General features: G+C 38.5%; 1 protein-coding gene across 1 annotated transcript; it reads right to left on the bottom strand.

Annotated features, from left to right (window-relative positions):
- Positions 1-15,509: 15,509 nt before the first annotated feature.
- LOC108634447 lies at positions 15,510-67,987 on the bottom strand. The gene is given in 4 exon segments (XM_018044116.1): positions 15,510-15,548; positions 15,550-17,009; positions 17,012-17,159; positions 67,949-67,987. Coding segments are annotated over 4 exon segments (1,686 nt in total).
- Between the last annotated feature and the right edge of the window lie 76,192 nt (positions 67,988-144,179).

Genomic DNA, 144,179 nt, shown 5'->3' on the forward strand with positions numbered 1-144,179 from the left:
ATTGCCTTGTGATAGATGAATAAGAGTTTTTTAGGAATATGAGGAGAAAGAATCTCACAGCAGAGGGAAGAAAAGTAATATTAGAAGGAAGGCTTTGAAAAGCATGATGTGTTTGGGGAAGAAAATGTAAAAATGTAATCTGCGGTGTTGGAATACACATTATAGCATAAATTAAAAATTATTTTCAGATTTCAACAGTCCAGAAAATAGTTCGATCATGACCATTATGAATTAATCCAACTAGCTTGTTTCATAATAGCAATAAAGAAGGGAAAGGAGTAGAGAGTAGAGGTATGTGAGGGAAACTAGGGGATCAGATAGGTGGTAAGCATGACGTCCAACCAGGAAGTCAGGAGACTGAGATTGGTAGAGGAGCTAGAGAATGGCAGACAAGGAAGTGTCCTTCCATAAATGTGAATGATACATTTACCAACTGATAGGAGAAAAATTGGGCTTTCCTGGTGGCTGAGCTTCCCCAGTGACTCAGCAATAAATAAGAAAATAATCCACCTGCAATGCAGGAGCCACAGGAAACACAGGTTCAATTTCTGGGTTGAGAAGATCCCCTGGAGGAGGGTGTGGCAACCCCCTCCAGTATTCTTGCCTGGAGAATCCCATGGACAGAGGAGGCTGGTGGGCCAAAGTCCACATGGCCACAAAGTCAGAAATGACTGAGGCAACAGCGCGCACACACACGCAGGAGAACAATTAACGATAACCTTATGTTTAAAGATGAATTGTGCTGTCTCTGTGTAGTAAATCCTACCTGCTGACAAGCAAGTTTCTCTAGATAAGAACTAACAATAAACCTGACTCTATGAAAACTTGTGGAAACAGCCTCCAACTTTCTGCTTAACACTCTACCACTACCTTATGTCATCAGCCCCAAACTCCTCAGGTATATGGCATCCCATGCCTGTATGTACCAGATGTCCCTAGGCTAGTTTCTGATTGCCTCAAGATCTCCATAACGGTGCTTGCTCTGTCCAGGCTTATCCTATGTGGGCAGAAACACATTATGTGCCAATCTTTCCCTCCTTCTTCATCTGTCTTCCCTGTTCTGTGTCCTCAGTTCACTTCAGTCCCTCAGTCATGTCCAGCTCTTTGTGACCCCATGTACTGCAGCACACCAGGCTTCCCTGTCCATCACCAACTTCCATAGCTTGCTCAAACTCATGTCTATTGAGTCAGTGATGCCATCCCAATTCTCCCTCCCACTATATGTCAAATATGTCTACTCCTTTCTGTCCAAAGTATCTTTGCCTTAGTTTGGCCTCCATCCTTCAATGGTTCCCTATTACTGACAGTATGAAATTCAAATTGTAATGATAATGGTCTGAAATAAGTTAATGGAAGTTTCAAAATAACTAAACTTTATGAATTTGTTTATACTTTGAAAGAATCTGCCCTGTTATATCAGCAAGTTATGAAATGCATGAATAAAAATGATACTGGTTGTATTAAAATGTTTATGGAAGCAGCAGGTTGGATGTGATATTTTGTAAATTTAAAGACAAGTAATAACACAGACATAAGAACTTGTTCAATTGATGTAATGTCTGCAAAAAAAAATTAAAGAATACCATTAAAATGCTGAGTTTGAACATATACTTGTGCTTTCTTTAAACTGTTAGTAGCAAAACTCCTTTTTTTAATGAGGTGCCATACAATTTCAGTGATAATTATGTAATTAATCTGAATGATCTTGAATAGACTTTTTGAATTAATTTGTCCATCTTTTCTGCAGAAAAGCTAACCTTTGAATACAAAATTGTTTAGAGTAACAATCAGAGAAATTTCTATAATTCCCTACAAACTTTGTGAGTTTTTCTTCCTGTTTTAGATCCATAGGGCCTGATTTTCAGTTTAAAACTTATCAAATGACTTTATGTGTGCCTTTGGGCAAGTCCACAATATTGTATGTGCCTCAGTGTTTTCATCTATAAAGTGATGATGATGGTGGTGGTGATAATTTCTTATAAGGTTGTTGTGAGCAATAACATGATGTATGTGAACCATTTAGCACAGCTCCTATCACATGGTAAGTTTCTTTTTTAATATAAATTTATTTTAATTGGAGGCTAATAGGTCCGTCTAGTCAAGGCTATGTTTTTTCCAGTAGTCACGAATGGATGTGAGAGTTGGACTATGAAGAAATCTGAGCGTTGAAGAATTGATGCTTTTGAACTGTGGTATTGGAGAAGACTCTTGAGAGTCCCTTGGACTGCAAGGAGATCCAACCAGTCCATTCTGAAGGAGATCAGTCCTGGGTGTTCATTGGAAGCACTGGTGTTAAAGCTGAAACTCCAGTACTTTGGCCACCTCATGTGAAGAGTTGACTCATTGGAAAAGACTCTGATGCTGGGAGGGATGGGGGCAGGAGGAGAAGGGGACAACAGAGGATGAGATGGCTGGATGGTATCAAGGACTAGATGGAGGTGAGTTTGAGTGAACTCCGGTAGACGGTGATGGACAGGGAGGCCTGGCGTGCTGCAATTCATGGGGTTGCAAAGAGTCAGACACGACTGAGCGACTAAACTGAACTGAATTACTTTATAATATTGTATTAGTTTTGTCATACATCAACATGAATCCGCCATGGGTGTACACGTGTTTGCCATCCTGAACCCCCCTCCCACCTCCTTCCCCATACCATCCTTCTGGGTCATCCCAGTGCACACATGGTAAGTTTCATTCAGTATTATCTGTCATTATTATCACTATTATAATTTTCATATGCTTTGTATGAGATCTTTCCAATACACTTAAAAATTTTTTTAACTACTTTCCATTTTTCCAACCACTCTGTCATCAATGTTTTTAAATTAATAACATTTTGAGTTCTCACTAAAACTAATATGACTCAACCACAGAGAATACAAATAAGCATGGAGAAGAGAAATGGTATCAATCAGAATAGGTTATATTATCATGCAACAGCAATCAATACACAAACCTAATTTAAAATGATGAAAGCTTATTTCTCACTCATTCTACAGGTTCAGTACAAATCATCAGAGCATCTGTGATCATCATAGTCACTAAAGATCTCAGGCTGATGGCACAACCATCAGAACATTGTTAGTCACCATTGTTGTTCAGTTGCTAAGTTGTTTCCGGCTCTGTGACACCATAGACTGCAGCAGGCTAGGCTTCCCTGTCTTTTACTATCTCCCAGAGTTTGCTCAAACTCATGTGCATTGAATCAGTGATGACATCCAACCATCCCACTCTCTACTGCTCTCTTCTACTTTTTCCTTCAATGTTTCCCAACACCAGGGTCTTTTCTAATGAGTTGACTCTTTGTAACAGGTGGCCAAAGTATTGGAGCTTCAGCATCCATCTTTCCAATGAATAGTCAGGGTTGATTTCCTTTAAAATTGACTGGTTTGATCTCCCTCCAGTCCAAGGGAATCTCAAGAGTCTTCTCCAGCACCACAATACAAAAGCATCAATTTTTCGGTGCTCAGCCTTCTTTATGGTCCAACTGTCACATGCATACATGACTACTGGAAATACCATAGCTCTGACTATGTGGACCTTTTTTGGTAAAGTGATGTCTCTGCTGTTTAATACATTGTCTAGGTTTGTCATAGCTTTTATTCCAAGGAGCAAGCAACTTTTAATTTTGTGGTTGCTGTCACTGTCCACAGTCATTTTGGAGCCTAAGAAAATAAAATCTGTCACTCTTTCCACTTTTTCCCCATCTATTTACCATGAAGTGATGGGATTGGATGCCATGATCTTAATTTTTTTGAATGTTGAGTTTTAAGCTAGCTTTTTCATTCTCACTATATCAAAAGGGAAAAAGAAAACACTGGAGAATCTTATATCAACTATTCAATACTGTGCAATGTCATGGGATGTCTCTGACTCAAAATCATTGCCCAAAACTAATCCCATGGCTCTACCCAAATGCAAGAAGTCCAGGAAGTGTAATCTTATCATGTGTGCAAGATGGAGAGGCAGATATATATTGCAAACAACATGAATCTGACTATAGTCAGATTCAAACATATCCTAAACTTGGGTAGATATTATTAGATAAATGTCCCATTGAAGGACTGTTGAAGTCTTTCTGTTGATCCCTAGGGATTTTATATTCTGACATTTACTATTAATGAGTGAAGTAATAACACTGTATTTCACCCCATTAAATTGAACAGGATGTAACACAATCAAATCATTTACTCACATTCCTTATGATCACTTCTTTAGAAGTATTCCCTACCACTTGAATATAAGTTAAAAAACTGGAGTGGCTCAACCTTTAAACTGCATCTAATCTAAAAGAGAAATACAACTAAGAATTTCATCACTAGCTGACATGAGGAACCTATGCTAATTCTCAAGTTTCTGCTTGAGTAACTGGGTAGGTAGTAGGTTGAGATAAGGGTGAGAGTAGCATATTTGGATGACTGTAAAAATTAGATGATGAATTCAATTTTGCCTTTATGATATTTGTAGCTAGGGAAATCAGTCTGGATTGGTTATGGAATTTGTGGAATCAGCATTGTACCGGTTAAAATATTTAACACCATTAGTACTAATGAAATAATCAAGAATGAATGTATAACACTGAAAAGAGTATAGGTACAAGGACAAAACTCCGTGGAATAACAAACAACCAAGATGTATATCACCTGGTAAATGAATATATTAATTTGTGATATTAATACATTCACATAAAATAGGGCTCCCCAGGTGGCACAGTGGTAAGGAATCCATCTGCTAATGCAGGCTTATCATCTCATATATAGATAGCAATGCATATACTTCCAAGAAATAAAATTTAATGATCTAGTAAACAACATGAAAATAAATGTTAAATACAAATATGTATGTGATGCTCTCAGATGTCACCTAGTTTTAAGTCAACTCTGGATAAAATATGACTCCAGTATACTTGCTGTAAATTCATTTCAACAACTAATATCTCATTAATAAAAATCATTGAGAAGTTCTTGCCTCATAATAGTTATACAACACACAATATATTCTGCAATAGAGTAAAACTATTAGTTTTTAAAGATTGGTCTCTGAAAGCCCTTGAAATTGACACACCCATAATATTAATCAATATATTCTTTTTTTAAAAAAAATCAATATATTCTAAACATGAAGGTGATGCTATGGATTTATCATAAGTTTCATATATTAAGTTCATACTAAGCAGTTAATCTGAATTGCTTATTCATATTAAGCAGCAGAGTGATATTTCTGGGTTACTGGTCTCTTAGGAATATAGATTTTACATGACAATCTAGATGAAGGATGTGATCATGACCAGAGGACAGTATAATTATGACTAGTACATTAAATACCTTATTTTAATCCAGGTACCTTACTTTAATTGAATATCTTACTTTAATCTTACTTTTACAACAGGTCCCTACCCTGAGTCTGCTGTTCTCAGGATGTATTCCTAGGTGCTGATCCTTTCCAACTTCCTGTTACTCCCAAAACATTACCATTAGACCATCTTTGTTCTGTAGAGCTTTTTGCCAATTATGTGAATATTCTATATCTTCACTGTCCAGTATGGTGTGACCGGCCACATTTGCCAACTGAGCACTTAAAAGGCCTAGTGTGACTGAGGGGTTAAACTTTTATATTTCTTAATTTTAAATATTTTAAATTTGAATTTAAGGAAATCTTATGTGGCTAGAGGTTCTCATGTTAGAGAACATATCTTTAGACTTTGTTAGATTATCTAAAAACAGATTTCATGCTAACAAGTAAATGTTTGATCTATGATCTATCCTTGCAACTGGATTTGAAGGTACAGTTTTAGGGTAACATTATAAGTACAATTCTTTAAAACAAAGGATTGATACTATAATGATGAAATGGGAAGTACTTTTACAAAGTGACACAGCAGGAAATTTAGGGATATAGGTTTTACATAATGGCCAGAAAATTCCATTGATGTGGTAGTAGTTTAGTCATTAAGTTGTGTCTGACTCTTGCAACCCCATGGACTATAGCTCTCCAGGCTTCTGTGTCCATGGGATTTCCCAGGCAAGAATACAGGAGTGGGTTGCCATTTCTTTCTCTGGGGTTGCCATTTCTTCCCGATTCAGGGGTCAAACCCATGTTTTCTGTGTCTCCTGCATTGCAGGCACGTTCTCTACTGCTGACCCAACAGGGAATCTGAAAGTTCCATTATGAACAGAGGAGTCTGGTGGGCTACAGTCCATAGGGTCACAAAGAGTTGGACATGACTGAAGCGACTTAGCATAAAAGATTGACCTTGATAGCATAGATTGATTTTTTAAGAGCCTCAGTTTGCTGAGAAGTCAGAGTTCTTACCTCACTAATGTATGAGGTCAATATATTTGCATTACCACCTATTTCTCAAGCCAAAATTGTACTACTCACCGTTATATATATAAAAGTACATGTACTTTGAGATACAGTTTCGGGATGTTAGTAATAATCTTGAAAGACAGGTGAACTTAAGGGAGAAAGAGTCCCCATATTCCAGTTGGTCATGTAAAGCAAGTCTCTTGACATTTCAACATTCTTCTTTTCCCCCTTCCATACACCACCAAACTGAAAATTGTGGCGAGCAGGGGTGCAAGGCTCTTCTCTTTATTAGACTCAGAAGTACTGAAGTATTAGAGCATATGACATTGAAACCGTTTCCAATGCTTCTGGAATAACACCTTTGAAATTCAACTCATTTACTTACTATGGATTGCAGTTTTATCTCTTGCTATTCCCCGATATGAACTCCCTCCAATTACACTGTTTAATTCTTTACCTAATAAATGCATCTTGCACCTTTTATATCTCTTGCTTTTCTTCTTCCAGTCTCCCTTTGAGTCTCAGAATTAATTTTCTTACTTTAAAATGGGGTAGGTAGTGATTGAATCATTGTACTTTTTTAAGGATTTATATTTTGTATGAAAAATAGACAACAAAACGCCTGGCACACGATGAATATACAATAAATGTTTAAATGCTAGAGGATTTTTTTCTTCCTCTTTTCTTCCTTCCTCTAAACACCACCATTATTTTTGCCATTTATATTATATCACTTTCTAACAGATCTTTATGTAACTTCAACCAGAATGCAATTTCCTTGAAAGCAGTGAGGGAAGGCATTTTATAGATATAGTTGTATTTATTACATAGCAGGTGCTTAATAAATACATGTTTCTCAGTTGATTTTTAGGGATCTTTGGAAGAAAAGTTATGACTAACCTAGATAGCATATTCAAAAGCAGAGACATTATTTTACTCACTAAGGTCTTTCTAGTCAAGCAATGGTTTTTCCTGTGGTCATGTATGGATGTGAAAGTTGGACTGTGAAGAAGGCTGAGCGCTGAAGAATTGGTGCTTTTGAACTGTGGTGTTGGAGAAGACTCAAGAGTCACTTAGACTGGAAAGAGATCCATTCTGAAGGAGATCAGCCCAGGGATTTCTTTGGAAGGAATGATGCTAAAGCTGAAACTCCAGTACTTTGGCCACCTCAAGCGAAGCGTTGACTCATTGGAAAAGACTCTGATGCTGGGAGGGATTGGGGGCAGGAGGAGAAGGGGACAACAGAGGATGAGATGGCTGGATGGCATCACTGACTTGATGGACATGAGTCTGAGTGAACTCCGGGAGTTGGTGATGGACAGGGAGGCCTGGCATGCTGCGATTCATGGGGTCGCAAAGAGTTGGACACGACTGAGCAACTGAACTGAACTGAACTGAGGAATATACTAGAACAATATACAATGACTACACAAGGTTATATGCAAGATGACTATGGACAAGTTCCTTAACATCTCCAAATCTCTATCTTTTCATGTGTAACATGGAGATAATAATAATATTTAATTTAAAATGTTGTTGTAGAAAGAAGAAAAATCTAAGCAGGGAAGAAATTAAGGTTAGGTTGATATCACATCTAAGTTTATGGGTGTTTAGTTCAGGAGAGATTTTGACAAATGACTGTCCAGAAGAGAATAACCAGGGATATAAGTTATTTTGTTGTCCATGTGGTGCAGTGACAAAGAATTCGCCTGCCAATGCAGGAGATGCAAAAGATGCGGGTTTGAGCCCTGAGTCAGGAAAATTCTCTGGAATAGGAAATGGCAACACATTCCAATGGCAACACACTTGCCTGGAAAATTCCATGGAAAAAGGAGCCTGGCGGGCTACATTTCATGGAGTTGCAAAGAGTCTGTCCTGACTGAGCAGGTCACATGCATGAAGTACGTAGATTAAACATGGGCGGAGGCACAGGGTGGGGGGGGGGTTGTTGAATGACACCATCAGTTTTTAGCTGTGTGAGGAATTGTATTTGGCAGAAGAAACAATTAACTCTATCTTGCTCCAAAGAGCAAAATAGGACTATTGGGAAAGTTATAGCTATAAAGGCTTAAATCACTTCAATTTGATTTGCCTATATAATGTAGTAGAAGGAGCCTGAGGAAAGGAATTAAAACACTTAGATTCTAATTTCAGCTTTGCATTTATGCATCTGTGCAATCTTGGACAAGTTATTTATCATTTGAAGTCTCAGTTTCCAATATCAAAAATGAAGCTGCTTAACCAAAAATTCTCAAATGTTTGAACCTGAATATTCTAAGATTTTAACTTACAAAAGAGAGAAAAATTTCTTCCCTTTAAAAGACATACTTGATAGAATGTTTTCTATGATATAAATAAGGCAATTGAATTTCAATAATTATTATGATTGTGGACTAAGCTGGATTTGTATTAAGTCATAAGTCTAAAAAATTATGGTAGTTCCTTATTATTCCTCTAACAAATATTTAATGTATAACTTAGTGGTTCATATAAAGTAACCTATCCAGTGCTTTGATTTTTGAATAAGGTATTAAATAATAGCTAAGGCAAAGACCTGGAACAATACTGAAAGTACATGTAGCTCTGTACTGTGAAAGTTTTGTTATTAAATAGAGTGGAAAAAAATAGAGTGGCGGTCTTTGTACAAATCTTAGAACAAATGGATGGTAATTTTTTGTAAGAAACAAAGATGTCAGAAATAAAAAAAAAAGAGAGAAAAAATGATTAAAATGAGTGTTGTTTATTACAAGTCTGGTATTCCAGATTTAAATTGCTACATGTTGTGAAAAGGAAAAAGCAGTTTCAAATTTCATCACTTCCTTAACGGACGTGAGTGTAGTTCCTAGAATGTCAATAGCCCAAAGCTACCAAACTATTGAACAATGTATTAAAATTTCATGATATAGTTTCTTTAGCAGCAGTTTTACTCTGGTAAACTATCATTCAAGAAAATACAAGACCAAGCTTCTAAGAAGTGTTTACAAGGCCTTATATTGTTGAGCCTAATTTTCAGATTGTATCGAAGGTCAAAGTAATTCATGGTACCCTCATCATTCAGGAAAACTACCCTCCAAGCAAAACACAAGCAGAACATCATTAAAACAAATGTGGAAATATATAATTTTCTATTTCCAAGTTAGCTTCTTTCATGGTGGTATTATCTTTATACAGGCATATAGGTATTTTTTTCTACCTTGTGAGAGCTCTATGCAACACTATAAAGAGAACATTAGCATTAAGGTAAGAGACTGTCCAAGGTCACACAGTTTAATCAACAAATATTGAAAATCTACTATGGGCTAGGCCCTGTGGAAGGTACAAAGCAATTAGAAGATATGATCCTTGCCTTTAAGAAACTTATAATTTGATTAGTGAGGCAGGTCTAAAATAATTAAAGCAAAATGAATGATAAAAGGTATCATGTGATCAAAAACCTAAAGGAGGAGAACTGAAGGAGCATTTTACTCAAAGAAACCTCCATGGAGGAGAAGAGTGGTAAGATACACTTTTAAAGATGAATGGAGTACAGAGAAGGGTTTTTTATTAGAGGTCCTGAAAGTGACATACTTTGTTTCTGCTCACATTCTTTGGCCAAATTTGGTCCCTGGGCCACATGGAACTGCAAAGAAGCCTGGGAAATGTAGCCTACTTATGCAACCAGGAGGAAAAAGAAAAAAAAATTGTCACAGATGTAAGTCACAGAGAATGATCCATCTCTTATTACTGTATTTATTGTATTTCAATCAGATAGGATGCTCTAAATAACTTCTTTAGTTTTTCATATCTGTCTATATAGTATATTAGTCTACAGATACTTTCTAAACCTATTTTTGACCTAAAACATTTTTAGATTATTCATAATGCTGTACTGTGCTTAATTTGCTCAGTCATATCTGACTCTTTGTGACCCAATGGACTGTACCTGCCAGGCTCATCTGTCTATGGGGATTCTCCAGGCAAGAATACTGCAGTGGGTTGCCATGCCCTCCTCAAGGAGATCTTCCCAACCCAGGGATCAAACCCAGGTCTCCCACATTGCAAGCAAATTCTTTAACATCTGAGCCATGAGAAAAGCCTATGTAGCTTTGCTTTATTTTAATATGTGTAGGAAATAATTTTCACCACAAAATGCCATATCTAGATACCTTTTTTCCTTCTCTTCATGTTTTGTAAAAATTAAAGTTCTCATTATACCTAAAAGTATTGTTATTGTTAAATGGGAAAAAGTAAGCTAGTTAAACACATATATATATGTGTCTTTTTTTTACTTTTAAATTGGAGTATAATTGCTTTACAATGTTGTGTAAATTTCTGCTATACAACAATGTGAATCATCCCTCCCTCCCAACCCCCATCCCATCCCTGTAGGTCATCGGAGAGCACCAAGCTGAGCTCTCTGTGCTATACAGCAACTTCCTGTTAGTTAGGGTTTTATATATATATATATATATATATATATATATATATATATATATATATATTTATTAATTTTATTTAAAAAATAATTGCTATACAGAAGCTTGTTGTTTTCCGTCAAACCTCAACATGAATCAGCCATAGATGTACATATATCCCCTCCCTTTTGAACTGCCCTTCCATCTCCCTCCCCATTCCACTCCTCTAGGTTGATACAGAGCCCCTGTTTGAGTTTCCTGAGCCACACAGCAAATTCCTATTAGCTATATATTTAACATATGGAAGATGACACCACCCTTATGGCGGAAAGTGAAGAGGAACTAAAAAGCCTCTTGATGAAAGTGAAAGTGGAGAGTGAAAAAGTTGACTTAAAGCTCAACATTCAGAAAACGAAGATCATGGCATCTGATCCCATCACTTCATGGGAACTAGATGGGGAAACAGTGGAAACGGGGGCTCCAAAATCACTGCAGATGGTGACTGCAGCCATGAAATTAAAAGACGCTTACTCCTTAGAAGAAAAGTTATGACCAACCTAGATAGTATATTCAAAACCAGAGACATTACTTTGCCGATTAAGGTCCGTCTAGTCAAGGCTATGGTTTTTCCTGTGGTTATGTATGTGTGTGAGAGTTAGACTGTGAAGAAGGCAGAGCACCAAAGAATTGATGCTTTTGAACTGTGGTGTTGGAGAAGACTCTTAAGAGTCCCTTGGACTGCAAGGAGATCCAACCAGTCCATTCTGAAGGAGATCAGTTCTGGGTGTTCTTTGGAAGGAATGATGCTAAAGCTGAAACTCCAGTACTCTGGCCACCTCATGCCAAAAGTTGACTCATTGGAAAAGACTTTGATGCTGGGAGGGATTGGGGGCAGGAGGAGAAGGGGACTACAGAGGATGAGATGGCTGGATGGCATCACTGACTCCATGGACGTGAGTCTGAGTGAACTCTGGGCTCAGGGACTGATGGACAGGGAGGCCGGGCGTGCTGCGATTCATGGGGTCTCAGAGAGTTGGACGCGACTGAGTGACTGAACTGAACTGAATGTAAGTTTCCATGTTACTCTTTCCATACATCTCACCCTCTCCTTCCCTCTGCCCATGTCCTTAAGTCTATTCTCTATGTCTGTTTCTCCATTGCTGCTCTGTAAACAAATTTTTCAGTATCATTTTTCTAGATTCCATATATATGCGTTAGAATATGATATTAATCTTTCTCTTTCTGACTTACTTCACTCTGTATAATAGGTTCTAGGTTCATCCACCTCATTAGAACTGACTCAAATATGTTCCCATTTAAGGCTGAGTAATATTCCATTGTGTATATGTACAAAAACATCTTTATCCATTCATCTGTTGATGGACATCTAGGTTGCTTCCATGTTCTAGTGACTGTAAATAGTGCTGCAATGAACAATCACATACATGTGTCCTTTTCAATTTTTGTTTCCTCAGGGTATATGCCTTGGGATTTCTGGGTCATATGGTGGTTTTACTCCTAGATTTTAAGGAATCTCCATACCATCTTCCATAGTGGCTCTATTAATTTACATTTCCAACAACAGTGCAAGAGGGTTTTGTGTTTCTTTATGTATGGTGTTAGGAAGTCTTCTAATTTCATCCCTTTACTGTCCAGTTTTCCCAGCACCATTTATTGAAGAGGCTCTATTTGCTCCATTGTATATTCTTGCCTCCTTTGTGAAAAATAAGGTACCCATAGGCGCATGGGTTAATTTCTGGGCTTCCTATCTTGTTCCGTTAGTCTAGATTTCTGTTTTTGTGCCAGTACCATACTGTCTTGATGACTGTAGCTGTGTAGCGTAATCTGAAGTCAGGAAGGTTGATTCCTACAGCTCCATTCTTCTTTCTCAAGACTGCTTTGGCTATTAAGGGTCTTTTGTGTTTCCAAATGAATTGTGAATTTTTTGTTCTAGTTTTGGGAAAAGTGTAATTGGTAATTTAATAGGGATCACATTGAATCTGTAGATTTCATTTGGTAGTATAGTCATTTTCACAATATTAACTCTTCCCATCCAGAATCATAGAATATCTCTCCATCTGTTTATATCATCTTTGATTTCTTTCATTAGTGTCTTATAATTTTCTGTGTACAGTTCTTTTGTCTCCTTAGGTAAGGTTATTCCTAGATATTTAATTCTTTTTATTGCAACAGTGAATGGGATTGATTCTTTAATTTCTCTTTATTATTTTTCATTGTTAGTATATAGAAATGAAAGTGATTTCTGTGTATTGATTTCATATACTGCAACTTTGCTAAATTCACTGATTAGCTCTAGTAATTTTTTGATATTATCTTTGGGTTTTAGCTATCAGTTTTATAAAGGGTAGTGTCGGAGAAGGCAATGGCACCCCACTCCAGTACTCTGGCCTGGAAAATCCCATGGATGGAGGAGCCTGGTGGGCTACAGTCCATGGGTAGCTAAGAGTCGGACATGACTGAGTGACTTCACTTTCACTTCTCACTTTCATGCATTGGAGAAGCAAATGGCAACCCACTCCAGTGTTCTTGCCTGGAGAATCCTAGGGACAGGGGAGCCTGGTTGGCTGCCGTCTATGGGGTTACACAGAGTCAGACACGACTGAAGCGACTTAGCAGCAGCAGTGTATATATATCAGTGCTACTTTCTCAATTCATCTCACCTACTCCTTCTCCTACTGTGTCATTGCCACAAGTCTATTTTCTACATCTGCATCCCTATTCCTGCTCTGCAAATAGGTGTATCTGTACCGTTTTTTGATTTCATATATATGTGTTAATATACAAGATTCTTTTTCTGACTTACTTCACTTTGTATGATAGTCCCTAGGTTCATCCACATCACTACAAATGACCCAATTTTATTCCTTTTTTATGGGTGAGTAATATTCCATTGTATAGATGTACCACAACTTCTTTATCTGTCAACAGACATTTAGGTTGCTTCCATGCCCTGGCCTTTGTAACTAGCGCTGCAATGAACATGGGGGTACATTTCATTTTAATTGTGGTTTTCTCAGGGTTGAGAAACCAATCCTGGTTTCCCAGGATTGAGATTTCAGGGTCATATGGTAATTAGCTGTTCTGCCATTAGTCAGCACACTACAGAGTCTAGATTCAGAACCAGGTTTCTAGACTCAGTTTTTGTACTTTTTCACTTGCTGTGAATATCATTTTAAATATATGAGAGTTATTTTTTGTAAGTTTCAATCTATCTTTGGTTAACAGGAATTTACAGTTCAGTCTCTATTCTGCCTCTTAATAGCTCTTTTGTAGCTTAATGCACATGAAAATCTTGGAGAACAATAGACAGTACAACCACAGAATGGCAGAAACCCGAGTTTATGAAACACCAGGTGAAGGTGGAATTCCTGGAAATCCGAAATATTTGTTCTGAACAACAACAAAAATATACAAATCTATATTATTTGACTCATTAAGGAAAAAAGCACTTTGGGTTGAATCTGGATGGCTGAGAAAAAAGAGAAAGCAAATGGCATCAGAACAAAACATGAAAACACAAATAAATGAAATGTTTTAAGGAAGACAGTGAGTTTGGCTTTCTACCTTTCGAGAAAAAGATAATTCATGAAAAGACATTGAGTTATACACTGAAGGCCTTTCTTCACTATTCTTCAGTAGAGTCTTGTGTACACTTTGGTCATTGGTATCATAAAATCTGCCAGAAACCTCTTGTCAAAAAGTATCTCACTAGTTTGAAAAGGAAATGGCCAATTTATTTGTATAGCATTGGATAATAATAGCCAATATTTGTGGTGTGCTTACTATGCTGACTCCTATTCTAAGTGCTGTATATGGATTATCTCACTGAATGCTCCCAATCCTATGAAGTAGATACTATTATTAGATACATTATACAATAGTAGAAATTGTTTGAGACTGGTCTTTCTTCAGAGACAGGAGGCATTGCCTAGTTGTAGTTTGGGCTTCCCTTAATAACATTTCTACCAGTTTCAGATTTGTCAACTTCAAATGAAACCAGGCCAGTAGGGAGAATGCAAGGGAGTCTTTCATTACTTCTTCGCGTGAAAAAGGCATAAAATTTGTAAGCGAGCATTCAATTAAGTTCAGTTCAGTCACTCAGTCATGTCTGACACTTTCTGACCCCATGAATGGCAGTACGACAGGCCTCCCTGTTCATCACCAACTCACGGAGTTCACTCAAACTCATGTCCGTCTAGGCGGTGATGCCATCCAGTCATCTCATCCTCGGTCGTCCCCTTCTCCTCCTGCCCCCAATCCCTCTCAGCATCAGGGTCTTTTCCAATGAGTCAACACTTCCCATGAGGTGGCCAGAGTACTGGAGTTTCAGCTTTACCATCATTCCTTCCAAAGAAATCCCAGGGTTGATCTCCTTCTGCCGCGGCCAGCACAAGCAAGAGTCGCACCTGCACAGGGAGAGAACGGAGCGTCCCCGCTAAGAAAAATAAGAGAGAGACAAAAGATGGGGTTGAGAGGATCAGACCAAAATGGCTGATGCCTTCCTTTATTGTGCTGCAGTATATATAGGATAAAGTACGTGACTTCTGACATTCACAAAATTGTTCTTAATCTCCAGATACAATCACAAGACCCTTACCATTGTGTACAGATCACAAATAGATAATCTATCTTCTAACAAAGCTAATCTATCTTCTATGAAATGTTGCAAGAACTAGACGTCCCGGAGCCTTAAGGGTAGTAAATTCTTCAGGGGGGCGGGACAGGGAGCTTAGGGACGTGCCTAAGGCTCTGCATAACGCCGAGCAGCTCCCAAGACTTAACCCTTCACGGGCAGTCCCCCGCAGCTCCCCTCTCTTTATTTTTTTAAAAGCTCCATAAGATGTCGGTGTTGCAACATGTTTTTATGTATCAGAACTCTCATATGTAAAAATTCTTTAACAATGCTACGAATAAGGCAAGGAGCTAAACAAATCAATATAAGCACAACAGTCAGAACCGCGCCCACAGCAATTATGCTTCGCCACAGTGAATGAAGGCTAGGGAAGTTAGAAAATAAATTTTGTAAGAAATTATCAACAGTATCAGCTATATTTAAAGTAGCTTTTGGAGAATTTTCAATATTAAGAATTTCATTATGCAATTGCAATAGATCTAGAGAAACATTAGTATTAAACCATACTCCTTGTAGATGTTTTTTCACCTTATCCCACGGGAAATCAGATGCATTATAAGCCTTTTTTGTAACACAAATCCACTTATAATTAGCATGACATTGGATTTTCATGCGGAAACTAATGCTCTGAACTTGTTCTCCTAGAACTCTAACCACATCATATAAAGCTGATAATCTATCTTCCATTTTTTTATCTATATCTTCTTGTGTTCCCATTACTTTAGTAACATTATATGACAAGGAATCTACAGTATGAGCAGCTTGAATGGATTGTGCTAAAGATACAGAAGCGGTGACAGCATTTGCTATAAGGGTGATTAAAGATACTATACCCAGAACAATCACGCTCACACTTCTTTCAGTGCGGCTAAGAGCCGTGTTAATGCGTTGTAGCAATTTTAAAGCAGTCTCGTCATACCAAGCTTCAGTTATTTCAACAGGTAACATTACAAAAGCATGTTTTATTATTATAACTTGTTCTCCTTTAGCAACACCTCTTATGCAATTGGTAAGTATGCAATTAGAACAATTTAAATGATAAATATTTAATGACAGTGTTATTTCCATATGGCCTTGTATCAGCATGAATGGATAAGGGACACAAGCTCTGGGATATAAAAATCCTGTAACTCCTACATTATCATATTTACTCCCACTAATATTGGGTTGTAAATATAGACTATTGCCATGACCAAAAGCAGCCAAAAGTTTCCACAGTTCTGTTTGATATACTTGAGCAGTGTTTACAGAGAAAATGGGTGGATGCTGTCCTCGATATTCAGGGAAATCAGGTGTTCCCCCAGGTGCCCAATCCCATAAAAGGGTGGCATCGGCATTGTTGATGTTGTACACTGACGCAACCCGGGCTCGACATAAAGTCCAAGGAGTGTCTATTCCTATGCCGATGCTTAGATGTTTGTCGCAAAACGGAATGTCGAGAGGTCCGGTTCCGTCACGGTACGATCTTTTTCCGGTTTTTTCATCAATGCCAGAAATAGTCACTCGAGGATAAGATTTATCAGCTGACACCTGTATACAGTGAGGATGTTGTGATTGATAAGAAAAGCACATAGGATATTGTGTAGTAAGACCATAAAAAGAGATATTAGCTTGCTGGGGAGAAATATGAATATCTGATTTTCCTCCCAAAGACTTGTATCATTGACATAGACAGGTACTACTTCTTTATCCCATCCTAATGATTGAATCGTAGGTGGATCGGGAATGTATGCCCAAAAAGCCGCAGCCGCCCCGTTTTGTATCCGCAGCCTCTCCAGGATCCAGCGCGGCGCTTCGGCATCCTATAGCATCTAAGAGCTGTGCCACGAAGTCCTGATAAGGCTCATCAGGTCCCTGTCAGACTTTTGAGAGATCTTCTGTCTTAATACTGGAGCTAGGAAGTTTTTTCCATGCCTGTCGAGCTGCATTTGATATTTGTGCATATGCACCAGGTAAAAAGTTAAGTTGAGTATTAGTAGCCTGGAAAGCACCTTCACCAGCCAACATTTCGTAGGAAGTTTGTATACCTTGTTGCTGATTGACATCGGCTATACGAGCACACTGTTCAGCATATTTAGATTTTCATAGTAAATAATCTCCCCCTGAAAGACAGGCCCTAGCTATTTGTTTCCAATCATTTGGGGGTAGGTTTTGAGTACCCAAATTTTCTATCATAGCAATAGTGAATGGAGCGGTAGGACCGTATTGTGAGCAAGCAATCTTTAACTCTTTTAATTGTTTGAAAGGCAGCGCTTCATAAAAACGCTGGTTGTTATTTTCAAAGACAGGAAAAGCAAGAGAAAAATCGGAGACGACCTCACCAAGTCATTGTGCTTGTTTCAATGCCTTCTGCAGCGGAGACATAATCTCAGATGGAGGAGGAGGAGGAGGCCCCGGAGGGGGATCGAGACCTGCTATAACGGAAGGAGCATAGGAAGGGGGAAGAGGCGGAGCAGAAGGAGATTTAGAGTTGCTAATGGGAAGCTTAATTCCTGAACTCTGTAAAGCAACAGTGAGGTTTTTTAAACATTCAATCAAATCATCTTTAAATGTTGACGCCCCCTTTTCTTGTGCTAAAAAACCCCAATCTTTTTGATGGTATTTAGCAGCTTTTTTGTCTAATTCCGCCTCATCTGTGGATGAAAGTGAATCATCATTATCTGAAGGACGCGATAATTTAGAAAACGGAGGGTCGCCTTCAACTCCCTTGGGAACAGCATACCTGGGTTCCGAATCAGGAACATGTAGAGGATTTTCTTCCTGTTTCAATAAATTTCCTAAATGTTTTAATTCATCATTATCAAAGTCCAGGCAATCACGAATTAGTGTCCAAAAGGATAAAGTTTCAACAAGGACCTTTTCAGGGCCATGTAGAGTATAATGAGCCCGAATTTGTTCCCCTACCTTTTTCCATGTTTCTAAATTTACTGTACCTTCTCTGGGGAACCAAGGGCAAACTTCCTCAATAAATGAAAAAAAATTGATTAATTTAGGTTTGGAAACAGTAATTCCCCGATGTTTCAACGTTACAGATAACATATGTACAAACAATTGACGACTATGCGTCTGTCCCATATTTATACTCTCAACTATATACCTTACTACTCCTCCTCAATTTAAATTCACTTGTATACTTATATACTCACTCTTTTCAGCTAATAAGAGTAGTGGCGAGGAAAACTGTCAAAATCGAGCCCCACGTTGGGCGCCACCTGCCGCGGCCAGCACAAGCAAGAGTCGCACCTGCACAGGGAGAGAACGGAGCGTCCCCGCTAAGAAAAATAAGAGAGAGACAAAAGATGGGGTTGAGAGGATCAGACCAAAATGGCTGATGCCTTCCTTTATTGTGCTGCAGTATATATAGGATAAAGTACGTGACTTCTAACATTCACAAAATTGTTCTTAATCTCCAGATACAATCACAAGACCCTTACCATTGTGTACAGATCACAAATAGATAATCTATCTTCTAACAAAGCTAATCTATCTTCTATGAAATGTTGCAAGAACTAGACGTCCCGGAGCCTTAAGGGTAGTAAATTCTTCAGGGGGGCGGGACAGGGAGCTTAGGGACGTGCCTAAGGCTCTGCATAATGCCGAGCAGCTCCCAAGACTTAACCCTTCACGGGCAGTCCCCCGCATCCTTCACAATGGACTGGTTGGACATCCTTGCAGTCCAAGGAACTCTCAAGAGTCTTTTCCAACACCACAGTTCAAAAGTATCAATTCTTCAGTGCTCAGCCTTCTTCACAGTCCAACTCTACATCCATACATGACCACAGGAAAAACAATAGCCTTGATTAGACGGACCCTAGTCGGCAAAGTAATGTCACTGCTTTTGACTATATCTAGGTTGGTCATAACTTTTCTTCCAAGGAGTAAGCGTCTTTTAATTTCATGGCTGCAGTCACCATCTGCAGCGATTTTGGAGCCCCAAAAAATAAAGTCTGACACTGTTTCTACTGTTTCCATTTCTATTTTTCATGAATTGATGGGACCAGATGCCATGATCTTGGTTTTCTGAATGTTGAGCTTTAAGCCAACTTTTTCACTCTCCTCTTTCACTTTCATCAAGAGGCTTTTTAGGGCCTCTTCACTTTCTACCATAAGGGTGGTGTCATCTGCATATCTGAGGTTATTGATATTTCTCCTGGCAATCTTGATTCCACCTTGTGTTTCTTCCAGCCCAGCATTTCTCATGATGTACTCTGCATATAAGTTAAATAAGCAGGGTGACAATATACAGCCTTGATGTACTCCTTTTCCTATTTGGAACCAGTCTGTTGTTCCATGTCCAGTTCTAACTGTTGCTTCCTGATCTGCATACAGATTTCTCAAGAGGCAGGACAGGTGGTTTTTTTGGAACTCTCTTGCTTTTTCCATGATCCAGTGGATGTTGGCAGTTTGATCTCTGGTTCCTCTGCCTTTTCTGAAACCAGCTTGAACATCAGGGAGTTCACAGTTCATGTATTGCTGAAGCCTCGCTTGGAGAATTTTGAGCATTACTTTTCTAGCATGTGAGATGAGTGCAATTGTGCGGTAGTTTGAGCATTCTTTGGCATTGCCTTTCTTCGGGATTGCAATGAAAACTGACCTTTTCCAGTCCTGTGGCCACTGCTGAGTTTTCCAAATGTGCTGGCATATTGAGTGCAGCACTTTCACAGCATCATCTTTTAGGATTTGAAAGAGCTCAACTGGAATTCCATCACCTCCACTAGCTTTGTTCATTGTGATGCTTTTTAAGGCCCGCTTGACTTCGCATTCCAGGATGTCTGGCTCTAGATTAGTGATCACACCATCATGATTATCCGGGTCGTGAAGCTCTTTTTTGTACAGTTCTTCTGTTTATTCTTGCCACCTCTTTTTAATATCTTCTGCTTCTGTTAGGTCCAGACCATTTCTGTCCTTTATCGAGCCCATCTTTGCATGAAATGTTCCCTTGGTATCTCTAATTTTCTTAAAGAGATCTCTAGTCTTTACCATTATGTTGTTTTCCTCTATTTCTTTGCATTGATCACTGAGGAAGGCTATCTTATTTCTTCTTGCTATTCTTTGGAACTTTGCATTCAGATACTTATATTGTTTCTTTTCTCCTTTGTTTTTGCCTCTCTTCTTTTCACAGCTATTTGTAAGGCCTCCCCAGACAGCCATCTTGCTTTTCTACATTTCTTTTCCATGGGGATGGTCTTGATCCCTGTCTCCTGTACAATGTCCCAAACCTCATTCTATAGTTCATCAGGCACTCTGTCTGTCAGATCTAGCCCCTTAAATCTATTTTTCACTTCCACTGTATAATCAGAAGGGATTTTACTTAGGTCATACCTGAATGGTCTAGCGGTTTTTTTCTACTTTCTTCAATTTGAGTCTTAATTTGATTATAAGGAGTTCATGATCTGAGCCACAGTCTGCTCCTGGTCTTCTTTTTGCTGACTGTATAGAGCTTCTCCATCTTTGGCTGCAAAGAGTATAATCAATCTGATTTTGGTGTTGACCATCTGGTGATGTCCATGTGCAGAGTCTTCTCTCGTGTTGTTGGAAGAGGGTGTTTGCTATGACAAGTGCATTTTCTTGGCAAAACTCTATTAGTCTTTGCCCTGCTTCATTCTGCATTCCAAGGCCAAATTTGCCTGTTATTCCAGGTGTTTCTTGACTTCCTACTTTTGTATTCCAGTCCCCTATAATGAAAAGGACATCTTTTGGGGGTGTTAGTTCTAAAAGGTCTTGTAGGTTTTCATAAAACCGTTCAACTTCAGTTTCTTCAATGTTACTGTTCGGGGTATAGACTTGGATAATTGTGATATTGAATGGTCCTTGGAGATGAATCCAGATCATTCTGTCATTTTTGAGATTGCATCCAAGTACTGCATTTCGGACTCTTTTGTTGACCATGATGTCTACTCCATTTCTTCTGAGGGATTCCTGACTGCAGTCGTAGATATAATGGTCATCTGAGGTAAAGTCACCCATTCCAGTCCATCTAAGTTTGCTGATTCCTAGAACATCAACATTAACCCTTGCCATCTCTTGTTTGACCACTTCCAATTGGCCTTGATTCATGGACCTGACATTCCAGGTTCCTATGCAATGTTGCTCTTTACAGCATCGCATCTTGCTTCTATCACCAGTCACATCCACAGTTGGGTATTGTTTTTGCTTTGGCTCCATCCCTTCATTCTTTCTGGAGTTATTTCTCCACTGATCTCCAGTAGCATATTGGGCACCTAATCACCTGGGGAGTTCCTCTTTTGGTATCCTATCATTTTGCCTTTTGAAAGCCAGGACTGATCTCCTTTAGAATGGACTGGTTGGAACTCCTTGCAGTCCAAGGGACTCTCAAGAGTCTTCTCCAACACCACAGTTTAGAAGTATCAGTTCTTTGGTGCTCATCTTTCTTCACAGTCCAACTCTCACATCCATACATGACCACTGGAAAACCATTGCCTTGACTATACGGACATTTGTTGGCAAAGTAATGTCTCTGCTTTGCAATATGTTATCTATGTTGGTCTTACTTTACTTCCAAGGAGTAAGCATCTTTTAATTTAATGGCTGCAATTACTATCTGCAGTGATTTTGGAGCCCAAAAAAATAAAGTCTGACACTGTTTTCACTATTTCCCCATCTATTTCCCATGAAGTGAATGGACCAGATGCCATGATCTTTGTTTTCTGAATGTTGAGCTTTAAGCCAAATTTTTCACTCACCACTCTCACTTTCATCAAGAGACCTTTTAGTTCCTCTTCACTTTCTGTCATAAGGTTGATGTCATATGCATATCTAAGGTTATTGATGTTTCTCCCTGTAATCTTGATTCCAGCTTGTGCTTCTTCCAGCCCAGCGTTTCTCATGATATATTCTGCATATAATTTAGATAAGCAGGGTGACAATATACAGCCTTGATGTACTCCTTTTCCTATTTGGAATCAGTTTTTTTGTTCCATGTCCATTTCTAACTGTTGCTTCCTGACCTGCATACAGGTTTCTCAGGAGGCATATTCTTCACTAAACAAATTCTCTGTTTTGCTTGGGTAGTAATTTGAGTTTAAAATTGATAAAAGAAAGACATTACATGCAAAATATCTAAATATCCATGACGGATATGAGCACTTATATTTTTGTTCACAAGTATGATCCATGATATCACCATCAATATGCTGATTCACAGCTTATAGATATATGGGCAAAATTATTTTGCTCACATTTTTCTTGGGAGTGAGAAATATATAACCAAGTGGTTTCCAGAAAATTCATCTGGTGCATGGAGCAATTTTAAGACAGAAATGCCTCCATGGGAGATTTTATATGCAATTATACAAACCAGTCAAAATTATGCTATAGGACAAAATATGATTGGTAACACATTATTTTCAATGAAAGGCAATAGGTCTTTCTTTGACTATGCATTAAAATTGAATTATCACAGGGTAAATTGTTAGTTTGATAATATAGGAATAAAGAGACAACACAGTCAATATTCAAGAATGCTATCTTTCTATAAATGTATCTGGGTGTTTCTACATAGCCAAATGTGCAAATACCCATTCAGATTTTTTTCTTATATGATGCCAAACTGCTGTAAATGTCTAACGATTGCTTTCATTTTACCTAATGTTTGTTATTAATTAGACAAATTGTAAATATTGTTTTAAACTGTAAAGAAACCTTATTAATCTGTGTACTAGTCTACATACATTCTGTACTATCAAATTGACAACTTTTTGATACCTTCATTGAAAAAGGCAGTGAGTTGCCTTTTAAAATATTCATGAAAAGAGTTCTGGTATCCAAATATTAATAATGGATATTTCAAGGTGATAAGGTTTAGAGTGAGTTTGGGTTACTTCTTTGTATTTTTCTGTGTTTGAATTTTTTATGATGTAAATATATAATTTCTATAAAATCAAAAAAGTATTTATTTAAAAACAATACCTATGAAACTACTAGAAAAGGAAAATCTTTGGCAACGACTTCAGGAAATAATGAACTGTAAAGCTACACCAGATTCTGGTAGACATTTTGTAATCTCATATATTTAAGAAGCCTCCTATATTAATAAGAAATTCACAAAGAGAAAATATATATGGGCAACAAACCTTTAATAAAACTTAAATTCACTAATATAGATGGTATACAAACAAGGTTAAATGAAATATCCATCTACACCCATTTGTCTGGCAAAAATGAAGTTAGAGTAGAATTGAGAGAGATTCTTTGTTAAGCAAAGTAGTCAGTTTTATAAAATAAAGAACATATATGTTTATATCTATATATAGATATATAAAATGAAAGGACTTTTACCCCCAAACTGGCTTAGGCCTTCATCCTTCAAGTCTTTAAAATATGTGACTGATAATGTTTTCTGATATGAGATAGTTGATTTTATTATGTTCCCAACTCCTCTAGATCTTGCATTGACTTTTGTTATTAAAACTCTTGCTTTGGTTTCAATTTTTAAAGAAGGTTGAATTAAAGACTGTGAAACTTATAATATTTAACACTATACTTCCAAGTTTCTGTGGCTGTGCTCAGCTCTCTGTACTGTTTTCTTTTATCCCATAAACCTCATTTTGGCCATGGCTTGAAATATATTTATAATTCTATGACTAAAAGAAGGGAGGGAGGAAACAAGCTTGAGGCCACCTTAGCATCTGTTATGCTAGCATTTCTACATTCCAGTAGAACACTGTGATCAGACAGGAACAACTATATAATCACATATAAAAAATGAAGTTGGACTCCTTTCTTATACCATATTAAAAAACTTAGCTAAAAATGGATCATAAGCTTAAATGTAAGACCTAAAACTATAAAATTCTTAGAAGAAAATGTAGGTATAAATCTTTGTGATGTTGGGTTAGACAGAGTCTTTTTAGTTGCAACACTAAAGTCATAATTGAAATTTGTTGCTAGTTTCAATAAAAATGATTGATCATTTGGGGAAAAAACACAATCAACAAAAGAATGAAAAATAAACTAGATAAACTATATTTACCCAAAAGTCAAAAATCTTTATGTTTTAAAAGAGACCACTAAGAGACTGGAAAGAGAACCTATGGAATTGAAGAAAATAATTGTATATTATATCTGGTAAGAGACATGTCAAAAACATATAAAGAAGCAACTTAAAAATCAGCAAAATATTTCAATGGATAGTTATGCAAGGAAGACTTACAAATGATCAATAAACACATGAAAATATACTCAACACCATTATTCGTCAGGGAAATGCCAATTAAAACCATAATGAGATATTACTTCACACCCACTAAAGTGGAAGCAGTATTGGCAAGGATGGGAAGAAACTAGAACTCATGTCTTGCTGGTAGGAATATAAAACAGTGGGCTCAGTGGTAGAGAATCCAGAATCCACCTTCAATGCAGGAGACCTGGGTTTGATCCTTGCGTTGGGAAGATCCCCTGGAGAAGGGAAAGACTACACATTCCAGTATTCTGGCCTGGGGAATTCCATGGAGTGTATAGTCCATGGGGTTGCAAAGAGTCGGACATGACTGAGTGATTTTCAAAGGGGCTTTCCTGATAGCTCAGATGGCAATGCAGGAGACCTTGGTTTGATTCCTGGGTTGGGAAGATTCCCTGGAGAAGGCAAAGGCTATCCATTCCAGTATTCTAGAGCTTCCCTTGTGGTTCAGGTGGTAAATAATCTGCCTGCAATGCGGGAGACCTGGGTTCAGTCCCTGGGTTGGGAAGATTCCCTGGAGAAGGGAAAGGCTACCCAATTCAGCATTCTGGCCTGGAGGATTCCAAGAAGTGTATAGTCCATGGGTCACAGAGTGGGACACGACTTAGCAGCTTTCACTTTCAGCCACTGGAAAAACAGTGTGGCAGTGACAGACCATAGACAAAAGACACATTTGCTTTTTGCATCAGGCTCTGAAAATTATAGAGCTGACCCTGAACACAGCTCCTGGAGAGTAGGATAATTCAAAAATATGTGCCTTTTACAAAAATATACATTCAGTTCAGTCAGTCAGTTCAGTCGCTGAGTTGTGTCTGACTCTTTGCGACCTCATGGCGTGGGAGGCACACCTGGCATCCCTGTCCATCATCAACTCCTAGAGTCCACCCAAACCCGTGTCCATTGTGTCAGTGATGCCATCCAACCATCTCATGCTCTGTTGTCCCCTTCACCTCCTGCCCTCAATCTATCAGAGCATCAGGGTCCTTTCAAATGAGTCAGCTCTCTGCATCAGGTGGTCAAAGTACTGGAGTTTCAGCTTCAACATCAGTCCCTCCAATGAACATCCAGGACTGATCTCCTTTAAGATGGACTGGTTGCATCTTCTTGCAGTCCAAGGGACTCTCAAGAGTCTTCTCCAACACCATAGTTCAAAAGCATCAATTCTTCAGCCCTTAGCTTTCTTCATAGTCCAAGTCTCACACCCATACATGACTACTGGAAAAAACACAGCCTTGACTAGGTGGACCTTTGTTGGCAAAGTAATGTTTCTGCTTTTTAATATGCTATCTAGGTTGGTCATAACTTTCCTTCCAAGGAGCAAGTGTCTTTTAATTTCATGGCTGCAATCACCATCCACAGTGATGTTGGAGCTCAGAAAAGTAAACTCAGCCACTGTGTCCACTGTTTCCCCATCTATTTGACATGAAGTGATGGGACCAGATGCCATGATCTTAGTTTTCTGAATGTTGTAGTAGGTAAATAAGAGTTTTTAAAAAATTATTAAAAGCACTAAAGGTACAAAGCAGAAACAAAGTCATAGATGTCATAGATATAAGAGGGAAGGTTGGTAAGGGGAGAGAGAAACAGGGTGGTGTGGGTGGTAAGGGAAGTTAAGAGGTATAAATGCTAAGTTACAAAATAAATAAGTCATGGGGATGCAACGTACCATGTAAGGAATATGGTCAATAGTGATGTAGGGGGCGGTCCTAAGATGGCAGTGGAATAGGAAGGGGAGACCACTTTCTCCCCTACAAATTCATCAAAAGATCATTTGACCGCTGAGTAAATACCACAAAACAACTTCTGAATTCTGGCAGAGTACACTAGGAACCCAGAAAGGGAGCCCATTGTCTTCTAAAGGAAGTAGGACAAATTATGAAAGGTAAAAAGAGAGACAAAAGAGTTAGGGATGGAGACCCGTCCTGTGGAGGGAGTCTTAAAAGAGCAGAAGATTCCAAACACCAGGAAACCCTCTCACCAGCGGGTCTGTGGGCAGTTTTGGAATATCAAAGGGCAACATAACCAAGGGGAAAAATAAATAAATAAAACCCACAGATTATGTGCCTAACTGCAACTCCCAGCAGAGAAGTAGCCCAGATGCTCACATCCACCACAAGCAAGCAGGGATGAGCAGGGAGGCATGGGTTGCATTGCTTAGGGTAAGGACCTTGTCTGAATGCCCTGAGGGCAATCCCAGAGGGCTAACATTAGATAGGAACCCAAACCCTGGGATAGCCAGAGAGGGGGGAAAACAAAAAGAGGAAAGAGAGAGAGAGAGAGAGAGAGAATACTTTCCTGTGTAAAGCTCTAACCAAAGGCAATGCCAGGCCCGCTCACAGAATTAAGGACTGAGCGAATATCAGAGGAGAGTTAGCAGGCTACAGACTGGTCCATCTCCACTGGAGTCAGGGAGGCAAGCAGGAAATAGCCAGAGCCAGAAGGAAAGGGGCAGACTTGGCCCCAGAGATGGCATCCCCTACCAAACTGCGAGCAGACTCTCAGTTGCTAACTAAGTCTTCCTGGGATCCTGGAATGTTGACATCCATCAGGAGGGTCACAGCCATGGATCAGCACCCCAGAAAGGATGCACAGCACACCTGAGATGACACTCACACTGCACACCAAGGAAATGGAGGGGCTGGGATTGGGGAGGTGATAAGATGCACTGCTCAGCTGGGTAGAGTGCACTCGCCAAGCATCTTGTTGGCCTAGCTGCTAGCACCAGGGAAGGGCACAAAATGCAGGCCCAACTGAGTCTGTGCCTTTGTGGAGTACCCAAGAACCTGAATCTGAATGGCATAGATATGGGAATTGCACACAACCCAGGGCTTGCCTTTTACAATTCCCTGGCAGAACAACCTGGAGACAGCACTGTAGACCGGGAAAGCATACACACTGTGAGAGGGGGGAAACCCAGTGTGGCCCAGACACTCCATGCACTCCCAACACATGCCAGTGATATTTGTTTGTAGTGTTCCTCCCTCCCCGCAGCACAATTGAATAAGCGAGCCTAAATAAATGACCACCTTCGCACACTTGTGTCAGGGCGGAAGTTAGATACTAAAGAGACTTGCAAACAGAGGAAGCCAAAATAAACAAAGAAGAGGGAACGGCTTTGGAAGTGACAGGTGCAACTGATTAAAATCCTGTAGTTAGCACTGGCTACACTGGAAGGGACTTATAGACCTTGAGTAGAAGTATAAGGTGGAACAAGGAAATATCTGAAACTGAACTGACCACACACTGCCCTCAACAGCTCCAGAGAAATTCCTAGATATATTTAACATTATCATTTTTTAACTTTAAAATTTTGTTTTTATTTTTAAATTCTTTATTACACTTTAATTTTCATTTTTAAAACCTACTATTACCTTGAAACTTGATGGACATGAGTTTGGGTAAACTCCAGGAGTTGGTGATGAACAGGGAGGCCTGGCATGCAGCAATTCATGGGGTCGCAAAGAGTCGGACACGACTGAGTGACTGAACTGAACTGATTACCTTGAAAAAAAATACCCTATTTTTAAAGCAAATTTCATATTTATTTTTATATATAACTTTTGCAATTTTCTTTTTTTTAATATTGTATTTTGAGAGTCTAAAGTCTACTCTAGATTTTTCATCCTTGCTTTTTGGCATTTGTTATCAATTCTGTACCTTTACGAATCCAATCTTCAGTACCCATTTTTACTTAGGAGTCTGATTACTAGCTTGATTGCTCTCTAATCTTTTTCTCCTTTTTCTCCCCAGGGTCACCTCTATCTCCTCCCTCCCCCTTCTCTTCTCTACTTAACTCTGTGAATCTCTTTGGGTATTCTGGGCTGTGGAGAAAACTCAGGGAACTGATAACAGGCTACATTGGTCTCTCTCCTTCTGACTCTCCGTCTTCTCCTCCTGGTAACCTCTATCTCCTTTTTCCCTCGTCTCTTCTCTATGGAACTCTGTGGACATCTCTGAGTGTTCTAGACTGTGGAGAGCAGATATGGAACTGATTACTGGCTAGAAAACTCTCTCCTCTTTTGATCCCCCCGTTCTCCTCCTGATTACCTCTATCTCCCTTCTCCCTCTTCTCTTCTCCATGTCACTCTGTGAACCTCTCTGGGTGTCCTCACTGTGGAGAATTTTTTCACCATTAACCTAGATGTTTTATCATCAGTGCTGTATGGGTGGAGAAGTCTTGAGACTACTGTAAGAATAAGACTGAAAGCCAGAAACAGGAGGTTTAAATCCAAAACTTGAGAACACCAGAGAACTCCTTACTCCAAGGGACATTACTTGACAAAACTCATCCAACAGCTTCCATACCTACATTGAAACCAAGCTCCATTCAAGAGCCAACAAAATTCAGGCAAGACATACCAAGCTAATTCTCTGACAAATCAGGAACATAAACCTGAGTCCAAAAATACAGGAGGCCAAAAGTCTTTCTAAACCCATAAACAACTGAAAACACTACTGGACACGTCATTGCACTGCAGAAAGAAGAGATCCAGCTCCACCCACCAGAACAGCAATATAAGATTCCGTAACGTAAACCTTGACAAGCCACTCGTCCAATCCCACCCATAGGGAGGAACCTCCTTAATAAAGAGTAACCACAAACTTCCAGCATACAGAAAGGCCACCCCAGACACAGCAACCTAAATAAGATGAAAAGGCAGAGAAATATTCAGCAGGTAAACGAACATGATAAAACCCACCAATCCAAACAAAAGAGGAGGAGACAAGGAGTCTACCTGAAAAAGAATTCAGAAAAATGATAGTAAAAATGGTCCAAAATTTTTAAAACAAAATAGAGTTAAAGATAAATTGTCTGGAGACAAGGATTTAGAAGATGCAAGAAAATATTAACAAGGACCTAGAAGAAATAAAAAAGAGGCAATCAATAATGAATAATGCAATAACTGAGATCAAAAGCACTCTGGAGGGAACCCAGAGTAGGCAACAAATAACTGAGGCAGAAGATAGGATAAGTGAGGTGGAAGATAGACTGGTATAAATAAATGAAGCAGAGAGGAAAAGAGAAAAAAGAATTAAAAGAAATGAGGAGAAGCTCAGAGACATCTGGAACAATGTTAAATGCCCCAACATTCGAATCATAGGAGTCCCAGAAGAAGAGGACAAAAAGAAAGGCAAGAGAAAATACTTGAGGAGATAATAGTAGAAAACTTCCCTAAAATGGGGATGGAAATAACCACCCAAGTCCAAGAAATCCAGAAAGTCCCAAACAGGATAAACCAAAGGCAAAACATCCCAAGACACATATTAATCAAAATAACAAAGATCAAACACAAGGAACAAATATTAAAAGCAGCAATGGAAAAACAATAGCATACAAGGGGATCCTTTATAAGGATAACAGCTGATCTTTTGATAGAAACTCTTCAGTCCTGAAGGGGATGGCAGGACATACTTAAAGTGATGAAAGAGAAAAAACTACAACCCAGATTACTGTACCCAGCAAGGATCTCATTCAAATATGAAGGAGAAATCAAAAGTTTTACAGATAAGCAAAAGATGAGAGAATTCAGCACCACCAAACCAGCTCTTCAACAAATGCCAAAGGATCTTCTCTAGACCGGAAACATAGAAAAGGTTTATAAACTCAAATCCACAACAGCAAAGTAAATGGCAATGAGATCATACCTATCAATAATTATCTTAAATGTAAATGGGTCAGATGTCCCAACCAAAAAACTAAGACTGGCTGAATGGATACAGAAACAAGACCCCTATATATGCTGTCTACAAGAGACCCACCTCAAACCTAGGGATACATACAGACTGAAAGTGAATGGCTAGAAAAAGATATTTCACTCAAATGGAGAAAAAAGAAAGCAGAAGTAGCAATACTTATATCATATAAAATAGACTTTGAAATAAAGGTCATGAAAAGAGACAAAGGAGGACACTACATAATGATCAAAGTATTAATCCAAGAAGATATAACAATTATAAATATATATGTACCCAACATAGAAGCACCACAATATGTAAGGCGAATGCTAACAAGTATGAAAGGGGAAATTAACAGTAACACTATAATAGTAGGAGACTTTAATACCCCACTCACACCTATGGATTGATCATCTCAACAGAAAATTAGCGAGGAAACACAAACTTTAAATGATATAATGGACCTGTTAGACCTAACTGATATCTATAGGACATTTCACCCTAAAACAATGAATTTCACCTTTTTCTCAAGTGCACACAGAACCTTCTCGAGGATAGGTCACATCCTGGGCCAGAAATCTAGCCTTGGTAAATGCCAAAGGAAATGGCAACCCACTCCAGTGCTCTTGCCTGAAAAATCCCATGGACGGATGGAGCCTGCTAGGCTACAGTCTGTGGGGTCACAAAGAGTCGAACACGACTGAGAGACTTCACTTTCACACCTAAAGCAACTAGAAAAAGAAGAAATGAAGCACCCCAGTTTTAGTAGAAGGAAATAAATCATAAAATTAGGGCAGAAAATAATACAAAAGAAACAAAGGAAACCATAGCAAAAATCAAAAAAGCTAAAAGCTGGTTCTTTGAGAAGATAGATAAAATAGACAAACCATTAGGCAGATTCCTCAAGAAAAGAAAAATGAGAAGAATCAAATCAACAAAATTAGAAATGAAAACAGAGAAATCACAACAGATAACAGAAATACAAAGGATCATAAGAGACTACTATCAGCAACTATATGCCAATGAAATGGACAACTTGGAAGAATTGGATGAATTCTTAGAAAAGTATAACCTTCCAAAACTGAACCAATAAGAAATAGAAAATTTTAACAGACTCATCACAGGCACAGAAATCGATACTGTAATCAGAAATCTTCCAACAAACGAAAGCCCAGGACCAGATGGCTTCACAGCTGAATTCTACCAAAAATTTTGAGAAGAGCAAAACACCTATCCTACTGAAACTCTTCCAGAAAATTGCAGAGGAAGGCAAACTTCTAAACTCATTCTATGACGACACCAGCACCCTAATACCAAAACCAGACAACGATGCCACACAAAAGAAAACTACAGGCCAATATCACTGATGAACATAGATGCAAAAATCCTCAACAAAATTCTAGCAATGAGAATCCAACAACATTTAAAAAGATCATACATCATGACCTAGTGGGCTTTATCCCAGGGATGCAAGGATTCTTCAATATCTGCAAATCAATCAATGTGATATACCACATTAACCAATTGAAATATTAAAAAAAAACATATAATTATCTCAATAGATGCAGAGAAAGCCCTTGACAAAATTCAACATCCATTTATGATAAAAACCCTCCAGAAAGCAGGCATAGAAGGAACATGCTTCAATATAATAAAAGCCATATATGATAAACTCACAGCAAACTTTATCCTCAGTGGTGAAAAATTGAAAGCATTTCCCCTAAAGTCAGGAATGAGACAAGGGTGCCCACTCTCACCACAACTATTCAACATAGTTTTGGCAGTTTTGGCCACAGCATTCAGAGCAGAAAAAGAAATAAAAGGAATCCCAGTTTGAAAAGAAGAAGTAAAACTCTCACTGTTTGCACATCACATAAACCTCTATATACAAAACCCTAAAGACTCCACCAGAAAATTGCTAGAGCTAATCAATGAATACAGTAAAGTTGTAAGATATAAGATTAACATACAGAAATCCTTTGCATTCCTATACACTGGCAATGAGAAAAAAGAAAGAGAAATTAAGGAAACAATTGTATTCACCATTGCAGTGAAAAGAATGATGCATTTAGAAATAAATCTACCTAAAGAAACAAAACCTGTATTTAGAAAACTATAAAACACTCCTAAAAGAAATCAAAGAGAACACAAACAGATGGAGAAATATACCATGTTCATGGATCGGAAGAATCAATAGAGTGAAAATGAGTACACTACCCAAAGCAATCTGTAGTTTCAATGCAATCCTTATCAACTTGCCAATGGTATTTTTCAGAGAATTGGAACAAATAATTTCATAATTTGCATGCAATTACAAAAAACCTCGAATAGCCAAAGCAATCTTGAGAAAGAAGAATGGAACTGGAGGAATCAACCTGCCTCACTTCAGGCTATACTACAAAGCAATAGTCATCAAGACAGTATGGTACTGGCATAAAGAAAGAAACATAGATCACTGGAACAAAATAGAAAGCTCAGAGATAAATCCACGCACCAATGGACACCTTATCTTTGACAAAGGAGGGAAGAATACACAATGGAGAAAAGTCAATCTTTTTAACAATTGGTGCTAGGAAAACTGTTCAACCACTTGTAAAATAATGGAACTAGAACACTTTCTAACATCAAACACAAAAATAAACTCAAAATTATCCAAGATCTAAATGTAATAACACAAAATATAAAACTCCTTGAGGAAACCATAGGAAAAACCCTCTCTGACATAAATCACAGCAGGATTCTCCATGATGCACCTCCCAGAGTAATGGAAATAAAAGCAAAAATAAATAAATGGAACCTAATTAAACTTTAAAGCTTTTGCACAATAAAGGAAACTATAACCAAGGTGAAAAGACAGCCTTCAGAATGGGAGGAAATAATAGCAAATGAAGCAACTGACAATGAATTAATCTCAAATATATACAAGCTACTCCTATAGCTCAATTCCAGAAAAATAAGTGACCCAATAAAAAAATGGGCCAAAGAACTAAATAGATATTTCTCCAAAGAAGACATACAAATGGCTGACAAACACCTGAAAAGATGCTCAACATCACTCATTATCAGAGAAATGCAAATAGAACAGTCTTTTAGACTCTATGGGAGAGGGCAAGGGTGGGATGATTTGGGAGAATGGCATTGAAATATGTATACTATCATATGTGAAACGAATCGCCAGTCCAGGTTCAATGCATGATACAGGATTCTTGGGGTTAGGGTACTAGGATGACCCAGAGGGATAGTATGAGGAGGGAGGTGGGAGGGGGGTTCAGGATGGGGAACACGTGTATATCCATGGAAGATTCATGTTGATGTATGGCAAAACCAATACAATATTGCAAAGTAATTAGTCTCCAATTAAAATAAATAAATTTATATTAAAAAACACACACAATGAGGTATCATCTCACTCTGATCAGAATGACTGCTATAAAAATTCTACAAACAATAAATGCTGGAGAGGATATTGAGAAAAGGGAACCCTCTTATATGGTTGGTGGAAATGCAAACTACGACAGCCACTGTGGAGAACAGTATGGGGAATCCTTAAAAAACTGGAAATAGAATTACCATATGGTCCAGCAATCCCACTGCTGGGCATACACATTGAGCAAACCAGAATTGAAAGAGACATGTGTACCCAAATGTTCAGTGAAGCACTGTTTACAATAGCCAGGACATGGAAGCAACCTAGATGTCCACCAGCAGACAAATGGATAAGAAAGCTGTGGTACATATCCACAATGGAATATTACTCAGGTATTAAAAAGAATGCATTCAAATTAGTTCTAATGAGGTGGATGAAAGTGGAGCCTATTTTACAGAGCAAAGTAAGTCAGAAAGAAAAACTCCAATATAGTATATTAATACATATATATGCAGTTTAGAAAGATGGTGATGATGACCTTATATGCGAGACAGCAAAAGAGACACAGATGTAAAGAACAGACTGTTGGACTCTATGGGAGAAGGCAAAGGTGGGATGATTTGAGAGAATAACATTGGAAGATGTATATGATCATATGTGAAATAGATCGCCAGTCCAGGTTCGATGCATGAGGCAGGGTGATCAGGGCTGGTGCGCTGGGATGACACTGAGGGATGGGATAGGGATGGAGGTGAGGGGGGAGGGTCAGGATGGGAACACATGTACACCCATGGCTGATTCAGTGAGTGTATGGCAAAAACCACCACAATATTGTAAAGTAATTAGCCTCTATTTAAAATTTTAAAAAGTAATGATGTAATATCATTGTATGGTGACAGATGGTAACTAGCCTTATCATGGTGACCATTTTGTAACGTATACAAATATCAAATCACTATGTTGCACACCAGAAACTCAGTTTTACAGGCCAATTATGATTAAGAAACAAAGAAACCCACAGAAAAAGAGATCAGAGGTGGGAATATAGGGAAAGAGGGAATTAGATGAAGATGGTCAAAGCATCAGACTTCTAGCATCAAACTTCCAGATCCATGGATCAAACCCAGATCTCCTGCAATGCAGGCAGATTCTTTATTGTATGAGCTACTGGGAAAACCCAATAACAATATATATGATCATAATTACAAAAATATAAACATGTATATATGGTATATTATTGATATGAAACCAGCAAAATGATGGTAGTTGTACAAAATTTGTTTTATTGCACACGACAATTTTCTCTATTTTAAAAACAGTATTGCTCTAGATTGAGCATTTGTACACCCCTCCCCCACAAATTCATATGTTGAAACCTCATGCCAGTGTGTTGATATGAAGAGATATGGCACTTGGGAAGTTTATAGATCCTGAGTGTGGAACCCTAATTAATGAAATAAATGCTTTTATGAAAGAGATTTAACAGAGTTCCCTTCCACCACACACTGTGACAATGGGCCATGAACCAGAATGTAGGCTCTCCTCAGACATGGAATCTGCTAGAACCCTGATCATAGACTTCCCATATTTAAGAATAGTGAGAAATAAATGTCTGTTGTTTATAAGCTTCTTAGTCTATGGTATTTGGTGAAGCAGTCTGAACAGACGAAGACAGGTATAAAGCATTACTTTATTTTTCTAAGAATAAAATTTTTCAATCTTTATACTAAGGTGCTTAAGAAAACATTGAACCAATTATAATAATTTTATGTGTAGTGTCACCTGGAAGCAAAGTCAGATGAAATCATTCTTGAGGGTCTATTGGCTACAATAAATTTTATTTCAACTTTTATTTAAAATTTTAAATTTTTGTTCATCATGGAATTTTTATATTAATTTTGATATTTTCTAATATTGTATTAAAATACCCTTTATCTTGATTTCTGAGCTTTTTAGAAATCCCTTAAATTTCTTGCCTGAGGTTAGTGCCTCACTCACATTTGGCTAGTCCCTGCAATATTTATAATCTTGTGTTAAGAAATTAAAGTAAATTAATGTCTTATCATTTGTTTGGGTTAATTATGAATTATACTTTTCTTTCTATGACAATAATAGAGATTTATATTTTTAAGAGCCCCCATGTTTTTTCTCATGAAGAGATCTAGAAATAAGAAGGCCCGTTCATTTTCAGAGGTACTCAAAGAAGTGGTAAAGTGAACAATGTTAAGCGTAGTCCAAATTGCCTCTTGAGATCAGTGTGGGAAACTGGAACTGTGATTTTATCCCATTTTCCATGTCAACTAAGCTGAATATAAAGTGCAATCAAAAGTGGAATGGCACTGATAGCATAGCACATAGAATTCACTCATGAATTCACTTATTTTCAATATAAAGTGAACAATTTTTCTAGATTTGTTTCCCAAAGCCAAGAGTTCTCATTGCAACATCCCTCAGATTCTCTCCCAGAGTTCAAGCTGTACGAAGAATATAAAAGCCCTCATTCGCTTGCAGGTTAAAATAGGTGTTGCACCCTTTATATTGGTAAAGTATTTGGGTATTTAACTCAGATCTGGGTTCAAATTTTTTGCAAGAATTAAATGAAATAATATTAATAAAGCAGTTAATACAGTGATCCATACTTAGTGCTTGTAATATAGATAGATGATAGATGTAAATACAGATGAAGATGTCGATGTATAAAAATAAACATATTCATACACATAGAATTATACATATTCTCCGCTTCTTGCATAAATTCACAGAGAGTTCCTTTAAGAGGGTAACTCTTATTTAAATTAGCTGCTGCTGCTGCTAAGTCGCTTCAGTCGTGTCCCACTCTGTGCGAACTCATAGATGGCAGCCCACCAGGCTCCTCTGTCCCTGGGATTCTCCAGGCAAGAATATTGGAGTGGGTTGCCATTTCTTTCTAGTTAAAGCATTAAATGAGTTGGCAATGACACCTTGGGTGCCAAAGTGTACCATATATTCCATATAAGGAAATATAGTTTATTCTGTATTCTGCCTCACTCAAACTTAGAAATTATATATATAAGAATCTTATTTTAAAGAAAAGCCTGTTTTGTAAGATCTTTAATACCAGAGGGTTGTTCAATGAATATATTTTAATACAGTTAAACCTCCTTTAGGTAATATATCACCTTGTAAATATAACATTAACATATTACTATGGCTGTATATGATGAGACTACAAGGCAAATTACATCTCTAAATTTAAACATTAATGTTGTGGTTTTTTTTTTTCTAAATGCCAAATTAGTGAACTAGAGTAGGAGGTTTTATTCATAGGGACAATTAATTATTTTATGACTCTAGCCTCAATTTCTTAAAAGTATCCCATTCTTTCATGATTATATTTTCCCTCAGAACCACTGATAAGATAATTCTGATCTATTTATATATAACTAGATTCAAAGTAGTAGATAATTGTTAACTCAAAGCAATGCTCTATTTACAAGAGATGCACTAAGCCCTATATATTAATAGGTGTTAACATCTATCCAAAGATAGCTTTCCCATCAGCCATTATTTATTTCCTTGTAGTAACTCAAATTCTAAACATTAAAATCACTTGTGGGTGACAGATAGTTAATGTGGAGAATGGAAGGAGCTGTCTTGAAAAGATTAATGTTGAAAAATTCTTCATAGATGAAATGACAAGGAAACTTCTAAAAGTCCCCCATGTTGGGATTAACATATTTTCCCATTGTTGAAGACAGAAAGAAGCAGATGCTGAGAGGCTGGGATGCAGGATCTCAGCATAGATCATTTTCATTGCTGAAATATGTCTTTGTAAAAGTTCTCTGAAAAAAATTATGCTCTCTGATTAACTGCTCTAACTCATGTACACCCGTGGTGAATTCATGTTGATGTATGGCAAAACCAATACAGTACTGTAAAGTAAAATAAAGTAAAAAAAAAAAAAAGAAAAAAAAGAATATTAAACAAACAAACAAAAAAGAGTTACAATTCTGAGAAAATTTTAAAACATGCTAATAACTAATCTTAAACATGACGGTGACTTACAGAATAATGAAGTTATGGTAGTCATGTATGGTAGCAGTGAAGCTAAATTTGCAGCTGTGGGTTTTTTTAATCTTTTTTTTTTTAATAGGTGAAAACATCTTTTAACATTGACTCTGAAAAACTAAGGTCACAAAATAATAGTAACGGTGTATGGAATAAATGAATAAAGCATAAAGCCCTGGTAAAGCATGGTTATTTGTTGGAGGAAATAGGTTATGGCATTACTACCCTGGAGAGGTTTCTCAGGCTTTTCACATTCTCTGTTAGCTTGGGATTCAGTTTAATGACACAAACCAAAAACTGACTGACAGAATTTTAGCTTAAAAGAAAATAGTCATTTGATATATATTTTTATAGCAAGTACAGTAAACCTTTGGGTGGCCTACATATTTATTTTGCTAGTTTGCTATTTCTTTTAACTCTGCATATAGTGTATTTTGCCTGTGAGAAAAATATATATATAACTTTATGTCCTCAAATATTTGGTCTTTTTGTTTAAAGTTTCTGTGCTTCACACCACGCTTAGAAATGCCTTTTTGAGTCCCACACAAAAACATTTCCCTGTATTTTCCACTTATCATTTTGTTTATATATTAAAAGGTTTAGTCTTCTGAAATTTATTCCTATTTCAGACTGAACTGGGGGTTCTAGCTGATTTATTTCCATATAGCTAATTATCTTTGCAACATATATTAAACAATCTATCCTTTCCTTGCTGATCTGAGATGCTACTTTTATCATGTTATGAGAAATAGCATTGTTTCTGGTCTTTCTCTTCTATTCCATTGATTTTCACCTATTTAGTCCTCTCCCAGGGTCAAATAACTTGTACCTTATATTACATTTAGATAACTGTTTTAACAAGCATCATGTCTTCATTAATCTAATTAATTTCTGACATTTTTATCAAAATATATTTGATGTATAACATTGTGTAAATTTAAGGTGTAAAACGATTGGCAGTATGATTGCTATTGTAGCCTTAGCTAATACCTCTATCACATTGCATAATGCAAGTATGTACACTTAACTTGTCTCTCATTTTCCCACTCCTCAATCCCTGCAGCTCCTGGTAAAAATATCTGTTTGCTGTTTTGTTTTTGTTTTAGATTTCACATGTAACATATTTTAGATCACTAGTGTCGTACCTTCTTTCCATTCAGGTAGAATTTAGAATTAAATTATTAAGCTCTGAAAGATATCCTACCATGTGTCTGAATTGCATTGGATTTAAATTTATAAATCAAATCGGGCAAACTGACATTTTGCATTATCAAATCCTCCCACTCAAAAATTAGTTTTGTCATGAAGTAAGTCAGACACAGAAAGACAAGGACTATCGGATCATGATCTCACTTTTATGTAAAATCTAAAAGCAAAAACACAAATCCACCAAACTCACAGAAAAAGAGATTAGATTTGCAGTTACCAGAGGAAGGGATTGAAGTGAGAGGAACTGGGGCAAAGTGGTCATAAGTACAAAAATTCAGTTACAAGAAAAATAAGTACTAGAGATGTATAATATGACTATAGTCAACACTGCTGTATAACACAGGGATGTTTTAAAGAGAGTAGATCCTAAGAGTCCTCATCACAAGGAAAAATGTTTATTTCTTTTGACTATATCTATATGAGATGATAGATATTAACTAAACCTATTGTGGCAATCATTTCACAACATATGTAAATCAAACTACAATGTAGTGCATCTTAAATATATATATATGTGAATTATTTCTCAATAAAACTAGGGAACATCAGTTTTGTAATCTATACAAACAAGTACTGGTCATTTGTTTTCGGTCTGCTTTCCTTGAAAGGATCTAGTGTCATAGTTTAACTAGATGAGTGATATGAATTGATAACTTCTATATCTCTTTTTTCTGCTCTGGAACATTAAGAAATATTAGGAATTTTCTTTTCCTTGAAAACTTACTGAAAATTGATTGCAACATCATTGATTCTATTGTCTGTTCAGTTCAGTTCAGTTCAGTTGCAGAGTCGTGTCCATCTCTGCGACCCCATGTATCACAGCACACCAGGCCTCCCTGTCTATCACCAACTCCCGGAGTTCACTCAGACTCACGTCCATCGAGTCAGTGATGCCTTCCAGCCATCTCATCCTCGGTCGTCCCCTTCTCCTCCTGCCCCCAATCCCTCCCAGCATCAGACTCTTTTCCAATGAGTCAACTCTTGGCATGAGGTGGCCAAAGTACTGGAGTTTCAGCTTTAGCATCATTCCTTCCAAAGAAATCCCAGGGCTGATCTCCTTCAGAATGGACTGGTTGGATCTCCTCGCAGTCCAAGGGACTCTCAAGAGTCTTCTCCAACACCACAGTTCAAAAGCATCAATTCCTCTTTGGTTCTCAGCCTTCTTCACAGTCCGACTCTCACATCCATACATGACCACAGGAAAAACCATAGCCTTGACTAGACGGACCTTAGTCGGCAAAGTAATGTCTCTGCTTTTGAATATACTATCTAGTTTGCTCATAACTTTTCTTCCAAGGAGTAAGCATCTTTTAATTTCATGGTTGCAATCACTATCTGCAGTGATTTTGGAGCCCCCAAAAATAAAGTCTGACACTGTTTCCACTGTTTCCCCATCTATTTCCCATGAAGTGATGGGACCGGATGCCATGATCTTAGTTTTCTGAATGCAAAGCTTTAAGCCAACTTTTTCACTCTCTTTTTTCAGTTTCATCAAGGGGCTCCTTAGTTCCTCTTCACTTTCTGCCATAAGGGTGGTGTCATCTGCAATCTGAGGTTATTGATATTTCTCCCGGCAATCTTGATTCCAGCTTGTGTTTCTTCCAGTCCAGCATTTCTCATGATGTACTCTGCATAGAAGTTAAATAAGCAGGGTGACAATATACAGCCTTGACGTACTCCTTTTCCTATTTGGAACCAGTCTGCTCTTCCATGTCCAGTTCTAACTGTTGCTTCCTGACCTGCATACAGATTTCTCAAGAGGTAGGTTAGGTGGTCTGGTATTCTCATATCTTTCAGAATTTTCCACAGTTTATTGTGATCCACACAGTCAAAGGCTTTGGCATAGTCAATAAAGCAGAAATAGATGTTTTTCTGGAATTCTCTTGCTTTTTCCATGATCCAGCAGATGTTGGCAATTTGATCTCTGATTACTCTGCCTTTTCTAAAACCAGCTATTGTCTGTTAGCTATTAATAAATGGCAACCTATTCCAGTATTTTTGCCTGGAAAATCCCATGGACCTAGGAGCCTGGCAGGCTACAGTCCATAGGGTCGCAGTGAGTAAGACAAGGCTAAGAACAAATATACATACATATAGCATGATTTTTATATTTTTCTTCTTCTTTTACTTTTGGTCAATTCAAGTTGTATGTTATACCTCTTCTTGAGTAACTTTTTTAACTTATGTAATTTATTTTTTATAATTTTCGTTAATCTAGATTTGCAAAAATTTTTATATAAAATTTTGCATAATATTTTCTCAGTTTTTAAATTCTTCATATCCTCATTTTTCAACCTTATTCAAATTTGTGTTATTTTCATTATTTTCTGAGTTAGACCTGTGATGGGTGTTTTTACTTTCACAGAAACTACTACTGACTTTGGTTTAATTTTTTTTTTAAATTTTTTAAAAAATATAAATTTATTTATTTTAATTGGAGGCTAATTACTTTACAATATTGTATTGGTTTTGTCATACATCAACATGAATCCACCACAGGTATACACGTGTTCCCCATCCTGAACCCCTCTCCTTCCTCTGTCCCCATACCATCTCTCTGGGTCGTCCCAGTGCACCAGCCCCAAGCATCCAGTATCATGCATCAAACCTGGACTGGTGATTCGTTTCATATATGATATTATACATGTTTCAACAATCTTCTCCCAAATCATCTCACCCTCTCTCTCTCCCACAAAGTCCAAAAGACTGTTCTATACATCTGTGTCTCTTTTGCTGTTTCTCATACAACGTTATAGTTGCCATCTTTCTAAATTCCATATATATATACGTTAGTATACTGTATTGGTGTTTTTCTTTCTGGCTTACTTCACTCTGTATAATAGGCCTCAGTTTCATCCACCTCATTAAAACTGATTCAAATGTATTCTTTTAAATGGCTGAGTAATACTCCATTATGTATATGTACCACAGATTTCTTGGGAGTGCTTTTCATATTAACTGACTTTCTTACTTTTGTTGGTTCATTTTGATTTTTTTTTTCCTAGCTTCTTGGCTAAAATATTTGGTTCATTGATGTTTAAAATATATTTTGTACTAATACAAAGTGATTAAGTTTACACATATTATTTGCCACACAGTTTTGGATACTTCTTCAAGTAAAATTACTTTTCAATTTGCTCTAGTAACGACAGGTATATGCAGATATATTCCAGTGAAGAGAATTTACCTTAAAATACTACAGTTATTATTATCAATAATAAAGAATTTTATTGAGTGCTGTTTGTACAAGCATAAATATTTCACTTAAAACTCTCAATAACCAGTGATATAAATTTAGTTATATATTTAAAGTTATAATATTAATTCCTAATTTACAAACAAATAATCTAATAACAAGAATCTTGCTTGAGGTCACACAGCTAATGAGTGGCAGAGATAAGAACAGAACACTGTCTGACTCAAGCTCACAATTCTAACTACCATTTTCTGCTGCCAAGCCTGCTCCAATGAAATAATGATGGCAGGAAGGAACGAGCAGAGAGGGAGGCAAATAATGGGGACATTATTAGGTCACAGAATACAGTATGCATTTTCTTATCTGTTGTCTTTTAAATAAAACATTATGACATGTGCTTCATGAATCTTATTTTAATATCAGTAGTTTTTGAAATATGTTCTAATAGCCCAGTGATATTAATCACAAACTAATTTAATCCAAATAAAGATATTTTGGAAATTCTTTCACCTTGCAAGAAGATAAAATTGCATTAATTACTTTGGTTATCATATTATCAAGGCACAAAAATGCTTCTTAGAACAATCTTAGTATGGAATTTTGGAAATGTCATTAGATTTTAAGTGCTTATTAAGAAAATGTGTATGCATCAAAGGAAAGAACACTATAAATTCCTCAGGAAAGTTGATTTTGAGCTAATGAAAACAGTTTAAAGAATCTAGGAAATAATACAGACAAAATTAATGTAGAAAGGGAGAAGAAAGCAGAATTAAGGCAGTCATTGGCATCCATTCTAATAAACTCTAAATAAAGAAAAGATAATAAGAAAAACTTAGTAAAATTAGAATTTAAAAAAAGAATCAGCAAATACTTAGCACATATAATTAATAAACTATAAAAGTATGTGATAAGGAAAAAATAAGAGAACCATATTTTTAAGTAGCAGCAAAAACTGATATTATAGTGAGGAAAATGCTATAAATAGAAGGTGCATTGTACTCTTGGCTAATAACAGCCTCTGGATTTTGAGAACAAACAGGAATATGTCTTGACCTATACAGTATGATAGCCACTAGTTTCATGGGGATATTGAACACATGAAGTGCAGCTGGTCTGAACTGATATTTGCTTCAGTATAACACACACACACACATTTTGAAAACTTAGGACAACAAAAAAGGATGCAATATCTCATTAATATTTTCATTTGATTAATATCGAAATAATATTTTGGAAATATTACATTATTATATAATAAAATAATCTTTCTTTTGTACCTTTTAATTATGGGTACTACATACAAAGTTACATATTCCTTGCATTATATATCATTTGGATTTCACTGTCCTAAACTAATACCACACACACACAGAGTGAAAGGTCAAACAAAAGAAAATCCTACAAAAATAATATACTTGATTGATTCAGTATGCAGGATTTGCTTTCAATTGAAAATAATATACTTGGTCCATTCAGTATTCAGTATTTGATTTCAATGGAAATCATTAAAGGTAGACATTTCATTAAGGCTCTCAAATTACCCAAATTGTCTTTCTAGATTTCTCAAATTGATAAGATAATTATTAACTCTATATTATATATATCTACATAATGTTACTGTTGTTCAGTCACTAAGTCATGTCCGACTTTTTTGTGACCCCCATGGACTGCAGCATGCCAGACCTCTGTGTCTCTCACTATCTCCCAGAGTTTGCCCAATAGGAAACATTTATTTGGGAGAAATAAAATGGAGCAGATGGTTTCAACTGGTGAGGCTCAATAAATAAATGACATTCATCTAGTGAAATGTTTATCAAAATAATGTTATAGGTACTAGTACATCCTGCTTAATTAAGTATATATGAAAGGATAATATTTAATGATTTATTATTTATTTAATTTAGAATTTAATTTAGAATAGTTTTCCAAAGTCTTCACAGTATTTGTGCCTAAATGTAATAAGGTCTACTTATTTACAAAGGGCTTAGGCATTTGCTCATCATGTTGATAAAAGCCAACTTTCTTCTTTGGTTAGATCATATTGGGGTTAATTTAAATTTTCTTTGGCTGGATTCTCAGATATATTTATTCAGGGAACTTATTTCCTATATTGCATTAAAGTGGATACTTGTTTGTCTCCACAGCATCCATTTCATCCTTCTCTCATTATGTGATGGTCATGTAGTTTGGGTGGGACTGACTCTCCTTAAAATGGTGAGCCCTGAGAAGCATAATCCAATTAGCACAATCTCACCTCCTGCAATACCAAACTATGGATAGTCAATAATCCTGATTCAAAGCAAGAATATATGGTAGAATAAAGTAGAATATATGGTATTCTACTGACCACCACATTGGTTTGGATTGGTTCAGAATTTAGCACAGGAATTTTGTATAAATGTGTGTGTACTGATGTAAATTCTCTAACTGCTGCGGCCATTTTGCTACAGAAAGAACAGTCTGAAAAAAAATCACAACACCTGGAGGAGAGCAGGGATGAAAAAATACCAGAGAAACTGAGTTAGACGCCTGATTAAACTGCCTGAATTCCTGCCCCTAGACTTTTCCAACAATATCTTGCCAACATATTTTTTTTCATTGTATAAAACAATTTAAGTTGAATTTTCTGTTAAATATCAACCAAAAGCACCCAAACTGAAATACTTATAGTTTTCCCTTGATTAATTTTTTATAGTCTACTGTAAAAGTGTCTCTGGCTGTTTGATGGAATTTCTTATTCTTTCTCATTCGATTAATTTTTCTGAAAATTTTGTCTGTTCTGTCTTCTGCCTACTCATAGTTTGGTATCACTATTGTTGAACAGTGTAATTTGTTTGAGATTCAGTTAGAAGATCCTCATGAATTATAATTTGGCATGATTATATTTAGTCTGTGTATTCCTCTTACTCCCAAAGTTTTGGTCAGTCATGTTGGTTTATTTATAAATAAGTAATATTTTGTATGAGTGACTCTTCCTAATGGGGAACTATTATAATACATCAAATTAAGCTTCTGAAATGCCAAAACATATGGTTTGAGTTCGGTGCTTGCTTATTATAATATCTGACATCTATATAAGTCACTGGGTTTACAATGAAATTCATTCTTTAATTTATAAAAACAATAAGCAGACTACGCTTTCTTTGAATCCAATGATTTTAAGCATGTAGGTCCATTGTCATGCACATATATATTAACATATATATTTGCATATATGTATCTTTATGTTCATTTTCTCTTATATGTTGTTTATATGTTCTGTTACTCCATTTTTGTGCCTCCTTGGATCATATTTCTCACCTAATGCTGCTTCTATTCACAGATGACTATTCAGCTAGTCATGACTCTCTGACGTTAGACCTACATATCCCATATTATAAATGGACTCAGTCTTGGAAATCAACTTTTTCTTTTTATAGTGTATCCAATATATACTGTAGAGAATTGCTTGTGTAACCCACATAATGTGGGCAAGAATGAATAAACAGAAAACAGAAGAGTTACTGCTTTCCAGGGAACATTTAGCAGCACTGTACATGGAATGATCTGGTAACTATTATCATGCACCATGAAGGACCTTTTTCATCTCAGCCACCATTAAACTGCACCCTGATACAGTGTGGCAGGAATGATTCACATTAAGAAAATATAGATGAAGTTCTGAAGCAATCAGATTAAAACCACAACCACAGTCTTCTGGATCTGCACTAGTATAGTAGATTGTTTCCATATTTGGCTACTGAACATCTGAAATGTGGCTAGTCCAAACTGAGATAAGCCATAAGAATAAAATATACACTGGTTTTTAAAGACTCAGTACGAACAAAAAAAGGAAACTATATCATTAATAAATATTTTATATTTATTGCTTGATGAAATGATAAAATTCTGGTTATATTGGGTTAACTGAAATTATTAAAATTGATTTCACCTGTTTCTCTTTACTTTTTAAATGAAACTATTAGCCAGTACTTTGGCCACCTCATGCGAAGAGTTGACTCATTGGAAAAGACTTTGATGCTAGGAGGGATTGGGGGCAGGAGAAGAAGGGGACAACAGAGGATGAGATGGCTGGATGGCATCACTGACTTGATGGACGTGAGTTTGTGTGAACTCCGGGAGTTGGTGATGGACAGGGAGGCCTGGCATGCTGTGAGTCATGGGGCCGCAAAGAGTCGGACACAACTGAGTGACTGAACTGAACTGAACTGATTAGAAAATATAAAATTACATATGTTGTATTAGAATTCTGTTGAACAGTGCTGCTATATGGAATACTGAGATGACTCACACCCTTCAATAAATATTGATTGCTAAGAATGTGAAACCTAAGCCTCCATAAGCAAGCTGTAAGACCTAGTAATAAGAATACTAAAGCAATAAAAAAATACTAGCCATGTGAAACAAGAAACATGTGAGGTCTGGGAATCTTATAACAAGCTCCCAAGGTTGATTCAAATACAAGGTCAGTTTTGAGAATCACTGTTTTATAGTCATTCCCAACAAATCCTTTCATAGTCTTCATAAATTTCCAAACAAAAGTACACCTTTGAGGGACTGTTATAAAATAAACCTGTACCTGGTGGGCACTCCCTGACTTTGAGTTGAGAGCAAAGCTATTTAAGCAACCTTCCTTCTTAATAACTGTGGCTTAAAAAACCATATTCTCCGGGCTATAAGCAGAGAAAAGTGAGGGAAAACACAATGAAATATATCAACCTATATGTACATAAATATTTTTCATCATGAAAGGTGTATTTTACAGCTACAGAACTTTTCTTTAGGGATACCTCATTCTATAATGAACTTAGCCTTAAATACAATGAGAATGGACACTATAGACAGAAGCAACAAGCCACATATTTCCCTGGTGGCACAATGGTAAAGAATCCGCCTGCCAATGAAGGAGATGCAAGAGACAAGGGTTTGACCACTGGGTTAGGAAGATTCCCTGGAATAGGAAATGGCAACTCATTCCAGTAGTCTTGCTTAGAAATTTCCATGGATAGAGGAGCCTGGCAGTCCATGGGGTTGTAAAGAATCAGACACAACTGATCACATACACACACACACAGCAAGTCACCGGATTTTTGTTGTTGTTGTTACCAGTTATGAGAATGTGGAGGAAGATTCAGGTAAGACAAATGTTATTTGTTTCTAAGACAAGAGCAGAGGCAGGATTTTTGTTTGTGAGAGAGAAAAACTGCTGTTTTATGTAATTACTTCAAAACACTTTTTTAAAAATATGTTTTGTTTTCCTTTTCAATATTTTTTTTCTAGTAAGCATACAAAAACTTTTTGAAAATAATTTCTAAACCTCTGCCCTCTGGATGAAAATAATAAAAGCAGATGGACCAAAGTTTCTGTTGGGGTGACCTTCAGCTAGAGGAGACAATAACACTTACATAAATCAAAAAGAAAAAGAAAAGCTATGAACCATAAATTCCTGTTAGGAGTAAGAAGATTTTTCTCTGTAGACCAGATTTCTTTGTAAATTAATTCATTTATTTTAATTGAAGGCTAATTACTTTACAATATTGTAGTGGTTTTTGGCATACATTCACGTGAATCAGCCATGGGTGTACATGTGCCCCTATCCTGAACCCCCCTCCCACCTCCCTCCCCATCCCATCCCTAAAGGTTTGTCCAAGTGCACCAGCCCTGAGCACCCTGTCTCATGCATTGAACCTGGACTGGTGATCTATTTCTTTCTTATGATTAGGAATAAAACAGTTAAATCATATAAAGTCATCACAGAGCCCTACTCACACCTGGCACCTGCTCTAAATGTTCTTCCACTAGAATCAAGAGTGCTTGAGACACACAAGGAGGCCTCCCCAACTAGGTCCCCATTCACCCTTAGGTCAACAGAACATCAGCATTTGAAGGAAACTATTCTACTTTCTAGACTCAAACCCTAAGCATGTGGTAATGGACTTAAGTCTTAGTTGCTGAGTTGTGTCTGATTCTTTGAGACCCCATGGACTGTAGCCCACCAGGCCCCTCTATCCATGGGATTCTCCAGGCTAGAATACTGGAGTGGGTTGCCATTCCTTTGTGCCAACTTCTTTCCTCTTTCTTTCATTATTTTGTTATTTTTCTTTCTTCCCATATTTTTCATTCCCTTTCTTTCTTTTTATTTTATTCTTTCTTCCCTATCTACTCTTCATTATCTTTTTTTTTCATTTTGCTAGTTTACAATTTCTCTTATTTCTCTCTTCCTCTTTTATCCCTGTCTCTTAGTCCCTTTCTTTCCCCCCCTCTTTCCCTCTCTTTTCTTCATTCCTTTCCATTGCTCTCTTATTTTCCTCTCTCCTGTTCTGTTACTTTAAAACAAGTTATTCTTTTTTTTCCTGTCTACTACACTTCCTTTCCTCTCCCTTATCTCTTTCCTTCCCCACCTCAACTTTTCCATTTTTTTTCTGCCTCCTTACGTATAAAAAACAAAACATATATGTTCAAACAGAAGATGAAGAAAACTAAATGATTTGGAATTGTGTGAAAATCTTCCCATGTCCGAACTTGTTGAGGTAATCAAAGTTTATTTTTCTTGTTTGATATCTTTCACTTTGGATTTTAAAAAGGGGACGAAATGTGGAGAGAAAGAGAGGGAGAGAAATTGATTTTTTATGGTTTCTTCATTCAATTGTTATCATTGTCTGTTTTGACTAAAACAATAATCAAATGTTCAACATAATTAAAACTTTAACCTTTTTGAGGACATTTTGGATGTCTGTACATAGAGATCTACCTTATGCTTTTAAAAGCTCCATGATATATCATTATCTGGATGGTGAGGCAGCATCACAAAGTGTTTAAACTTGCTGTTACTTGAGTTAAAGATGGAGTTTGATCTGACTCAGATGATAGCTAGTAGAGTAATCTTGAACAAGACACTTGCTTTCTCTAAATCTCGATTTCTCCATCTGTAAAATGGCAATAATATAATAGTATCTACTGACCATGATGGCATTAACGTTCCCTCAGCTTAACTACAGAAATGGTATGGACCTAATAGAAGCAGAAGATATTAAGAAGAGGTGACAAAAATACACAGAAGAACTGTACAAAAAAGATATTCACAAACAAGATAATCACGATGGTGTGATCACTCACCTAGAGCCAGACATCCTGGAATGTGAACTCAAGTGGGCCTGAGAAAGCATCACTACGAACAAAGCTAGTGGAGGTGATGGAACCCCAGTTGAGCTGTTTCAAATCCTGAGAGATGATGCTGTGAAAGTGCTGCACTCAATATGCCAGCAAATTTGGAAAACTCAGCAGTGGCCACAGGACTAGAAAAGGTCAGTTTTCATTCTAATCCCAAAGAAAGGCAATGCCAAAGAATGCTCAAACTACCACACAGTTGGACTCATCTCACATGCTAGTAAAGTAATGCTCAAACTTCTCCAAGCCAGGCTTCAGCAATACGTGAACCGTGAACTTCCAGATATTCAAGCTGGTTTTAGAAAAGGCAGAGGAACCAGAGATCAAATTGCCGACATCCACTGGATCATGGAAATAGCAAGAGAGTTCCAGAAAGACATCTATTTCTGCTTTATTGACTATGCTGAAGCCTTTGACTGTGTGGATCACAAGAAACTGGAAAAGTCTGAAAGAGATGGGAATACCAGACCACCTGACCTGCCTCTTGAGAAATCTGTATGCAGGTCAGGAAGCAACAGTTAGAACTGGACATGGAACAACAGACTGTTTCCAAATAGGAAAAAGAGTACGTCAAGGCTGTATATTGTCACCTTGCTTATTTAACTTATATGCATGCTGGGCTGGAAGAAGCACAAGGTGGAATCAAGATTTCCAGGAAAAATATCAATAACTTAAAATATGCAGATGGCACCACCCTTATGGCAGAAAGTGAAGAGGAGCTAAAAAGCCTCTTGATGAAAGTGAAAGAGGAGAGTGAAAAAGTTGGCTTAGAGCTCAACATTCAGAAAATGAAGATCATGTCATCTGGTCCCATGACTTCATGGAAAATAGATGGGGAAACGGTGGAAACAGTGTCAGACTTTATTTTGGGGAGGGGGCTCCAAAATCACTGCAGATGGTGATTGCAGCCATGAAATTAAAAGATGCTTACTCCTTGGAAGGAAAATTATGACCAACCTAGATAGCATATTGAAAAGCAGATATTACTTTTCCAACAAAGGTCTGTCTAGTCAAGGCTATGGTTTTTCTTGTCATCATGTATGAATGTGAGAGTTGGACTATGAAGAAAGCTGAGTGCCGAAGAATTGATGCTTTTGAACTGTGATATTGGAGACAACTGTTGAGAGTCCCTTGGACTCCAAGGATATCGAACCAGTCCATACTAAAGGAGATCAGCCCTGGGTGTACTTTGGAAGGACTGATGCTGAAGCTGAAACTCCAATATTTTGGCCACTTCATGCGAAGTGTTGACTCATTGGAAAAGACTCTGATGCTGGGAGGGATTGGGGGCAGGAGGAGAAGGGGACGACAAAGGATGAGATGGCTGGATGGCATCACTGACTCGATGGACATGAGTTTGGGTGAACTCTGGGAGTTGGTGCTGGACAGGGAGGCCTGGCATGCTGCAATTCATGGGATCGCAGAGTCAGACACGACTGAGTGACTGGACTGAACCAAACAGTTTAACTATACTTTATACAGGCTTCTTCCTGATTCTAGGCACTTAACCTTCCTTTTTTAAGGTCATTTACTTTAGAGAACTTACAAATTGTTTCTCAGCTCCTCTGAGATATAAATCTTTCCAAAAGTCTTTTGCCAGTTTTACAACCCAGGTATGTCTTTCTCAAGAATCCATCCCTTTAAAATGTAATCATACGATGAACTTATTTGCAAAACAGAAATAGAGATGCAGATGTAGAAAACAAACATATGGATACCAAAGGGAAAAGAAGGAGGTGTGGGATGAATTGGGAAATTGGGATTGACCCACATACACTATTGATACTATGTACAAAATAGATAGCTAATGAGAACTTACTATATAGCACAGGGAATTCTACTCAATGATCTGTGGTGAGCAAAATGGGAAGGAAATCCAAAAAATAGGGGATATATGAATACTTATAGCTGATTCACTTTGCTGTACAAAAGAAACTGACATGACAGTGTAAACCAACTATACTCCAGTAAAAAGTGTAATCATCAAGAAACATAGCACCGTTTCCTCCCAATCTCTGTGGGAGAGGGGGAGCTTAACTTTGGTGTATGTCTTGCTCAATCAATTATCCTGTCTCCTGTCATAAACATATGAATTTAGTTTTCCTCCATATAAAGCCAATTAGTAAACACAGATGGCCTATGAGTCCCCACTAATGCCCTCTAGTACTTTTTTTTTTTTTTTTTTTTTTTATTTTTTTTAATTTTTTAATTTTTTTTTTAAATTTTAAAATCTTTAATTCTTACATGCGTTCCCAAACATGAACCCCCCTCCCACCTCCCTCCCCACAACATCTCTCTGGGTCATCCCCATGCACCTGCCCCAAGCAAGCTGCACCCTACGTCAGACATGGACTGGCGATTCAATTCTTACATGACAGTATACAAGAGTTTATTCCAGAGTTTATACTACACCCCCCTATCCTTTGAACAGTATTGAGTTCAGACTGAGTTCTGACTTTTTGTTGCAATAATCTTAAATAAAGTCTTCCCTGCCTATTTAACTTTGCCTGTTGCAATTTTTGCATTGACACTAATTTGTACAGCTGTTGAGAGGGACAAATGCGATAACAGACACAAAGTATCCAGTGCTTGGTCAAAACTAAGTCCTCAGTAACCATCAGTTATCTTAATTACCATAAATGATTTGACCTACATTGACTGACATTTTCATTATCTGTAAAAATGTTTTCATTTTCACAGTGTTGAATGAATATTCCCATATGTTTACTCTTCCACAATTTTGCAAGTGTTTTTATAGGCTATTTTTCTAGAATTTTATTTTAAAATTGTGTAAGGATTCATGAAGTCTATTTCAAATGGGAAGGAGAAGCCTCAAGGACTTCTCTGAGAGGATGGGTTGGGTGAAGAAAAAATTACATAGTGGTTTAAGCTGAACTATCAAACTTCTGCTTGAAGAAAATCAACTCTGCTTTTACCTGTTTTATATATCAAAGTTCAAGGTCAGTTTTGCTGGAAAACAAAAGGTGAAATGCTTCTGTTGCTAAAAACAACAGCTACCACATGCACAAATATTTTTTAGGGAATTAGGGTCCAAGGAATTGTGTTTTTAAAAATATTTCCAGCGACTCTAATGAATATTAAATTTGATAACTGGTGGAAAATATAAGAATATGTGCTTGGAATCACACGCATTTGGTATTTCTGGGTTTAAATCCTAGCTTCAAATCTACCACTCACAAGCCATAACAGTGCCTCCTAACCCAGCATGTGCATTATGATCTACCTTTATATAACTCACCTTCAGGCAGTCAGTGAAAGTCAGAGTTGCTCAGTTGTGTCTGACTCTTTGTGACCCCATGGACTATTCAGTCCATGGAATTCTCCAGGCCAGAATACTGGAGTGGGTTGCCTTTCTGTTCTCCAGGGGATCTTTCCAACCCAGGGATCGAACACAGGTCTCCCCCATTGCAGGCGGACTCTTTACCAGCTGAGCAACAGGGGAAGCCCAAGAATACTGGAGTGCATAGCCTATACCTTCTCCAGGGGATCTTCTGACCCAGGAATTGAACTAGGGTCTCCTGCATTGCAGGTGGACTCTTTACCAACTGAGCTATCAGGGAAGCCCTAACTCACCTTCAACTACATAACAATTAGATTTCTTCCTCAATGCTACCAATCCCTCTTCCCTACAATTGTCTTTACAGAGGAGAGTATTGGGAACCAATTCATTTCCTCTTCTCATCTCAAGCCTACTTCCCTGATATGACTGACAGGAACGTTGCTCAGTCGTGTCCGACTCTTTGCGGCCCCATGAACTGTAGCCTACCAGGCTCCTCTGTCCATGGGATTTTCCAGGCAATAGTACTGGAGTGGATTGCCATTTCCTTCTCCAGCGGATCTTCCTGACCCAGGGATCGAACCCAGGTCTCCTGCATTGTAGACAGACGCTTTACTGTCTGAGCCACCAGGAAAGTCCGATATGACTGACAGTCTCCCCAAACTGTGTTAAATCTATTTCTCTCACTCTAATTAAAAAAGTTCTCAAACACCAATGCACATTAAAATTCCCTAAGGAAGTTTTGAAAATACTCATTCCCAGGTTACACTTCATACAAATTAAGTCAGAATATCTGGGGGATGGAGTCCAGGTATCACTTTTTAAATACCCCCAATTTGCACAGTTTGGAAAGCACTGCTCTAACTCATGGAGGGCCTGAAATGTGGACTACTTCCCCAAATTTTTTTGCCAGCTGCTAGTTCCTGGGTTAATTTTAACTCAAGCCAACAAACAACTGCAACACATCAATGCAAAAATTAGAACTCATCTTCTAGCAGCATCTCAGCAGTCCAATCACAGTGACCATACTACGCCCCTACCCAAGGACTGAGACATCTCCATATCCACCCCATCCTTTGCAGGAGGAGCAATAATTTTTGTGGTGGGGGTGTGGCTCTGGAGAAACATCAGCGACACAGTTACATTTGCAATAGCTTTTGAAGAGGGAGAGTAGTTTCAAAGGTAAAGAGATGGAAAAAAAATGATATTAAAAAGCGGCAACAGAGGCAGTCCTAAGATGGTGGAGGAATAGGACAAGGAGACCACTTTATCCCCCACAAATTAATAAAAAAAAAAAAAACTTGAACACTGAGTAAATTCCACAAAACAACTTCTGAATGCTGGCAGAGGACATCAGGCACCAAGAAAAGTAGCCCATTGTCTTCAAAAGGAGGTAGGAAAAAATATAAACGACAAAAGAGGTAGGGATGGAGCTCCATTCCGGGAAGGGAGTCTTAAAAAAGAGAAGTTTCCAAACACCAGGAAACACTCTCACTGCTCTGTGGTGAGCCTTGGAACTACAGAGGGCAATATAACTGAGAGGATAAATAAATAAATTATTAAAACCCACAGATTACGAGCCCAACGGTAACTCCCCCAGAGGATAAGCAGTGCAGACGCTTGCATCTGCCACTAGCAAGTGGGGGCTGGGAAGGGAGGCACGGGCTGCATTGCTCAGAGTAAGGACCGGGCCTGAATGCCCCGAGGGCAATCTGAGGGAACTAACTTGGGCTCGCAAACCAGACTGTGGGATAGCTACCATGCAAAAAGCCCTAACCTAAGACACCGCCACACCCACTCACAGAACAAAGGACTGACTAAAGCTATGGGAAAATACCTAACCTAAGACACTTTCAGGCCCACTCACAGAACAAAGGACTGAGCAGAGCTAGCCGGCTACAGACCAGCCCCCTCCGGTGACAGGCAGCCAGAGCTGGAAGGGGGCAATCACGGCCCCAGAGAGGCATTATCTATCAAACTGAAAGCAGGTTTCATTGCGAACTAAGCCTTCTTGGGGTTCTGGACGGTCACCATCCGCCTGAGAAGGCGCGCCAGAGGTACACCCAGAACAGTGAGCAGCAGGGACGGGGGAGGTGATGAGTCGCAGCGACCGCGCTCGCCAAACACCTGGTCACCTGGCTGCTCAGACCTGGGAAGGGCACAAAACGCAGGCCCAACTGACTCTGTGCCTCTGCGGACTACCTGAGTACCTGATCCTGGTTGGCTTAGACCTAGGAAGTGCACACAACCAAGGGCTGGCCTCAGACAGTTCCTGGCAGAGCAACCTAGAGCCTGAGCAGTGTAGACAGGGAAAGCACACAGGCCGTGAGTGGGGGCAAACCCAGTGTGGCCGAGTCACTGCAAGCACACGCCAGTGTTATTTGTTTGCAGTGTCCCTCCCTCCTCACAGCATGATTAAACAAGTGAGCCTAAAAAAGTGTCCACCACCGCCCCCTTGTGTCAGGACGGAAATTAGACACTGAAGAGACCACCAAACAGAAGCTAAAACAGAGGGAATCGCCTTGGACATGACAGGTGCAATAGATTAAAACCCTGTAGTTAGTACCAAATACATAGGAAGGGGACTATAGATCTTGAGAAATATAAGCCGGATCAAGGAACTATCCAAAACTGAGCTGACCCCACACTGCCCACAACAACACCAGAGACAGTTCTAGACATATTTTTATGATTTTTACTACCATTCTTACTTTTTTTTGTAATTTTAAGTCCTCTATTACTCCTTTAATTTTCATTTTTATAACCTACTATTATCTTGCAAAAAAAAGAGAGACCCTATTTTTTAAAGCAAACTTCATATATACATATATATATATTATAATTTTTGTGACTTTGTTTGCTTGTTTTTTTTCTTTAATATAGTATTTTTGAAAATCCAACCTCTACTTTAGATTTTTACTCTTTGCTTTTTGGTATTTGTTATCAATTTTGTACATTTAAGAACCCAATCTTCAGTACCCATGTTTACTTGGGAGTGAGAATACTGGCTTGACTTCTCTCTCCCCCTTTGGACTTTCCTTTTTCTCCACCAGGTTGCCTCTCTCTCCTCCCTCCCCCTTCTCTTCTCTACCAAACTCTGTGAATCTCTTTGTGTGTTCCGGATGGTGGAGGACACTTAGGGAACTGATTACTGGCTGGATCTGTCTCTCTTTTGAGTTCGCCCTTTATCCTCCCAAGGTGAAACACTCCAAGACACATATTAATCAAATTAACAAAATCAAACACAAAGAACAAATAATAAAAGCAGCAAGGGAAAAACAACAAATAACACACAAGGGGATCCCCATAAGGATAACAGCTGATCTTTCAATAGAAACTCTCCAGGCCAGGAGGGAATGGCAGGAAATACTTAAAGTGATGAAAGAAAATAACCTACAGCCCAGATTACTGTACCCAGCAAGGATCTCATTCAAATATGAAAGAGAAATCAAAAGCTTTACAGACAAGCACAAGTTGAGAGAATTCAGCACCACCAAACCAGCTCTCCAACAAATGCTAAAGGATCTTCTCTAGACAGGAAACACAAAAAGGGTGTATAAACTCGAACCCAAAACAATAAAGTAAATGGAAACGGGATCATACTTATCAATAATTACCTTAAATGTAAATGGGTTGAATGCCCAAACCAAAAGAAAAAGACTGGCTGAATGGATACAAAAAGAAGACTCCTATATATGTTGCCTACAAGAGACCCACCTGAAAACAAGGGACACATACAGACTGAAAGTGAAAGGCTGGAAAAAGATATTCCATGCAAATAGAGACCAAAAGAAAGCAGGGGTAGCAATACTCATACCAGATAAAGTAGAATTTAAAACAAAGGTTGTGAAAAGAGACAAAGAAGGATACTACATAATGATCAAACGATCAATTCAAGAAGAAGATATAAAAATTATGAATATATATGCACCCAACATAGGAGCACCTCAATATGTAGGGCAAATGCTAACAAGTATGAAAGGAGAAATTAACAATAAACAATAATACTGGCAGACTTTTAATACCCCACTCACACCTATGGATCAACTAAACAGAAAATTAACAAGGAAACACAAACTTTAAATGATACAATAGACCAGTTAGACTTAACTGATATCTATAGGACATTTCACCCCAAAACAATGAATTTCAACTTTTTCTCAAGTGGACATGGAACCTTCTCCAGGATAGATCACATCATGGCCATAAATCTAGCTTTAGTAAACTCAAAAAAATTGCAATCATTCCAAGCATTGTTTTTGACCACAATGCAGTAAGAAAAGATCTCAATTACAGGAGAAAAACTATTAAAAATTAGAACATATGGAGGCTGAACAATACGCTGCTGAATAACCAACAAATCACAGAAGAAGTCAAAAAAGAAATCAAAATATGTATAGAAATAAATGAAAATGAAAACACAACAATCCAAACCTGTAGGACACTGTAAAAGCAGTGCTAAGGGGAAGGTTCATAGCAATACAGGCATACCTCAAGAAATAAGAAAAAAAGTCAAATAAATACCTAACTCTACACATAAAGCATCTAGAAAAGGAAGAAATGAAGAACCCAGGGTTATTAGAAGGAGAGAAATAATCTTAAAAATTAGGGCAGAAATAAATGCAAAAGAAACAAAAGACATCATAGTAAAAATCAACAAAGCCAAAAGTTGGTTATTTGAGATGATCAACAAAATTGACAAACCATTCGCCGGACTCATCAAGAAACAAAGGGAGAAAAATCAAATCAATAAAATTTGAAGTGAAAATTGAGAGATCACAACAGACAACACAGAAATAGAAAGGATCATAAGAGACTACTATCAGCAATTATATGCCAATAAAATGGACAACTTGGAAAAAATGGAGAAATTCTTAGAAAACTACAACTTTCCAAAACTGAACCAGGAAGAGACAGAAAATCTTAACAGACCCATCACAAGCACAGAAATTGAAACAGTAATCAGAAATCTTCCAGGAAACAAATGCCAAGGTCCAGACGCCTTCAGAGCTGAATTCTACCAAAAATTTAGAGAAGAGCTAACACCTATCCTATTCAAGCTCTTCCAGAAAATTGCAGAGGAAGGTAAACTTCCAAACTCATTCTATGAGGGCACCATCATCCTAACACCAAAACCTGAGAAGTTCAATTCAGTTCAGTCTCTCAGTCATGTCCGACTCTTTGCGAGCCAATGAATCACAGCACGCCAGGCCTCCCTGTCCATTGCCATCTCCCGGAGTTCACTCAAACTCACGTCCATCGAGTCTGTGATGCCATCCAACCATCTCATGCTCCGTTGTCCCCTTCTCCCCCTGCCCCCAATACCTCCCAGCAGCAGAGTCTTTTGCAATGAGTCAACTCTTGGCATGAGGTGGCCAAAGTACTGGAGTTTCAGCTTTACCATCATTCATTCCAAAGAGTACCCAGGGCTGATCTCCTTTAGAATGGACTGGTTGGATCTCCTTGCAGTCCAAGGGACTCTCAAGAGTCTTCTCCAACACCTCAGTTCAAAAGCATCAATTCTTTGGCACTCAGCCTTCTTCACAGTCCAACTCTCACATCCATACATGAACACCAGAAAAACCATAGCCTTGACTAGACGGACCTTTTTTGCAAAGTAATGCCTCTGCTTTTGAATATTCTATCTAGATTGTTAATAACTTTGCTTCCAAGGAATAAGCGTCTTTTAATTTCATGGCTGCAATCACCATATGCAGTGATCTTGATGCCCCCAAAAATAAAATCTGGCACTGTTTCCCCATCTATTTCCCATGAAATGATGGGACCAGATGCCATGATCTTAGTTTTCTGAATGTTGAACTTTAAGCCAATGTTTTCACGCTCCTCTTTCAGTTTCATCAAGAAGCGTTTTAGTTCCTTTTCACTTTCTGCCATAAGGGTGGTATTATCTGCATATCTGAGGTTATTGATATTTCTCCCGGCAATCTTGATGCCGGCTTCTGCTTCTTCCAGATCAGCGTTTCTCATGATGTACTCTGCACAGAAGATAAATAAGCAGGGTGACAATATACAGCCTTGACATACTCCTTTTCCTCTTTGGAACCAGTCTGTTGTTCCATGTCCAGTTCTAACTGCTGCTCCCGGACCGGCATACAGATTTATCAAGAGGCAGGTCAGGTGGTCTGGTATTCCCATCTCTTTCAGAATTTTCTGCAGTTTATTGTGATCCACACAGTCAAAAGCTTTGGCATAGTCAATAAAGCAGAAATAGATGTTTTTCTGGAACTCTTGCTTTTTCCATGATCCAGCGGGTGTTGGCAATTTGATCTCTGGTTCCTCTGCCTTTTCTAAAACCAGCTTGAACATCTGGAAGTTCACAGTTTATGTATTGCTGAAGCCTGACTTGGAGAATTTTGAGCATTACTTTACTAGCATGTGAGATTAGTCCAATTGTGTGGTAGTTTGAGCATTCTTTGGCATTGCCTTTCTTTGTGATTGGAATGAAAAATGACCTTTTCCAGTCATGTGACCACTAGTAAGTTTTCCAAATTTGCTGGCATATTAAGTGCCACACCTTGACAGCATCACCTTTCAGGATTTGAAATAGCTCAACTGGGGTTCCATCACCTCCACTAGCTTTGTTCTTAGTGATGCTTTCTCAGGTCCACTTGACTTCACATTCCAGGATGTCTGGCTCTAGGTGAGTGATCATACCATCGTGATTATCTTGGTCTTGAAGATCTTCTTTTTTTTTGAGGGGGGAAGGTTCTTCTTTGTATTTTTGTCACTTCTTCTTAATATCTTATGCTTCTGTTAGATCCATACCATTTCTGTCCTTTATCAAGCCCATCTTTGCATGAAATTTTCCCTTAGTATCTCTAATATTCTTGAATATATCTTTAATATTTCCCATTCTGTTGTTTTCCTCTATTTCTTTGCACTGATCGCTGAGGAAGGTTTTCTTATCTCTTCTTGCTATTCTTTAGAACTCTGTATTCATATGCTTACATTTTTACTTTTCTCCTTTGCTTTTCACTTCTCTTCTTTTCACAGATATTTGTAAGGCCTCCCCAGACAGACATTTTGGGTTTTTTTTTGCATTTCTTTTCCATGAGGATGGTCTTGATCCCTGTCTCCTGTACAATGTCAGGAACCTCCATCCATAGTTCATCAGGCATTCTATCTATCAGATTTAAGCCCTTAAATCTATTTCTCACTTCCACTGTATAATTATAAGGGATTTGATTTAGGTCATACCTGAATGGTCTAGTGGTTTTCCCTACTTTTTCTCTGAATTTAAGTCTGAATTTGGCAATAAGGAGCTCATGATCTGACCCACAGTCAGCTCCTGGTCTGGTTTTTGCTGACTGTATATAGCTTCTCCATCTTTGGCTGCAAAGAATATAATCAATCTGATTTTGGTGTTGACCATCTGGTTATGTCCATGTGCAGAGTCTTCTCTTGTGTTGTTGGAAGAGGGTGTTTTCTATGACCAAAACTCTATTAGCTTTTGCCCTGCTTCATTCTGTACTCCAAGGCCAAATTTACCTGTCACTCCAGGTGTTTCTTGACTTCCTACTTTTGCATTCCAGTCCCCTATAATGAAAATGATATCTTTTTTGGGTGTTAGCTATAAAAAGTCTTGTAGGTATTCATAGAACCGTTTAACTTCAGCATCTTCAGCATTACTGGTTGGGGCATAGATTTGGATTACTGTGATATTGAATGGTTTGCCTCAGAAACGAACAGAGGTCATTCTGTCATTTTTGAGATTGCATCCAATTACTGCATTTTGGACTCTTTTGTTGACCATGATGGCTACTCCATTTCTTCTGAGGGATTCCTGCCCACAGTAGTAGATATAATGGTCATCTGAGTTAAATTCACCCATTACAGTCCATTTTATTTTGATGATTCCTAGAATGTCTACGTTCACTCTTGCCATCTCCTGTTTGACCACTTCCAATTTGCCTTGATTCATGGACCTAACATTTCAGGTTTCTAAGCAATATTGCTATTTACAGCATTGGGCCTTGTTTCTATCACCAGTCACATTCACACCTGGGTGTTGTTTTTGCTTTGGCTCCATCTCTTCATTCTTTCTGGAGTTATTTCTCCACTGATCTCCAGTAGCATATTGGGAACCTACTGACCTGGTGAGTTCCTCTTTCAGTATCCTATCATTTTGCCTTTTCTTACTGTTCATGGGGTTCTCAAGGAAAGAATACTAAAGTGGTTTGCCATTCCTTTCTCCAGTGGACCACATTCTGTCAGACCTTTCCACCATAACCTGCCCATCTTGGGTGGCCCCATAGGCATGGCTTAGTTTCATTGAGTTAGACAAGGCTGTGGTCCTAGTACGATTAGATTGACTAGTTTTCTGTGATTATGGATTCAGTGTGTCTGCCCTCTGATGCCCTTTTGCTACACCTACCATCTTACATGGGTTTCTCTTACCTTGGACATGGGGTATCTCTTCACGGCTGCTCCAGCAAAGTGTAGCCACTGCTCCTTACCTTGGATGAGGGGTATCTCCTCACTGTCGCCCCTCCTGACCTTGAACATAGAATAGCTCCTCTAGGCCCTCCTGTGCCCGTGGAACCACCGCTCCTTGGACCTGGGGTTGCTCCTCTTGGCTAATGCCCCTGGCCTCGGGCATTAGGTGGCTCCTCCCATCCGCCATCCCTGGCCTCAGGCAGGGGGTAGCTCCTCTCACCTGTTCCTGTGCCATCGCAGCCTGGCACTTTCGGCCGCTGCCCAGATAACGGATGTGGGGTAGCTCCACTTGCCACTGCCCCTCGGGCATGGAGTCCTCATGGCTTCTTCCCCTGACCTCGGATGTAGGGTAGCTCCTCTCGGCCACACTTGTGTGCCATCACAGCTGCCCACGCTTGTGCACCATCACAGCTGACCACAATGAAAAAGATGCCACCAAAAAAGAAAACTACAGGTGAATATCACTGATGAACATAGATGCACAAATCCTTAACAAAATTCTAGCACTCAGAATCCAACAATACATTAAAAAGATCATAAATCATGACCAAGTGGGCTTTATCCCAGGGATGTAACTTCAGTTCAGTTACTCAGTCATGTCCGACTCTTTGTGACCCCATGAATCACAGCACGCCTGGCCTCTCTGTCCATCACCAACTCCCAGAGTTCACTCAGACTCACGTCCATCGAGTCTGTGATGCCAAACAGCCATCTCATTCTCGGTCGTCCCCTTCTCCTCCTGCCCCCAATCCCTCCCAGCATCAGAGTCTTTTCCAATGAGGCAACTCTTCGCATGAGGTGGCCAAAGTACTGGAGTTTCAGCATTAGCATCATTTCCTCCAAAAAAATCCCAGGGCTGATCTCCTTCAGAATGGACTGGTTGGATCCCCTGGCAGTCCAAGGGACTCTCAAGATTCTTCTCCAACACCACATTTCAAAAACATCAGTTCTTTGGTGCCCAGCTTTCTTCACGATCCAACTCTCACATCCATACATGACCACAGGAAAAACCATAGCCTTGCCTAGACGGACCTTAGTCGGCCAAGGAATGTCTCTGCTTTTGAATATGATATCTAGGTTGGTCATAACTTTTTTCTGAGGAGTAAGCGTCTTTTAATTTCATGGCTGCAGTCATCATCTGCAGTGATTTTGGAGACCCAAAAAATAAAGTCTGACACTGTTTCCACTATTTCCCCGTCTATTTGTCATGAAGTGTTGGGACTGGATGCCATGATCTTCATTTTCTGAATGTTGAGCTTTAGGCCAACTTTTTCACTCTCCACTTTCACTTTCATCAAGAGGCTTTTTAGTTCCTCTTCACTTTCTGCCAGAAGGGTGGTGTCATCTGCATATCTGAGGTTATTAATACTACTCTCAGCAATCTTGATTCCACCCTGTGCTTCTTCCAGTTCAGCGTTTCTCGTGATGTACTCTGCACAGAAGTTAAATAAGCAGGTGACAGTATACAGCTTTGACGTACTCCTTTTCCTATTTGGAACCAGACTGTACTTCCATGTCCAGTTGTAACTGTTGCTTCCTGACCTGCATACAGATTTCTCAAGAGGCAGGTCAGGTGGTCTGGTATTCCCATCTCTTTCAGAATTTTCCACAGTTTATTGTGATCCACACAGTCAAAGGCTCTGGCATAGTCAATAAAGCAGAAATAGATGTTTTTCTGGAACTCTCTTGCTGTTTTCCATGATCCAGCAGATGTTGGCAATTTGATCTCTGGTTCCCCTGCCTTTTCTAAAACCACCTTGAACATCAGGAAGTTCACGGTTCACGTATTGCTGAAGCCTGGCTTGGAGAATTTTGAGCATTACTTTACAAGCATGAGAGATGATTCAATAATTTCAGCATTATTTCGCATTGCCTTTTTTGTGATTGGAATGAAAACTGACCTTTTCCAGTGGCCACTGCTGAGTTTTCCAAATTTTCTGGCATATTGAGTGAAGCACTTTCACAGCATCCTCTTTCAGGATTTGAAACAGCTCAACTGGAATTCCATCAGCTCCACTAGATTTGATCGTAGTGATGCTTTCTAAGGCTCACTTGACTTCACATTCCAGGATGTCTGGCTCTTGGTAAGTGATGACACCATCGTGATTATCTGGGTTGTGAATATCTTTTTTGTGCAATTATTCTGTGTATATTTGCCACCTCTTCTTAATATCTTCTGCTTCTCTTAGGTCCAGACCATTTGTGTCCTTTATCGAGCCCATCTTTGAATGAAATGTTCCCTTAGTATCTCTAATTTTCTTGAAGAAATCTCTAGTATTTCCCATTCTGTTGTTTTCCTCTATTTCTTTGCATTGATCACTGAAGAAGGCTTTCTTATCTCTTCTTGCTATTCTTTGGAACTCTGCATTCAGATGCTTATATCTTTCCTTTTCTCCTTTGCTTTTTGCCTCTCTTCTTTTCACAGCTATTTGTAAGGCCTCCCCAGACAGCCATTTTGCTTTTTAGCATTTCTTTTCCATGGGGATGGTTTTGATCCCTGTCTCCTGTACAATGTCATGTACTTTATTCCATAGTTCATCCATGTGTCAGATCTAGGCCCTTAAATATATTTCTCACTTTCACTGTATCAGTTCAGTTCAGTCCAGTCACTCAGTCGTGTCTGACTCTTTGCGACCCCATGAATCTCAGCACACCAGGCCTCCTTGTCCATCACAATCTCCCGGAGTTCACTCAGGCTCACGTCCATCAAGTCCGTGATACCATCCAGCCATCTCATCCTCGGTCGTCCCCTTCCTCTGTATAAACATAAGCAATTTGATTTAGGTCGTACCTGAATGGTCTAGCGGTTTTCCCTACTTTCTTCACTTTAAGTCTGAATTTGGTCATAAGGATTTCATTATTTGAGCCACAGTCAACCCCTGGTCTTGTTTTTGTTGACTGTATAGAGCTTCTCCATCTTTGGCTGCAAATAATATAATCAACCTGATTTCAGTGTTGACCATCTGTTGATGTCCACCACACTTCTGAGGCCAGAGGCAGTGGCCGGGAGGAGCCACCCCACGTCCAAGGAGTGGTGGCTAGGAGGGCACAGGAGTGCCTAGAGGAGCTGTCCCAGGTTGAAGGTCAGAAATGGCGGCGGTGAGGAGATACCCCTCATCCAAGGTAAGGAACAACGGCTGCGCTTTGCTGGAGCAGCTGTGAAGAGATACCTCATGTCCAAGGTAAGAGAAACCCAAGTAAGATGGTAAGTGTTGCAAGAGGGCATCAGAGGGCAGACACACTGAAACCATACTCACAGAAAACTAGTCAATGTAATCACACTAGGACCACAGCCTTGTCTAACTCAATGAAACTAAGTTATGCCTGTGGGGCAAGCCAAGACGGGCGGGTTATGGTAGAAAGGTTTGACAGAATGTGGTCCACTGGAGAAGGGAATGGCAAATCATTTCAGTATTCTTGCCTTGAGAACCCCATGAACAGTATGAAAAGGCAAAATGATAGGATACTGAAAGAGGAACTCCCCAGGTCAGTAGGTTCCCAATATGCTACTGGAGATCAGTGGAGAAATAACTCCAGAAAGAATGAAGAGATGGAGCCAAAGCAAAAACAATACCCAGCTGTGGATGTGACTGGTGATGGAAGCAAGGTCCAATGCTGTAAAGAGCAACATTGCATAGGAACCTGGAATGTCAGGTCCATGAATCAAGGCAAATCGGAAGTGGTCAAACAAGAGATGGCAAGGGTGAATGTCGACATTCTAGGAATCAGTGAACTAAAATGGACTGTAATGGGTGAATTTAACTCAGATGACCATTATATCTATTACTGTGGGCAGGAATCTCTCAGAAGAAATGGAGTAGCCATAATGGTCAACAAAAGAGTCCAAAATGTAGTATTTGGATGCAATGTCAAAAACAACAGAAAAATCACTCTTTGTTTCCAAGGCAAACCATTGAATACCATGGTAATCCAAGTCTATGCCCCAACTAGTAATGCTGAAGAAGCTGAAGTTGAATGGTTCTATGAAGACCTACAAGACCTTTTAGAACTAACACCGAAAAAAGATGTCATTTTCATTATAGGGGACTGGAATGCAAAAGTAGGAAGTCAAGAAACACCTGGTATAATAGGCAAATTTGGGCTTGGAATGTGGAATGAAGCAGGGCAAAGAATAATAGAGTTTTGCCAAGAAAATGCACTGGTCATAGCAAACACCCTCTTCCAACAAAACAAGAGAAGATTCTACACATGGACATCACCAGATGGTCAACACCAAAATCGGGGTTGCACAGATTCTTCAATATCCACAAATCATCAGTGTATTACACCACTTTAACAAATTGAAAAATAAAAGCCATATGATTATCTCAATAGATGCAGAGAAAGCCTTTGACAAAATTCAACATGCGTTTATGATAAAAAAAAAAAAAAACTCTCCAGAAAGCAGGAATAGAAGGAACATACCTCAACAGAATAAATGCTATATATGACAAACACACAGCAAACATTATCCTCAATGGTGAAAAATTGAAAGCATTCCCTCTAAAGTCAGGAACGAGACAAGGGTGCCCACTTTCACCACTACTATTCAACATAGTTTTGGAAGTTTTGGCCACAGCAGTCAGAAAAGAAAAATAAATAAAGTGAGTATAGATTGGAAAAGAAGTAAATCTATCACTGTTTGCAGATGACATGATCCTCTACTTAGAGAACCCTAAAGACTCCACCAGAAAATTGCTAGAGCTGATCAATGAATATAATAAAGTTGCGGATATAAAATCAACACACCGAAATCCCTTGCATTCTTATACACTAATAATGAGAAAACAGAAAAAGGAATTAAGGAAACAATTCCATTCACCATGACAAAAGAATATAATACTTAGGAATATATCTACCTAAAGAAACTAAAGAGCTATATATCAAAAACAATAAAACACTGGCGAAAGAAATCAAAGAGAACACTAATAGACTGAGAAATATACCATGTTCATGGATCAGAAGAATCAGTATAGTGGAAGTGAATATACTACCCAAAGCAATCTACAGATTCAATGCTATCTATATCAAGCTACCAACGGCATTTTTCACTGAGCTAGAACAAATAACTTCACAATTTGTGTGGAAATACAATAAACCTCGAATAGCCAAAGCAATCTTGAGAAAGAAGAATGGCACTGGAGGAATCAACCTGCCTGACTTCAGTCTCTACTACAAAACCACAGTCATCAAGACAGTTATGGTACTGGCATGAAGACAGAAATATAGATCAATGGAACAAAATAGAAAGCCCAGAGAAAAATCCACACACCTATGGACACCTTATCTTTGACAAAGGGGGCAAGAATATACAATGGAGAATAAGATAATCTCTTTAACAAGTGGTGCTGGGAAAACTGGTTAACCACTTGTAAAAGAATAAAACTAGAACACTTTCTAACACTATACACAAAAATAAACTCAAAACGGATTAAAGATCTAAACGTAAGACCAGAAACTATAAAACTCCTAGAGGAGAACATAAGCAAAACACTCTCTGACATAAATCACAGCAGGATCCTCAATAACCCACCTCCAAGAATATTGGAAGTAAAAGCAAAAATAAACAAATGAGACATAATTAAAATGAAAAGCTGCTGCACAACAAAGGAAACTATAAGCAAGGTGAAATGACAGCCTTCAGAATGGGAGAAAATAATAGCAAATGAAGCAACTGACAAAGAATTAATCTAAAAAATATACAAGCTACTCCTGCAGCTAAATTCCAGAAAAATATACAACCCAATTAAAAAAAAAAATGGGCCAATGAACTAAACAGACATTTCTCCAAAGAAGACATACAGATGGCTAACAAGCACCTGAAAAGATGCTCAACGTCACTCATTATCAGAGAAATGAAAATCAAAACCACAATGACGTAGCATTTCACACCAGTCAGAATGGCCACGATCCAAAAGTCTACAAGTAATAAATGTTGGAGAGGGTGTGGAGAAAAGGGAACCCTCTTACATGGTTGGTGGGAATGCAAACTAGTACAGCCACTATGGAGAACAGTGTGGAGATTTCTTAAAAAACTGGAAATAGAACTGCCATATGTCCCAGCAATCCCACTTCTGGGCATAAACATCGAGGAAACCAGAATTGAAAGAGACACATGTACCCCAATGTTCATCTCAACACTGTTTACAATAGCCAGGATAGGGAAGCAACCTAGATTTCCATCAGCAGCCAAATGGATAAGAAAGCTGTGGTACATATACACAATAGAGTATTACTCAGCCATTAAAAAGAATACATTTGAATCAGTTCTAATGAGGCGGATGAACCTGGAGCCTATTATACAGAGTGAAGTAAGCCAGAAAGAAAAACACCAATACAGTATCCTAACTCATATATATGGAATTTAGAAAGATGGTAATGATAATCCTGTATGCAAGACAGCAAAAGAGACACAGATGTATAGAACAGTCTTTTGGACTCAGTGGGAGAGAGCAAGGGTGGGATGATTTGGGTGAATGGCATTGAAACATGTATATTATCATATATGAAATGAATCGCCAGTCCAGGTTTGATGCATGAGACAGGGTGCTCTGGGCTGGTACACTGGGATGACCTAGAGGGATGGTATGGGAAGGGAAGCGGGAAGGGGGTTCAGGATGGGAAACACGTGTACACTCATGGCAGATTCATGTTGATGTATGGCAAAACCAATAGAATATTGTAATTAGCCTCCAATTAAAATAAATAAATTTATATTTAAAAAAGTGGCAACAGCCTAAGGAAAGGTATGAATAGTGCTGAAGTAGCGAGTATAGTATTAGGTGTCTTGTGTTTTATCAACACTTCTCAGACGGTGTCTGAAGAACTGAACCAAAATCCAAAATCATCTGGTTGAGCACAAGACTTCTGCATTTCTGCCAAGCTACCAGGGTGATTCTGGAGTTTGAACTTCACATAAGTGGCAATTGGATACTATCTCAATGGAAAAAAAAAAATAATTAGAGTTCATCTTACCTTGAACTCCTTTTCTGCCTCCTGCGGACTTGCTAGCATCTACACAACCCCACAGTTGGTTTTTGCTGCCCCCTTGTGGAATGAGATAGGAATTGTCCCTTCATTTCCCACTCATTTGTTGTGCATGGCTTTGGAAAAGCACACTATTCAGGAATCTTGTGCCCATCAAGCAAAGTTGGTAACATTAGAGAGATTCTTGGGACATCTCTCTTCCATTATTTCCATTATTTCGTATTACTGTAAAAATTAATAACTTCTTAGCTACCTCTAGGAAATCCAATTCTACAGCCTCCCTAAATCACTAATTCCTATGGGAGAGGGCAGAGGGTTCTGAATGGCCAAATAAAAGGTTCTTCAGGAGTAGAGATTTTGCACTGGATAATAACTTTCTAGAAATCAAACTTTGAAAAGATAAATGCAACGGAAGCACAGAGAATGGACTAGATAAGAGAAGAACTAGAGAGGGGGGATTATTTAGACCACTGTGATAATTAAGAATCAGAATGGTTAGGAAAGGGACAGATGTGACAGATGTCATAAAGATTAAACAGAATTAAGTAGTTTACTAATATCAGGAGTGTGAGATGAAAGAATATGATTCATTTCATGGTAAACCATTACTATTTTCTCGATCCTATGACTGAGGCACTAATCTCACCTGGTAACAGTTTACTGCACCTGAAAACTCAGTTATTTCAATATAAAAGAACTTTCATTTTCTAATTTGAAACTCTTATGGTATAAAGTAAAGATAGTAAGTCCTCAGGCTGTAGAGCAGATGTTATTCTCACATAGAGATAGCTATGGAACCCTATGCTAGCTGTTCATTTATCATAAGGCATTGTCTCCAGAAGACAACTCTAAACCAAATGTTCCCTGTGAGAAATAACATCAAGTCATTAATGACAAGTATCTCTAGTTGCAAATATCAATTAATTGATCTGATAAATTAGCTCTTACCAGGTAGTAGGAAGGCCGGTGGGAATGATGCAAAAGACATTAGATGAGAGTTGGGTAGGTAAGTCAGGGTATTGTGTAAGATGTTACTTTGGGGGACCTGGAGTCACCTTCATGCACCATGAGAGCACTGAGTTCCTCAACTAGTAGTGATAACAACTGTTCATGTTTATTGAGTGGCTTCTTCTCATGTGTCAGGCACTAATAAAAGCTTCTTACATGTATTAACTCAATCCTCACAGCAATCCAATGAGCTGGTAGGTGCTATTAACCCTATTTTACTAGCAGAGGAATGTCAGGCATATTGAGCGTGAGTAATTAGCCAAAGCGACAGTTAGGAAATGAGTGAGTGAAGCGAGTGAAGTCGCTCAGTCGTGTCCGACTCTTTGCGACCCCGTGGACTACCAGGCTCCTCCATCCATGGGATTCTCCAGGCAAGAATACTGTGGAGTGGGTTACCATTTCCTTCTCCAGGGGATCTTCCCGACCCAGGGATTGAACCCAGGTCTCCCGCATTGGAGGCAGACACTTTAACCTCTGAGCCACCAGGGAGGAGGTGGAATTTAATCTCCAACAGTTTAGCTTATTGCCTACATCATTAACCCCAGTGTTATAATACCTTGAAAATATTGTAAGAAAAAGTGTGTTTCTATGGGATAATATGGAGCCCTAAATTCTCTAAGATGCTCAAGATCTTAAGAGGTTAATGCCACTCCTCCACAAGATCCAGGAGGAAACTCAATACTGAAAACATCTGGCAGCACCCTCCAGGACAGAACAGTGATGGGTAGGAGGCAGGAAGAGCAGAGGAACAAATAAAGATTGAGTTATGAGGACATGATAGAGTAAGAGAGTTACTAAATGGAAGAAGTAGGATTTAAGGCAGTCAATCAGGTTCCAGAATTCAGGTACTTACTCACTATACAATGCCACAGCTTATATGAGAGAACCTAGAGAAGAAATATCTTAAGAACAATGGTAGTATGCCAGTTAAGATTTGGGGTTTTTTCCCTTTGTAAATAATACAGTGCATTTTTTTTCCTTCAGAGAATGTGCTTTCTCACAATGCAGTATAACTACATTCCCTGCTAGAGCTGACCTCTGTTATTATCTATACATAATTCTGAGCCTTCTAAACATTATGATGTGACCTGGTGCTGAGCATCTACAAAGGCAACTTTTAAATTCTGATTTTCATAATGAAAACCTATACTTTTTTCTTTCCCTTCCAAAGCTGTTGTGAGTCATACAGCTCCATAGGGCTTCAAGTGAAATTTCTATTTTACATATTCATTAGAATGCAATAAATTGTTTAAGTACTAAAATTTAAATACTGGGGAGTCAGGATCACCTTTTTAGACATTTTCCCAAAACTGTTGCTATATTAAATGTGTAGCAGTCATGAATGTCTGTATACTGTTATATTTAATTTCCTACAAATTGCTTTGTGCCTTAGCTAAATATAAGACAAGAAGGGGGAACCTATCAACATTGATACAAAATACACAAAAGACAATATGATTACTTTTTATTCTTTTTCAATGATCCTTAAAATCCATTACAGTTCAACCTGAGAATAAATAGATCTCCTTTGCTGAAATTAGGATGATTTCAAGAAAAAAAAAATTTTTTTTTAAACTGGAACCCTTAGCAAGATTTCATAAACTGTACTTTTTGAGGGAGAATATAAAAACACATCAGAGGTAACATGAAGAATGCATGTTTAAAGCACTTTCAACATATGTTTGGATTCAGTCCAGATTGTGCTCAATTTTATACATTCATCATCTTGTGCTGAGCCAGCCTTAAGCAAAACTGTCAAATAAGTCACTATGTCTTAAGGGCACACAAATGCTCTCTGGCTTTGCTTGGCAACCCATTCAGTCTTTTCCATCTATCTTTCTTCTAAAATGCTTTTTTTGTCATTACATCAAAATTCTTTTACAGCAGCTTCACTGGACCTCAGCTTACCTGTGAGGAGGGAAATATTTGGTCAATTAAACTTATTCATTAACATGTTGTAAATGATTGTGAAATGCTTAAGATGTTAGCCTTCCCAGAAGTATTTGCATTTTGAAAGAGTCACGTTTTAACCTAAAGGAATCTTTAACATGAGAATTACAACAAAAGTCCATTTAGCAAGGGTAAATTTTCTGGTTCACTACAAATTAACCCTCCAGGAAAGAACCTAAAACATTGTTTGTTTCTCTTGGAAAGTGGAACTTTACATTAATAAGGAAGAGTTTAACAATATTTTTCAGGAAAGGTAAGTAGATAATAAAATCCTTGAGTTATTATATATTTGGGAATGCTTTTCTTTTACCTTTAAAATAAACAACACACTAGATAGATACATAATTATTGGGCTATGACCGTTTATAATCCAAAATTTGAAAATGTGCCCTATTTTTCTTTTTAATGCAGTGTGAATGAGAATCTACCAAAACCTGACAAAGATGCCACCAAAAAAGAAAACTACAGGCCAATATCACTGATGAACATAGATGCAAAAATCCTCAACAAAATTCTAGCAATCAGAATCCAACAACACATTAAAAAGATCATACATCATTACCAAGTGGGCTTTATCCCAGGGATGCAAGGATTCTTCAGTATCCGCAAATCAATCAATGTAATTCACCACATTAACAAATTGAAAAATAAAAGCCATATGATTATCTCAATAGGTGCAGAGAAGGCCTTTGACAAAATTCAACATCCATTTACGATAAAAACTCTTCAGAAAGCAGGAATAGAAGGAACATACCTCAACATAATAAAAGCTATATATGACAAACCCACAGCAAACATTATCCTCAATGGTGAAAAATTGAAAGTATTTCCCCTAAAGTCAGGAACAAGACAAGGGTGCCCACTTTCACCGCTACTATTCAACATAGTTCTGGAAGTTTTGGCCACAGCAATTAGAGCAGAAAAAGAAATAAAAGGAATCCAAATTATAAAAGAAGAAGTAAAACTCTCACTGTTTGCAGATGACATGATCCTTTACATAAAAAATCCTAAAGACTCCACCAGAAAATTACTAGAGCTCATCAATGAATATAGTAAAGTTGCAGGATATAAAATCAACACTCAGAAATCCCTTGCATTCCTATACACTAATAATGAGAAAGGAGAAAAAGAAATTAAGGAAACAATTCAATTCCATTCACCATTGCAACAAAAAGAATAAAATACTTAGGAATATACCTACCTAAAGAAACTAAAGACCTATATATCAAAAACTATAAAAACTGGTGAAAGAAATCAAAGAGGACACTAATAGATGGAGAAATATACCATGTTCATGGATTGGAAGAATCAATATAGTGAAAACGAGTATACTACCCAAAGCAATCTACAGATTCAATATAATCCCTATCAAGCTACCAGCGGTATTTTTCACAGAACTAGAACAAATAATTTCAAGATTTGTATGGAAATACAAAAAACCTCGAATAGCCAAAGCAATCTTGAGAAAGAAGAATGGAACTGGAGGAATCAACTTGCCTAACTTCAGGCTCTACTACAAAGCCAGTCTTTAAGACAGTATGGTATTGGCACAGAGACAGAAATATAGATCAATGGAACAAAATAGAAAGCCCAGAGATAAATCCACACACATATGGACACCTTATCTTCGGCAAAGGAGCCAGGAATATACAATGGAGTAAAGACAATCTCTTTAACAAGTGGTGCTGGGAAAACTGGTCAACCACTTGTAAAAGAAAGAAACTAGATCACTTTCTAACACCACACACAAAAATAAACTCAAAATGTATTAAATATCTAAATGTAAGACCAGAAACTATAAAAGTCCTAGAGGAGAACATAGGCAAAACACTCTCCGACATAAATCACAGCAGGATCCTCTCTGACCCACCTCCCAGAATACTGGAAATAAAAGCAAACATAAACAAATGGGATCCAATTAAAATTAAAAGCTTCTGCACAACAAAGGAAACTATAATAAGGTGAAAAGACAGCCTTCTGAATGGGAGAAAACAATAGCAAATGAAGCAACTGACAAACAACTAATCTCAAAAATATACAAGCAACTTATGCAGCTCAACTCCAGAAAAATAAACAATCCAATCAAAAAATGGACCAAAGAACTAAATAAGCATTTCTCCAAAGAAGACATATGCATGGCTAATAAACACATGAAAAGATGTTAAACATCACTCATTATCAGAGAAATGCAAATCAAGACCACAATGAGGTACCATTTCACACCAGTCAGAATGGCTACGATCCAAAAGTCTACAAGCAATAAATGCTGGAGAGGATGTGAAGAAAAGGGAACCCTCTTACACTGTTGGTGGGAATGCAAACTAATACAGCCACTATGGAAAACAGTGTGGAGATTCCTTAAAAAACTGCAAATAGAACTACCTTATGACCCAGCAATCCCACTGCTGGGCATACACACTGAGGAAACCAGAATTGAAAGAGACACATGTACCCCAATATTCATTGCAGCACTGTTTATAATAGCCAGGACATGGAAACAACCTAGATGTCCATCAGCAGATGAATGGATAAGAAAGCAGTGGTACATATACACAATGGAGTATTACTCAGCCATTAAAAAGAATACATTTGAATCAGTTCTAATGAAATGGATGAAACTCGAGCCGATTATACAGAGTGAAGTAAGCCAGAAAGAAAAACACCAATACAGTATACTGACACATATATACGGAATTTAGAAAGATGGTAATGATGACCCTGTATGCGAGACAGCAAAAGAGACACAGATGTATAGAATGGACTTTTGGACTCTGAGGGAGAGGGAGAGGGTGGGATGATTTGGGAGAATGGCATTGAAACATGTATACTATCATGTAAGAAACAAAGCGCCAGTCTATGTTCGATACAGGATACAGGATGCTAGGGGCTGGTGCATGGGGATGATCCAGAGAGATGATATGGGGTGGGAGGTGGGAGGGGGATTCAGGATTGGGAGCTTGTATACACCCCTGGTGTATTCATGTCAATGTATGGCAAAACCAATAGAGTATTGTAAAGTAAAATAAAGTAAAAATAAAAAAGAGAAAAAATAATAATAAAGACCAGCGTGAGATTTTGTTTTACTTTTGCTTCATTTTGGTTTGTGAGCCATCTATTTCTTTTGTAGGAATACTTGTAAGTTTCTTTATCCTTAGTCAGTCAGTTCACTTGCTCAGTTGTGTCCGACTCTTTGCAACCCCATGAATTGCAGCACGCCAGGCCTCCCTGTCCATCACCATATCCCGGAGTACACTCAGACTCACGTCCATCGAGTCAGTGATGCCATCAGCCATCTCGTCCTCTGTCGTCCCCCTCTCTTCCTGCCCCCAATTCCTCCTAGCATCAGAGTCTTTGCCAATGAGTCAATTCTTTTTATGAAGTGGCCAAAGTACTGGAGCTTCAGCTTTAGCATCATTCCTTCCAAAGAAATCCCAGGGCTGATCTCCTTCAGAATGGACTGGTTGGATCTCCTTGCAGTCCAAGGGACTCTCAAGAGTCTTCTCCATCACCACAGTTCAAAAGCATAAATTATTCGGCACTCAGTTTCTTCACAGTCCAACTCTCACATCCATACATGACCACTGGAAAAATCATAGCCTTGACTAGACGAACCTTTGTTGGCAAAGTAATGTCCCTGCTTTTCAATATGCTATCTAGGTTGGTCATAACTTTTCTTCCAAGGAGTAAGCATCTTTTAATTTCATGGCTGTAGTCACCATCTGCAGTAATTTTGAAGCCCCCCCAAAATAATGTCTGACACTGTTTGCACTCAGTGTCAGTGTCTTTATCCTTGAAGTTGAATAACTTTATAAAGGTATCTTGATCTTAACCATTTCTAATATTTTTGTCCAAGAACTCTTTGATCTGCAATATCTGAGTTTTTCAGGAAAGCTTCATTTTACTATGTCTTATAGTTTATGAAAATGGCACCCCACTCCAGTACTATTGCCTAGAAAATCCCATGGACGGAAGAGCCTGGTATGCTGCAGTCCATGGCGTCGCTACGGGTCGGACACGACTGAGCGACTTCACTTTCACTTTTCACTTTCATGCATTGGAGAAGGAAATGGCAACCCACTCCTACATTCTTGCCTGGATAATCCCAGGGACGGGGGCTGCCATCTATGGGGTTGCACAGAGTCAGACACGACTGAAGTGACTTAGCAGCAGCAGCAGCAGCAGCAGCATAGTTTATGGGTAATTTCTGTTCATCTTTCATAAGTATCAATTATTACATGTTAGATCTCCACTTTTGTCTTTGATATCAATCATCTTCTTTTGCATCCAGATTCAAATTCCAATTCTGCCACTAACCAGCTATGCGGCTTTGAATGAGTTTCATAAACTCTCTGACCTACCTGTAAAATGTAACAAATAATACTATTTTCCTTAGAGGTTTGTTATGAGGTCTGAACAACATAATTGTGTAAAAACACTTAGCATGGTAGCCTACAGCTGATATTAGTATTAACTATTATTATTCAAGACTTCGGACAAAAAACGGAGAATTGAATATTCATTATATTATCAAGGCAGAATGAGGAACTCTTGTTTTAAAAATCAGCTCATCTTCATCTTCCAATAAATAGAATGATCAGTCAACAAGGAAACCTCATTTTTAAAGCAATTTGGTTAGTCTTTATTTAAATAAATTTTACTTTAACATATTATCCTTTTAAACATAGTTTCCTTATTCCCTTTTGGTTTCTCTTATTTTGTGAGCACTTTAGAGGCCCTGAGATTAAACACTTAGAAGGAGATGAATGTTAGTCGCTCAGTTGTGCTCTACTCTTTGTGACCCCATGGACTGCAGCTAACCAGGCTCCTCTGTCCATGGGATTTTCCAGGCAAGGATATTGGGGTGGGTTGCCGTTTCCTCCTTCAGGGGACCTTCCTGACCCAGGGATAGAACCCAGGTCTCCCACCCTGTAGGCAGATTCTTTGCCAACCGAGCTACAGGGGAAACACAAGGAGATGTAAATGCCCTAACATACTGAGACACTCAGCATTGTTAGTCACATCTAGTCACATGGGGTTAAGGTGAGATGGCAGGCCTTGAAGCTTGAGAAAAGTGTTAGTGAACCCCAGAGAAAAGATGCATAATTTAGATGGTATTTCAAATCCAGATACAAATTAATCTGGATAGCTAGAGTACTATGGAAAGTCTGAAAAAGGTCAGGTGTTTTTTTGCTGTTGTTGTTTGTTCCTTTTTCAAGCAGTTACTTGAGCAACTGCCTCTTTGGCTTTCCAACTGCTGCAAATACAGTACCAATGATAAACACCTCATTGAGCTTAAGTTATCTGAGTTAAAATTGGAAATAGTCTGGTGAGACCTTTATTTGGAGAAAAGCTCACTGTTTATTGTAGCAAGAGAAATACTTGAGCAGGACCATTTATAGATGAATTTTCCAGAGAAGAGTTAAAGTCATGACACATCAAAGCCAAACAGGGAACTGCTTCAGTGAGCAATCAGAAAGTTTTCTTAATTTATTGTTGGCATGAGCTCTTGGCTTGATTAATTACTCTTAATCTCCCTTCTGTGGTAGCTACTTTTAATTGTATATTTACTTCTGGAGTTATTTGGTGTTAGGAGTAGAGATTATTCTGAAGAAAAGGTTTCATTTTTCCTCTGCTAATCATTATTTTTTTGGCATATATATATCTATGACTGACCACTGTAAAATCTGTAGAAGTTAAGCTCCATGAGGAGAAGGACCATATATGCTATACTTACCTCTGAATTCCTAATGCCCAGTATAGTGCCTGGCACCTGGTATATACTTTATTGAATGAATGAATGAATGAGAACAAGGACTCTTTTGTATGTGCACCTCAGTATTCTGTGTTATTTGTATGTAATCTTTGTCATTCTCTGTCTTGAATATACTTATTCTCTCCCTGATACAGTTACTTTTCTTCTAAGAACAAGTGCTTAATCATAAATTTCTTTCAAAGGGAGCATAATGTGAATGTTTTCTATAATAATATGGTCAGCAATCTGTGATAAAGGTTGGAGTTTGCCTAAATTTAATTGATGAGTTCTACAACATCTTAGCCTAAAATCAAACCTGGAGAATGGCTCATTTGGAATGATGATTCAGGGACAGGAGCTAAAGACAGAGAATGAAAGAGACAAGGAGATTAACCCATCCAAAGATGCCTTATCAAGGTGGCTACTCTTACCAGTGACTGATTTCAGGCTCCTTCTGACTCTTGTGAGAAGACTTGCTAGGAAATGTTTCTAAGAATTGTCTTCTCCAAAGAAACAAGGCGAAAGCATTCATTCATTGAATTTCATTCTTTATTGGTCAAGGGTTACCCTAAGAAGCATTAATTGCCTTGTACTTTCAGATTGCATTTGTGTGAGCAATGGGGAAGGTACCCTGGAAGTGGGCATAGCAACTCACTCCAGTATTCTTGCCTAGAGAACCCCATGGACAGGAGCCTGGCAGACTATAGGGTTGCAAATAGCTGGACAGGACTGAAGTGACTGAGCATGCATGAGCAATGAGTAGGTTCCCATCATGACCTTTCTATGGTATCAGAGAAGCCCAGGGCAGGAGACAATAGATATTTAGTTCAGACTTTAGGGGAGGTACTGTCAGTTTTCACCCGTACCAAGCTGGTCAAAATCTGTGGGGAACTGGTTACAACAGATGTGGCTGGAGTAAGAAGTGAGGCTGAGAGATTTGAAGTTGTACATAAGAGCTATTCCATGCAAATAGTTAAATGACTAATCACTTATGAATATGCCTTGAAAAATATGTTTCAGATAGCACCATTGAGATCCAAAAGAATACTTGGGCTACAATTCAATCTATGAATTCTGTAGCTGCTTGTGAATCGCATACACTTCACTCTGGTGTTTTGACATTAGCAGAGTCTCAAGATTGAATTCCAAGATGATATTCAACCAAAATGTATTTTAAGAGAAGAAAAATTATGAAAACAAGTGAAGTGTAAATCAAATTGGAATTTAAAGGAGATAAATACACTGTTCTCCTAACAAAGGCAACATTATTTTTGTAGAATTTGCAGGTATTTAACTTAAATAAGAGTTCATCTAGAAATATTTATGTTTAGCCTGATTTTTAAACTGTTTCAGAAAACTTGACACTTAGATACAGTGTACTTGCAAAATAAAGTCAGACCCACTCACATTTAGAATCATATCTGCAAGGAAAATGACTTGATTCTTCTGTGCTCTGGATAGTGTTGCCCTTAGAAACCTAACACCTGTCATGTCAAACACTGCTAGAATAAATACACTCATATCATGATGCCTAACAGAGAAATTTAGCCTAACCATTGCTACCAGAAGCCATCATCAGAATGGTTGTGCTCCCATAATATACTTATTCATCAAGGTCAAACAGTGATTAATCATAATCAAGTAGTTTTTCTCATTTAAGTCTAGTCTGCTGATATAAACTTGATTTTATTTTATTTTTTTTTCAGTTTTTTATTTTTTAAATTTTAAAACCTTTAATTCTTACATGCATTTCCCAAACATGAACCCCCCTCCCACCTCCCTCCTCCACTAACATCTCTCTGGGTCATCCCCATGCACCAGCCCCAAGCAATGCTGCATCCCTACGTCAGACATAGGACTGGCGATTCAATTCTTACATGACAGTATACAATGTTAGAATGCCATTCTCCCAAATCATCCCACCCTCTCCCTCTCCCTCTGAGTCCAAAAGTCCGATTATACACATCTGTGTCTTTTTTCCTGTCTTGCATACAGGGTCGTCATTGCCATCTTCCTAAATTCCATATATATGTGTTAGTATACTGTATTGGTGTTTTTCTTTCTGGCTTACTTCACTCTGTATAATTGGCTCCAGTTTCATCCATCTCATCAGAACTGATTCAAATGAATTCTTTTTAACGGCTGAGTAATACTCCATTGTGTATATGTACCACAGCTTTCTTATCCATTCATCTGCTGATGGACATCTAGGTTGTTTCCATGTCCTGGCTATTATAAACAGTGCTGCAATGAACATTGGGGTACATGTGTCTCTTTCAATTCTGGTTTCCTCCGTGTGTATGCCCAGAAGTGGGATTGCTGGGTCATAAGGTAGTTTTATTTGCAATTTTTTAAGGAATCTCCACACTGTTCTCCATAGTGGCTGTACTAGTTTGCATTCCCACCAACAGTGTAGGAGGGTTCCCTTTTCTCCACACCCTCTCCAGCATTTATTGCTTGCAGATTTTTGGATCGCAGCCATTCTGACTGGTGTGAAGTGGTACCTCATTGTGGTTTTGATTTGCATTTCTCTAATAATGAGTGATGTTGAGCATCTTTTCATGTGTTTGTTAGCCATCCGTATGTCTTCTTTGGAGAAATGTCTATTTAGTTCTTTGGCCCATTTTTTGATTGGGTCGTTTATTTTTCTGGAATTGAGCTGCAGAAGTTGCTTGTATATTTTTGAGATTAGTTGTTTGTCAGTTGTTTCATTTGCTATTATTTTCTCCCATTCAGAAGGCTGTCTTTTCACCTTGCTTATATTTTCCTTTGTTGTACAGAAGCTTTTAATTTCACCATGACCAAGTGGGCTTTATCCCAGGGATGCAAGGATTCTTCAATATCCGCAAATCAATCAATGTAATTCACCACATTAACAAATTGAAAAATAAAAACCATATGATTATCTCAATAGATGCAGAGAAGGCCTTTGACAAAATTCAACATCCATTTATGATAAAAACTCTCCAGAAAGCAGGAATAGAAGGAACATACCTCAACATAATAAAAGCAATATATGACAAACCCACAGCAAACATTATCCTCAATGGTGAAAAAATTGAAAGCATTTCCCCTAAAGTCAGGAACAAGACAAGGGTGTCCTCTTTCACCGCTACTATTCAACATAGTTCTGGAAGTTTTGGCCACAGCAATCAGGGCAGAAAAAGAAATCAAAGGAATCCAAATTGGAAAAGAAGAAGTAAAACTCTCACTGTTTGCAGATGACATGATCCTCTACATGGAAAACCCTAAAGACTCCACCAGAAAATTACTAGAGCTAATCAATGAATATAGTAAAGTTGCAGGATATAAAATCAACACACAGAAATCCCTTGCATTCCTATACACGAATAATGAGAAAGTAGAAAAAGAAATTAAGGAAACAATTCCATTCACCATTGCAACGAAAAGAATAAAATACTTAGGAATATATCTACCTAAAGAAACTAAAGACCTATATATAGAAAACTATAAAACACTAATGAAAGAAATCAAAGAGGACACTAATAGATGGAGAAATATACCATGTTCATGGATCGGAAGAATCAATATAGTGAAAATGAGTATACTACCCAAAGCAATTTACAAATTTAATGCAATCCCTGTCAAGCTACCAGCCACATTTTTCACAGAACTAGAACAAATAATTTCAAGATTTGTATGGAAACACAAAAAACCTCGAATAGCCAAAGCAATCTTGAGAAAGAAGAATGGAACTGGAGGAATCAACTTGCCTGACTTCAGGCTCTACTACAAAGCCACAGTCATCAAGACAGTATGGTACTGGCACAAAGACAGACATATAGATCAATGGAACAAAATAGAAAGCCCAGAGATAAATCCACACACATATGGACACCTTATCTTTGACAAAGGAGGCAAGAATATACAATGGAGTAAAGACAATCTCTTTAACAAGTGGTGCTGGGAAAACTGGTCAACCACTTGTAAAAGAATGAAACTAGATCACTTTCTAACACCGCACACAAAAATAAACTCAAAATGGATTAAAGATCTAAATGTAAGATCAGAAACTATAAAACTCCTAGAGGAGAACATAGGCAAAACACTCTCAGACATAAATCACAGCAGGATCCTCTATGATCCACCTCCCAGAATTCTGGAAATAAAAACAAAAATAAACAAATGGGATCTAATTAAAATTAAAAGCTTCTGAGTTTATTTTAAACGCTGATCCTAGCTCAGTTCCAGGAGCCCAGAGCTACTTTAATTTTCATTTCACTACTCAAGATACTCTTTAAGGTGCATTCAAGAAACAAGAGGAGCATATAATTTGGCTGAGTCCCAAAATGTCATGCTATACTTCAAGGAAAATATTGATATTCTTGTGGACTGAAACTACTCTTGTACTAGAAATTATTGCTGAATTTGTCAATTAGCTAAAGATCAACTTCCATCATAAGTTACACACTGACATATCTAGGCCCCAGAGATGTAGAAAAATACAAGTATCCAGTGAGTTCAGTTGAGTCTGTAGATTGCTTTGGCAGGTCGAGTAGGAAGTTGGATCCCCAGACCAATATGTATTTCTCTTTTCTGGCAGCTTTCAGATCAAGAACATGACATAAAATGACTTACTGTTCATACAATTGCAGCGAATTTTGTATATGAAATGTGTTTTATTCATGTCACTGTGATTTCTCTCAGTTTAATTGAAGAAATAAAAATTGAGACCTGACTCTCACCATTCTACTTACAAAATTAAAATAATAAAAAAATCAAGTATTTGTGGCAAAAAATTTTAAGTTATAATCATGCAGTATATTTAGGCTATAAAACAGTCAATTCAAAAAAGTGGTGGTGCATAATGGAAAGAGGGCCAAATATGGAGCAAATATATGGAGACTGTCAGTCAAGATAGGCTAGGCTATTCTGTGGTATCGACAAACTCCAAAATCTCAGAGGCTTAAATAAAATAACAAAGGTTTATTTCTTCCTAGTTTTACTTATCCAATGTAGGCTGACCAGTGTAGGGAGGGTATGGAGTAGGAAGTTAAGGAACTTTGCTCCACATAACTGTCATTCAGATTGATGGAATCTCCACTAACTTAAAATGCTGTCATTTTAATACAAAACTCAAGGGTCCATTGCAATATGGGAAGACAGGGCTTGAGAGTTGAGCCCAAGTATTTCAATGCTTCTTCCAGAAAGTGGCATGCCACTTTTGATCTCATTACATCAGGCAGAACTAGTTATATGGCCTCCTCTAATTTCAAGGAGGTGAGGAAGTATAATCCTCTGTGTACTAAAATGAAAAGAGAGCTGAATACATTGGAGGGTGCTAATAATGGCTACCACAATTTTAATCAGGACTACAACCTTTGTACATTCCTGGGAAAATGACAGCCTTTCTGAATCTTACTCTCCTCATTGTAAAATAAGGATTTTTGCCATGGAAACTATTAAATGAGATAAATTATTTAAAGTACAGAGTATCCAACACATAGTAAATATTTGATAAACGATGAACATTCTAGTTCAGGGGGAAACTAGTCTACTCTTACCACTTAGTCTTGAATTAATCAAGTTTGTATTTTCCCTGGTGGCTCAGACAGTGAAGATTCCACCTGCAATGCAGAAGACCTGGGTTTGATCCCTGGGTCAGGAAAATCCCCTGGAGAAGTGAATGGCAATCCACTCGAGTATTCTTGCCTGAATAATTCCATGAATAGAGAAGTCTGGCAGGCTACAGTCCATGGGGTTGCACAGAGTAGGACATGATTGAGCAAAGGTTTAAAACATAAACTTGGTCTATACCAACAAGATTCATTATCTCAAAGTCAGTTCTTTCTATCACTGAATTTGGGGTCTGAAATTATTCGTGTTTATACTGCTATCCATCTGGATCCTTTAGGCCTGAATAAGTTTTCATTCCAATGCCAAAGAAGGGCAATGCCAAAGAATGCTCAAACTACAGCACAATTCCATTCATTTCACATGCTAGCAAAGAAATGCTCAAAATTCTCCAAGCGAGGCTTCAAGAATACATGAACCGAGAACTCCCAGATGTTCAAGCTGGATTTAGAAAAGGCAGAGGAACCAGAAATTAAATTACTGACATCCGCTGAATCATAGAAAAAGCAAGAGAATCCAAGAAAAACATCTACTTCTGCTTCATTGGCCATACTACAGCCTTTGACTGTGTGGATCACAACATACTGTGGAAAATTATTCAAGAGATGGGAATACCAGACCACCTGACCTGCCTCCTGAGAGATCTGTATGCAGGTCAAGAAGCCACAGTTAGAACCAGACATGGAACAATGGATTGGCTTCAAATTGGGATGGGAGTATGTCAAAGCTGTATATTGTTACTGTGCTTATTTAACTTATATGCAGAGTACATCATGCAAAATGCCAGGCTGGAAGAAACACAAGCTGGAATCAAGATTGCCAGGAAAAACATCAATAACCTCAGATATGCAGATGACACCACCCTTATGGCAGAAAAAATAGAGGAACTAAAGAACTTCTTGATGGAGGGTGAAAAAGCTGGCTAAAAACTCAACTTTCAAAAAATGAAGGTCATGGCATCTGGTCCATCACTTCATGGCAAATAGATGGGGAAACAATGGAAACAGTGACAGAAAATGAGTTTATTTTCTTTGGCTCCAAAATCACTGCAGATGGTGACTGCAGCCATAAAATTAAAAGATGTTTGCTCCTTGGAAAAAGAGCTATGACAAACCTAAACAGAATATTCAAAAGCAGAGATATTACTTTGCTAACAAAGATCCATCTAGTCAATGTATGGTTTTTCCAGTAGTCATGTATGGATGTGAGAGTTGGACCATAAAGAATGCTGAGCTTTTGAACTGTGGTACTGAAGAAGACTCCTGAGAGTCCCTTGGACTGCAAGGAGATCAAATCAATCAATCCTAAAGGAAATCAGTCCTGAATATTCATTGGCAGGAGTGATGCTAAAGCTGAAACTCCAATACTCTGGCCACATGATGTAAAGAACAGACTCATCAGAAAAGACCCTGATGCTGGGAAAGATTGAAGGCAGGAGGAGAAGGGGATGACAGAGGATAAGATAGTTGGATGGCGTCACCAACTCGATGGACCTGAGTTTGAACAAGCTCTCAGAATTGGTAATGGACAGGGAAGCCTGGCATGCTGCAGTCCATGGGGTCACAACTAAACAACTGAACGACTGACTGAGACATGAGTAAAGATTATCTATGATTAATCAAGGTACTATGACCACTGATATAATTATTGTTATGTGCCAAGCATAGCAAAGAGTGGTTCCATAACAACTTTGTTCAGATTAATGAATAACGTTTTGTTTTTTAAACATATTTGTGGTTACTATGCATATATGTTTTGGTTGCTTTGGGTGTATACAGATTTGATTAATAATGTATTTAGTAGCTTTTATTAAGTGGTTAGTGTCTACGTTTTGTGCATCTAGTTTATCTTTGCCTTATATTGTCAGCATGTCTGTGAGGTATCCTGCCTTCCATTTACTTTATTATTGCCTCAGAACACTTAGGATCGTGATCTATTCATGTTGGGGATCCAATATATGTTGATTGAATACTGGTTGTGTAGCTTCAATGTTTCTTCTTAATAAAAATAAAGTACTTATTAAGTGTTAAGACAAATCATTTTGATGGATACATTTCTTTTTTATTCCTTTTTAAAATTATTTTTAATTGGATGTTAATTGCTTTACAATGCTGTGTTGCTTTCCATAACTACACACATATACCCTCCTTCTTGAGCCTCCCTCCTTTCCCTCATCCTAGACCTCTAGGTCATCACAGAGCATTGAACTGTGTTATAGAGAAACTTCACACCAGCTATCTGTTTTACACATGATAGTGTATATATGTTGGTGCTACTTTCTCCATTTGTTCCACTCTTTCCTTTCTCTACTGTGTCCATAAGTCCTTTCTCTCTATCTGTGTCTCCATTCCTTCCCTGAAAATAGCTTTGTCGTTATGATGGATACATTTCTAAATGCACTGCATGTATTTTTTCCTTTTAAACAGATGTTAATGAAAATATCCTTTGATAATCTCTTCTATTCTTTGAAAATACTTAAGTTTACCTACCATTTATATCCATATGATCCAAAATGTCTCAGGTAGACACTTGATCTTGTTTTGAACTTCAGGTATATATTTCCAACTATAAACAGGATATCATTATCAGAATGTATCTTCTGTCATCTTCAGTTCAACATGGACAAAACTGAACTCATTATCTTTCCTCAGAAATCGAGTGGAGTTATTCTTCCAGTTTTCCCTATCTATAGTCTAACATACAAGTCTTACAGTCATTCTTGACATCTTCTGCCTTGTTATTAACATTCAGTCAGTAACTGAGTCTCATGGAAACTACTTTTTGAATATCTCTCATTATGTCTTGTTACTTCTACTGCTTTAGTTCATCTGTTGTCAATGAAACAGCCACAGTTTTCCCCCCTAACAAGACTCTTCACTTCTAGTCTTTCTGCAAATCACCTTTCACACTATTAGAATCAGTTCAGTTCAGTTGCCCAGTCGTGTCCGACTCTTTGCAACCCCATGAATCGCACACACCAGACCTCCCTGTCCATCACCATCTCCCGGAGTTCACTCAGACTCACGTCCATCGAGTCCGTAGTACCATCCAGCCATCTCATTCTCGGTCGTCCCCTTCTCCTCCTGCCCACAATCCCTCCCAGCATCAGAGTCTTTTCCAATGAGTCAACTCTTCACATGAGGTGGCCAGAATACTGGAGTTTCAGCTTTAGCATAATTCCTTCCAAAGAAATCCCAGGGTTGATCTTCAGAATGGACTGGTTGGATCTCCTTGCAGTCCAAGGGACTCTCAAGAGTCTTCTCCAACACCACAGTTCAAAAGCATCAATTCTTCGGTGCTCAGCCTTCTTCACAGTCCAACTCTCACATCCATGCATGACTGCCGGGAGTCAGCGTGAGGAACTCCACCCATGGCAAAGGTCATGTGGAAGGAGGCTTGGGCATACGCAAAGGCTTGATCAAGCCTCAGAAAACACCCTGTTCCCAAGCATCTACCCCCAAAACCAGGGTCTGCCTACTTTACTGTTTTATGCTCTCATCTATACCTCTGACCTTACGAGGGGCTCTCCCCCATCACCATTTCTCTTGGAGAAGGAGTTAACTTGCAGCTCCAGTTAATAAAAATTCCTGGGTGTGACAAGAGTGTTTCAACTTACAAACTCCTTTGAAGGTTCTCTAGCCTGCCTGAGCGGGTTCATCCGGCCACATGTGATTGTTTACAGCCTCCCAACCGTGAGAGGCACAAGATGCTTTAAACTTTCTATATACAGACTCTTTTGAAAAGTTAGAAAATTATTAGTATAGTATAGTGGGTTGATTAGGAATTATTTTGGTGAAGGGTTTTTCATTTATTGTGCCAATAATTGTTGCTAATTCCCTGCCCTGGGTGTGACAAGGGTGTCTCAGGTCAAACCTCTCTGCTGACAGACTAGCTTGTGTGACAACCTCTCAACCATAAACAGCACAGGGAGTTTTGAGTGTTTTGAAAGTCTTATTTAGCATAGGGCTTTTCTCATTGTTGAGTCAATGATTGCCACCAGGCCTCCATATCCTTAGGCACCTGTGAATATATTAATCAATGTATTTGGAATATAGAAAAGGAAATATAGTAGTTTTTAAGGTTAGCAATACTAGACTTTTTGAGTTAATGAATTTTCTCTTTTGTTATAGATCATTGTACTTTGTTATAAATCACTGTGTCCTTGCTATGCAAAAATGTAACTTTATCACTAACTTAATACTAAATGGATCTTAAGGGGAACATTGGTGAAGGGTTTCCATTTGTGGAACCAATATTTGCTGCTAAATCTCCATATTCCTTGCCCTTATAATGAATATAACTAGCATATAGGAAAAATAAGTATTAACCTTTAAGATTAATCATGTTAAACCTTAGGCTAAGTAATAAGTAAGTTCCTTTCTTGATTGTAACCTGCTACACCCTCACCCTATAGGAATGCAACTTTATCTGCTACCTTCAGAGGGTGGCGCCTGATTTAAGAAAAAAATACCCTTAGAAAAAATAAGTTTTTTGGTTACCAGAAAGAAAGGATCATAAAATGTTAGCAGGCCTCATGGCCAGAAGATGATGTAAAACCCATAAGACCTTTGTATAATTTTATATGAAGCACCTGATTGTGACAAGGGTCAGGTCTGCTGACCCCTGCATGACTTTGTATTCATCCTTATGTATAACAAAAGGTATATAAACAAATCTAAAAAATAAAGAAATTGGATCAGTTTCTGGAAAGACTGATTCCCCCATGTCATTTTCTTCCCTTCTGGCTGAATTCCCATCTGGTATGTGGGTACTCACCAAGCCTACTAATTCTGCCTGGGCTTCTAAGATTGAATTGGGGAGGCTTCAGTGCCTCCTCTCCTTAGGGAGAATGGAAAGACTCCTGTGGCCTACGTAGGTGGTGACTGGTATTCCACGTAAAGCAAGTTATTCAGCCTCCTCTTCTCTACTAATTTTCCTACTACACTATCCTTTTCTAATCTCTCTATATATCTGTAATTAAATAAGTTTTTTTCCTAGGATACCGATTCCGTCCTCACCTTCAAATTACCCTGATTCCACTGGTGTTGGACCCCAGCACATGACCACAGGAAAAAACCATAGCCTTGACTAGAAAGACCTTAGTCGGCAAAGTAATGTTTCTGCTTTTCAATATACTATCTAGGTTGGTCATAACTTTTCTTCCAAGGAGTAAGTGTCTTTTAATTTCATGGCTGCAGTCACCATCTGCAGGAATTTTGGAGCCCCCAAAAATAAAGTCCGCATACAAGGTCATCATTACCATCTTTATAAATTCCATATATATGTGTTAGCATACTGTATTGGTGTTTTTGTTTCTGGCTTACTTCACTCTGTATGATCAGCTCCAGTTTCATCCATCTCATTAGAGCTGAAAAATATGTATTCTTTTTAATGGCTGAGTAATACTCCATTGTGTATATGTACCACAGCTTTCTTATCCATTCATCTGCTGATGGATATCTAGGTTGTTTCCATGTCCTGGCTATTATAAACACTATGTTGAATGCAGGATACAGGATGCTTGGGGCTGGTGAATGGGGATGATCCAGAGAGATTATATGGGGTGGGAGGGGGGAGGGGGTGTTCATGTTTGGAAACTCATGTACACCCGAGACGGATTCATGTCAATGTATGGCAAAACTAATACAGTATTGCAAAGTAAAATAAATAAAAATAAAAATTTAAATTAAAAAAAAGAAAAAATATCTAACAATGTTTCCACTGTTTCCCCATCTATTTCCCATGAACTGATAAGACCAGATGCCATGATCATTTTCTGAATGTTGAGCTTTAAGCCAAATTTTTTGCTCTCCTCTTTCACTTTTATCAAGAGGCTTTTTAGCTCCTCTTCACTTTCTGCCATAAGAGTCGTATCATCTGCATATCTGAGGTTATGGATATTTCTCCCAGCAATCTTGATTTCAGCTTGTGTTTCTTCCAGTCCAGCATTTCTCATGATGTACTCTGCATAGAAGTTAAATAAGCAGGGGGACAATATACAAACTTGACATACTCCTTTTCCTATTTGGAACCAGTCTGTTGTTCCATGTCCAATTCTAACTGTTGCTTCCTGATCTGCATACAGATTTCTCAAGAGGCAGGTTAGGTGGTCTGTTATTCCCATCTCTTTCAGAATTCTCCACAGTTTACTGTGACCCACACAGTCAAAGACTTTGGCATAGTCAATAAAGCAGAAATATATGTTTTTCTGGAACTCTCTTGCTTTTTCCATGATCCATCAGATGTTGGCAATTTGATCTCTGGTTCCTCTGCCTTTTCTAAAACCAGCTTGAATATCAGGGAGTTCACGGTTCACGTATTGCTGAAGTTTGGCTTGGAGAATTATGAGTATTACTTTGCTAGCATGTGAGATGAGTGCAATTGTGTGGTAGTTTGAGCATTCTTTGGCATTGCCTTTCTTTGGGATTGGAATGAAAACTGACCTTTTCCAGTCCTGTGGCCACTGATGAGTTTCCAAATTTGCTGGCATATTGAGTGCAGCACTTTCACAACATCCTCTTTCAGGATTTGAAATAGCTCAACTGGAATTCCATCACCCCCACTAGCTTTGTTCGTAATGATGCTTTCTAAGGCCCACTTGACTTCACATTTCAAGATGTCTGGCTCTAGATTAGTGATCACATCATCATGATTATTTGGGTCGTGAAGATCTTTTTTTGTACAGTTGTTCTGTGTATTCTTGCCATCTCTTCTTAATATCTTCTGCTTCTGTTAGGTCCAGACCATTTCTGTCTTTTATCGAGCCCATCTTTGCATGAAATCTTCCCTTGGTATCTCTAATTTTCTTGAAGAGATCTCTAGTATTTCCCATTCTATTGTTTTCCTCTATTTCTTTGCATTGATCATTGAAGAAGGCTTTCTTATCTCTTCTTGCCATTCTTCGGAATTCTGCATTCAGATGCTTATATCTTTCTTTTTCTCCTTTGCTTTTCACCTCTCTTATTTTCACAGCTATTTGTAAGGCCTCACCAGACAGCCATTTTGCTTTTATGCATTTCTTTTCCATGGGGATTGTCTTGATCCCCGTCTCCTGTACAATGTCATGAACCTCTGTCCATAGTTCATCAGGCACTCTATCTATCTAGGCCTTTAAATCTATTTTCACTTCCACTGTATAATCAGAAGGGATTTGATTTAAGTCATATCTGAATGGTCTAGAGGTTTTCCCTTCTTTCTTCAATTTAAGTTTGAATTTGGTCATAAGGAGTTCATGATTTGAGCCACAATCAGCTCCTGGTCTTGTTTTTGTTGACTGTATAGAGCTTCTCCATCTTCGGCTGCAAAAATATAATCAATCTGATTTCAGTGTTGACCATCTGGTGATGTCCATGTGTAGAGTCTTCTCTTGTGTTGTTGGAAGAGGGTGTTTGCTATGACCAGTGCATTTTCTTGGCAAAACTCTATTAGTCCTTGCCCTGCTTCATTCCACATTCCAAGGCCAAATTTGCCTGTTACTCCAGGTGTTTCTTGACTTCCTACTTTTGCATTCCAGTCCCCTATTATGAAAAGGACATCATTTTTGGGTGTTAGTTCTAAAAGGTCTTGTAGGTCTTCATAGAACCGTTCAACTTCAGTTTCTCCAGGGTTACCAGTTGGGGCATAGACTTGGATAACTGTAATATTGAATGGTTTGCCTTGGAGACGAATCCAGATCATTGTGTCGTTTTTGAGATTGCATCCAAGTACTGCATTTCGGACTCTTTTGTTGACCATTTCTTCTGAGGGATTCCTGCCCACAGTAGTAGATATAATGGTCATCTGAGTTAAATTCACCCATTCCAGTCCATTTTAGTTCGCTGATTCCTAGAATGTCGACGTTCACCCTTGCCATCTCTTGTTTGACCACTTCCAATTTGCCTTAATTCATGGACCTGACATTCCAGGTTCCTATGCAATATTGCTCTTTACAGCATTGGACCTTGCTTCTATCACCATTCACATCCGCAGCTGGGTGTTGTTTTTGCTTTGGCTGAATCCCTTCATTCTTTCTGGAGTTATTTCTCCACTGATCTCCAGTAGCATATTGGGCACCTAATGACCTGGGGAGGTCCTCTTTTGGTATCCTTTCATTTTGCCTTATACTGTTCATGGGGTTCTCAAGGCAAGAATACTGAAGTGGCTTGCCATTCCCTTCTCCAGTCGACCACATTCTGTCAGGCCTCTCCACCATGACCCACCCATCTTGAGTTGCCCCACCGGCATGGCTTGGTTTCATTGAATTAGACAAGGCTGTTGTCCTAGTGTGATTAGATTAACTAGTTTTCTGTGAGTATGGTTTCAGTATGTTTGCTCTCCGATGCCCTCTTGCAACACCTACCATCTTACTTGGGTTTCTCTTAACTTGGGAGTGAGGTATTTCTTCACGGCTGCTCCAGCAAAGTGCAGCCACTGCTCCTTACCTTGGATGAGGGGTATCTCCTTACTGCTGCCTTTCCTGACCTGTTTTCCTCAGTAGCTTTAAGAAATGATACATTAAAAAATTTTCTGGGTACACATCTATACACTTTCTCAAAATGCAATGAGTCGTTTTTTTCACATACGTTTGCCCACCTCTTGGACTGTACTTCCTTTGTGGAGTTCACTGAGCTAGCTGGAATCCAAGTCAAAGCCCTAGACCGACATACTTACTGTATCTCATATGCCAAGCATAAATGTAGCAAGCCATTTCTGGACATGAATGAAATGCGCCAACATGCTGCATTATCTGGCTTCCTGAATGCCTTCTGAGTACCTGGATGATGCAATCTGAAAGTAGTGGGTATTAGCTTCCCATGAGGTGAACTTGATCAATAAATGAGTCAGGCAGATAAACCCCTTCTCCCTTCAGCATTCAGAGGAATACTCCAAGAAGCAGGTCCTCTTTTCAAGCTTTCCAGAAAAGTCAAGCAACAGTGGTGCTGAACAAACACATTTGCTGAGAACAACTATGTCTCTCCACAGTGCCTGTGTTGAAGCAAAAACCAGCTCAGGAATTCACTGCCTGCCACTGTTTCATGCCTTTCCTTGCCTCGCTTACCCTTTTGTTCTTTACTTCCAAATCCCTGGACTTGCCCTTGCAAATAAACTGTCAGCACATTAATCTAGCCTTAGGCTCTACTCACGGAGAACGAGGGCTAAGACACATGGTGAAAATCAAACAGTGTAAAGTGTAGACAGCAAAAAGTAAGTCTCCCCCAAGCAAAACAAAGCATAAGTCACAGAGTGTCATTTTCCTGCCTCAGAGGTATCCAGTATTAGCAGTTTTTATTTGTCCTTTCAAAGCAACTTCATGAATATTATATATTACACACACACACACACACACACACACACACACACACACGATATTTCCCTTTTTTATGCAAGCAAAAACATAATACTCCCATTGCTTCCTACATTTTCACAGAGTCAATTTTCCAAAACATAAATCCAATCATGTTACTCTCAAACTTCAAAGCTTCTGGTGGTGGCTTCTCATTATCCCCAAATAAAAGTCAAATTCTGAGCACTGAAGACCCTCTACACTCTAGCACCCACCTCTGACTGTCACCATTGCTGTCTAGTTCCCTGTCTTAATATTCCTTTTATTTAGTCACACTCAATGTTTTCTTTTCCCACTACAAGCAATGCTCTCTTATACCCATACATTTGTGCATGCTGTTCCATTTGCACAAAATATTTTTTCAATAGGTATGTGTGGAATGATTAAATCATTGGTCAAATAATGACTATAGTTTGATGTTTCTGTTAAATTGTACTTTATTTCCTCTTCTGTAAGTTAGCTATCAGTTTTAATAGCTGTGGACATATGTTTTGAACAGTGTCTGCTAATACCTCTAAAATAGCTATACAGTCTAGGACAAGGTAGGCATAGTGTTTTCAGAGGAAATCAGGGAGACAAGCTAGGTAAAATGATAACCTCAACTTTCTATACAGTGCTTGTCTAAAAGTACAAGACCCAGGCTCTAAAACGGATTTTTTTTTTCATTACTTGCTGTTCTCAGGTGACTCATTTAATTCTGGCTTTCAGTTGTGCTCCAGTGATTGATTTTGCTAGAAACCTGGTAGGTGGATAAGTGGAATGTTACTGTTTCTTACATTTTTCAAAATCCTAATATAGCACATGGGTACAGAAGAAAGGAAAGAGAGGAGCATTCAACCAAACTGCTTTTTCTCTGGCCTACATGTGGAAATATCACTACGCATTCAAAAACCTGAACACTCATTAACATCCTAGACATTCTCTATGTAAAACAAGAGTGAAATACACAGAACTGTTTACTAAGACTTTGAGGGAAAGTTTTCTGATATTTATACAAACTTATTAAAAGAAAACGAAGTTTTCAGTAAGAGTTTTGGGATTGCTTCAACTTTGTTCAGATGAAGAAAACAAGGCTTTGAGCTTCTTTAAAGGAAAAAGTTATATATGCATGAAGTATTGATTTAATCCTTCTTGATCCAAGGTCTCCCAGAATACCAACATTATGTAGTGCATCCCCTCTTGTTCTTAATGCATTAAAGGGCATCCTATATGTTTTACTGAAGGCATTTTGAAATGAAAGTTTCTTCAAGTAATATACCTTTCTTAGAAAACAGCTACTTGTTGGCTTTTCTCTACCCTGGTTGTCCATGTTGTGCTCTGTTGAAGGCCTACAAAGACTTCTCTGTATCTCTCTACAGACACACTTGATTGTGTATGTACAGTGGGGCTTCTGTGGAAACTGGTTATTAAGAAACTGTTATGCCTTTGTCCATCTTTAAAGTGGGATAAAATAATGAGTTACTAAACCAAATTGAAATGTCAGTCCCCTTTGAATGAAGGTTATGAGAAGTGGCAATTTTTAATCACTTGCATTAGATATGAATGTAACAGACAAGATACATGAGATGCTTAAAGAAATTAATTTTACTTTGGGTAGTGAGAAAGCAGAGCAAATTCCTATGAGGGAGAAATAACGGATCAATTCTATTCAACGTCATGGTGAATAATCTTAAATGGTTTTAAAAGTAGCTCTTACAATCCAGATTTTTTTTTTAATAAAAAGGAAAGTAGAATAAGAAAATAATTGAGAAAATCATTTTATCCTTGCAATTCACTTTTAATTTGGTCTAAACTTTCAGCCTAACCATGAAACATTAATGTTTAATAAATGATAATGTGTGCAACAACAAGAAAAATGTTGTTGAACACATTAGCAAAGTTTGCCCAAAGGCCAGCTAATTATGCCTTTATAGGCCTTACCTAAATTTATGGTTATGTTCTGATTTACCTTTATCCTTTTTATGTAAGTTTCTGTGGAATTCCTCATGTATGATGTGCTCCATTAACTGAGGATATTTATAAATGGTTTTGACTCATTATTTGGATACACCTTGGCCTTTCTTATGGCAGAGGAGCAAGAAAATAGAGAAGTTGAAAGATCAAGAGGTGACATGTTTAGAGTGACAATTAAATGCTACTTTAAGGTTCCCATAACAGGCTTCACAGTCTTGAGGTAAATACACATACATTTGTAACCATAAGAAAAATCAGAGTAAAAACAATTTCATACTTTTCCAGAAAGTGAGTATGATAACTAGGCCTTATAATATAGAAAAATGGTAACTTTTAGTTACTATCATATTATAGGAACAAAAAAGGTAATTGATCCATATCACTAACATTTTCCTCACACCAACATTTAGGGGTTTCAGCAAAGGAAATCAAGAGATTGAGGGGGAAATCGATCAGAAAGAAGTGAGAGGAAATTTAGCAGCATGAAGGAAAAAAAATATATACTAAAAGCATCAAAGTACTGACAAAATCAGGTTCATTATGGCCGTCTTCAGATATCACCTAATTCTATACGTTTTAATATATAATCTACCATAAATGACTTTAATCAACTAAGATTGATACAAATGTAGTCTCTTCACATTTCTTACATATAGCATGTTATCTATTTTCTGGCTATAATTAAACCTAATGATAATAATAGATAATTATTATTGATATAATGCTTATGGAACATCAGGAACTATGTGAAGTATTTTGCATGCAATATCTCATAAAATCCTTATGACCACTTTCTACAAGGAGAGGTTAGTGAATGATTCACAGTTCCCAGATGCAGAAACACAGGCTTACAGATAAGAAGCAATCTGCTTGAGGTCACAAGAATAATCGTTGCTACATCTGGAATTTGAAAGTGTATCTCTGTGTGACTCAAAAGGTTATGTGCTAACCACTCCAGGACAACTTCTCCAGTTAATGCTGTATCTTCATGAATCTACTATTGGATTACGAAAGAAGCAAATGAGGTCAGGTGTCAATGTTGGTGTTTTTATGGCAAAACCAATGGATTCACTTCATGACATTTACTGAGCTTCTTTTTATCATGAGGAAACATTAGAAATTATATGCCAAAGCATGAGAAATTTAAAAATGAAAAAGATACAATATTAATCTCAAGTTCTTTTCAGTCTAGTGAGTGAAAGCAGATAAGCAAACAGACTCTTATAACTCAGAGTGATAGCAGCTATGAGGTAGAAGCGTAGGTTGCAGAAACAAGTCACAGAGTCAGCAAATCAACTTTGGTAGGTTCAGAAAAGGTATCTCAGAAGTCCTAGTGAGTCTCTTTCTGTTTTGTCATATTCATTCATTTGCTTTATTCTTTGTGTATTTTTTTTAATATAACAAAACAAAAAGAGATTCACAGTTATAGAGAACAAACTAGTGGTTACTTGGGGAAAGGAAAGTGGGCAGGGCCAAGATAGGGGTATAGGATTAAGAGATACAAACTATTATGCAGAAAATATATAAACAACAAAGATATATTGTACACCACAGGGAAGTACAGCCATTATTTTGTAGTAATGGAGTATAAGCTATAAGAATACTCAATCACTATGCTGTACACCTGAAACTAATATAACATCACAAATCAACTATATTTCAATTATATTATATATAAAGAAGTCCCAGTGAGACTTGTACATAGAGAGATGCAGATAAACAGAGAGGTAGGAGTAGCAAAAAACTGGCTTTGCAGGCACAGGGATCATCGTGTATAAAGATCTGAAGAGGAGAGAGAATATGGTACATTTGAAGAACTGCGGGTAGTTAAGTGAAACTATAGCAACAGAACTGTTTAGTGGAGAATCATGTTTTATCTCACCTGTTCAGTCTCAGGGCATGGATTTCTAGCCTCAGTGATCCACTAAAAAGTGTCCTCAAGTGAATTCAACTGTATTTTTGGAGCACATTTTACTCCAACGTCTCTTCAGTGCCCTGTAAAATGTGGAATAGCTACCCACCTGTCAACTTTCAACTGTCCCTGAATTAAAAAAGAGGCTGAAACTACTATCTTAAAGAACTTTGGTACTTAGCTGATTAGTAAGATAGGTAGAACCTATTTGAAGCCCTCTACCCTGAGCATTTCAAATGACCCAAGCTATAACTGTTTCTGAGTTCAGTTCAGTTCAGTTCAGTCGCTCAGTCGTGTCCGACTCTTTGCAACCCCATGAATCGCAGCACGCCAGGCCTCCCTGTCCATCACCTTCTCCCAGAGTTCACTCAGACTCACGCCCATCGAGTCAGTGATGCCATCCAGCCATCTCATCCTCTGTTGTCCCCTTATCCTCCTGCCCCCAATCCCTTCCAGCATCAAAGTCTTTTCCAATGAGTCAACTCTCCACATGAGGTGGCCAAAGTACTGGAGCTTCAGCTTTACCATCATTCCTTCCAAAGAAATCCCAGGGCTGATCTCCTTCAGAATGGACTGGTTAGATCTCCCTGCAGTCCAAGGAACTCTCAACAGTCTTCCCCAACAACACAGTTCAAAAGCATCAATTCTTTGGCGCTCAGCCTTCTTCACAGTCCAACTCTCACATCCATACATGACCACAGGAAAAACCATAGCCTTGACTAGATGGACCTTAGTCGGCAAAGTAATGTCTCTGCTTTGAATATACTATCTAGTTTGCTCATAACTTTTCTTCCAAGGAGTAAGCCTCTTTTAATTTCATGGCTGCAGTCACCATCTGCAGGTATTTTGGAGCCCAAAAAATAAAGCCTGACACTGTTTCCACATCTATTTCCCATGAAGTGATGGGACTGGATGCCATGATCTTCATTTTCTGAATGTTGAGCTTTAAGCCAACTTTTTCGCTCTCCTCTTCCACTTTCATCAAGAGGCTTTTTAGCTCCTCTTCACTTTCTGCCATAAGGGTGGTGTCATCTGCATATCTGAGGTTATTGATATTTCTCCTGGCAATCTTGATTCCAGCTTGTGTTTCTTCCAGTCCAGCGTTTCTCATGATGTACTCTGCATAGAAGTTAAATAAGCAGGGTGACAATACACAGCCTTGACGTACTCCTTTTCCTATTTGGAAGCAGTCTGTTGTTCCATGTCCAGTTTTAACTGTTGCTTCCTGACCTGCATACAGATTTCTCAAGAGGCAGGTTAGGTGGTCTGGTATTCCCATCTCTCTCAGAATTTTCCACAGTTTATTGTGATCCACACATGGTAAACAAATTTATTATGACTATGCAGGCACTACCATTAGAAAATCTGAATCAGAACAAATTGTCATATAGCATATGTGCATATCTTAAACAACTGAGGCAGTGAGGAAGCACTGGCCACATGGCATATATTTTCACTGGCACCCCATTTGTGGCATGCTGGGTAAACAATTGAAAAGGAGCGTGGAAAAGGCATCTAGGTTAAATTACATGATACACCTTTCACTGGTGTTCCTACACTATATAGGAAAACTGAAGGCAAAAATTACTGTTAGCATTATGATTCTTGACTACATAGCCAGGCAAAGGCTTAATGGGGGTGGTGGCATTCGAGCTGATCCCTTACAGGAACATAAACTATCAATAGTTACAGTTGGCAGGAAAATGTTCTGGGTTGTGGGAACAATAACAACGACAATAAAATGTAATGATTGTTAAGAGCTCTCTAGCTGGCCGGAAATTTTGAAAATATGTCATACATTTAGCTCATTTAGTCTTCACAACAACCCGATGTGATAGGCATTATCATTATCCACCTTATAGATGAGGTACAGAATAATCGGAAAAATGAAGTAGCATGCATAAAGCCACAATTCTGGTAAGCATTACAGTGAAGTCGCTCAGTCATGTCCAACTCTTAGCGACCCCATTGACTGTAGCCTACCAGGCTCCTCCATCCATGGGATTTTCCAGGCAAGAGTACTGGAGTGGGTTGCCATTGCCTTCTCCAGGAGATCTTCCCGACCCAGGGATTGAACCCAGGTCTCCTGCATTGTAGGCAGATGCTTTACCATCTGAGCCACCAGCATTAGAGCTGAGATTCAAAATAAGGTAATCTGACCACAGAATCTATACCCTTTCTTGCTCCCACAAAGTAAATGAGTAAAGAAGCAGTAGCAGAAAGATAAAACAATGTCCCTAGAGCATGTCAAATATCCTGGAGCTACTGGGGCATAGCATATGATATTAAGTGTAAATAATGAGAGTAGAAGTTAGAATAGTTTGGAAGCAGCTTATCAAAGACTTGAAAAATTATACTAAGGAATGTTTAATTGAAGTAGTGACTGGAGTAAGATTAGGGAATGATAATGGCTTTTAAAGATGTTAAATGACAATGCAACCCACTTTGGGAATATTATCTTAACTATACCATTTAGAGATAAGGGCATTCAGGAAAGAGAGACAAGAGGTGGGAATGATGAAAATATTTGATGTCCCTTCTATGAGAGCTGCTGCCTTAGGTAAGTGGAGAGATAGAGAACAAATGATACATTCGATTTTTGGTGCCAGAATGGAGTGCATTAGAGGAATATGACATATTTAAAACCCATAACCCAATCCAAGTACCTAACCATAATGTCGTTTATATTGTAGCCATTTCTGAATTTTCCCAGCAAAGAGATACCAGGTAGTTTTTGTCATGTCATAACCACAATAACTAATCTCAATTATAATAGTGTTTAAAAAGGTATCTTGTGTATGACAGAAAGTTAACACTTGAGAAAGAAGCCCTTATGATGAATTTTGGTTGAGGGTTATGTACACTATTTTAGAGGCTTATATTTCTCACACTGTATTCAAGGGTACCATTTAATGCATTACCACATTCCTTCAGCAGTAAATCTAATGTGATCCTAACTGTCTAAAACTATTATCTCCTAAAGTCTGAATTCCTATAAAAGAATGACTTAGGCATGGAAAGAATCTGGCACAACTATCTGCTTATTGCTTGCGTATGTGTGCTAAGTTATTCAGTCATATCCAACTCTTTGCAATCACATGGACTATAGCCCACCAGGCTCCTCTGACAATGGGATTCTCCAGGCAATAATACTGGAGTTGGTTGTCATGCTTTTCTCCAGGGAATCTTCCCGACCCAGGGATCAAACCTGTGTTTCTTACATCTCCTGCATTTGCCGGCGGGTTTTCTTACCACTGCTCCCACCTGGGAAGCTTATTGCTTAGAGTACTAAATTACATCTTAGAAGTTTGAGATACTATAATGAAAAATCCAATATACCTGGAATGAGAGACTCAGTTTATTCTCAGATTCCCAGGTGCAGTCCAGTGTATTGGTTAAAAGTACACTATCTGGGCCACACCACCTGGATTCAAATTTCAGCTTTACCACTAATTGTGTTGACCCTAATCAAGTTACTTAACAACACTGTGCCTCAGTATAATCACTTGTAAAATTGAGATACTAAATTCACCAGCTTTAAATAGTGAGGATTATGAGTTAATACATGCAAATCTAAAACTCTTAATACCTTACCCAAAATATATATAATTCAGTAAGTGGTTGCCATTATTTTAAAAATATTGTATAAATCAGAGTATGTATATCAAGAAATAATATTTCATATTATTTTCTATTATGTCACTAGGTTGTCTTTTATTAATTATAAATTCCAACATATAAATTTTACACTTAATGGCTGCTACATTTTATTTAAATTTCCAATTTGCCTTTGTCAGAACTAGAAGCAGTGTTAAATATCCTATATGCTGCAAAAGTGAATAAAATTTGGCTCTATCACTTACTAATGATGGGAAAGTGACAGATTAGAAGCTTCCATTCAGAATTTATTGGCTTGTCCCTAATTATTCTCAACATCTGTGGTATATACTTCTGTTATGAATGTTATGGCCGATTAGTTGGCTTTCAGGAATCTAGTTGACTTGTAAAGAAACTAGGATAAGAAACTGTTAGCAAAGAAGGAAAACCATGCATGGCATGATTTCTTTACTGCAGACTGACAGACATTCCATAATTATCTGGTCTAAAATTTTATTGCAATAAGCTTCCCCATGGACATGTTTGACAGGGATCAGAATTTCTTCCTTCCCCTGTGGGAGGTGATGTAACGTTTGACACTTACAAAAATTGATAAAATTGAACAACACATTTCAGAGTCACAGGTTTATTCGCCCATGACCAGAGTTCCAATTATCTAACACGTTCCTTGTAAAGCTTATTGCAAAGAATGTAGAGGATGGAGGGTGGAGCATGTGGCAAGGTGTGCAAATGATCTTTGGTTCTAAAAAACAGTAGATAGTAGACACTGTATACAATAGGAACTGGTATATATTGAAAGACCTGGTATGGTAGACTTACAATTATTAGACCAAAGCATGACTCCTTAAGCCTAAGATAATTTTACTGGATGTTCATTGGAGATGCTTGCCTTTCAGTTCAGTAGAGTTCAGTCACTCAGTCGTGTCCAAATCTTTGCGACCCTATGGACTGAGGCACGCCAGGCTTCCAACTCCCGGAGATCACTCTTGGAGCTTACTAAAACTCATGTCCATAGAGTCAGTGATGCCATCCAACCATCTCATCTTCTGTTCTCTCCTTCTCCTCCTGCATTCAATCTTTCCTAGTATCAGGGTCTTTTCCAATGAGTCTGTTCTTCACATCAGGTGGCCAAATTATTGGAGTTTCAGCTTCAGCATCAGTCCTTCCAGTGAATATTCATGACTGATTTCCTTTAGGATGGACTGGTTGGATCTCCTTGCAGTCCAAGGGACTCTCAAAAATCTTCTCCAACACCACAGTTCAAAAGCATCAATTCTTCAGTACTCAGCTTTCTTTATAGTCCAACTCTCACATCCATACATGACTACTGGAAAAACCGTACCATTGACTACATTGACCTTTGTCAGCAAAGTAATGTCTCTGCTTCTTAATATGCTATCTAGGTTGGTCATAGCTTTTCTTCCAAGGAGCAAGTGCCTTTTAATTTCATGTCTACAGTCACCATCTGCAGTGATTTGGGAGTCCCCAAAAGTAAAGTCTCTCACTGTTTCCATTGTTTCCCTATCTATTTGCTATGAAGTGATGGGACCAGATGCATGATCTTCGTTTTCTGACTGTTGAGTTTTAAGCCAGCTCTTTCACTCTCCTCTTCCACTTTCATCAAGAGCCTGTTTAGTTCCTCTTTGCTTGCTGCCTTAAGGGTGGTATCATCTGCATATCTGAGGTTATTGATATTTCTCCCGGCAATCTTGATTCCAGCTTGCGCTTCATCCAGCCTAAGATTTCTCATGATGTACTCTGCATATAAGTTAAATAAACAGGGTGACATTTTACAGCCTTGATGTGCTCCTTTTCTGATTTGGAACCAGTCTCTTGTTCCATGTCCAGTTCTAACTATTGCTTACCTTTAGTGTTATAAATTTTTATTTTAGCAAACATCAAAATGTGAGCAGAAATAAAAGAAAGAGGGAGAGAAAATAAACTATTGATTTCCCCATGTTGTCTTAGCCTGGAGCCTAATTGAAGGTCAGTTTATGTATCCATCTTAAAGACATGTTTGGATCAGGAATCATGGTTTCCTGATACACAAGCCAAAAGGGGCTATTGAAAAGAATAATATTTCAGCCGATACAAACATTTTCTTAGGAAAATCAGACCTAAAGAAGATCAACTACAAAATAATTTGGCTACTTATCAGGAGCCCAAATAAAAGAGGGGTATCTTGACCAGATTGATAGATTGAATACAGAGCAGAGTGGGAGACTTTAAGTGTTCTGTTAGTCATTGATCCATAACTGAACCTAAAAAATGTATTTATATCTCAGGTGATTAAGACCTACTTCTATCTTCAGTTCATCCTGTTCTGTGACAGTAAATGCATATGTTATCTTCACCTTTTCCACATTCCATAGTGATAAAACTCATGTTAAAATATCTGACTACTTATGAGGCACATAGAGTGAATAGAAGGAAAAGAAAAACAACATGGTTCTCTGATTCACTGTAATGGTGCTCGCTCCTAATTTCTACTTCGCTCTTATCCTCAGCTCCATCGGCTTTTATAGTATATATTCAGGTAGACAAATACTGTTCATGGACTCACTGCCTCACAATGTTTTATGAAAGAGACTTGGAGAACTGCTTTGTAAGAGCAAGGGGAAAGTCTGGCTCATGTCTGGCTTGCATGCTTCATAGACAAGTCCAGTTTCTGATCAGAACATAGTACAGATGGGCAAGAAATTAAGGAATGATTATAAATGGACACAACGTTGCTTTTGGGGATGCTGGATATCTTCTGAAATTAGACTTGGGTGATGGGTGCATAGCATTGCAAATATACTAAAATTCATTGAATTGTACACTTATAATGGGTGAATTTTATGATTTGTATAATATTTCAATAAGCAGTTTTTTTAAAGGCAAGAACTAGTTTCTGAACAAATAATCTACACAATGCTAAAAGCCTAGATGAAAATTAAAAAGTTGAATTCATATATGGATGCCATATCTACAACAACAGTACTAAAATTACCTGGATTGTGAATTACTCTGGCAGGAGAAAAAGCTCTATATCTCCCACGCCCTATTTCCATCCCAACTCCACTCAAGTTTTATTTATTATTGTAAAGAAAACTACACTAAATACCTACCTGGAGATAATGGCATTTACAGCAATAAGTTGATGGCTATTTATTTCTTTTACATGAGACCTAACTTAACAAAACTTTTAGCAATAAGGTGTCTCTGCAGTCAGGCCTCTTTTTTTTTCTTTCTCTCTTCTGTTTCAGCATTACCCACCTAGACTCAAATACACCTTGCCTTTGCTTTTGGACTAGCCTCCTGTCCAGCTGAAGATTGTTGAATATTCTAGTCTTCTGATCTACAGTACACAAAATGTTTGATATTTTCCAAATAGCTGCTGTTTGGCTAACAGTCTTTTAAACTATTCACTTAAGATCAAAGGTATACCTCTTTTTTTGTATCACAGAACCTAATAATTGCTCTGGCCAAGAAGGGTAAGTGAACACAATAGTCACTTCACCTTAGATAAAAAAATAGTTTCTAACCTATAAACAAGATTGTTTTAAAAAAAAATCTGAAAGGAAACAGTTGGTAGATTGATATGGATGTAGAATGAAGTTGGCCTTCTAAGTTGGCCGTATCAAGATAGTGTTGTGACCTGCATTGAATTAGGCTGAGCTCCACAATTTGTGGGTGGGAGAGTAGGGTGGATTATCACATCATTTCATATTTGTTTTCAGAATCCATGTATTGTCTGGCTTTAGCAATAAAGATTTCAGTTGCTTGATACACTTAAGAAATTTGAAAGTGGCCCTTATAATTTCAAGGAGTACACCTTAAGGTCTTTTGTATAATCCAGTGTAATTTAACACTGGAGTGATTTACCATTATCATATGCAGGAATAATTCTTGGCTCTGAATTCAGAATCCCTTATCTGTCCTTCATCCTTTTACATTTGCAACTTCATATCTAAAGGTCTTATGAAGCTCCAAACATTTGTCTGCTCTACTTTTTCAAACTATTCTCTGTAAAACAATGTATGCACATTTCAGCTCCCTTAACTTCCAGATTTGTGTCATTCTCTAGCTATTTCTTTCATGTGGAATCCTTTCTTTCTCTGCGTTATTTTATGGCCCTCATCTTATTAATACCCAGTCAAAATTCTTCTCTTCTAAGGCTTTTCTGATCACTTCACTTGCCTTTCATGTAGGAGTACAAATTCTAGTGTTAGTATTACATCTCAGAGGTTTTATTAATTGGCCAAAATCAAACTAAAGGGATTTCCCCTTGAGGGAAAATTGCCATTTTTTCATAACTCCACAAAGTCTTATGATATTTGTTAATTAGTTTTCAAGTAAAAAAGGAACAACCCCTATTAATAAACATGTTACATTTGGTTAATTGCCCAGATATTCCAATTTGCCAAAAAGTAAACTTTATTACAATGGTGTTGAGTTCATGCCCTTTCTTGAGAAGGCATAACATGAACTTTTACTGAGCAAGTATACTGAAAGATTTGATAGATCAAGTGGTCTGAAATTGTATACTAAATCCCAAATGAATATGGGAAGAAAAATTAGAAAAGAAAAGTTTTGTAAAATTTGAAAGTAAGTAAAACTGGCCAAATTATTTCTATTTTATTAAGATAAAAAAGCATGAGTGTCTTGTTCAGAAATCATTGAGATAGTCTATCTCCATATCATCAAAACAAGTAATAAAGAAAAAAAAAACTCAAAACTTTAGTTCTTATTTAGACTGTATTATGTGCCCACGGAGAAGACAATGGCACCCCACTCCAGCACTCTTTCCTGGAAAATCTCATGGACGGCAGAGCCTGGTAGGCTGCAGTCCATGGGGTCGCTAAGAGTCAGAAACGACTAAGTGACTTCCCTTTCACTTTTCACTTTCATGCATTGGAGAAGGAAATGGCCACCCACTCCAGTGTTCTTGCCTGGAGAATCCCAGGGGCAGGGGAGCCTGGTGGGCTGCCATCTATGGGAGCACACAGAGTCAGACACGACTGACATGATTTAGCAGTATGTGCCGACCTGCCTTCCATACTTCCTATTCTCAATCTCTATCTCTATTCATTCTTCCTGTTTTCTTCTCATGAAGCACTTCACTTCCTCTAAATTGCCCTGCATACATTCCCCTAAGAAGAAAAATAATATACTAGGAAATATCAGCAGATTGTGACAAGTCCCACTGCCTAAATTTTATTTAATACACACATTTATTCCAGTGTTTATTTTCATTAATCTATAGACAGCTAAAGTCTTACTTAAGAATTAGGTTTTCATAGATGTAACATAATTTTTAGACAACAAAATCAGTAACACATGGTTTGAATTCATATTTCTATTCTTGTTATTTTAACAATACACACATTAAGGAAAAGTGAAATCCGTTGGTATTTAATTTCTCATTAAATATTTTCTTGTCCAGTATAACTTGTTTTTAACTTTACAATTCAGCTTTTAAATCTAGAGGTAAAATATTATTGGAGGGCCAAAAGGTTTTTTATCTGTAATCTGTCAGGAAATAGGCAGTGATCATACCCTAAAGTTCCCCCTATCTATTTCCTGAGATACTACCACATCTTTCCTGCTCTACTGGGGGAAATGTCCAAGCCAAGAATCATAGTTTCTTCTAGGACTGTTTTCACAGAGATAGTCATATCTGTCAGACAATTGAAAATGTGATACTTTCCTTATCTTTTCTCTGTTTCAGAAATTTTTTGGAACCAGCTAGGTCACTAATAGCCAAGAGGGTTATGCATCTGTGAAAATTACATTTAAGACCATTTTCCTTCTACAAGGATGCTATCATCCTCTCTTATCAATAATACCAACCTTATAACCTTCCATTTCCAAATTTGGTAACTTGCAATTGAGTTTTTTGTTTGTTTGTTTTTTACTATCGTACAGATGAGCACACTAGGTCTATAGAAAGACTTTAGTTAGTGAATCAGTTTTAGGCACCAAAGAAATGTCTGCCTTCTTCCCTATAGCACCTGACAGTTCTGCCATCAAAGCAATTACTTCAGGTTAGGGCAGTGTCTTAAGAAAGTCTCAATTTAAGTAAAACTGCATTGCCTACAAAGAATAAAACAACTAGCAGTTACTAAATTGTCTGCATAGGTTATCTAGGAGTAGCAATGGAAAACATGAGAAAATCTTGGGAGGAGAGTAACTGTTACCTTTTGATGAAGGAGAGGAAAGCAAGTTTTTACTCTGCAGGAAAAGGATATTTGTACTGAATTTTCTGTAAGAGTTTCTTGGTAATATGAGGACACAGATGCCTAGACGAGACAAGTAAATGTAAGAAGGGAAATTTATGTAAATAGGAGGGAGAAGAGAGCTAAAGATAGCTCTCAAAACTTAGCTTGGAGCCAGCTTTGATCTACAATATGAAACTTGAAAGTCAAAAATACGCATAAACGTCATGCTTTTGCATGTGACTGTGTACGGATGAGCGCGCATGCCCACGCACAGGCGTGCAAATATGGATGCGTGACTGCCTCCATCTCACAGTGCCCTGCATTTTAAATGGCATAGCAGATGCTAAAGCATTTGACTGCGTGGATCAAAACAAACTGTATAAAATTCTTCAAGAGACGGGAATACAAGACCATTTTACCTGTCCCCTGAGAAACCTGCATGCAGGTAAAGAAGCAACAGTTTGAACCAGACATGGAACAACAGACTGATTCAAAATTGGGAAAAAAGTACAACAAGGCTATATGTTGTCACCCTGCTTATTTAACTTCTATGCAGAGCACATCATGCAAAATGCCAGGCTGGACGAAGTGCAAGGTGGAATCAAGATTACCAAGAAAAATATCAACCACCTCAGATATACAGATGTTACCACTCTAATGGCAGAAAATGAAGAGAAACTAGAGCCTTTTGATGAGAGTAAAAAAAGAGAGTGAGAAAGCTGACTTAAAACTCAACATTCAAAAAACAAAGATCATGGCATCTGACCCCATCACTTCATGGCAAATAGATGGGGAAAAAGTGGAAGCAGTGACAGATTTTATTTTCTTGGGCTCCAAAATGACTGTGGACAGTAACTGCAGCCAAGAAATTAAAAGATGCTTGCTCCTTGGAAGAAAAGCTATGACAAACCCAGACAGCATATTAAAAGGCAGAGACATCACTTTGTCAACAAATGTCCACATAGTCAGAGCTATAGCTTTTCCAGTACTCATGTACAGATATGACAGTTGCACCATAAAGAAGGCTGAACACTGAAGAATTGATGCTTTTGAATTGTGGTGCTGGAGAAGATTCTTGAGAGTCCTTTGGACAGCAAGGAGAACAAATCAGTAACCTAAAGGAAATCAGTCCTGAATATTCACTGGAAGGACAGATGCTGAAGCTGAAACTCCAATACTTTGGCTACCAGATGCGAAGAGGTGATTCACTAGAAAAGACCCTGATGCTGGGAAAGACTGAAGACAAAAGGAGAAGGGGGCAGCAGAAGATGAGATGGTTAGATAGCATCACCGACTCAATGGACATGAGTTTGAGCAAACTCTGGGAGATAGTGAAAGAAAGGAAAGCCTGATGTGCTGGAGTTCCATGGGGTCACAAAGAGTTGGACACGACTTAGTGACTTAACAACAACAAAGCATATAAGGACTGATAATTGACACGGATTTTAAAGTAAAACAATCCTTGGAACCAGGCTAAAAACATAGAAGGCTTGTAAATGGACCACATCATTTCACTAATTAGAGTCCTAAGGAAAGTACTAGGACAATTTACAGAAAAAAAGACTCTAAAAATTTTTTTAAAAAGAGAAGATAAAAGTATGCCTTACCACCTATTTCACCATTTCCGCTACACTGTTTGTCAACAGCTCCAATTTTCCACTAGTAACTTTGATAGGATAAAAATTTCAAATCTCTCTTGATCTTCAGTGGCTAAAAAGAAAAATACAGTTGTACTCTGCATAACAAGAACATTTCTAACGTCCTCTAACCATTCCTTGATACTATCAACAAAACGATGTATGCTCTGGTCAAAGAGGATTTCGATTATTTAATAGAAGCATTCAGTTTAGTTCAGTTACTCAGTCGTGTCCAACTCTTTGTGACCCAATGAAACACAGCACGCCAGGCCTCCCTGTCCATCACCAACTCCTGGAGTTCACTCACACTCCTGTCCATTGAGTCGGTGATGCCATCCAGCCATCTCATCCTCTGTCATCCCCTTCTCCTCCTGCCCCTAATCCCTCCCAGCATCAGAGTCTTCTCCAATGAGTCAACTTTTTGCACGAGAAGTAATAGAAGCATTAATTGCATAAAATAGTATTTTTAAAGTAATTTAGATTCAGCCAAGTGGACTAAAGAATACAACTTTGTATCAAGCACAGCATTTTCCCAACTGGAAAAGGTAGAACAAAAACTGGGGACAAGAAATTGAAACCCAATGATCAAGGATGTTATAATGAGAAAGCAGTAAGTTTAATGTTCAGTCCAATTCAGTTGCTCAGTCGTGTCCGACTCTTTGAGACCCCATGGACTGCAACATGCCAAGCTTCCCTGTCCATTACCAACTCCAGGAGCTTCCTCAAAAACATATCCATCGAGTCAGAGACACCATCCAACCATCTCATCCTCTTTCATCCCCTGCTCCTCTTGACTTCAAGCTTTCCCAACATCAGGGTCTTTTCCAAAGAGCCAGCTTTTCACATCAGGTGGCCAAAGTATTGGAGATTCAGCTTCAGAATCAGTCCTTCCAAGGAATATTCAGGACTGATTTCCTTTAGGATGGACTGGTTGGAATTCCTTCCATCCCAAGGGACTCTCAAGAGTCTTCTCCAGCATCACAGTTCAAAAGCATCAATTATTCAGCCCTCAGCTTTCTTCATAATCCAATTCTTACATTCATACATGACTGCTAGAATAACCATAGCTTGGACTAGATGGACCTTTGTTGGCAAAGTAATGTCTCCACTTTTTAATATGCTGTCTGGTTTGGTCATAACTTTTCTTCCAAGGAGCAAGCGTCTTTTAATTTCATGGCTGAAGTCACCATCTGAAGTGATTTTGGAGCCAGAGAAAATAAAGTCTGTCACTGTTTGCTTTATTTCCACATCTATTTGGAGACCTGATGCATGATCTTAGTTTTCTGAATGTTGAGTTTTAAGCCAAATTTTTCCCTCTCTCCTTTCACTTTCATCAAGAGGATGTTTAGTTCCTCTTCACTTTCTGCTGTAAGTGTGGTGTCATCTCCATAGTTGAGGCTATTGATATTTCTCCCAGCAATTTTGATTCCAGCTTGTGCTTCATCCAGCCTGCCATTTTCCATAATGAACTCTGCTGCTGCTGCTAAGTCGCTTCAATCATGTCTGACTCTGTGTGACACCACAGATGGCAGCCCACCAGGCTCTCCTATCCCTGGGATTCTCTAGGCAAGAATACTGGAATGGGTTGCCATTTCCTTCTTCAATGCATGAAAATGAAAAGTCAAAGTGAAGTCATTCAGGCGTGTCCGACTCTCAGCGACCCAATGGACTGCAGCCCATCAGGCTCCTCTGCCCATGGGATTTTCCAGGCAAGAGCAGTGGAGTGGGGTGCCATTGCCTTCTCCAGCTGCATAGAAGTTAAATATGCAGGGTGACAATATACAACCTTGACATAATCCTTTCCAGATTTGGAACCAGTTTGTTGTTTCATGAAGGTCGGAATAGTGGTGGTAAAGAGATACCCCTCGTCCAAGGTAAGGAACAGCGGCTGTGCTTTGCTGGAGCAGCCGTGAAGAGATACCCCACACCAAGGAAAGAGAAACCCAAGTAAGATGGTAAGTGTTGTAAGAGGGCATCAGAGGGCAGACACACTGAAACCATACTCACAGAAAACTAGTCAATCTAATCACACTAGGACCACAGCCTTGTCTAACTAAATGAAACCAAGCCATGCCTATGGGGCAACTCAAGATGGGTGACTCATGGTGGAGAGGCCTGACAGAATGTGGTCCACTGGAGAAGGGAATGGCAAGCCAATTCAGTATTCTTGCCTTGAGAACCCCATGAAGAGTAGGAAAAGGCAAAATTATAGGATAACAAAAGAGGAACCCCCCAGGTCATTAGGTGCCCAATATGCTACTTGAGATCAGTGGAGAAATAACTCCAGAAAGAATGAAGGGATTCAGCCAAAGCAAAAACAATAGCCAGCTGTGGATGTGACTGGAGATAGAAGAAAGGTCCAATGCTGTAAAGAGCAATATTGCATAGGAACCTGGAATGTCAGGTCCATGAATCAAGGCAAATTGGAAGTGCTCAAACAAGAGATGGCAAGAGTGAATGTCAACATTCTAGGAATCAGCAAACTAAAATGGACTGGAATGGGTGAATTTAACTTAGATGACCATTATATCTACTACCGTGGGCAGGAATCCCTCAGAAGAAATGGAGTAGCCATCATGGTCAACAGAAGAGTCCGAAATGCAGTACTTGGATGCAATCTCAAAAACGATAGAATGATCCCTGTTAATCTCAACGGAAACCATTCAATATCACAGCTATCCAAGTCTATGCCCCAACCAGTAACACTGAAGAAACTGAAAATGAACGGTTTTATGAAGACCTACAAGACCTTGTAGAACTGACACCCAAAAATGATGTCCTTTTCACTATAGGGGACTGGAATGCAAAAGTAGGAAGTCAAGAAACACCTGGACTAACAGGCAAATTTGGCCTTGAAATGCGGAATGAAGCAGGGCAAAGACTAATAGAGTTTTGCCAAGAAAATGCACTGGTCGTAGCAAACACCCTCCTCCAACAATACAAGAGAAGACCCTACACATGGACATCACTAGCTGGTCAACATTGAAATCAGATTGATTATATTCTTTGCAGTCAAAGATGGAGAAGCTCTATACAGTCAACAAAAACAAGACAAGGAGCTGACTGTGGCTCAGATCATGAACTCCTTATTGTTAAATTCAGACTTAAATTGAAGAAAGTAGGGAAAACCACTAGACATTCAGGTATGACCTCAATCAAATCCCTTATGATTATACAGTGGAAGTGAGAAATAGATTTAAGGGCCTAGATCTGATAGATAGAATGCCTGATGAACTATGGACAGAGGTTCGTGACATTGTACAGGAGACAGGGATCAAGACCATCCCCATGGAAAAGAAATGCAAAAAAGCAAAATGGCTGTCTGGGGAGGCCTTACAAATAGCTGTGAAAAGAAGAGAGGCGAAAAGCAAAGGAGCAAAGGAAAGATATAAGCATCTGAATGCAGAGTTCCAAAGAATAGCAAGAAGAGATAAGAAAGCCTTCTTCAGCGATCAATGCAAAGAAATAGAGGAAAAGAACAGAATGGGAAAGACTAGAGATCTCTTCAAGAAAATTAGAGATACCAAGGGAATATTTCATGCAAAGATGGGCTTGATAAAGGACAGAAATGGTCTGTACCTAAGAGAAGCAGAAGATATTAAGAAGAGGTGGCAAGAATACACAGAACTGTACAAAAAAGATCTTCATGACACTGATATTCATGATGGTGTGATCACTAATCTAGAGCCAGACTTCCTGGAATGTGAAGTCAAGTGGGCCTTAGAAAGCATCATTACGAACAAAGCTAGTGGAGGTGATGGAATTCCAGTTGAGCTGTTTCAAATCCTGAAAGATGATGCTGTGAAAGTGCTGCATTAAATATGCCAGCACATTTGGAAAACTCAGCAGTGGCCACAGGACTGGAAAAGGTCAGTTTTCATTCCAATTCCAAAGAAAGACAATGCAAAAGAATGCGCAAACTACCACACAATTGCACTCATCTCACATGCTAGTAAAGAAATGCTCAAAATTCTTCAAGCCAGATTTCAGCAGGACATGAACCGTGAACTCCCTGATGTTCAAGCTGGTTTTAGAAAAGGCAGAAGAACCAGAGCTCAAATTGCCAACATCTGCTGGATCATGGAAAAAGCGAGAGAGTTCCAGAAAATCATCTATTTCTGCTTCATTGACTATGCCAAAGCCTTTGACTGTGTGGATCACAATAAACTGTGAAAATTCAGAAAGAGATGGGAATATCGGACCGCCTGACCTGCCTCTTGAGAAATCTGTATGCAGGTCAGGAAGCAACAGTTAGAACTGGACATGGAACAACAGCCTGGTTCCAAATAGGAAAAGGAGTGAATCAGGGCTGTATATTGTCACCCTGCTTATTTAACTCATATGCAGAGTACATCATGAGAAATGCTGGACTGGAAGAAGCACAAGCAGGAATCAAGATTGCTGGGAGAAATATCAATAAACTCAGATATGCAGATGACACCACCCAAATGGCATAAAGTGAAGAGGAGCTAAAAAGCCTCTTGATGAAAGTGAAAGAGGAGAGTGAAAAAGTTGCCTTAAAGCTCAACATTCAGAAAACGAAGATCATGGCATCCAGTCCCATCACTTCATGGGAAATAGATGCGGAAACAGTGGAAACAGTGTCAGACTTTATTTTTGGGGGGCTCCAAAATCACTGCAGATGGTGACTGCAGCCATGAAATTAAAAAAGGCTTACTCCTTGGAAGAAAAGTTATGACCAACCTAGATAGTATATTCAAAAGCAGAGACATTAGTTTGCCAACTAAGGTCTGTCTAGTCAAGGCTATGTTTTTTCCTGTGGTCATGTATGGATATGAGAGTTGGACTGTGAAGAAGGCTGAGAACCAAAGAATTGATACTTTTGAACTGTGGTGTTGGAGAAGACTCTTGAGAGTCCTTTGGCCTGCAAGGAGATCCAACCAGTCCATTCTGAAGGAGATCAACCCTGGGATTTCTTTGGAAGGGATGATGCTAAAGCTGAAGCTCCAGTACTTTGGCCACCTCATGCGAAGAGTTGACTCATTGGAAAAGACTTTGATGCTGGGAGAGATTGAGGGCAGGAGGAAAATGGGACGACCGAGGATGAGATGGCTGGATGGTATCACAGACTCGATGGACGTGAGTCTGAGTGAACTCTGGGATATGGTGATGGACAGGGATGCCTGGTGTGCTGCGATTCATGGGGTTGCAAAGAGTCAGACTCGACTGAGCTACTGAACTGAACTGAACTTGTTGTTCCGTGTCCAGTTCTAACTGTTGCTTCTTGACCTGCATACAAATCTCTCAGCAGGTAGGTAAGGTGGTCACATAGTCCCATCTCTTGAAGAATTGTCTGCAGTTTGTTGTGATCCACACAGTCAAAGGCCTTGGCATAGTCAATAAAGCAAAAGTAGATGTTTTTCTGGAACTCTCTTTCTTTTTCAATGATCCAATGGACTTTGGCAATTCAATCTCTGGTTCCTTTGCCTTTTCTAAATCCAGCTTGAACAACTGTAAGTTGTTGGTTCACATACTGTTGAAGCCTGGCTTTCAAAATTTTGAGTGTTACTTGCCTAGCATGTGAGATGAGTGCAACTGTGCAGTAGTTTGAACATTCTTTGGTGATTTCTTTCTTTGGGATTGAATGAAAACTGACTGTTTCCATTACTGTGACCACTGTTGAGTTTTCCAAATTTTCTGGCACATTGAGTGAAGCACTTTCACAACATCATCTTGTAGGATTTGAAATAGCTCAAATGGAATTCCTTTAACTCCACTAACTTTGTTCCTAGTGATGCTTCCTAAAGCACATTTGACTTTGCATTGCAGGATGTCTTGCTCTACGTGAGTGATCACACCATCATGGTTATCTGTGTCATGAAGATCTTTCTGTATTGTTCTTCTGTGTATTCTTGCCACCTCTTCCTAATATCTTCTATTTCCATTAAGTCCATATCATTTCTGTCTTTATTGTGCCCATCTTTGCACAAAATGTTCCCTTGGTATCTTTAATTTTCTTAAAGAGATCTCTAGTCTGTCCCACTTCAGTGTTCTTGCCTTGAGAACCCCATCAACAGCATGAAAAGGCAAAAAGATAGGACACTGAAAGATGAACTCCCCAGGTCAGTAGGTGTCCAATATGCTATTGGAGATCAATGGAGAAAAAACGCCAAAAAGAATGAAGAGATGGAGCCAAAGCAGAAACCCAGCTGTCGATGTGACTGGTGATGAAAGTAAATTCTGATGCTGCAAAGAGCAACTTTGCATAGGAATCTGGAATATTAGGCAAATGAATCAAGGCAAATTGGAAGTGATTAAATAAGAGATGGCAAGAGTGAACACCAACATTTTAGGAATCAGTGAACTAAAATAGACTGGAATGGGTGAGTTTAATTCAGATTACCATTATATCTACTTCTTTGGCAAGAATCCCTTAGAAGAAATGGAGTAACCATCATAGTCAACTAATGAATCTGAAATGCAGTACTTGAAAACAATCTCAAAAATGACAGAATGGTCTCTGTTCATTTCCAAGGCAAATCATTCACTATCACAGAAATCCAAGTCTATGCCTCGACTAGTAATGCTGGAGAAGCTGAAGTTGAACAGTTCTATGAAGATCTACAAGACCTTCTAAAACTAACACCCCAAAAAAAGATGTCCATTTCATTATAGGGGACTGGAATGCAAAAGTAGGAAATCAAGAGATACCTAGAGTATCAGGCAAATTTGGTCTTGGAGTACAAAACGAAGGAAGTGAAAGGCTAACAGAGTTTTGCCAAGAGAACACACTGGTCATAGCAAACACCCTCTTCCAACAACAGAAGAAGAGACTCTACACATGCATATCACCAAACAGTCAATACTGAAATCAGATTGATTATATTATTTGCAGCCAATGATGGAGAAGCTCCATATAGTCAGCAAAAACAAGACTGGGAGCTGAATGTCACTCTGATCATGAACTCCTTAGTGCTGAATTCAGACTCAAAGTGAAGAAATTAAGGAAATGGACCTACTTTCAGTATGACCATTCAGGTATGACCTAAATCAAATCCCTTATGATTATATAGTGGAAGTGACAAATAGATTCAAGGGATTAGATCTGATAGACAGAATGCCTGAAGAAGTATGGACAGAAGCTCATGACATTATACAAGAGGTAGTGATCAATACCATCCCCAAGAAAAAGAAATGCAAAAAGGCAAAATGGTTGTCCAAGGAGACCTTAAAAATAGCTGAGAAAAGAAGAGAAGCAAAAGACAAGGAGAAAAGATATATCTGTTTGAATGCAAAGTTCCAAAGAATCACAAAGAGTGATAAGAAGGCCTTCCTCAGTGATCAGTGCAAAGAAATAGAGAAAAGCAAAATGAGAAAGATGAGAGATCTCTTCAAGTTTTCTGTAACTAATCTTAAATGTCCAGGCTCGGTGTTTTCATCCTTTTCAAGAAAGAAGGGAGGGAAATTATCAAGTTTAAGTTAATTGTTTTAGTGATAAAGTCTAGCATCTAAGTTCATGAAACTACTTTGTATGATGCATTGTGCCCACTAAATCCATATGTTGAAGCCCTCACCCCTCAATGTGATAGTATTTGGAGAAGGAGCCTTTGAGACATAATTTGGTTAGGTGAGGTCATGAGTCTGGGGCTCTCATGATGGGATTAGTGCCCTAATAGAAAGGAGTTTCCTGATACGGATCACTTCCCTGGTGGCTCAGATGGTACATAATCTGCCTGCAATGCAGGAGAACTAGGTTCAGTCCCTGGGTTGAGAAGATTCCCTGGAGAACAGAATGGCTACCCACTCTAGTATTCTTGCCTGGGAAATTCCATGGGCAGAGGACTCTGATGGGTTACAGTTCATGGGTTTGAAAAGGGTTGGACATGATTTAATGACTAATACTTTCACTTTTCAGGAAGGGACAACGAGAGATCACTTTCACCCTCTTTCCCATGTAAGGACACAGTAATAAGACAGCAATCTATAAGCCGTGAAAAGAATTTTATCAGACATTGACCATGCTGACAGTTTGACCTTAGATATCTGGTCTCCAAAACTGTGAGAAAATAAATTTCTACTGTTTAAGCTACTCAGTATATAGTGTTTTATATGGCAGTTCAAGTTTACTCAGACAGGGAAACCTGATTTAAAAAGTCATTAAAACAGAACCTAAGACTTTTAGTTTACTAAAAGACTGACTGACTGACATGTCAAAATGTGATCTGTCCAACAAAAAGTAAATGCTGAATTAATTCGCAGGAATGAAATAGTAGATTCCCCACAAGAACAACAGGTGATACTGTTCTCTAACTCTGTGAGCCAACTTCTTCAATGTTATACTAAATTCAAGAAACTTTGTTTTAAAGGGGAGTGATACAAAGCAATATCCAAAAGAGGACAATCATTGTTATAAGAGGAAGCAGGGTGAAAAATAAAGCAGGACCTAATGACAGAAGACCTAAACAGACATTTCTCCAAAGAAGACATACAGATGGCTAACAAACACATGAAAAGATGCTCAACATCACTCATTATCAGAGAAATGCCAATCAAAACCACGATAAGGTACCATCTCACTCTGGTCAGAATGGCTACTATCAAAAAGTCTACAAACAATAAATGCTGGAGAGGGTGTGGAGAAAAGGGAACCCTCTTACATGGTTGGTGGGAATGAAAACTAGTATAGCCACTATGGAGCATAGTGTGGAGATTCCTTTAAAAAACTTGAAATAAGACTGCCATAAAACTCAGAAATCACACTATTGGGCATACACACCGAGGAAACCAGAGTTGAAAGAGACACATGTACCCCAATGCTCACCACAGCACTGTTTACAATAGCTAGGACATGAAAGCAACCTAGATGTCCATCAGCAGACAAATGGATAAGAAAGCTGTGGTACATATCCACAATGGAATATTACTCAGCTATTAAAAAGAATGCATTCGAATCAGTTCTAATGAGGTGGATGAAACTGGAGCCTATTATACAGAGCAAAGTAAGTCAGAAAGAAAAAACACCAATGCAGTATATTAACGCATGTATATGGAATTAAGAAAGATGGTAATGATGACCCTATATGTGAGACAGTAAAAGAGACACAGATATAAAGAACAGGCTTTTGGACTCTGTGGGAGAAGGCAAGGGTAGAATGAGTTGAGAGTAGCATTGAAACATGTATATTACCATTTGTGAAATAGATCACCAGTCCAAGTTCGATGCATGATACAGGGCACTCAAAGCCAGCGCACTGGGACAATCCAGAGGGATGGGATGGGGAGGGAGGTGGGAAGAGGGTTCAGGATGGTAGACACATGTACACCTATGGCTGATTCATGTGAAAATATGGCAAAACCACCACAATATTGTAATGTAATTAGCCTTCAATTAAAATAAATTAATTAATTTAAAAAAAGAGCAGGACCTAATGGAGACTGGGTATAAGGTCTACCATGTTGTACAATAACAGGGGACAGAATTCACATTGTGGTATGAGTAAATGTACCTAGAAGCCTTGCTGGAAATGTGGTTTGTAGTTCTGAGTTTTCCCCTAAATAAAATGATTTATAACTTTAGGTAAGAGAAAGAGATATACCATTGAATCCCTAAGGCCTCTTCTAATCTTATTTTCATGGTTCTATAACTGTGCTCCTGCATATGGTAGTAAGCTTTTTATTTGAAGCTGGATTATGTACCTGTCAGGGATATTGTAGAGAAGTTTCTCACAGTGGGTTAGAACTTTAACCATAAAATCTTTAAAGTCTCACGTATTCAATCATACACTTCAGAGTATGTCATTCTGAGTCCAACACCCCATAAAAACATGTGAGAATAAATGAACATTTTTCAGAGCAAAAAACTGCTATCAAATTATAGTGGTCTATCCAATATATAATTAAATGTTGAAGTCTTGGTACCCAACACAAAGGAAGGAAAGAGTGAGCATTCTAAAGAAAAAAAAATCACCATGAATTTTTTTAGCATTTTGTTTCAGAGTCTGTGCAGTCCTCTTAGGACACAAGTCTAGATCAAGACTGAGGAATAGAAGAAACAGAGCTGAAAATAGCATAGTTAAGACATCTATTACAGTATGGAGGGTACAAGTTGCTGCTATTTCATTGGCTCTGAATCATCAAGCAGTGCTATGATGGCTTGGACCAATAAAAAGAACATGAGGTATGGGGTATACCATTTGGGTTCATATCTCAGATTTAGTGGGCTTCCCTGATAGCTCAGCTGGTAAAGAATCCACCTGCAATGCAGGAGATCCTTGTTTGATTCCTGGTTGGGGAAGATCCACTGGAGAAGAGATAGGCTACCCACTCCAGTATTCTTGAGCTTCCCTTATGGTTCAGCTGGTAAAGAATCCACTTGCAATGTGGCAGACCTGCGTTCAATCCCTAGGTTGGGAAGATCCCCTGGAGAAAGGAATGGCTACACACTGCAGTATTCTGGCTTGGAGAATTCCATGGACTGTATAGTCTTTGGGGTCACAAAGAGTCAGACACGACTGAGTGACTTTCACTTTCACTTTCTTTCTCAGACTTCCCTGGTGGCTCAGATGGTAAAGCGTCTGTCTACAATGCGGGAGACCTGGGTTCAATCCCTGGGTGGGGAAGATCCCTTGGAGAAGGAAATGGTAATCCACTCCAGTACTATTCCTTGGAAAATCCCATGGACAGAGGAGCTTGGTAGGGTACAGTCCATGGGGTCACAAAGATTCGGACACGACTGAGCGACTTCACTTTCACTTTCAGTGATATAAAATTTAGGCAAATTTAAATTCCACAATTATGTATTTTTTAAAAAGCAATAATTAGTGCTATGAACTGAGTATTATTAGGTTCCAGGTTGAAATTCATTATTTCACTAAGCTTCATAAAAACCTTACAAGGTAGGTGTAATGGAAGACATTTTACATATGTTCACACATGGTTATACAGCCAGTAAATGGTGCAGTTAATTTATCAAGCATATTTGATTCCAACATCTATACTTTTAGCTTATTGAAATACCCTGCTTCCTGACCTTTATTTTCCTCATCTGTATAATGAGTAAAGTCTTTTGAAATGGCATGGTGAAGTTAGAAATACAATTGTCCCTGGAACAATGCTGGGATTAGGAATGCCAACTCTTCATGAAGCAAAAGCCTATATGTAACTTATAGTCGGCCCTGGATATAAACAATTGCTCCATGTTTGCACTTCCCCATATGCAGATTCAATCAACTGCAGATGATGTAACACTGTAGTATTTACTGTTGGAAAAAAAAATCCATATATAAGTGGACCCTCAGTTCAAACCTCTGTTGCTCAAGGGCTAACTGTAACTTAAAATATCTAACATCCATTAATGGTTCTATGGACTATGGCTTTTATTATCGACCCTACCCTTCTAGGCACATATTAGGGAATCAGGCAGCGAGATTCTTCATTCCTGATTCAAGGAGTTGCTCTGCTTGTTTGTTTCTGCAGGAGCCATCTTGAAGGATGGAGAATTTACCCAAAATGTAATGTCCTAGTGGGTAAGAAAAATGACTAACAAGGCACTAAAGTAATGAAACACTATTTTTGGCTATACACTTTCCCACACTGACAAAGATTATTTGTGTGTGTAATACAGACAAACACACACACACACATTCTAGTGTGGGAAAAGATGCAGAGAATAGACGCTGCTGGTACTAGAGTTAAATCAAATGATGTTTCTGAAGGGCAACACAGCTTCGTATATCAAAAGACTTAAAATTGTCCATACCCTTAACCCAGCAATATTTCTTCGAAAAAGGTATCCTCAGAAACTAATCATGTGTGGACAAAAATTTATGTACATGAGCTTCATTAAAGCATTATTTATACTGCTGATAAATTGAAAACAACCTAAATCTCCAACATTAAGAGACTTGCAAAATAAAATATGGTCATGAAACATTATGCAGCTGTCAAAAACATGTTTCTGTGTGCCATGAGAAAATCTTTACAGTATATTCATAAGCAAAAGTACCAGGATAAAAAAAACTCCATAGACCACAATCTCAATTTTTGTTAAACTGTTGTATGCATCCATACATATACACACAACCTATGCATAGGAAAAGTTTTGGAGGGATATAAACTAATATATGAACAATGATTATCTCATAAAAGTGGGGTTATTTTTTAAATATTCTAACTTACCATTTTCTTATTTTTAAAATGAATCAATTTGCAGTTAGAAATAGCATGAGGAAAATCTTGGATGGGGACCTGATTTCTCTGATTGACAGTTCAAATACACAAGTAGTTACATGAGTGTTGCAAACCTGCCCTGAATATGTGTGATAGCAGGATATTGGACCTCATTAAGTTCTTCCAATGCATTAAATGACTTTCCTTTCCAAAGGGAAATGGGTGGTGACCTGAAGAGAAAAATTTCTTGCCTCATTTTTTCATGAGGTCATCTGTTCTTGTGTCTTACCTTTGGGTAATATCTAAACATCACTGTGAGCAGTAGTACTTCTCTTCTTGAACGTCTTAATCGAAAACCTACACATTAACAAACTTTTAAAAACAAAACGGACAACCGATTTTCACGCCTGATTTTCTACTAAGCATGCATGTGTGTGAAGAAAAAGATAACTCAGCAATTCCATATTTGATGAGTTTTCATGACAGGAATAAGCACAATTCAGGAAAAACTCGAGTAAAATAAAAAAAGAATATTCTGTTTTTAGGTCAGTCAGTGAGGTTATGAGTCAAAGATAGGAGATTGGAACAAATAAACTATAATTATCTTGGTGTCAAAGCAAGCTCTGGAATTTCTAACACAAACAGTTATTTTTTTAACTAGATCTCTGTTGGAAAAATAGCATTCACTATTTTTATTACTCTTTTGGTATTTTACAATCTTTATTTTTTGAAAATATAAACTCTTCCTTCCAGGAATTTAGGAATTCTGTTTCTAGCAACCTTAATTCCATTTTCCTAAATCTATAACTGATTTGTCATTTGGTTTAGAAGTAGACAATTTAAAAGAGCAATGTTTAATGTCAGGATGGGGAACACGTGTATACCTGTGGCGGATTCATGTTGATGTATGGCAAAACCAATACAATATTGTAAAGTAATTAACTTCCCATTAAAATAAATAAAGTTATATTAAAAAATTAAACCAGCTTGAACATCAAAAAAAATAATGAATTTATACACACTTTTATCAGTAAAATGCATGGCATTTGTAGAAATAAAATAAGATAAATCCATATTCTAAACATTAGCAGATTGTCCCTTCCCTGATGTGCCTAAGGGTCTCTCATCCAATCAATTCTCCCAGTATCCAAATTGTTCAGAACGGCAGTACAAGCTTTTTTTTTTTTTTTTTTTTTTTTTTTTTAAATTTTATTTATTTATTTATTTATTTATTTTTTTAATTTTAAAATCTTAAATTCTTACAAGCTTTTTGATTGAAGTTCTAAATCCCAAGCCTTTTTAGATTCCCATGTTGAGAAGAAGGTCTGACAATTTAAATTTCACATTTGTTTTATTGTTGATATAAAACTAAAGGACACCTCAGAATTGATTGGACTCCCAAATCCAAATGTATATAACTTAAAATATTAACAATTGCTGGTCTATGTGTAGAGAGCTGATAAAATTGGAGCAAAATAAAATTTCCTCCTTTATCCCTCTGATATACTGAACCAATTTGTGTGAACTGAAAAATACTAAAAGGAATAAGCATAGATATGAAATGTGAATTGTATTAGATATTTATATTTATCCTGAAAATATATACAGGCTCAATCTTAGGGAATGAGAATAGATCTTACAGAATTTTTGATAAGGAATCTTCATTTTTAGAAGCATTAATAGGAGAAAAGGGGAGGGACATTTGCCCAGTGCTTTAATGAGGGATAGTATCAGAAGTTTGGTCCAAATCACAGCTATTAAGATCTGGATGTCAGAAACCAGCAGGGTTCAGGAGCCCAAGCCAATGCAGATAATTACAGAGGCTCCAATGACCCAGACTCCTCTCAAACCCTTGCTATCACTTACTCTATTATAAGGAACTTGGGTTCTTCCTGACAGAGCTATGGGCTGTTCATGGATAATAGGGCATATATAGATAAATAACATTCACCCTGACAGACTATAATAATATACAACTGAGAAGAGTTTATTCTTCCCTGTCTGAAGGAGGGAGAGGATAAGAGAAATCATTGAGGGTGCAAGACCTAACTTCTTACAGTTAAAAGATCACAATGTGCTACACACTGCCTAACTGCATAGCAGGGTGCAGTAGAAATAAGTACAATGAACTAGGAGTCAGATTTTAGTCCAGGTTTTTCTGTTTGTTTGTTTTAGAAGCTGTGAGACTATGGCAAGTCACTTGATCTCCTTGGACCTTGGTGGGTGGGTGGGTTAGTCGCCTAGTCATGTCTGACTCTTTGCGACCCCACGAACTGTAGCCCGTCAGGCTCCTCTATCCGTGGGATTCTCCAGGCAAGAATAATGGAGTGGATTGCCAGTCCCTTCTCCAGAGGATCTTCCTGACCCAAGGATCGAAACCAGGTCTCCTACGTTGCAGGCAGATTCTTTACGATCTGAGCTACCTTACTATCTCTAAAATAGAGACTTTTCTCTAGATCCAGGGATCCCAAACTCAAGTGCCTGGAAGAGATAGGCAGGTGATATAAATCAGATCATGTAAATATGTCTCTTGTACGAAAAGCAATAGCCAGAGCAATAGGAAAGGTTATAGCAATTGATTGCCTGCACTAGAATCAGTTAAACAATAGGGAGTGGTGGGAAGTGAGGTAAACTAGAGAGCCCTAGTTTAATTTAAAGAGAACAGCCACTAATGAGCTCATTTCTCCAACAGATCATTGCTTTGAGAGAATACAGGTTCCATTTTTCCAAACATTCTGATTCTTCAATGATACTAGATATCCAGATTTTTTATGCAAACTATCCCACATACTTTTATGTTAGCAACTAATTTTAGTTACTTGACATTACTGCCCACGTCAAACAAAACATGCCTTGGACTGGATCTGTCCTACAGATAGCCAGTTTGCAACCTCTGACTCAGATAACCTATGAGACTCCATTGTGACATTAATAAGATTCACTTCAGTTCAGTTCAGTTCAGTCGTTCAGTCGTGTCCAACTCTTTGTGACCCCATGAATCGCAGCACGCCAGGCCTCCCTGTCCATCACCATCACCTGAAGTTCACTCAGACTTAAGTCCATGGAGTCAGTGATGCCATCCAACCATCTCGACCTCAGTCGTCCCCTTTTCCTCCTGTCCTCAATCCCTCCCAGAATCAGAGTCTTTTCCAGTGACAGAGGTCTTCGCGTGAGATGGCCAAAGTACTGGAGCTTCATTCAGCATCATTCCTTCCAAAGAAATCCTAGGGTTGAACTCCTTCAGAATGGACTGGTTGGATCTCCTTGCAGTCCAAGGGATGCTCAACAGTCTTCTCCAACACCATAGTTCAAAAGCATCAATTCTTCAGTGCTCAGCCTTCTTCACAGTCCAACTCTCACATCCATACATGACCACAGGAAAAACCATAGCCTTGACTAGATGGACCTTAGTCGGCAAAGGAATGTCTCTGATTTTGAATATACTATCTAGGTTGGGCATAACTTTTCTTCCAAGGAGTAAGCCTCTTTTAATTTCATGGCTGCAGTCACCATCTGCAGTGATTTTGGAGCCCAAAAAAATAAAGTCTGACACTGTTTCTACTGTTTCCCCATCTATTTCCCACGAATTGATGGGACCAGATGCTGTGATCTTCGTTTTCTGAATGTTGAGCTTTAAGCCAACTTTTTCACTCTCCTCTTTCACTTTCATCAAGAGGCTTTAGCTCCTCTTCACTTTCTGCCATAAAGGTGGTGTCATCTGCGTATCTGAGGTTATTGATATTCCTCCCAGCAATCTTGATTCCAGCTTGTGTTTCTTCCAGTCCAGCATTTCTCATGATGTACTCTGCATATAAGTTAAATAAGCAGGGTGACAATACACAACCTTGACGTACTCCTTTTCCTATTTGGAACCAGTCTGTTGTTCCATGTCCAGTTCTCACTGTTGCTTCCTGACCTGCTTACAGATTTCTCAAGAGGCAGGTTAGGTGGTCTGGTATTACCACTTAGTTATTTTAAAATCCTGGTCTTAGTTTCTGCCAATGCCATTTCTCTGTTTAATCTCTTCCTTAGCTATACACCAGCCTTTCCCATTCACCTTTTTCTTATGGTCACTGTCTTTGACACCACTGTAATCTTCTCTGCTTCTTCAGCCAGCCCTCATCAAGCAATACTAGAGAAGTCCGAACCCTGACTACTATTCATGATCTCCCAGCCATGGCCCTTTAACTACTATAGCCTAAACATACCTCCCCATCAAATCCTACCCACTATAGCCAGGTTTTAAAATACTTAGGATTAGTCAGTCTCTGCCTTAATTATGTACAACATTCAGCTATGTGAATATGTATATGACTTTGAATGGAGAGATCAACTTACTCTTAAATGGGAATACTTCCAGATAAGTGCATCTTGAGTGGTAGGTATCTAGGTCCATTTGGGCTGCTATAACAAAAATAAGCTTATAAACAACAGAAATTTATTTTTCACAGTTCTGGAGGCTTGAAGTTAGAGATTAGGGTGCCAGCATTGTCTGGTGAGGGCCTCTTCTGAACAGCAGATTTCTCATTGTATCTTCACATAGTGGAAGGGCTGACTCAGCTCTCAAGGGCCTGTTTTATAAGAGCATTAATCGTATTCATAAGGATTCCACCCTCAAGATCTGAGAGCCACCAAAAGGCTTCACCTCTGAATACCATCATATTGAGTGTTAGGATTTCAATATATTAATTTCGGAGGGATACAAGCATTCAGACCACAGTCATAGGCTTCTATAACTTTATGTGATAAAAGCTTTATGTTTATCTGAATATGTACTATTCCAATGGGTAGAGAAACTAATTTTGGTTGCAGAAAGTGTTTTCAGGGATTTGTACAATAGTAAAGCAGAATTCTTTGGGGATAATTAACATTTTAAATGAGGTAGTGTCACATCTTCCCTGACAACCTCAATATTATCATTTGCCAGCAAGGTCAGCATTTTCCTAATATATATTAGTCCAGTCATTGCTTTATCAATAAAATGTTGAGAGACTAAGACTACTCTTTCAAGCTCTATAAACTGAAGGAGCATATTTAGGGGCATCTGGTCTCTTCACTTCCTGGCAAATAGATGGGGAAACAGTGGAAACAGTGAGAAACTATTTTCTTGTGCTCTAAAATCACTGCAGATGGTGACTGCAGCCATGAAATTAAAAGACATTTGCTCCTTGGAAGAAAAGCTATGGCCAACCTAGAAAGCATATTAAAAAGCAGAGACTACTTTACCAACAATGGTCCATCTAGTCAAAGCTATGCTTTTTCGAGTAATCGTGTATGGATGTGAGAGTTGGGCTGTTAAGAAAGCTGAGTGCTGAAGAATTGATGCTTTTGAACTGTGGTGTTGGAGAAGACTCTTGAGAGTCCCTTGGACTGCAAGGAGATCCAACCAGTGCATTCTGAAGGAGATCAGTCCTAAATATGCATTGCAAGGACTGATGCTGAGGCTAAAATTCCAATATTTTGGCCACCTGATGTGAAGAACTGCCTCATTGGAAAAGACCCTGATTCTGGGAAAGATTGAAGGAGGGAAGAGAAGGGGACAGCAGAGGATAAGATGGTTGGATGACATTGCTGACTCAATGGGCATCAGTTTGAGTAAGCTCTGGGAGTTGGTGATAGACAGGGAAGCCTGACATGCTGCCTTCCATGGGGTCGCAAAGAGTCAGACACAACTGAGTGACTGAACTGAATTTGGCTTTTCGATGAAATTTGGCTTTGAGACTAAATTCCCATTTGGAACAGACATTATTGCAGAGAGGTAGAGAGAATAGTCATGGTGTTAAATATGACACCCCTTTTACCTTAGGCAATTATTTAACTTATGAGCCTCAGTTTCGTCTTCTGTGGAATGAGTATGGTCATTTTAATATCTATGTCATAAGACTGATGTGAGGATCAAAAATGATGATCAAAGATGATCATGCTTTTCACAGTGTTCTCACATAAGAAGCACAGAATAAAGGTCTTAAGATATAATCTGGCCTCAGCAAGGCCTAACAGAAAATAGACTATATTAATAAAAATGCAATCCTAATAGGCTATATTAGGAGGAAAATGTGTATATGGAGATGAGACTCAGTATACCTTGGGGGAGAACAAGTAGCCAAGGGCAGGATTTCCACTTGGAAGTTACTAGAGAGGTTCCTATTCCTTAGAATTAAAGCCCTCCAGGCTTACGACCCTTCTTTTCTCTGTTCAATAAAAGTTCCAAGCTTCTTCCCAACACATGTCCTTTGCGCATGCTAACACTTCTGCTTGCAACACTCAGCCTTAACTAAACCCCTCATCACATTAGGCTGATGATTTCTTACCTTTCCTTTAAATCTCAGCTTCCATGAATTCCCCAAGGCATATTTTCCTTGGCCTCCAAGTCTTAGGATTCTCTATTAATTTTTCTCATAGGACTCCACATTTTTTCTTTCACTGAATTTATCATAATATGTAACTATATATATTTTATGAGGTTAAAATTATCTGTCTCCCCCTTCCAACTGTAACCTCTCTAATGCCAGGGGCCATGTCTATATTAATTCTCTTATTCAATGCTTATTGAACGAATGAAAGAATGTCACTGGGAGAATTAATTTTAAAATTCCTAGATGAGGTAATAAACTTAAATTAAGTTCACATTAGGATCTAAATAACTGTTATTCATTCCTTCCTGAGAGCACGTTTGGATGGCTGAGAAGAGAGAAAAGGAAAGTGGGTGACACTGTAGAGGAAGAAAGAGTGAAGATAGGAGTATTAGAAGCTGAACACAATATAACTTTGGCCTCTGCTCCACCAGGCTAGGGCCACCAGCCTGCCCTGACTGACTGAGCCTATGAGATGGGCAGCCATCTCGCAAGGTATCATCCTTTCATTCGTAAATCTATTTCAGATGAGCATATAAGGTAGACACCAAAGTCTGAGAGTTCAAGATTTTAAGATTTGTTTTGCTGAAATTGTCAGTTTAAATGGCTCCACGTTTCTCTTCCAAGGTTTATTAACTGACAAGACTGACAAGCTAGTTGTCTTCCATCTTTAAAGTGGACATATCTAGTTGCAGAAAGTGTACTGAATTTACGGAGGCAACATATTCTTTTTTTAAGACTAAAATAAGCAGACATCAAAGAGTTAATATTGGCAGATTCTCTCCCTAAACTCTAAGCACATAGCAGACCTTTCTGTCACAGTGATCACCCAAGGATTGGGTGTGAGGGTGAGGCATGTAGAATTTTCTGCCAGGATTTGGGTTTGCAAAAAGGCTGATTGCTTTCTCATGGAGGGGTTGATCTTTTCAAATTCTTTTCTTTTTAATATAAATTTATTTATTTTAATTGGAGGTTAATTACTTTACAATATTGTATTGGTTTTGCCATACATCAACATGAATCCGCCCCAGGTATACACGTGTTCCCCATCCTGAACCCCCCTCCCTCCTCCCTCCCCATACATCCCTCTGGGTCATCTCAGATCTTTTCAAATTCTTAAGGCCTGCCATTCTAAGTTTTAAACAAACATTCCTGTTTTAGAACTGGAATGTTATTTAACAAGTGAAACTATCAACTGCTGAAGGGCTTCCCTGATACCTCAGTTGGTAAGGAATCTTCCTGCAATGCAGGAGACCTGGGTTCAATCCCTAGGTTGGGAAGATTCGCTGGAGAAGGTAAAGGCTGCCTACTCTAGTATTCTGGCCTAGAGAATTTCATGGACTGTATAGTACATTGGGTTGCAAAGAGTTGGACAAGACTGAGTGACTTTCACTCACTTCAACTGCTGAGAGAGACTGACAGAGATGGATGGATGGTGTTTGGGTTTAGGGACTTAGACGTATTGAATGTTTGCTACATCACAGGCTTTTTATTTACACTATCTCATTTAATTTCCAAAACTTCCTTAGAGACAGATACCACTTTTTCCCATTTTGCAGCTGAAAATTTAAAGCTCATAGAGTTGCCTACCCAAAGTGACACTGCCAGTATGTAGCACAGCCAGCATTCAAACTCAGGTCTGTTTGGCTCTGAACCTCAGCCATTCTTCACCATATTTTGCAACTTCTTAGATGTATTTATAATGCAACATTATATCTATAAAAGTGGAAACAGTATCAATCATCCCACCCTGCTAAGTACTTTTGTTCTTCCCACTTCTCATCAATATTCAATTTGGAACTCTACTGCAATTTTCTTTCCACTTTAATCCCAGTGCAAATGTGGATACAGAGGGAGGATCAAAATATTAAGGAAAACAGAACTGAAAGATTCTTTGGGATAAGGATTTCATGTTATTCTCATCTTAGTATCCCCAAAACCAAGCATAAATTCTGGCTCATAATAGAGGTTCAATAATGTTTGAGTGGGGAGAGAAAATATTTGGGAGCTTACCAAGGAGATCCCTTAGTGGTGGAGACACTTGGATGTTTATTTGCTGAAAGAGATCTCCTTGCACTGCTGACTGTATAAACTCTACATCCACACAGGGGTGCTTGGATCATGACTCACACACCCAACATGAAAAGTGTTTATGATAGTGAAATCAATGCTCAGGCCAGAAAATTTAGGGAATGGCAAAGGTATTATTTTTCTTCATCCTTAACTCCTTAGGAAGGGTATATACTATTATTAGATCCCTCAGACAGGCACTTATCTATTAGCACCAGGCACTATGCTAGTCACTGGAAATACAAAGATAAATGAACCTCAAATACTACTTTGTGAGAGTTCACAACCTAGTTGGGAAGACAGACCCATAAGCATTATTATTTTATATGAAATATAGCAAACAGTAATGGTAGATAAAACAGGTTATTTAAGAAATTCAGAGGAAGGGTATCTGACAAACCTGGTATTATAAAGGAAAACTTTTTGGAGGAACTGATACCAAAGTTGAATTTCGATGGATGTATAGCATTTAGCCAGGAAAGGCATAGATTTGGAAGTGATCACCATATAGGTAAGAATTGAAAAATGGTTTCCGTGATGGTTCAGCAGTAAAGAATTGGCCTGTAATGCAGGAGATGCAGGTTCAATGCCTGGGTTGGGAAGATTCCCGGGAGAAGGAAATGGCAACCCACTCCAGTATTTTAGCTTGGGAAATCCCATGGACAGAGGAGCCTGGTGGGCTACAGTCCATGGAGTCCCAAATTGTCAGACACGATGGAGCGACTGAGCATGAAGAGTTGAAATGGTGAAAGTGGATAAGATCTCCAATGAAAATTTGCAGCGTAATAATACCTTTGGAACTAATCTATAACTCTAGAGAATATCAACATTTGGGGGCTCAAAAAGAAACCATAAGGAAACAAAGAAGGACCAGTGAGACACAGGATAAATAAAATAGTTTTTGTGCCACTTGAATGGCCACTCAAATGTTCATGTAGAAGTGTGCTCATTCACTCAGTCATGTCTGACTCTGCGATCCCATGGACCGTAGCCCGCCAGATTCCTCTGTCCATGGCATTTCCCAAGCAAGAATAAGTACTTCTATTTATAATAGGCGAAAACTGGAAACTTGAATGCTTAATAGCTGGTGAATGGGTAAACAAACTAAAGTGTGTGCATGCCTGCTATGATGCTTCAGTCCTAACTCTTTGCAACACCATGGACTTTAGCCCTCCAGGCTCCTCTGTTCATGGGCTTGAGTGGGTTGCCATGGCCTCCTCCCAGAAATCTTCCCAACCCAGGGATTGAACTTGTGTCTCTTTCATTGGCAGGTGGGTTCTTTACTACTAGTGCCACCTGGGAATCCCCAGTGAACTACTAATACACCAAACAAAAACAGATGAGTCTCAAAAACATCATGCTATAAGAAAGATGCCAGAAACCAAAGAGTAAATACTATACAATTTCGTTCATATGAAATATTTTTAAGGAAAAACTGATCTAAGGTTATCCAGATAACAGATTAGCAGTTAGCTGGGTGTGGGGAGAGAGAGAGGAATGACTGAAAAGGGGCAAGAGGGGACTTTGGGGGATGAAGGAAATACTCTTTATCTTAATTACAGTGGTAATTACAGGAGTGTGAACATTTGTCATACTTAGCCAATGGTATTCTTAAAATGAGGACATTTTACTGTAAGTAAATTGTATCTCAATAAGGTCAAAATAAACCTTAAGATAAAACAATCTATAGTGAAATTTCCCTAGTTGTCCAGTGACTAACACTCAAAACTCCCAATTCAGGGACCCAGGTTCCACATACCACAACTAAGAACTAGCACAGCCAAAATAAATAAATAAATACTAAAAAAAAAATAGTAGTCTGTAATGTCACAGAAGTCAAAGAAGTATTATAGTATTATATCCCCAAAACAGTATTAAGTATATAACTTCTCAGAAACCAAGATTTTTGACATTTCAGGATGGGGAGCTTAAATCAAAAATGATAAGTGCAGGGTTGATATTCTGTAAAACACAAAGTGGGTGGGGGTATTGGTATTTAGAAGACAACTAAGAATATGTGTAAGAGATATTTGAAAGCAAAAGCTAGATTGCAGTTAGGTGCAGAGTGAAGTTAGAAAATAGAGATTCCGGATGTATATTACCCTTTTGAGAAATTCAGACAGAAAACAGAATGGTAGCAACAGAGCTCAAGGAAGGGTTGGGTAGTGTTCATTTTGGGAGAATTTTTTCTATGTTTATAGACTGAGAGTAGAGAATCAGTAGAGAGGGAGAGGACTGTGAAGGTTGTAGGGGACATAGGGAAGGGTGAGGATAAGGGTTAAAGTGGAGTGATTTATCTTGAAAAGACATAAAGAGGGCTGTAGATACAGATGAGTTTGTAAGTAGAAGGATTAGAAATTGAGGGAAGACATCCTGATTCCCTATGTCATCTTTTGAAAAGGTGTGAGTCCACATTTGAATATTGAATTGAGAAAAGGGAGAATTTTTGGAATAGCCATGAATTTGAAAGTATTGGCTCAGATTAACTAAAAGGACTGAAGGGCAACATGGAAGGCCCAGATGTAATAATCAGCTGTTGTAATGTTACCAACATGAATTCATATTTTTGGTTTATTTCCAGCAAGGCTCCATTCCTCCACATATGGATGAGAAGTATTTTAGAATTAATTAATCATTTGAATTGTTCTGAATGGTCCTACAGAAGCATAAGAGAAGGAATTTAAGGGTGTTGTTAAAGGGATCATTTTAGCATTTGGTCCAGGTTGAACATAGACCAAAAAATTCAAAGGAAATTGATATATTAAGGTAAAATAGAAAAGTCAAAGGAGCTGGAAGGACTAATTATGTTATAAAAAGGAAGGGGAGTTGGTAGGTAATTTCTGAGAGACCTGGAAATTATAGTTGTGATTAGAGAAAAAGAACATCAATTTTTTTTTGTTGTTGTTCCCACCCTCCCCAATCCCATCCTCACCCCGGCAACCCAGGGATTAAGGGTTTTCTTTTGTGCTCAGGGACTCCTTGCTTCAGTTTTTAGAGATACATAAAATTCATTGGAATTTAAAGATTTCACAGGTAGTAAAGATCTAGTCAATGGTGAGAGGTTTCAAATCTTAGAGGGAAAATGTTTCTCATGTATAACATATGGTCACTAAATGACTGTCAATATATGAATGGAGAGATTTTATGATGAGGGATTCTACAAATGGCTTAAGAATGATGGGTATTCAATGGGGAAAGATTCCTGGAAAAGGTAGATCCTGAAATAAGAACTATCAAAGAGGAATCATAATGGCCAAGGTAATATGATTAGTTGGTTTTGTCACTCGCAAGATACTGAAGATTATAAGTCACATGCCATAGCTCCTGTTTTCAGTGAGTTCACAGAAAATCATATTGAGCAAGGTAAAAAAAGTGGTAGTGAGATTTTTTTTAATTTTATGCATTTTTAAAGATTTGTTTCTGTTTACATTTATTACAAAATATTGGTTATACTCCCCGTGTTGTACAATACATACTTGAGCCTATCTTATACCCAATATTTTGACACTCCCCCAAGTGTCAGTTGCTCAGTCGTGTCCAACTCTTTGCAACCCGTGGACTGTATCCCGCCAGGCTACTCTGTCCATGGAATTCCCCAGGCGAGAATACTGGAGTGGGTAGCCAGCCATTTTCTTCTACAGGGGATCTTCCAGACCCAGTGATCAAATCTGGGTCTAATGCATTGCAGGGAGGTTCTTTACCATCTGAGCTACTAGAGAAGCCCTGCTCACCTAAGGGTGTTAGGGAGAATCTGGAGAGTTGGAACAAATAAGCAATTTTAGTGGCCATTACCCAGGCATATCCAATTTAAAGAGTAAGACTAATTATAAATATATATGCACTCTATATATTGAGAGATGCTATGCATCTGACTCATTTGATGATCAGAACCTTATAAGATAGACAGTATTATTATTTTCATTTTACAGAGGAAGAAGAAAAAAAAAAGTTTTAGAGATGCTAACTTCCCCAGAATCAAACAGTTTATAAGTGGCAGAAATGGGATTCCAAACAGGTATGGTTCCAACTCTTTAGTGCTTTTCATATGAACCTATCCTTGTATCTCTTGGGCCTTATGAGTGGCTGAACTCCTGCTACTTCCCGTATCCAATGGAGTAGAGTTATTAACTTGAAATTCAGTCGAAGTAAAGGATTATCCTTCTCCTGTAATCCAACAAATGAATCATCCTAATTGTACCAAGTTCATAACTAAAATCTCAGAGCTAGTAAGTAAGCAGCTCCATGGTCCCATTAAAACTACTAACATTATTATTCTTACCTCATCAAAATTATATCTGGGAATATTACATGAGAAAACATTAATTTTATAATTGAAAAACAAAATAACTAAATTGGAAGGAATAATTCTTTGAAAACCACAAACTACCAAAAAGAAACTAAGAAAAAATAGATAATCTGAATAGTCCCTAAAACCACTAAAATAACTGAGCTCATAATTAGAAGCTCCCTAAAAGAGGAAATCTCCAGATTCAAACAGTTTCACAGTTTCAAAGGAGATATTTAAAGAAACATCAACACCACTGTACACATTCTCTTCAAGAAGACAGATGAGGAAGGAACACTTTCCAATTCATTCTATGAGACCAGTATTATCTTAACAACAAAAACCAGATAAAATGGCACAAGAAAACTATAAACTGATATTTCTCATGTTTAGATGCAAAAAGTCTCACTAAAATATTAGCAATTGAATCCTGCACCTTACAAAAAGGATTATACACTGTTATCAAGTGGGATTTATTCCAGGTTTGCAAGAGTGATTCAACACAAGAATATCAGTTAATGTGATACATCATATCAAAAGAATATAGAAAATAAACATGATCATATCAATAAATTCAGAAAAATCTCATTTCAATGACAAAAATACTCAGTAAACTAGAAATAAAGGGGCACTTTTTCACCCTGATCAGTTCAGTTCAGTTGCCCAGTCGTGTCCGACTCCCTGTCCATCACCATCACCATCTCCTGGAGTTCACACGTCCATCAAGTCCGTGATGCCATCCAGCCATCTCATCCTCGGTCAACACTTCTCCTCCACCCCCAATCCCTCCAAGCATCAGAGTCTTTTCCAATGAGTCAACTCTTCTCATGAGGTGGCCAAAGTACTGGAGTTTCAGCTTTGGCATCATTCCTTCCAAAGAAATCCCAAGGTTGATCTCCTTCAGAATGGACTGGTTGGATCTCCTTGCAGTCCAAGGGACTCTGGCTACTGGTGGAGTGATGGACCTATATAAAATTAAACAAAATATAGAATGCAGAAATATCCCCATGCACATTTGCCCAACTGATTTTGGACAAAGAGGCAAAATAAATTCGATGGGGGAGGGGCAGCCTTTTCAATAAATGTTTCTGTAATTACTAGACATTCATTACACTATAGAAGTACCCCATATACACTGTAAAACTTTCAGAAACAGAGGAGAAAATTATCAGAATCTAGGGCTAGGCAAAGAGAATTTAGACTTGACACAAAAAACACCAATCATAAGAGAAAAAATGATAAAATAGACTTGGTGCATCCTCAGTTGCTTCAGTCATGTCCAATTCTTTGTGACCCTATGGAATGTAGCCCACCAGGCTCTCTGTCCATGGGATTACTGGAGTGGCTTGCCATGCCCTCCTCCAGGGTATCCTCTAGACTCAGGGATCAAACCTGCAGCTCCTGCATTGCAGGCAGAGTCTTTACCACTGAATCACCTGTTCTTCAAAACAAAAAATGAAGGGAGCCATTTAAAATGTGATTCTCCTGGATAAAACCTTACTGCAATTACCCCTGGACATGAATGAATAGAATAAGCACCAATATATTGAGATGCAGCAATATCCTGGAATGTCTCTAGTAAAAATCTCCTATTATAATCTCCACTGTATGAGGACATTGATACAATCAATCTATCTCTTATAGTCATGTCACTGTTTATGAGTGTCCAGTCCACAGCTTATGAAAAGAAAAATACTTTGAAAGAGTATGTTACATTAAGACTACTGACTTGAGAGAGAGAGAGAGAGAGAGAGAAGGTAATATTCAGTAAATATTAACAGGAACAGCAGTCTCAAATATTTAATTCCCATAAGCCCTGCCTCTGATCTATATGAAAATGATGCAGCTGTCCCAGCCCAGTCATTCTCAGTTGCCTCAGAATGAGAGACACAGATGTTCTTTCAGGTAGCTAATCCAGTATTATTAACAGCTTTCTCTGTTAATGCATTGGTCTCGCTGAAAAGCACATAGTTGGGTCTGTTTGTGGATGGGGAGCAGAAGCCCTAAAGTACTTCTGCTGCTTCTCTTTGATCAGCCTGAAGTAGTTTTCTGTGTTAGCAGTTGTCTGGGGAAGCTTACTGAACTTGAAGATCTAGTTTGATTTGAGTAATTTATTAATAATTTGGGAAAAACTAATTAAAATTGTGTTTGGTTCTAAAGTTAGAGCTCCTACAGGGGCCCAGAAGGAATAGAGTGTAAAAGGAAACATTTCAAAAGATTCTGAGTTTGTTATTCCCCCAGTCCCATCTTCCTTCCAATATCTTCCCCAGACCATCTTCTCACTCTGATTCATTTCTTTCTATCTCTTTCTCTATTTGCACACACATACAACACATATGCACAGGCACACACACACACATACACACACACACCACTGCTAATCAGAGACAGCATGTGAGAATAACCTTCTTTGGGAGAGAAGATTCACTATCATACTCCAGGAACTGGACTCAGAGTCTGCCCATACTCATCCACCTATAGTCAAACATTCTAGTCTCAGGTTCCATTTTTCCTTCTTAATCTTCTGTTAGAATTGGAACCATCAGCTATCAGAGCTAGAAAGAATCTTAGAAATTCTACCCTTTCAGATTATAGAAGAGGAAATTAAGAGAGAAAGAGAGGATATAAGTGATTTGTCCATGGGCACTGAGTTAGTCAATGGCAGAGACAGGGCTAAGATTTAAGAAGCATGTTATGAAGGATGAGGAATAAGAAGCAGTGGCTTCTTTCTTGATATGCTTCACTCAAAAGTCTGTTTTTGAGTCCCACAGTGACTTACCTCTGTTCTACTATCTTCTCTGCCCATAAGACTCATGGTGCTTAGATGGGAACTGACTGTGTTAAGTGGTGGTGGTAGATGGTGGTTTTGAAGCGGTGATACTCCTTAGGTCTTTAACCTGTTTATTAATATATTTAATGTTTTAAGTTAGAACACGACCCCACTGATCCCAGGCTAATAAGTGAGATTGAATTTCCTTAACTGGTTCATTTCAGCCTGAGATTCCATGAAAACCTGAGGGCTCTCAATTTTAAATGTAGCCTCTAGGCAAATTATCACATATGCATCAATTCAGTTCAATTCAGTCTCTCAGTCGTGTCTGACTCTTTGCGACCCCATGAATCGCAGCATGCCTGGCCTCCCTGTCCATCACCAACTCCCGGAATCTACCCAAACTCATGTCCATTGAGTCAGTGATGCCATCTAACCATTTCATCCTCCGTCGTCCCTTTCTCCTCCCTCCTTCAATCTTTCCCAGCATCAGGGTCTTTTCCAGTGACTCAGTTCTTTGCATCAGGTGGCCAACATATTGGAGTTTCAGCACCTCTGCAATTCCTTCCAGTTAAACTACCCAGGCCCAGTGAGAACATGAAAGCCAAATCAAGGGTGCTGGTTGGTGGTTTAGGATTTTCTTGTCCTAATCAACATATGCAACCATCTTGTTTTTTTCTGAGATGACCTGATTTGATTGATGACAGATTTCATCATGCTTTTTTCTTTCTCTTTCTCTCTCTTGCACATGTGAGAAATCAGCATCTGACTGTAAGCAAATCAATTAACTAAGAAGTTCATTCTCAGTGCCAACTTTAGTGCTTTATTCCATCTCTGCTTTTTTACCAAAGACAGCTAATGGTATAATCTTATTTTAGACTCAGTTTTTCAGAGTACATACTATTCAGTAAGAAGGGCTCCCCAGGTGGTACTAGTAGTACTACCTTGTCAGGTGGTACTGGGTGGTAAAGAACTCACCTGCCAATGCAGGAGACATAAGAGACCTGGGTTAGATCCCTAGACTAGGAAGATCCCCTGGAGAAGGAAATGGCTACCCACTCCACTATTCTTGCCTGGAGAATCCCAAGGACAGAGGAGTCTGGTGGGCTATAGTACATCAAGTAGCAAAGAGTTGGACACAACTTAGTTACTTAGCACACATAGGAAATAATAGCAGCAGTTATCAATGTGAGTACTTACTATATTCTTGACACTGCTAAGCCAGGATTAACCTAGTTAATTTTCATTAAACAGGTTCTATTATTAAAGCCTTTATGCAAATGAACACACTGAGACTCAAAGAGGTTAAGCAATTTGCCCAAGGCTACATAATTAAATAATGAACCTGCCTGCCAACACAGGAGACACAAGAGATGCAGCTTAGATTCCTGGTCTGGCAAAATACCCTGGAGGAGGGCATGGCAACCCACTTCACTATTCCTGCTTGGAGAATCCCATGGCCAGAGGAGCCTGGTGGGCTACAGTCCAAAAGGTCACAAAGAGTCAGACACAACTGAAGTGACTTAGCACACACATGTGTGCACAGAGTTAAAATAAGTGAAAATAGGAGGAATTGAATCCAGGTTTGTTGAGTTACAAAATAATCTGTGCTGGTGAATTCTACATACTATTTAAAGAAGAGTTCAAGCCTAGTCTTCTCAAACTATTCCAAAAATAGAAGATGAAGGAATGCTTCCTAACTTATTTTACAAGGTCAGTACTACCCTGATACCAAAACCAGAAAGACATCAGACACAAAAAATGAGGCAATATCCCTAATGAACATAGATGCAGCAATCCTCAACAGAATATTAGCAAACTGAATTTAATGATACATTAAAAGGATCATACACCACAGCCAAGTGGGATTTATTCCATGGAAGCAAGGATGGAACAACATGACAAGCCCAAAGCTGACATTATGCTCAATAGAGAAAAGCTGAAAGCTTTTCATCTAAAATTCAAAGCAAGTCAAGAATACCAACCAACTCTTACCACTTTTATTCAATATAGACATCTTAACAAGAGCAATGACAAACCAATTCAGTATTCTTGCCTTGAGAATCCCATGAACATCATGAAAAGGCAAAAAGAAAGGAAACTGAAAGATGAATTCCCCAGGTTGGTAGGTGCCCAATATTCTATGGGAGATCAGTGGTGAAATAACCACTGAAGTGATGGAGGCAAAACAGAAATAGCACCCAGTTGTGGATGTGACGGGTGATGGAAGTAAAGTCCAATGCTATAAAGAGCAATATTGCATAGAAACCTGGAATGTTAGGTCTATGAATCAAGGAAAATTGAAAGTGGTCAAACGGAAGATGGCAAGAGTGAACATCGACACTTCAGGAATCAGTGAACTAAACTGGACTGGAATGGGTGAATTTAATTCAGATGACCATTATATTTACTACTGTGGGCAGGAATCCCTTAGAAGAAATGGAGTAGCCATCAAGGTCAACAAAAGAGTCCAAAATGCAGTACTTGGATGCAATCTCAAAAATGACAGAATGATCTCTGTTCATTTCCAAGGCAAACCAGTCAATATCACAGTAATCCAAGTCTATGCTTCACCAGTAATGCTGAAGAAGCTGAAGTTGAACAATTCCATGAAGACCTACGAGACCCCCTAGAACTAACAGTAAAAAAAAAAAAAAAAAAAGATGTCCTTTTCATTATAGGGGACTGGGATGCAAAAGTAGGAAGTCAAGAGATACCTGGAGTAACAGGCAAATTTGGCCTTGGAATGCAGAATGAAGCAAGGCAAAGACTAATAGAGTTTTGCCAAGAAAATGCACTGGTCATAGCAAACACCCTCTTGCAACAACACAAGAGAAGACTTTACACATGGACTTCACCAGATGGTCAACACCGAAATCAGACTGATTATATTCTTTGCAACCAAAGATGGAGAAGCTCTATACAATCAGTAAAAACAAGACTGGAAACTGACTGTGATGTAATCATTAACTTTTTATTGACAAATACAGACTTAAAAGAAAAAAGTGGGGAAAATCACTAGGCCATTCAGGTATGACCTAAATCAAATCCCTTATATAGGGATTATATAGTGGAAGTGACAAATAGATTCAAGGGATTAGATCTGATACACAGAGTCTCTGAAGAACTATGGGCAGAGAGTTGTAACACTGTACAACAGGTAGTGATCGAGACCATCTCCATGAAAAAGTGCAAAAAGGCAAAATGGTTATCTGAGGAGGCATAAATAGCTGAGAAAAGAAGAGACGCTAAAAGCAAATGAGAAAAGGAAAGATGTACCCATCTGAATGCAGAGTTCCAAAGAATAGCAAATAGAGATGAGAGAGCCTTCTTTAATAATCAATGCAAAGAAACAGAGGAAAATGATAGAATGGGAAAGACTAGAGATCTCTTAAAGAAAATTAGAGATACCAAGGGAACATTTCATGCAAAGATGAGCACAATAAAGGATAGAGATGGTATGGACCTAAGAGAAGCAGAAGATATTAAGAAGAGGTGGAAAGACTACACTGAAAAACTATACAAAAAAAGATCTTAATGACCTAGCTAACCACGATGTTGTGATCACTCACGTAGAGCCAGACATCCAGTAATGCAAAGTCAAGTGGGCCTTACAAAGTATCACTAAGAACAAAGCTAGTGGAGGTGATGGAATACCAGCTGAGCTCTTTCAAATCCTAAAAGATGATGCTGTGAAAGTGCTGAACTCAATTTGCCAGCAAATTTGGAAAACTCAGCAGTGGCCACAGGGCTGGAAAAAGTCAGTTTTCATTCTGATCCCAAAAAAAGGCAATTCCAAATAATGTTCAAACTATTGTACAATTGCACTCATCTCACACACTAGCATAGTAATCCTTAAAATTCTCCAAGCCAGGCTTCGACAGTACGTGAAGGATTTAGGAAAGGCAGAGGGACCAGATACCAAGCAAAAGAGTTCCAGAAAATCATCTATTTCTGCTTTACTGATTATGTCAAAGCCTTTGACTGTGTGGATCACAAGAAACTATGGAAAATTTTAAAGTGATGGAAATACCAGACTACCTGACATGCATCCTTAGAAATCTGTATCCATTCAGGAAGCAACCATTAGATCTGGACATGGAACACCAGCCTGGTCCCAAATCAGGAAAGGAGTATATCAAGATTGTATATTGTCACTGTGCTTATTTAACTTATATGCATAGTACATCATGCAAAATGCCAGGCTGGAATTGAGAGTGCTGGGAGGAATATCAATAATCTCAGATATGCAGATGATACCACCCTTATGGCAGAAATGGAAAAATAACTAAAGGGCCTCTTGATGAAAGTGGAAGAGGAGAGTGAAAAACTTGGCTTAAAACTCAACATTCAGAAAACTAAGGTCATGGCATCCAGTCCCATCACTTTATGGCAAATGGGAAAACAATGGAAACAGTGACAGACTTTATTTTGGAGGCCTCCAAAATCACTGCAGATGGTGACTGAAGCCATGAAATTAAAAGACATGGGCAGAGGACCTGAATAGACATTTTTCCAAAGAAGACATAGAGATGGCCAACAGGTACATAAAAAGATGCCTAACAGCACTTTTTCAGAGAAATGAAAATCAAAACCACAATGACACATCACCTCATACACGTTAGAGTGGCTATTGTCGAAAAGACAACAAATAATAAATGTTAGTCAGGTTGTGAAGAAAAAAGGAACTCTCCTACACTGTTGGTCAGAATGTAAATTGGTGCAACAACTACAGAAAATGGTGGAGGTTCCTCAAAACTTTAAAAACACATTGACAATAGTTCTAGGAATTCCTTTCCTGGGTATGTATCTGTAGGGAAAGAACAAATTAGCCAAGATGGCATGGTTAGTCTATCTCAACAGCTTCTCGCTCTTGCTCAATGTTTTGTAAATAATGTTTATGTAACAGTTGAGATCACTTATAGCATAGTGCATGTGCATCACAAGGAAATTGCTTGATCACAAGGTATTTGCTTGGTCACGAGGTACTTGCCTTGTCAGGAGATGTTTTGTGCAGTACATCTGTATGAACCTCACCATGAAAGCCCTGGATGTTGCTACATTGGGGCTACATTGGGGAGACATCATGATTACATTATATGATGCTATGTTACAGCTCTGTTATGGCTATGTTCTGGTTATGTTGTGGCTGCTGTTATGGCTGTGTGTAATCCAGGAGAGAGGTTGTGTTGTGGCTACAGTGCCAATCAGGAGAGAATAAACATATCTGCAGTTCCTATGGCCCCTCGAGTCTCCTTCCAGCCTCTTAACTCCTGCTTTACCTATCTTGGGTTCAACAAACAGTGTGGATAGTGTGAACAGTGAGACAATAGGCATCGCAAATAGGATGAGAGCAATAGAGTATCCAAAGACAACAGAAACACTAATTCAAAAATACGCATGCACCCAAATTTTCACTGCAGCATTATTTACCATAACCAAAATGTAGAAGTAACCCAAATGTTCATCAACAGGGGAATGAATAAAGATGTAGCATATATGTACAATAGAACATCCAGTTCAGTTCAGTTCAGTCGCTCAGTTGTGTCCGACTCTTTGCCACCCCATGAATCGCAGCACGCCAGGCCTCCCGTCACCAACTCCCAAAGTTCACTCAAACTCACGTCCATCGAGTTGGTGATGCCATCCAACCATCTCATCCTCTGTCATCTCCTTTTGCTCCTGCCCCCAATCCCTCTCAGCATTGAAGTCTTTTCCAATGAATCAACTCTTTGCATGAGGTGGCCAAAGTACTGGAGTTTCAGCTTTAGCATCATTCCTTCCAAAGAAATCCCAGGGCTGATCTCCATCAGAATGGACATGTTGGATCTCCTTGCAGTCCAAGGGACTCTCAAGAGTCTTCTCCAACACCACAGTTCAAAAGCATCAATTCTTCATTGCTCAGCCTTCTTCACAGTCCAACTCTCACATCCATACATGACCATTATTGAACCATAAATAAGAATGAAATCTACACCTGCAATAAAGTGGATGATCTAGAGCCTGCGTGTGTGCTAAGTCACTTTAATCATGTCCGACTCTTTGTGACCCCATGAACTAGGGCCCCTATGAACAGGCTCCTCTGTCCATGGGATTCTCCAGGCAAGGATACTGGGGTAGGTTGCCATGACCTCCTCCAGGATCTAGAGCAGGAGTCCACAACCCCCAGGATGCAGACAGGTTCTGGCCCATGCCCTGTTAGAAACTGGGCTGCAAAGCAGGAGGAGAGCAGTGGGTGAGCAAGCAAAGCTTCATCTGTCACTCCCCATCACTCTTCATCACTTCCAATGCAGCCTGAACCACTTCCTCCCCCAGTTCATTGAAGTATTGTCTTCCATGAAATCGGTCCCTAGTGCCAAAATGTTTGGGGACTGCTGGTCTAGAGGGTATTATACTAAATGAAATATCAGACAGCAAAAGGCTTTTAAGTGAATTCTGCAAAATAAAAGAGGTGAACAGAACCAAAACAGGTTCTGTACAGAAAAGAAACTGTTGGTTACCAGAAGGTAAGCTGACTGAGGTTGGGCAGGGGCAAATAATAGGTGAAGGAAATTAAGAGTTACAAACTTTCAGTTATAAAAAAAAATAAAAGTCACGGGGAAGTAATGTATAGTGAATATAACCAATAGTATTTTAGTAATAGTAATTTTGTATAATGACAAATAGTAATTAGACTTATTATGGTAACCATTTTGAAATGTATATAAATGCCAAATCATTATGATTTACACCTGAAGCTAATGTAATATTGTATATTCTTTGTGTATACTCCAGTTTTAAAAAATGCAAAGAAAAGTAATTAACCTCAAAGAAATCTGCAATTTTAAACAGATGTTAAACCACCTCTAAGTCTTATTGGGCCCTGTGAACAGTGACAGCAGCAAAAGAAATGCAGTAAATGAAGCCTCACCACTTAGAGCAGTAAAAGGGAAATTTTGGCTCAGTGCATGCTGAAAGTGATCACAATGAAAACAAATTTTAATTTTAGAAAAGCTATAAATAAAAACAAACACATTTATGTTTTACAAAATCTGTAAGATTGCTATTATTGCCTAGTTTTCTTAGTAATAAAGAGAGTGAGTGAGATTTTTTTCCACAAATATTTCTTACTTGCTGAAGCAGCTATTTTTAATAAGGCAAGAGCTAAAAGCATACTAGAGTAAAATAAAATTATAAATATTAAAATGCAAAACTGCTTTGGGAAGAGTACAAACCAGTCTCAATGAACTGCTTGCCTTTAAAATCTGTACCAACTGAATTTTCTTATTAATGGTTTATTTTAAGAAAAATCCAATTCCCTTCAGTGTGAACACAATTCTTACAGTAACAGCCTATCTTCCACGGTTAATTGCTGCTTGTCTCCTTGAATATAATCATTTGCATAATTATGATTCTTTTCAATAATAAAAAGGATTACGTAATCTTGGTGAAGGAAACATCATAAAATTTAAATTTATATAAAATTAAAGGAATAAATGTTCCATAGTAACAGAACAATTAACATTTACCAAAAGCACAAAGGTTTTAATATGAGAGCGTATATATTAACAAAAAATCACTTTAGATTACACTACTCTTCAAGTGTCTTTAAAAATTAAACTCTAGATCTTATTTTGAAATTGCTATATTGAGAGGAAAATCAGTAGTACCAGCCATAAGTTATTGTTTATAATAAATGAAGACAGTGGATGGAAAGCAGATGTATCACTGTAATTTTGCTTCAATGAGGTACAAATGTAGACTAGAAGTCACAGTCCACTTGGATGAAAGTTGGGTTATGTTAAAATATGTACTCTTGAGAACAAGAGGGAGGAGGAGTAGGTGGACGTGGAGTACGTATCTCTCCACGGATACATCAGCAATACACCCTCAGATACAGAAGTACATGCAAAACACCAGCTGAGAGCGGACAGGAGTACCTGACCAGTGGAAAAGAATATACAGAACCATGCAAAATTTGGTAGGACAAAGGAACTAGGGAGAAAAAATAGGAGTGTGAGTAGGACTGGACCTGCCTTCAGCAGGTGGGGGAACTGAGGCAGGGGTCTGATCCCCATATCAGGGCAAATGAGTCAGAGATGAAACATGTAAGGTTTACAGTGAAACAGCTGATCTGTGACAGCCTAAATTGAATGAGAATCAGATAGTCCTTGTCACAGCCATACATATCCTGGACAGAGAGGCTGGTCCCCTGGAAGGTGCAGTGGCTGGGACCTGGAGTTCAGGGATGTGGAGCAATCCCAGGGTGAGGGCTGCTGTTGACTACGGAGAGACAAATTGAGGGGATGTGGTGGGAAATGCCTGTGGAGGAAAGCTGGGCAGCCATGGAAACAAGGTGATATTGCTGAGTCACGCATGGGGGTGGAGCCATCACCATAGCTTCTGGTAACATTAGCAGCTGAACAATAGAGAGGCTGCCCATCAAATGCCTGAAGCTACAGAGTAGGACATCACCCAATGTGCTCCATTAAGTGACTGATGAACTGAACTACAGAGTAGGACTCCAGTCAGGAGGGCCCCTCTATGGGCCTGAATGGGTGGAGCTACAGATAAAGACTGGCCAAAGAGGCCTTCTGATCTGTTCACAAGCTACAAGAGGCTCAAAAAAAAAAAAAAGACTATGATAGGGCCATAACTCCTGGGGTGGAGGCAGTCCATGTCCCTGCACACTTTGTGCCACCAGGGTCCTCACAAGCCAAGCAGCCATGCCATCTTCATGCTCAGCTCTCACAGAAGCAGAGCTGCCACAGGGAAAAATATCCAGTATCTATAGCACAAGGTTGCTTTAGTTGTGTCCAACTCTTTGAGACCATGTGGACTGTGGCCTTCAAGGCTTCTGTCAAGGCGGTTCTCCAGGCAAGAATATTGGAAAATATTGGCCAATACTGGTTTCCATACTCTTCTAGAGCACTATATTTCCTGCTGCCCTAGCTGCCAACTGCCCTGAGTATCTGTTGCTGCCAGAACCCCTGCAACCCAAGCAGCTGCACCACCTCCACACCTGGCCCTCACAGGGGCAAACCCAAGCCCTCTGGGGCAGCCTCAGGAGCAATCCCCAGTGCACAATCTAAAGCAGTTCAGTTCAGTTCAGTCGCTCAGTCGTGTCCGACTCTTTGCCATCCCATGAATCGCAGCATGCCAGGCCTCTCTATCCATCACCATCTCCTGGAGTTCACTCAGACTCATGTTCATCGAGTCATTGATGACATCAGCCATCTCATCCTAGGTCGTCCCCTTCTCCTCCTGCCCCCAATCTCTCCCAGCATCAGAGTCTTTTCGAATGAGTCAACTCTTCGCATGAGGTGTCCAAAGTACTGGAGCTTCAGCTTTAGCATCATCCCTTCCAAAGAAATCCCAGGGCTGATCTCCTTCAGAATGGACTGGTTGGATCTCCCTGCAGTCCAAGGGGCCCTCAAGAGTCTTCTCCAACAACACAGTTCAAACTCATCAATTCTTCAGCACTCAGCCTTCTTCACAGTACAATTCTAACATCCATACATGATAACAGGAAAAACCATAGCCTTGACTAGGCGGACCTTAGTCAGAAAAGTAATGTCTCTGCTTTTGAATATGCTATCTAGGTTGGTCATACCTTTTTTTCCAAGGAGTAAGCATCTTTTAATTTCATGGCTGCAGTCACCATCTGCACTGATTTTGGAGCC

Source organism: Capra hircus, assembly GCF_001704415.2.
Source record: "Capra hircus breed San Clemente chromosome X unlocalized genomic scaffold, ASM170441v1, whole genome shotgun sequence".
NCBI lineage: Eukaryota > Metazoa > Chordata > Mammalia > Artiodactyla > Bovidae > Capra > Capra hircus.